The following is a 104,117-nucleotide window of genomic DNA, read 5'->3' as shown; positions in this document are numbered from 1 at the left end:
TCCTCCCGGCCTTGGTGCGTCCTCTGCTCTTGCCTAGGGTGTCTTGACCACTGCTCCCCCACCGGTTAGCTAGGCTCAGCAGGAGGACAGGGGACCTGGGAACCAGGGCACTGTGTGGCCTGACACTCAGGGCCTTCTTTCCTGGAAGTGCAGGTGGCCTCAAGAGAAACAAAAACTGTGCATTTTCTGGGTCAGTCACTTCTGGAGGGAAAAAAAGAAAACAAACAAAACCCCAGATGCTGAGAAAGGTGAGCCTTCCTGGTGGCTTTCAGAGCCTCCCAGTCCCGGCTTTCGGATGGAGCGAGGACTCATCGTGCGGCGAAAGGAAGTGCCTTTCTGAACAAAGACCTGGCGCCACGTTTCTACAGGTGGCCGTGTTCCCTGTAGACGGTCCATGCTGATGTCATGGGGGTGGAGTAGGTGAGCTGATGTGGTGTGATTGTATGCACATGTGTGTGATTGTATGCACATGTGTGTGATGATATGCACACACGTGTGTCTTCCCCCTGGAGTTCTATCCCCCTTACAGAGCAAAATGGCATAAAAAAATCCCATCCCCACTGCTTTCAGGGTGGAGCCGTGTCCTCTTTCCGCCCTATTGGGTGCACGGCCATGTCTGCCCTACTGGGTGCACGGCCACGCCTCTCTGCCATTAACCACCAGAGGCACCATCAGATCCCACAAGTTAGCGACCCAGTCCTTTACAAGACTGTCCTTTCTTCAGACACCAGCCACACGTCGGGGGGTGGGGGTGGGGAGTGGGAGGGGGTCCAGGCCTCCCACATTTCCGAAGGCTGGGCTACAAATCCAGGGCCTCCCATGACATCTTGAGCTTGACAGTCACTATGAATGACTCGAAGGACTCAGGGAAGCTCTGTACTGTTCCAGTGCTATCGCAAGGCTACGCATAGGCTGAGGTCTGGGAGGACCCTGGGCAGAGCTTCCATGCCTTCTCCCTGTGGGTCAGGGCACCGTGCCCTCCCAGCACGTAGGGTGGACTCGCCAAACAGGAGTCCCCTTAGCTTCTGCGTCCATCATTTTTATGGTTTCCACTCTGTAGGCAGAATTGATGGGAGTCGGTCTCTGTCTGCCTTCCCCTCTCCTGGCCTTTGACCTTGGTTACCTGATGGCAACGTGATCATACCTGTCTGAGCATCTGCACGGAGTACAGCATTTACATAACAGATAAAGCAAGAGTAGCAACATGCATATACCTAGCGTGTGGAGGAGTGAGTGTGGGGTCCATATAGCAGGTTTTTAGTTTGAAAGTACGTCCCAGCATTTGACTCTCAATATCGGTATTATAATTTTACCAAACAACGGCAGTGATTGTTAGATCCTATTGCAACGATGGCAGACGGAACCTGAAAAATGAAGGTCGTAGGTCCTGGTGCATTCCTGGAGTTCCTTTTAGTCATCAATAATTAGTGGGTCCGTCATCATAGTGTGTGATGAACATGGCCCCCGGGGCAAGGCCACACAGGTGTGCAGGCTTCACCTGAGGTTCAGGTTCCAGAGGAAGGAATGGCTCAGCTCCAGCCTCTCCTGAGAGAGCTCAGAGCCTTTTGTGACAAAGATTGGATTTCTCTCTTCGTAACCCGTGGCTTCATTCCTTTACCCTCAGCCGTTAGCTCCCCTTCCCCCGACCCATACAGGACTAATGGGTGATTTCTACCACTAGGCCATACGGGTACATTCATCATTAACCCCATTTGCGCCAGATGGAGTGAAAGTACAGCCCATGCAGTCAGGGCCAAAAGAATTTTGACATAAAAAGGTAAAAGCATATTTACAATTTTTAAAATATATATTTTTATTGATTTTTTTTTACAGAGAGGAAGAGAGAGGGATAGAAAGTTAGAAACATCGATGAGAGAGAGACATCGATCAGCTGCCTCTTGCACATCCTCTACTGGGGATGTGCCCACAGTGAAGGTACATGCCCTTGACAGGAATTGAACCCGGGACCTTTCAGTTCACAGGCTGATGCTCTATCCACTGAGCCAAACCGGTGTTGGCCGTATTTACAATTTCTTGCCTGCTTCTTACCGTTGTAGTTGCAGCCCAGTCCTAGAAGTACTGCCTCAGGTAGGATGTGGGGAAGAAAAATATACAGTCATACCATTATCTCCCTTGGTGGGAAGAATGGCATAGTCATACCAGCTTCCTTCGCCCCCACCTCTCACCCCCGGATCCATCAGAAAAGCAGAGGGATCTCTCTGGTGGGGACCCCCCTCAGGACTCCCATGGTGAGTGTGAGCAAACACTCCTGAGGACATGTATACAAGCCCAGCTGTTTGATGCACATATATCTCCAGCTGTTTTAATTGCTTTAATTGCCCGGTCCAGTTACCCATGCAACCATTACTCTGGGTATGAGGATATGTCCCTGGGTCTAAGAAAATGTAACTTGGTGTCTAACTTGGTTCAGGATCTTCTGTGCTGATTCCTTTGCTGTGCTCTGAGCATGCGTATCTACCACCTGGTACATGGTCCAGAGTCAGTCTATTCCCGTCAGCACCCATGTCTGGCCCTCTGGGGCTGCAACATAGTCTAACGTCCCCCACTCGCCAGTCTTCCCCCACAGCCATCTGCAGTGTCTGTCTTTCTTGTTGGTACAGGACACTTCTTTTTTCATTAATCCTCACCCGAGGATATTTTTCCATTGGTTTTTAGATAGACTGGAGGGGAGGGGGTGAGACAGAGAGAGAAACACCAATGTGAGAGAGACACATCGATTAGTTTAGTTGCCTTGCACATGCACCCCGACCAGGGCCAGGATTGAGCCTATAGCTGAGGTATGTGCCCTTGACTGGAATCAAACCTGGGACCCTTCGTTCCGCAGGCTGATGCTCTATCTACTGAGCCAAACAGGCTAGGGCAGTGGTCGGCAAACTTCGGCTCGAGAGCCACATGCATCTCTTTGGTCCCTTGAATGTGGCTCTTCCACAAAATACCATGGCCTGGAAGAGTCTATTTTGAAGAAGTGGCATTAGAAGAAGTTTAAGTTTTAAAAATTTGGCTCTCCAAAGACATTTCAATAATTGTACTGTTGATATTTGGCTCTGTTGACTAGTGAGTTTGCCAACCACTGGTCTAGGGCAACAGGACACTTATTACTGGCATTTTGTGCCTTAAGGGCTGCAAGAGGAATTGAACCCATTTCTGCCTTATTGCAGCCCATGGACCAAGGAGGCCACCGCAAGCGAACACACTGGTATATACACTCAGCAACGTCCGTCACCACATGAATCTGATTGACATGCCCTACTTTAATGCATTCTTCAAACTTCCCTAGCGACATCCACAGGGCCATGCCCCATTGGAGCATCTTTTTTTTTTTTTTTTTTTAATATATTTTATTGATTTTTTACAGAGAGGAAGGGAGAGATATAGAGAGTTAGAAATGTCGATGAGAGAGAAACATCGACCAGCTGCCTCTTGCACACCCCCTACTGGGGATGTGCCCGCAACTCAGGTACATGCCCTTGACCGGAATCGGAACCTGGGACCTTTCAGTCCGCAGACCGACGCTCTACCACTGAGCCAAACCGGTTTCGGCTGGAGCATCTTAATAGGCCAATTTCCCATGGCCCTTCTGCCCGACTCTGGCCAGGCTCTCGGTCTCTACCCACAAGCCAGTACAAACGCAAACACAGAGGCAAACACCACGCACTTGGGCCCAGGGACCTGATTTATTTTTGCCTTCTTTGTTCAGCGTGGTGGTCTTCTACACAGGAAACTATTTGCTCACCGTGGAGGTCAGCCATCCCAAAGCTAAGCAGGACGGTGTTGGTCAAAGGAAAGCTGTTTATAGGTCACTGGTCACTGTCCATGTGGCAATAAAACCAGGCAGCTCCTGGTGTGGTCCCAGCGTCAGCCATTAGGGGGAGATGTACCTGCTTAGGAAGATGCTGAGGAGCCCTCTGCACCCCCTCCTGGCATCCCCCTCCTAGCGTGCTCCTGGGCAAGCCTTTTCCATGCTTACTGTGGGACGCTTCTGGGCACTGCCCGTGCCCTCCCACCCTCCTGTCCCGTAGACATCAGTTTCGTAGTTATAGTATCTGCAGATACTGTCTTTGCAAGCAGTAGCTGGGTAAGTTGACCAGACTTCCCGCTTTTGGCGGGACAGTCCCGACTTTTAACAATTTGTCCTGCGTCCCGAGGCATTTAAAAAAAGTTCAAAAGATTTAAAAGAATCTTTTCAAAAATCGGGACTTTTTTAAAACGCCGTGGGACGCGGGACAAATTGTTAAAAATAGGGACTGTCCCGCCAAAAGCAGGATGTCTGGTCACCTTAAGTTTGGGGCATAGTGCTGAGTTAGGACGGGTGCGGAAGCTACTGTGCCCTGTTTATCATTCAGGGGGCCAAGACTTGCAAGGCATTTCCTCTGGGATGGCAGCTCCATCTCCATTTATTTTCATTTCACAGTGTCTCCCCAACAGTCATATGTTGAACCCCAAGGGGACGGTACTAGGAGGTAGGACCTGTGTGGGGGGCAACAAGGCTTAGGTGACATCATGAGAGCAGGGCCCCCATGATGGGACCCGGGCCCCTGTAAGAAGGGGAGACAGAGCTTCCTGCCCACACCTTGTGAAGACACGGCGAGAAGGTGGCATCTGCAACCAGGAGGAGAGCTCTCCCCACAGACAGAGCCTGCCAGCACCTTGGTCTTGGACATGCCAGCCCCCGGGACTGTGAGAATGAATGGCTGCTGGCTATGGCAACCTGAGCTACGGCAGGGGGCTGTGGTCCGAGCTGGGACACAGGTGTGTGCCTGCTGCACAGAACGGAGAACTGAGGTGGCACAGGTGGGGACAGTCTGCCACCTGCCTGTTATCAGCCTCAGTAAAGAGGTAAATGGAGCTGAAACCGCTTTGGCTCAGTGGATAGAGCTTCGGCCTACAGACTGAAAGGTCCCAGGTTCGGTTCCAGTCAAGGGCATGTACCTTGGTTGTGGGCACATCCCCAATAGGGGGTGTGCAAGAGGCAGCTGATCAATGATTCCCTCTCATCGATGATTCTAATTCTCTGCCCATGTCTCTTCCTCTCTGTAAAAATCAATAAAATATATATATTTTAAAAGAGGTAAACGGAGACAAGCTCCAGACTGTAAAAAAGGTGAGTTTATTCTGTGATAGTGAGGAATTACAATTTGGGCCGTGTGAACTGTAAAGCTACAGGCCAGTCTGCGGAGGGATTGGGGAGGACGGTATTAGTGAACAGAGAATGTAAGGAGGGAGAGTTCAGGTGGAGCCTGTTCAAATGGAGAACAAATGGAGACCAGCCTTGAAAACTCCCTGCAGACAGAGTTCAGTTCAGTATTTTGTGAGATTAACCCCACCCGGGTGGTGTTTTGTTCACGCCCCTGGAAACCATAAGCAAAACTTCCCGAGGTTAATGCCAGGCAACCCCTAACCAACTTCCCCTGAGAAAACCCCGGGGTTATCAGTTCCCAACCAGGCCTTTGTGGGAAATCAGTCTCTCTTGGTCCTTAAGTTCTGTTTTCCTGACTCTGCCTGAGGTTTCCTGTTTCATGCTTCTGGTCCCATTGGAGATGGAGATTCTGTCGCACTGCCTGGGCCCCCAGAGCGGTGGGGACAGTGGCCCTTCCCCGGAGGACCTGATGTAGTGGCAGGGATGGGGGGGAAATAGAAGGGTTCAGAAACGGGAAAGGAGGGCGTGGCTTCCTCCCGGAAAAGCGAGAAGCCCGGTGCTGGAGGGGTGGGGGTGACAGGGAGGATGGGGGTCTGAGCTCTGGAGAGGCACCCAGCTGCGGGCCCACACCCGTCTCCTGTGCGTGAGGGGCTGCGGGGGCTGGACCCGCTCTGGTGCCTCCGCTCGGAGCAGACAGGGGTGGGGCGGTGCCTCTGGAGGGCTCATGGAGCCAGGTCAGGGACCACAGGGAGGGTCTGAGGAGGCTGACTGACCACAGCACTCTGAGCCCCAGAGGAAGCTCCGAGCTGCCAGAAAGAACAAACTGCTAAATCGGATGTCATTAAAACAAAGACCATCTGCTTGGCAAAAGGCACTGCTACAAAAACGAAAGGCAAGCCGCAGACTGGAAGACGTATTAGCAAAACATTTACTGTGTCTGCAAAAGGCCTGGTACCCAAAACACACCAAGAAAACATGATTTGACATTAAGAAAACAAACAAACTTAAAAATGGGCAAAGCATCTGCACAGACACCTCATGGAAGAAGGCATGCACATGGCAAATACACACACGGGAAGATGCTCAATGCCACAGTCACTGGGGAATCGCAGATTAAGACCACAAAGGCATCGCTGCACACCCACTGGAAAGGGGGAACCCAAATTGCTGGCAGCACCAGGCACTGATGACGCTGTGGAGCCATGGGAACTCTCCGCCCCCGGGGAGAGTGCCCAGGGCCATGGCACTCAGGAAGGCAGCCTGGCATTGGTTTTACAGCCAAACATGCTTACACCACGTGGTTGGGTAATTGTGCTTTTTGGCATTTGCCCAAATAAGTTGGAAATACACGTCCACATGGAACGCAGTACAATGTTTATAGCGGCTATATTGGTAACTACCAAAGATTGGGAATTTCACCCGTTTTTTCATTAGTATTCTCTTTCCGTTTTCTGAGCCAATCCTTGGTGCCACGTTGCATTTAGTTTTCAGGTCTCCTGCGTCTCCTTTGGCCCTTCCTTTTTTTTTTTTTTTTTTTTTTTTTTTTTTTTTTATGACACCGACTGTCCGAGGAACTGGCCAGATTATCCTGTAGAATGTCACACCTGGGTTATCTGACATCTTCTCCGTTAGACTAGGGTTGTGGGGTTTTGGAAAGAATTGAAGTGCTCTTCTCAGGTAGTTTTGTTTTTATTCTGTGTGAGATCTGCTGAGTTAGGCGTTGTTGTGCCTCTTCCCTTTTGGCCAGCTGAATGTCAGGAGGCGATGCTGCGCCAATCCCAAGCCCAGGCCCGAGGAGGCAGCACCTGTCTCTGCTTTCCTGTCTAGTGCGAACATGCCGGCCCCAGGTGCCTGAGAGACCCGCAGAGCAGCCCGAAGCCAGCCACGCTGAGCCCATCCTCAGTCCAGGGACCCCTCGATGTACTATAGATGTACGAGTGAGATTACTGTGTTTCCCCCCAAAATAAGACATCCTCCGAAGATAAGACCTACTTACAGATTTCCTTCTGAGTGAAATATAAGGCATCCCCCCGAAAATAAGGCCCCCCCTAGGCTAAACATGAGAGATTTGGTCCACTGATTCTGAAAGAAATGGAGTCAAAAGAAATTCACCAGGAAATTCAGGAATTGGATTGTTATGATGATGTTCCAGAAGATGATGACATGATTGTCATTGAATAAATGAGTAAATTCTTGATACTGTAGGATTCACAGTTTGTCTGGTTTGTGTTGACAACTACTGTACCGTATACAGGTAATAAATTTCCTTTATTTTCATTTAACAATAAATGCGTACTGTATTCTCCTTCATGGAAAAACAAGACATCCCCTGAAAATAAGACCTAGCGCATCTTTGGGAGCAAAAAATAATATAAGACACTGTCTTATTTTCGGGGAAACAGGGTAAATAAGCACAGTTAGTGCACAGAGTATCAGGTGTGAGTTACTGTTGGCGATAGCGGGCCGGCGCAGACCCAGAGCAGCTCACGGCTCCTTCTTTCTCCGTGTCCAGCAGCTGTGTTTGGTCCACGTACCTCTCCCAGGTCACGGATGTCCCCCACCACCCCTTTGCCTCCTCTTCTCTCCCTGCCTGGGCCCCAAGACTGAAAACACCCCCAGATCCGGAGGTCCCGCACCGAGCTGACTTTCCTAGCTCTCAGCAGCATGATGAGGCTTAAATGGAACAGTGTCAGGGAAAATGTAAGCACAAATACATTTTCTACAGAGAAGAAAATTCCCCAAGTAAACAAAACAACTCCAAGAATCTTATTTCTGCTGTAGGTGAAATAACTTATGTGAATTGCTCAACTAGCAGTTAGTTGACATACAACAAAAATAATTCCAGGTCTTTAAATACAAGATTAATGTTTTATTTAACAATAACATTAAATTCATTTATTCTTGGATGTCCCTCGCTCATACAGTAGGTCATTCTATTCACACAATAAAAAAGACTGAAGGTATTCAGCCGACCGCTCTCTGGTGCCTGGCTGGGACGGTAGGCATGGCGATTCCAGATAGGAGCCAGCTCTGTCCACTTCTCTCCAGTTGTGAACACTCTGGGCGCCTATAGGCTCAGAACCTTTGGATCAGGATGAAGCAGGAGGAGAGGAAGGAGGGAGTCTGTGCACCATACAATTGTCTGCTAGCAAGGTTCCCTTCCCCACCTCCTCCAGTTCGAATCCTGGCCCCGACCCTGCCCTCCACCCTATCGCCCTAGCCTGCCTTCCTTCCTTCCTTCCTTCCTTCCTTCCTTTCTTCTCTTTCTTTCCTTCTTTCTCTCTCTCTCTCTCTCTCTCTCTCTCTTCTTCTCTCTCTCCTCTCTCTCTCTCTCTCCCTCCCTCCCTCCCTCCCTCCCTCCCTCTTTCTTTTCCTCTCTCCTTCCCTCCCTTCTTTTCTCCCTCCCTCCCTCTTTCTTTCTCTTTCTTCTCCCTCTCTTCCTTCCTTCCTTCTTTTCCTTCCTTCCTTCCTTCCTTCCTTCCTTCCTTCCTTCCTTCCTTCTTTCTTTCTTTCTTTCTTTCTTTCTTTCTTTCTTTCATACTCCTCACCTGCGGATCTTTTTTCACTGATTTTTAGAGAGAGTGGAAGAGAGAGAGGTAGGGGGAGAGAAAGGGGGGACAGAGATGGGGGCTAGTCTGAAGGTCAGGAATGAAAAGTCTCATCTCCACGTCTGGAGTCGAGGGGACTGAACCCCAGACACAGAGTTTCCCAGGCCTTTGACAAAGGAAGGAACGGGCGCCCCTGGACCGCAGGTTGGGAGAGGAGGCCGAGCCCAGACCCCAGAGCACCAGGGCCTCCGGACCTTTTTCTAGAAAGGATGCTGACCATGTTGGTGGGCGGGGCTCTCAGAGGTCAGATCTCCATCCTGCCTCAGGATCCACAGGGGCTGTGTGGCCAGGCCCCTCTCCCTAAAGCCTGTTTCTGTCCCAAGCAGAACCCCGAGGCCCCAGAAGCCACCGGCGCCCTGCCCTGCAGGGCCTCAGCAGGCCTTGAACCAGCGCAGGCCCGTGTGGTTCTCCAGGAGCGAGACCTGCACAGCCGGCCGTCTGGAGAGGCTCGGAAGAAGTCGCTTCTGGTCGTCCCGTCGGGGTGAGCCGGTTGAGGGTGCAGGGCTGTGGGCGCAGGGCCTCGCTAGGGCAGAGCTCCGCTGAAAGTCATGATGGGCAGGCAGAGGAGGGAGCAGAGATCGGGCGTGGCCTGGGCTGGCGAGTGGGCCGCCCTCTGGGGCTGGGGGCAGGGGCTGCTGCTCTTCTCTGGCTTGTAGCAAGGCGAGACCTCACACCTGCGGGCGAGGCAGGCGTCTGGTCAGGCTCCCGTCCCTCCGGCCACCCCCGGGCCCCGGGGAAACACACAGACACTGACCCCTGCCCTCCCCCTCTCGGCTGGGGCGAGCAGCGCCGCCTACCTGACCACACTCTGCAGGATCTTCCTCTCGTCCTGGTCCAGGCACACGGCGAACGGGCAGCTTTTGGAGCCGATGATCTGCACCTTGTCCACTTTGATCTGCGAGGTGCTGATCTGGAAGGAAGGCCCGGGTCAGTCCCGGGGAAGTGCCCGCCCGCTAGCCCTGGGGTGGGGTGGGCGTTTGTCTGTCCACAGCTCAGACCCTGGCTCCGCCCCAGCCCCTGCCCTTTCCTGAGCCTGGAAGAAGCAAGTGCCCTGGAGGAGAAGCTACACCGTGCTCTGCCCCCCCTCCCCCCCCCGCGGTGAGAGCCCTGGGCGTCCCACAGCCCACAGCCCCCTGCCTCCGGCTTAGGGCGGAACCCTTCCACACCATATAGTCTCTCTCAGAGGCCCCCCTTCCTCCTAACGCCCCCCAGCACTCCACGTGGGTGCACACCCCAAACCTCACCCCTCACCCTGCCCCTCCTCCCACCCACAGCCCCGCAGCCTCGGACACCCTCCTCTCACGCAGCGTGCCCACGTGCACAAACTCCAATGCATTAACCCCGCAGTGAGCCTCCTGAGGGTGCGGCTTCGAGGCGAGGGGAGCCCTTACCTGGTTAAAGCCCTTCTTGGATTTGGGGTTTTGCCTCTTCACCACTTCCGTCAGGTTTAGCGTCAGGGACTCGACACCGGCGTCTGAAGGGCAGGGGTGCTCAGGCCCGGCTCAGAGCCCCTCCCTGCCACCCTCTCCCCGCCCCCACCCCCACCCCCCGCACGGCCCACCTGACCAACCTAGCTCCTCCTGCTTCCGGCATGCCTTGTTGAGGTTGATGGAGGTGCAGACCTTCTCCATGTTACACCAGCGACTCCGTCCGCTGATGGCCCCCTGGAAAGGCAGCAAACCGGGTCCTCCCTCAGCTCGGGGCCCCGTGGCTGCCCCCTTCCCTTCAGAGAGGAGGCCCAGACTGCCAGGGCCCGGAGCTGCCTGTGCTGGTCACACCCGGGGGGCTCTCTCTCATTCACCGGGTCTGCCGGCTCCTTCCCCGAGAGCCCCAGCCCCGTGCAGACCGTGCTGACTCTGGCGAGGGCGTCACGTTGCTGGCTTGGTCCCTGGGTCAGCCTGTGGCCAGGTCATAGGACATGGGAGCTGAGAGCACCTTAAGGGGTGGCCTTGGTGACCTCCTGCTGAGCCCAGAGTAGGAAGAGAGGGGCCCGCAGGCCTGGGGCTCCTGGCAGAGCCAGCCTGGCACCCCCTTTTGTTGGGGACCTCCATGTTGGCAAACTCAAGTGGGTTTCTGGGTCCTTGGTCAATCTCAAGGTCAGCTCACTTGCCCTTGCAGGAGAATTTGCTTCTGTTCACCCCTCTCCTCTCCTGGGCTTTTGCGAGGGGCTCCTGGCTCCCCACCACCGTTCGGCCGGGGCCTCTGCTCAGCTCTACACCCTCCTGTGCCTGCAGTCACACGGCACAGGCTCAGGCCCTTCTCCGGGCTCCTCTGCTCTTTGCACTTGTCCGTTCTCCGTGAGGGAACCTCAATGACCTATGCACCCCTCCTCCTATGTCATGTCTGAGTCCAGGGCCATCCATCCGACTGCCTGCTCTGACTTCTTCCTTCTCCCTCTCAAGGGCACTGCAAACTCACGTTTCTGATCTGCTGCTACCAGACCTGGGCTGCTTCTGAGACAACGCACAGTAGTTCCAGAAGACTGAAATCCGGGAGTCCGGGCCCCTCTTTTCCAACCCATCCCCTAAGCCCTGCTGCTCACAGAGTCCACGTACAGCCCCCATTCCTGTCCATCTCCACCACCACCAGCCCAGCTGGCTGCCACATTTCCCTCCTGGAAAACCACCAGAGCCTCCTCTGGGCCTTGCTATGCCCCGTGGGCCCTCCAATCTGTTCTCCACAGAGCTGCCGGAGGAAACTTCTGATCGTGTCACACGCATTCCCAGCTCCTCCCCGGAACTTAATACCACTGCTCCTGTGACTGGACAAAACTCCTCTGGCTATAATTAAGGCCCTTGGCATTCTGGCCCCGCCTCTCTCTTTAGCCTCGCCTCATCACCTGTGCTGTTCATGCTCTCTTCTACCACAGGGCCTTTGCACATGCTGCCTCCTCTGGGGAATACATCCCTCTCTCTTTTTAGCTTAGCTAACTAACTCCTGTTGCCCCCTCCCCCCAATATTGACTCAATGTCTCTTCCCTAGGAAGCGTCTAACTTTCCTGACCGGGTTGAAGAATCCCCTGGAGGTTCTCCCAGTACCATGTACCTCTCCTTCATCTTTGTGTCACAGTTTTAATCATACATCTGTGGCTCCATCTCACCAATGCCTGCCATCCGCCCAGTTGTAAGCATTTTGTTCACTCTCCCTCCTCCCCCGTTTTTATTTATTTATATATTTTATTGATTTTTTTTTTTTACAGAGAGGAAGAGAGAGGGATAGAGAGTTAGAAACATCGATGAGAGAGAATCATCGATCAGCTGCCTCTTGCACACCCCCTACTAGGGATGTGCACACAGCCAAGGCGCATGCCCTTGACCAGAATCGAACCTGGGACCTTTCAGTCCTCAGGCTGACATTCTATCCACTGAGCCAAACCGGTTTCGGCTTGTTCACTCTTGACAACACTTACCTGTGCCCAGAACAATGCCTGGGACTCGGTAGGCGCTAACAAACACCTGGCACAGAGCTCTCAGGGTCAGTCCCGCCTGCCACCTCCATGGCCACCCAATGTACATTAGTAGCCCACGATCACCATCTCGTCAGCCCTGTGACTGCCTGTCAGACATTACCGTGGCCATTTCCTTGTTTCCTGTCTGTCTCTCTCTTCTGAAAAAGCCAAGGGCAGGGCTTGGCCCCCCTGCTTACAGCATTCCCCCCTGCCCAGCACAGGGCTGGCAGGAGCTGGTGCTGAATAAATATCTTGTGAATGGTTGAAAGAAGGAAGGAGGAAAAGAAGGCAGGAGAGGCCCCCATTGGTGAGGCCTGTCCCCCGAAGTGTGACATGCTCAGAGACTCATGCTCTTGGGCATCCCTTCCTCTCTTACTTCAGATATCTCTTCACTCCCTCCCCCTCTCCTCCCACCCCCCATGCACCCAGCCTGGCACACGGGCCCCCAGACCGTGGCTGCTCCCTCATGGGGCCTCTGGATGGCCCAGCCCTGCCCCCCTCTCCACCTCGCCCTGCAGCCAGGCCCTGGCACAGCCCGGGAGCCGCTGGCACCTTCAGGAGGGGCGGGGCCCGGGGGAAGGCCTTCTGCGGTCTCCAGCGTGAAAACTGGGGCCCGGAACCGAGTCTGGCTCCGCGTGAGCAGGACGGGGAGCCGACCTCGGGGGCCGAGGCTGGCGCTGCCTTACCTTGCTGTAGATTATCTGTAGTGTTAGCGGGACGGCCTCCCGGTCCCCATCGATGCCCAGCCTCTTGCTGCCAGGACCTGTGCCACACGCAGACAGACGCTTCACTGGGTGCCACGTGCAGGCCCTGGGGCTCCATCTCCCGGCCCCCCACCTCTGGCCTTGCTTTCCCGTGACCCTGCCTCCCAGGGCCCTCCCTCCCCAGGGCTCCGCCTCCTGGGGCCCCCCCACCTGCCTCCGGGGACTCAGGCCGCTCTCACCTGAAGCCTTGATGGCTCGCGTGGCAGCGGAGTGACCCAGCTCCAGGGAGTGGATGAAGATCTCCGTGGCCTGCTCCCCGGTGATGAAGGTCAGCTGCGGAGGGCGAGCCAGGCCTCAGTGAGGCCCCTGCAGGGACCCACCAGGCCCCTTGGCTCCGGGCTGGGGGCTGCCGTGGGGTGGGGACGGGGCCCAGGCTGGGGCCTGTGAGTCCAAGGGGGCAGGTGGCTGGGGCGGCGGTGCTCACCTCCGTCTGGTAGACCTGCAGCAGCACCGGCCGAGCGGCGAAGCGGCAGTAATAGAGCAGCATGTCGGCCAGGATGGGCAGCTGGGCGGGCGAGCCCTCCAGGGGCCGGGAGTCCTCCTTCAGGGACTGCTGCATCCGGGGAGCCAGAGCCGGAGGGGCAGGTGGGCAGCGAGCGGGAGGGAAAGGGGAGACGAGAGGAAGAGGAAGAGGAACACGCACACACGTGCAGAGAGAGACGCAGAGGAGAGAGCCGGGATGGGGAGGAGTGGTGAGGCGAAAGCAGGAGACAGAGGCCGGGGGAGCACCCACAGCCGGTCTCCACACGTCTCCCCGGCCTGACCCGGGGCTCAGGAAGGCCCCTGGCGGAGCTGGGCAGAGCGGTGCTGAGGATGGAGGACCCTGGAGCCTTCTGAGGAGCCTCCTTCGCCCCCAGAGCCCTGTCCCGCTTCTCGCCTACTCCCTCTGCTCATCCCCAGTGCACCCTGGTCCTCCGTGGAGTCCTCGAGCTGGATCCCCCCAAACCGGGGCCTTCTGAGCCAGGCGGGTGGCCCCAGCCCGTGGGCCTTCTCTTCCCTCCCAGGGGCCCCCTACCTGGCACAGGACTTCGGGGGGCAGGTGCATGAGGCCCAGCACGTTGCGCTCATACCAGGGGTCGAGCATGCCGAGGTAGTGAGAGATGTCGTTGGTGCTCTCCTCCCACTGGGCAGGGCCCAGCTCCTGAGACAAGGGGCAAGCGAGAGTCATGCCCAGCGACCCAGGAGGCCTGCCAGGGCCCTGGGCAGCCCTGCAGCCCTAATCTGAGCTCCCCCTGCCTCCGGACCCCTGCCCTTGGACATGTCTGTGTCACACAGCAAAGCGCCACCCCCCCAGTGCGGGGCGGGGACCACTCCTGGGAGCAAGGGCGAGGCGGGAGAGGGCGCCCCACAGTCAGTGATGGCTTCCGCGGCCTCAACCTGCCCTCTCGGACGACTGCCACCTGCTCACGTCCACCTGCTCGCCCACCGCCCCCCCCCCTTGGTGCAGGGCCGGGACGTACTGTGGGGAGGGGGTGCCTCGGGGACTCGGGGGGCAGGGGCGGTGTCTGGCTCCGGGGGGCCTTGCAGGCGGAGCTTCGCTTCATGGGCACGTAGAAGAACTGCAGCTTGAAGAAGCGGGTGAGGAGGGGGCGGTTGCTCTCCAGCAGCCTGGCGACGAGAAGGTGGTGAGAAGGTGCCCCGGGTGGGTCCCCGTGGGACCTAAGCTCAAGCCACCGGCACCACCACCACCATTGCCACCTGCAGGGACGCGCCCAGCCCCGGCTCTCACCGCAGGTTGCTGTAGGCCCGGGCGACCTTCCCGGAGATCCGGTCGGAGCCGAAGACCACCACGCGGAGGGTGGAGGCCTTGGGGTCCTCGTCCCCGCTGAGGAAGGGGCGGCGGCGCTGGTGGCGCGAGGCGGGCGCCAGGAGCCAGCTGGGCAGCTGGGCGCCGAGCTTGGGCTGCGGCAGCGAGCGGGAGCGCTGGGCGCGGGCGGGGGGCGGGGCCGGGCCGTCCAGGGGGCTGCAGAGGCTGCCCGCCCGCCGCAGGGGCAGGGCCGAGTCCGGGCTGCCCTCCAGGCCCCGGGAGTCCCTCCGCAGCACCAGCTGGCTGGTGCTCTTGAACAGTTTGTAGATGCGGTTGAACTTGGGCCCCGGCCTGCGGTGGCCCCGCCGCCCCCGGCCGCCCGGCCTCCGCGGCCACTCGGGGGAGCTCTCCTCGCTGTCATCCATGTAGCCGCTGTCCACGCCGTCCGACAGGCCCGACACGAAGGAGGTCAGCAGCTGGCTGGACAGGGTGGCCCCCGAGGCCTGGCAGGAGGCGAGGCTCAGGGCGGAGTCCCGGGAGGCCTCCGAGCCGGTGGAAAACAGCGAGTCCCTCTGGGCGCACTGCCCGTCCGTTTCCAAGTCCTCCTCCTCCTCCTCCTCTTCCTCCTCCTCCTCCTCCTCTTCCTCCTCCTCCTCCTCCTCCTCGTCGTCCCCCAGGAGCCCGGGCTGCAGCAGCTCCTGTTCCTTGAGCAGCATCTCCGTCAGGACGTCTGTGGGGGGGGGGGGGGGGGGCGGGGGGTGATAAGGGAGGTGTCGCTGGGTGTGCGGCCCAGGAGCCCTCTCCCGCTCGCCTTTGGTGAGGGAACAGGTTCAGACAGAACGGACTTGGGGAGGAGATGCCAGAGGTGGGGACTCAGAGCGCGGCCTCTGCCCTGCCCAGCGCCCGCTCAGGCCGGTGGGCCGATGGGGGGCGGAGGCTGCGGCCCAGACGGGCTGGGGAGAGAGCCCGGGCCCCCGGGGTGGGCACCGCGGGCCCCGGCCAGCTGCTTACCGAAGCTGTCCTGCTTCCAGCTGTAGGTGTAGCACCTGGCGACGGGGATGGGGATGGTGCGGAGCTTGCCGGGGTTCGCCGTATCTGCAAGAACCGGCGGGGCAGCCCAGGTGAGGCCCGGGAGGGAGCCCTGAGCATGGCCGGCCCTGGGCCCTGGCTTAGGGAAGAGGGCAGAGGTGGGAGAGGGTGGGCCCAGCTGGGAAGCTGGGTGGCCCACGGCTGAGCTGGAGCTGAGAGCTGGGGTCCTGGCGCTCAGCCAGCGGGCACTGTGGGGGTGCCGTGCCCTTTGCATGCTGTGCCGGTGTGGCGGGCACACGCTCTGATTCCCCTTTGACGGGGTCCACACGGGAGAACAAGGGCACTGCCCCTCCAGATGCGAGGACACTGCGCCCCTTCTGGGGGAACGCGGCTGTGGAGAGGAAGCTTCCCAGGCTCCTCGGGGTGAGGGGCGGCCATGTGACTGAAGTGGGCCCAGGGGAGCTGTGTGGATGTGCTGCGTGCCACTTCCGCATTGTCTTCATGCCAGACGACAGGCCCTTGCTCCTGGTGGGCACACGCTTTTCCTCTCCCCACAGCCCCACCCGATGCCCCCGGCCCTGACCTCACAGTCAGGAGCCGGGCACCAAGCACCAGGCACCAGGGTGAGGACGTGGTGAGGAGCGTGGTCCCCAGAGCCTCCAGGCCACCTGGCCCGCTCACGGTGGGAGCCGGAGCAGCCGGCCGGCCGGGAGCGTGGGCCCCGTCCCAGAGCCTCACCTAAGACGCCTGGGAAGCCGGCTTTCTCTCCCACCGCCTTCAGCTTGGTCCTGAGCCACTTCCGGGCCTCGGCGGCGTCCCCGATGCCGGCTGCCAGCTCCTGGGCCTCCGCCGTCTCCGTGTAGACGTCCTCGAGCTCGGCCAGGGTCTTGGCCTGGAACCCCAGGAGGCGGCCGGCTTGGTCCTGCGCCATGGCTGGCTGGTCTCCCCGAGGTCTCCCCGATGGCACAGGGCCCGGGCCCTCCCAGTCTCATCACCCATCTCCACCCACAGACCCAGAGCCAGGCCCGCCCCTGACCGCCCTCTCAGGACACGGTCACGAGAGAAGGGCCCGGGGCCAGAGGGTCTGTCCAGGGCCACCCAGCTGGCCTGTCCCAGCGCGGGGACCAGACACCAGTCTGCCAGCTTCCATCTGAATCTCCTTCCCCTGAGGGGGGTGCCACCCATCTGGTCGGGCCCCAGCACCACAGGGAGCCTGTTGGCAAGGCCAGCTCTCCCACCCCCGCCCGCCGTGCCCCGGGGTGAGGAGGCCGTGAGCCCTGGAGACTGCAGCCCTAAGGCGGGGCAGATCCAGGTCTGCGAGAAGGGGCAGGGGGACCCCGGGCCCGGACGCGTACCTGCAGCCGGCCGTGCAGCCCCGCGAGGTCGCAGCGGGCCCCAAAGGAGGCCTGGAAGGCGTGCAGGAGCAGCGTGATGTAGGCGCTGTGGGGCGAGTGCCCGGGCGCACTCAGCTTGTTCGCCACAGCCAGGAACTCCGCCTGCACCTCCACGGGGTTCAGCAGCAGCACGGTGCTGGGGGCACAGAGGACTGGCTGTGGGCACCGGGGCGCAGCCAGGGCCTCATGCTGGGCTTGTGTCCCCCCCACCCCCACCCCCAGGCCTGGCCTCCTCACAGCCCAGGCAGGGCCTGAGCCACGAGCGTGGGGACTCAGGGTCCCGGTTCTCAGAGGAAAGTGTATGGTCTGCTTTTGAGTATTCCCCCCCACCCCCCCAGTGTTTTCAAAGACCTTTTAAACTAGGGGTGTCGAACTCAATCAGAGAAGGGGCCAAAATCTAAAATCCAGCCTAAATCGCGGGCCGAATGGTTTACTGAACAGTCATAAACTGTCATTGTGATGGAAACGCAGCGGAGTGCAGTGATGACAGCGCGGTGCGAGCCACATTGCAAGGCCTGGCGGGACGGATTTGGCCCGCGGGCCTTGTGTTTGACACATGTGTTTTAAACACTGAACTCATTTTTAAAAATAAGTTTTACCCTAATTTTTATGTAAACATTTTTTTTTCTACAAGACATCTGGATGGATATGAGATTACTCAAGAGCAGACTGTGTTTTGGGTGAGGTGGCCGGGAGCCAGGCGGCCGTTTTGGGAAGGGGGAGCGGGCAGGCACACGCCGCGGTGCAGGGGGAGTGAGATTTCGCCCTTCGCCCTGCTCCTCGAGCCACGGTTGCGGGGTGGGGTGGTGGCATCTGCCAGGAGGAAGGCGGGGGGCCCTTTTCTAGCTGGCCGAGCACCTCACAGCCCGCACTGGCCGGGAAGAAGGAGTGTGTGTCCAGCCACCTCCGCCCCTCTCCCCGCCCCACCCCGGCTCCTTCGCGGGGCCAGTGTGACGTTTGCTCGTTATGAAAATTTCAAACATACACAAACGTTGAGAACCGTCGACCCCGAGGTGTCGATTACTCAGTTAACGGTTAACAGCCCAGGGCGGTTCTCACTTTGCCCACGCCATCGCTGCATCTCCTCGAAGGCGTCTGAGCCATCCCCGGGCCAGTGCGCCCGCCTGAGCCAGCTATAGTGCGGCTCCTTCTCCCCCAGACCCCAGCTGCGAGCTGCGTTCCCACCAGCGCAAAGCAGCACCGGCAGGAGGCGCTCCCCCAGTCCCTGTGGCCTCTGCTCAGAGCGGGGCCTGGGCTCAGGACCTGTGCTGTCAGAGGCATCATCCCGGGGAGAAACTATGGTTTCTCTCTTTTAAGAAAAAGGGGGCAGGCTCCCGTAAGCAGCCCTCTGAGCCCTTCTCCTTCCCCCTGGGTGCTGGGCACACATGGCCTCACTCCTCCGCTGACGCACTGAGTGCAGGACCAGCCGGCCAGCCTGGAAAACCCACCCTCCTTCCCAACTCACTGGAAACAGAAGCGAGTTCACCCTTAACCCTGAGATCTTCTACTCACCCCCGGAGCTCAGTTCCCTGACCTTAAACCTGCCTCCCCATAAGGGGAGCTGCAGGGAGCAGCGATGCCCAGAGCTCAGTAAGTGCCCAATGAGGTGGGTGAGCATTCGCCAGTCCCCTGCCCCCTGCCCCCTGCCCCGCCCGGGAGGTAGCTATGTATTTGCTAAGCTAGCATTTATAAGTAGTTTCGTACCCTCGGTCTCGCTCAAAACCTGCTCTGCCTGGGGATGGGGGAGGGCGGTGACTACAATTTCTGCTGCTGGAGCTGCATCTGAGCGCCCAGGTGTCCAGGGGAGGGCGCCCACCTGCCGGGAGACCCGCTGGAGGGGCCTCGGGCTGGAGGCTTCGCCTATCGTGTTTGTCGAACTGCCGCCCCAGCCCCGTGAGAGGGCAATGCAGTCCACTGGGGAGTCACACCCAGACTGGCCTTTTAAATGAGGCGGAACAGAAGGGGACAGAGCTCACCCTAGGCAGGCGTCTTCAAACTACGGCCCGCGGGCCACATGCGGCCCGCAGAGGAGTCTGATCCGGCCCGCCAGGTTTTTTGGGCAGTGAGCGCAGCCGAGGTGTTACAGTAGGAATTAGTAGTTCATATAGTCCGGCCCTCCAGCTCTCTGAGGGACCGTGATCTGGCCCCCACTTTAAAAAGTTTGAGGACCCCTGCTAGGGGGTAAGGGTACATTTCAATTCATGAAACCTGTTTTGGCTGCGTGTGTGTGTGTGTGTGTGTGTGTGTGTGTCAGGCTGTCAGAGAAAATGAATTCTTTATTGTAGGTTGGTTAAAAAAAAAAAGTTTGGCAAATGCTGCTTTAAAAAGCGGCAGAAAGACACTGTGGGGAGAGCACGGGGTTTGGAGGAAGACCGAGCTTCGGGCCCTGGCTCAGCCCTCGTAGCTGGGTGACCTTGGGGAGGCTACCTGGCCTCTCTGACCTTCCGTTTCCTCATCTGAAAAGCGGGGTGACGTGAGGTAATGTGTGCCCAGCACCTGGCACGATCAACGCAGCTGGTTCTTAACCTGTTGTCCTTTTTAAGTCTCAGACGTGTTTAGGAACCTGATGAAAGACCCCCAGCCAAGAAAGCGGCTCTGTGCACAAATCAGCACCGGCCATTCCGGGGTCCCAGGTCTAAGCCTGCCTGCTGGGGGCTTGGGTGGGGTGCAGTGAGGGAGGGATGCAGGGGTGCTGGTGCGGGAACGGTGGAACAGTGGGCGCAGTCCCATCCCGACCCCACCCTACCCTCACCTCCACCCCCACCCCTAACCCCTCCCCCACCCCCACGCGGTTTCTCCCTCCCGAGAGCACTCACACAGTGGAGCTGCGGTGATTCCGAATGGACAGGCCCTGCTCAGCCCTCACCAGCCGCTGGTAGGAGATTCCTGTGGCCGAAGGAAAAGAACAGATTCACGCTTTACCTGGTCCATTGGCGCTCATGTCTGCTCCCCACAGGGGCCGCACCGGACAGTTAGGGTGAGGGTTCCCGGATGGGGTTCAGCACCAGGGGCAGACCGCACCTGACAGGCTCCAGCCACCTGCCAAGCTTTGCTCCTCAGAGGCGGCGGGCAGAGCCCCTGAGAGGAGAACCGAGGCCGGCCTCCTGCTGTCCAGCAGTCCTGGCTCCTGTCACGCTGCCCTCTCTCAGTCCGGGTGTCCTGCAGTGGGCGTGCCGGGCACCCTGGGGCCATCCCCTCAGCCTCAGCCCCTCCCACACTCTCTCCTTCCTCCAGCGTCTGGGCTTGGCCTCCCACAACTTTTCAGGGACCACAGACACCCTGCTGGGGTCCCTCCCAGACTGGGCCTCTGCACCACGCCCCCTCCCAGCCTTCCTCCCTGCCCTGTCCAGCTGTCGGCCTCCTTGACTCCAAAAGTGTGGAGAAAGGAACTGAAGTGTTTCCTGCAACTTGGCTCACTCAGTTCTGCAGCTGGAAACAGACCCTCCGCAGTGTGTCTTGGGGTCTGTGCCACCCTCGGGAGGAGACCAAAGCCCATGTCGCTCTCCTCACTGACAAGGGTGACAGAGCAGAGGTTGGGCCTCGGGGGACAGCGCCCTTGTTGGAGCTTGGAAGTCCTTACGGGGTCCCTGTCTCCCGTCAGGGGCAGGGCCAGCCTGGGCCTGAGGGAGTGGGGAGCGGAAAGGCGATCCACCCGGGAAGCGTTGCAGAAAGCAGGAAGAAAGACCCTGACGTTTGTCTAGCGCAGTGGCTCTCAACCTTCCTCATGCCGCGACCCTTTTATACGGTTCCTCATGCTGTGGTGACCCCCAACCATAACATGATTTTCGTTGCCACTTCATAACTGTAATTTTGCTACTGTTATGAATTGTAACGTAAATATCTGTGCTTTCCGATGGTCTTAGGCGACCCTGCTAGCGGTTCTCACCCTGGGGGTCGAAGAGCCTAAGCAACCTTCAGCGGGGGAAGGAGCTGGAGGCCGAGGTAATCGTCAATAGCCAAGATTTAGTCCATCATGCCTACTCAGCAGGATCTCCATGAAACCCCTAACCAAAGGCGTTCAGAAATCTCCCAGGGTGGGTGCCAGGAGGGCTGTGCACCCCAACGCCACAGGGACAGAAGCTCCTACACTCAGGGAAGAATGGTAGCAGCTACACTTAGGTAAAAACTGCTGTTGGAATGCTAACCCTGCTATTCTGGCTTCTGCACACACGTACTTGCTTCTCCTGTGCCCGTGGACCAGAACCACGGGAGACTGGTTTCCATTGACTCAGGAGCTTCAGGAGTTGAAACTGTAGATAACCTTTAGAGATTATTAACTCTGCTTGATTCTGCTTCTGTAAAAACTGCAATGGCAAGATAGGCCCACATTCCAATGTTCAGCAGGATGTGGCTATTCCCAGCATTTAGACTTTAGAATTTATTTATTTTTATCTTTATTATTTTTTTAAATATATTTTATTATTTATTTTTTTACAGAGAGGAAGGGAGAGGGATAGAAACCTAGAAACATCGACGAGAGAGAAACATTGACCAGCTGCCTCCTGCACACCCTCTACTGGGAATGTGCCCGCAACCAAGGTACATGCCCTTGACCGGAATTGAACCTGGGACCTTTCCGTCCACAGACCGACGCTCTAGCCCACATGTGTCAAACACAAGGCCCGCGGGCCAAATCCGTCCCGCCAGGCCTTGCAATGTGGCCCGCACCGCGCTGTCATCACTGCACTCCGCTGCGTTTCCATCACAATGACAGTTTATGACTGTTCAGTAAACCATTCGGCCTGCGATTTAGGCTGGATTTTAGATTTTGGCCCCTTCTCTGATTGAGTTCGACACCCCTACTCTAGCCACTGAGCCAAACTGGTTTTGGCTAGACTTTAGAATTTACGACAAAGGAATTTTTTTAAATTATTTTTTTATTTTTTTGTGGTTTAGACCTTTAAAAGAGCTGCTTACACCTGGAATGGTGTGGTTGTGAGGGTGGACTCCACCTGCGTGTGGCGCTCCCGTGGCCGTCGATGGCCAGCTCAATAAATCCTTCCTGCTTTTTTAATCAATTAGCAGCCTCCGGTGGTCTTATTTTTGACTCCAGGGTTCGACCCCACAACATCAGGACCCCTCTAGACCTCATCTCTGAACCCCTTCACCCAGCTGTTCCTCTGTATCCTTCATAGCATCCTTGCTAATCAACCAGCGAACGTAAGTAAGGTGCTCTCCTGACTTCCAGGAGCTGTTTTAGCACATTACTGCCCCTGAGGAGGGAGCTCTGGGAAACCCTGATGTGCAGCGAGCTGGTTGCTCAGGCGTAAGGGAGACCTGGGCTCACGGTTAGCATCTGAAGTGCGGGCCGTCTTGCCGGACTGAGCCCTCCCCTGCGGGGTCTGTGCTGGCTCCAGGCGGTTAGTGTCGGAACTGGATTGAGTCTGTGGACACGCGGCTGGTGTCTGGGGAGCTGGCACGGGAGTGTGGGGGAAAGACTCCCATGTACCTGGGGTCGGAGTGTAAACAGCACAGACCCTCTCCTGCTGGTCCGTGTTGGCTGACTGTCCTTTACGAGCCCTAAACCTTTCCTTCCATAATCAGAGGCAAAAAGTAGAAGATGCGCATGTTTATGATCAGTGGCGTCCCAAGAGAGACGTGCTGCCACTGAGGAATATTCACCGTCCACCTGCCGCCAGTCCGTAGGCAACACTGACCCCTCCGGGTTTTTTCCTGATTGGCAGGCGGTCCAGGGTGGGAGGGCACTAAGCGAAAGGAAAGGGACGGGAGAAACTGCCCGAGGGCAGAAGCTTTCTTTCCCAAAGACCCGAGCCAGGAGCGCCCAGGGCCTGTCAGGCAGGGAGTCCCCGGCCCAGGTCTTTGGAAAGAAACACGGCATTTTGCAATGTGAGAAAGTAGATTTTTTTGACTCAAGCAGACATGGGTTCAAGTGGTAGAGCTCTTGGGAGCTATGTGACCACGGGAAAAGCTCCTTAACTGTCTGGCCTTCTGGCCTACCAGCATCTGAAAGATGGAAATACTAGTAAGTATCCAGGGGGCTGCTCTGAGGATAGATGGGGCGGACGCTTAGCAGTGTTTAGCACTGTAAGCACACAGGTAAGGCAGCCATTGCCACCACCACCACCACCACCACCACCACCATCACCATCAACCACAATTTCAGCCCTGCTTTTGTCAAGGAAAATGTACATAACCTGTCCCCAGGTCACCAACTAATACGTAACAAAGCAGACGTCTTTGTCATACCAAGGCTTGCATTTCCTCTCTCACACCTGGCTCTGTAGCTTGGGCAAGAAGCAAACTTCTCCGAGTCCTGGTTGTGTCATATACAAAGTGGGAATAATAGTGCTTCTCCCTCTGACTTCGTGGGCCGTGGTCTGGGTGAGAGGCAGGCGTGGAGGCTGGGGCACTCTGAGTGACTCACGCTCCGGATGCCCACCGTCACCCCTCAGGGTGACAGATAAATTCTTTGCGGGTGAGTATTATGCTGAGTGCAGCCATGTGGCCACGGCGTAAACATCCAACAAACATGTGGGCTCAGCCCCGGAGGGAGGCTGTGGTAGGCAGGACCTGGCAGCACCGAGGTGAGGTTTCCTGCCCGCCCCAGGGCGCAGCCGGTAGGCACCCCGGTGGGGGGTGGAGTCAGGAAGAAGGGGGAGGCCCGGAGCTTCATAACCTGCCCACTTCCTCTGCTACCCAGCCACATCAAAGCGGAGTCAACTGTTTCATTCATCACCATGGCAACGCGCCCCCTAAGGCTCCCTGGGTGGAGGGTCCCCCTCTTTGGGTCCCTGGTCATCTTCTTCCTGTGACCTTGCCGGGACCTCTCTCTTAAGCCAGCACCCCCCACACCCTCCTGCCCAAGCCATGTGAAGTCAATGCAGGTCGGCGTTTAGCCTCGCAAACGGCTCTGAGAAAGAGACAGCCTCGTCCCGTTTTATAGATGGGGAAACTGAGGCCCCAGAAGTAAAATGTCTTTCCAGCAGCCCCAGAGCCCCAAGATGTGAAACCACGGAGGTCTAATACCGAGTACTGGTCATTGCCAAGAGATTCAGCCTCAGCCTCTCTCCCAGGGCTCATTCCTGGCCTCCATTCCAGGCCCTTCCCCGCCCCCCTCTATGCTTCCTCCCTCTCACTGCCTCTCTCTGCTGGGCTCACAGGGGTGGGGCCCTCAGCCACAGGCCTCCACAAAGCCACACGGAAGCAGTTTCTAACAAGCCCACTTAAGGCTCCTGCAGATGAGGGTCGTTTTGTTAACTTACTATTTGCTGTTGCTGAGGGCTCAGCTTCTGTGAAATTAGAGGTTAACGTGTGGATGCGAGATGAATGTTTGGTTCCGGACAAGAGATACCCTCAAAGGCAACAACAGTTCTATTCTCCTAGATGATATTGACTCATCTGGCACCTAATTCTGCAGCCTTACTCCAGCTCGCATGAGAAACGTGTATCCGTGTCTCACACCCTCCTTTGCACCAGCTCTGTCACGTCGCTGGTTCCCTCAGTGATGGGCCGGACACATCTACAGGACACGGGCTCGCTCTGCACTTGTCGGAGGGCTTGGTTTTTGTTTGAAGACGCCTCTCCGACATGAGAAAGAGATGGTTTCCTGTTTCAGTTCTGCTTTCCCTGGAAGAGAAGTTCCTAGCATGGCAGCCTGGCCCAAGTCCCTCTGCACACATCTGCCTGCTCCAGGGTCAGTGGGTATCTGAGGCCTCTCGTGGTCCCTGGGCACTGCCCCTCAGCAGGGGAGGGGGCAACAAGAGTGCCGAAGGTCCTCCCTGCTCTGAGTCCAGCTCCAGTGGCTGCTCTGCCTGGCTTTTGTCCCCCCAGGCTTAGAACCCCGTGTCCCGGCATCTGGGCCTCGCTGAAGCCCGCCCCTCTGCTCCCCATCTGCTCGCTGGGCACCCAGAGCAGAGTTCCTGCTCAGATGCCCACAAACACACTTCCAGGCAGAGCGTGCCTCCAGCGGGGGAGGCCAGTTGGCTCCGCTTGAAATTGGGAAGCGGTCGCCCCACATTGCAGGTGACAGTCCTCCCCAGCCCGACATCTCCCTCCGCCGTTTCAAAGAAAGAAAGAGTTGTTTACATCTTTGGTAGAGACTAGCAGTCGGCAAACTCACACTAGTCAACAGAGTACAACGATTGAACTTTCTTTTGAGAGCCCAATTTTTTAAACTCAAACTTCTTCTAACGCCACTTCTTTAAAATAGACTCGCCCAGGCCGTGGTGTTTTGTGGAAGAGCCACACTCAAGGGGCCAAAGAGCCGCATGTGGCTCGAGAGCCGCAGTTTGCCGACCACGGCTATAGGCAGAAGGTCCTGCCAAGGCATTTGCATTCAAGTATTTTCTGTTTAAATCATAAGCAGGAATAAAACTTTGCATTATTTTTAAAATATATATTCTATTGATTTTTTTATAGAGAGGAAGGGAGAGAGAGGGGTAGAGAGTTAGAAACATCGATCAGCTGCCTCCTGCACACCCGCCACTGGCGATGTGCCCGCAACAAAGGCACACGCCCTTGACTGGAATCGAACCTGGGTCCCTTCACTCTGCAGGCCAACACTCTATCCACCGAGCCAAACAGGTTTCGGCAAAACTTCGCATTCTTGTTAAAGGAATTCTGGTCACCAGTGAGAAGCCCAGAAGTGATCTATCAATAGATCCACTTCCTTTGGGGACAGTGGGAAGGACGGGGATGAAAGAGGTTAACCTTAAACTGGTCTGTTCACTTAGGGCGCCTTGGAAAGTTGGGTTGGCAATTTCTCAATTCATCATGTGACCAAACACCTTTCCTAGTTCAGCACCTTCTCCTCAGGGTCTTCCTGATTTCTTAATTCTTCCACCAAGTCTCTCCCATGAAGGGAGGTCCATGCAATAGACAGACTTGGGTGGTGGCCAACCTCAGCCTGTGCCTGCTCTGCTCTGTAACCACACGCAGCTGATTGGCTGGGGGCAGACAGATCTAATAGATGATTGGTTGGGGAAGGACGTCACGAATCCCTCCAAGAAATCTACAGACAGAGCTTCAGTCCTGAGCTTCCTAAGTGAATTGTTAGGGAATAAGATTTGGTACTTCTGTTCTCTGTGTATAACGTGTACAATGAGAATGAAACACTGTCGGTACTAAATAGGGCTTGGTGTGTAGAGATTTAAAAGAAAAAAAATGGGATTACAACATATGTAGTATTTTGGGGCCTGTTTTTTTAAAAATTCAAGTTATTCAACATCTTCTGATCTCAGTAATTATATTTCTATATCATTTTAAACAATGGGCTAGCACTCCACCAAACAACTTTGACACAATAGACTCAGTCATGTACAATATTTAGGTATTTTGGAATTGGTTGATGACTAGCAAGAACTCCTTGTAGGAAACATCCATCGATGACATCCTTGTAGGAAAATCTTTGCATAGCCATAATTGTTCAAATTTCTAGGGATGGAATTGCTGGGTGAAAGGATCTTTTTAATGTTTTAGAGAACATAGGACCCCCCCCCCCCCTTTTCCTAACAAATACTGGCTTTTTCTTCTTTTTTTTCTTTTTTTTATCTTTGCCAATTTGCTAGGGAAAAATGGTGTCTCATTATTAAGTTTTGCATTTTCTTTATTACTAATGAGGGTGCATGTCTTAGAAGCTGTTCCTCAGCTGTTGTTAGTTCTTTTTTTTTTTTTTTTTATGTGCTTAAAGCATGCTTTATTCAAATTTTCACTGGTGTGTTGGCCTATTTTTAATCGACTCAAAAGAACTCTTCATGGGTTTCAATACTATTAATTTTTATTGAAAATATTTTTCTTAGTTTGTCATTTACCTTTCACTTATAGTGGGTTTTGCCAAATAAAGAGCCTTAAATTTTATGCTCTCAAATCTGTTGGCCTTTTAATTTTTGTCTTGCAGGGACAATCCTCCAGCAGAAGCTGGCTCAGGGACAATCCTTTTCCATTCTGAGCTCAGGTAACCTATTTTTCTTCTATTACTTTTCTACACTTCAGGTTTTGTTTTCTACACTTCAGATTTTAATCCATCTATAAGTTATTTTTATAAAACTCAATTTTGTTTTTTGGAGATAAAGTTCTAACTCATTTTTTATGGTTTCTTCATTATCCTGATAGCATCTATTAAATGGCCAAATTTTTTTTTCCAGGACCCATTTGAGAATGCCACTTTGTTATATAACATTTTTTAAAAAATATTTCATTTGTTTCTAGTTATTCTATTTGTTCCATTATTCATGTATTCTCTTCCCAATAGTGTATGATTTTCATAACTACATATAGCCTTAGGGTACCTTCAAAGACATAGTAAGGAAATATCCATCCTTACTCTTCTTTAAGAATGCATAAATATATATAAAATGCATGGGTAAATGCTATTGTAGAGCACTGATAGGCCTCTATTTTGTTAAATTGTAAAAGCTGTTGTTGGTATTTTGATCATGGTAACACCTGATATTATTACAATATTGACTAAATCTAGCAACATGTGTTTTAAATTACTTATCCTTTGGTTAAATTTATTTCTTCTGTAGGTTAAAGCCATTAGCTCCCTGTTTACAAGTCTGACAGTCCTTCAGGTGATCCTCTTAGTCTTAATAAATAAGCAATTGTTTGATTTCTACCTATTAAAATTTTACCTTCTCTGGAAAAGGAAATATTCTTTATTTTTTTGCATAGGCAAAATAGTTGTAAGCATGAAGAGAAAGATTATTGACTAAATGGAAATGCCTCTGGTATTGCACTGGGAACTGTTGCCTTATTAAGAACATGTCTGTCCGAAACCGGTTTGGCTCAGTGGTAGAGCATCGGTCTGCGGACTGAAAGGTCCCAGGTTCGATTCCGGTCAAGGGCATGTACCTTGGTTGCGGGCACATCTCTGGAAGGGGGTGTGCAAGAGGCAGCTGGTCGATGTTTCTCTCTCATTGACGTTTCTAGCTCTCTATCTCTCTCCCTTCCTCTCTGTAAAAAATCAATAAAATATATTTTTAAAAAAGGAACACATCTGTATACTAAACACTTTCCTATATTAGAGGGGTTTTGAATATTAGGAATGGATATTGAATTTTATCAAATGTTTTAGAGGGGCCTGTTCAGTTGTTTGCTGACTTTATTCCTTTGAACGATTGATGGGATGAATTACTCTAATATCAGACTACCTCTCAGGACATCATACTTGATTATATTTTCTCTTGCTCTACAATAGTTTTCCTCTTCCTCATGTGCATGTGTGTGACAGCACCTGCAATTTCTCCAGAATTCCTACTTTGCAGACTCTACCCATGAAAACTTAGACAGTCCCAGGCCTTTGTCCACACCTGTCATGGCGCCCACTAACCTGTCCATTCCCACCAGCCACCTTCCATGGCCAGACCGAACCTGTCCACACACACATTCCCCCACGTGCTCCTGAGGCAGAGAGCAAGCGAGGGCCTCATGTCCACATGGACTTCGCTTGGGACCTGGGCGGCCTCAGAGGCCACTTGCATAACCAGAGCAGAGGCACAGGCCACCTGGTGTGGTCTCCTTGCCCTGACCTCCTGCTCAGCCTCCCCTAAAAATCCCTCTGTTTTTTTGTGTTTTTTTTTCCCCCTTTCTATCCTTTCCCAGGGACAGGTTCTGATTTTCAAAGAGAGGGGAGGAGATGCAGACAAAGAGAAAAATCGATCAGTTGCCTCCCACAGACTGGGTTGGGATCAGGGATCAAACCCATAACCTAGGTATGTGCCCTGACTGGGACTCGAACCCACAACCTTTTGGTGTACTGGATGAAACTCCAACCAATTGAGCAGTATGGGGCAGGACAAGGATTCTTCCTTGAGTCACTGCCTATGCTCACTGCTTTCCGCCATCGGATGCTGGTTCATATATGGTACACACAGCGCCATGAAGAGGAGATGCCGAGGTTCTGGGCCATGGGCAGAGAGGAGCTGGAGGCTGAGAGGCGAGGAGGTTTGCAGCCAAAGGGCAGCTCCAGAAGAACCCCCCGCCTGCATGGTCCCTGCTCCCCGCGCAGGCCGGCTCGGCACTGACCTGGGGCCTTGAGCTCAGCGTCGATGAAGGCGAGCAGCTCCCGGCTGATGCTGCAGTAGGGAACGGGCCAGGTCAGGAACCGGTGGTAGGTGCCGGCCGCTTTCAGAAGAAGGTCCGAGTCTGGCGGGAAGTGCGGGGTCTGCAATGCAGAGGGGGTGGCAAGCAGAGACGTCTGAGTGCGGGGAAAGTGCACTGATATCTCAGAGCAGAACCTGCTGCTTTTCTGGAATGTTCCACAAAGGGCGCACATTTCCTGGCAGCCGCCATGTCCAAGGCCAGGAAGAACTGCAAATAACCCACAGGCAGTGAGCTATCCGTAGGCAAGAGGGGACCAGGAAATGCGTTGGTTTTGCTAAACGTAACACGGTTCACCCAGGTCAGGAGAGTGGCACTCTGAAAAGCTGGAGTCAACCTAACGGGGCGCTGCGGCCTCCTCTCATTTTGTGGGGTGGCCTTCAAGGTCTGACCCAGGTTTATCCTCACAAGAGGGGCCCATTTCTTCTGTGACGTGAACTGACTCCGTGTACATGGACTCACCTGATGTCCCCGGTCTGGCCAACAGGGGCTGACTACACTGGGAAACACTGACCGCGGGGGTACAAATGAGGTGGGCATGGGATCTCCCTAACGGGTCTCCCTCACGGCTTGTGAGAGGCTGGGACTGGCCCCTCCGTGGGCGCCCGATGTGCCAGGCACAACGGCATCCACGTGAGTTACTGGAGGCTCCCAAGACGGCTAGGCTGAAGCCATCAGAAGGCTGACATGCATCTTGAGTGTCACTGATGGACAGTTTCTCTCTCCTGTTTATCCTCGGAGTTTGTGGGGCTGTTCTCTCACCTCCCACCCCCTCCAGCTCCCGCCTGGCCCCCCTGGAACTTACAGAGAGGACAGTGGAGTAGAAGAGCAGAGCCAGGGGTGTGAAGAGGTCATAGGAGCCCTTCTCTTGGACCTGTGGAGAGGAGAGGAGGGTGAGGCTCATTCACGGGTGTTATATTGTTGTTGTTTTTAAATACATTTTTATTGATTTAAATGTATCAATGATGGGAGAGAATCATTGATTGGTTGCCTCCTGCACACCATCCCTGGGGATTGAGCCCACAACCTGGACATATGCCCCGACTGTGACCGCCTGGTTCACAGATCAATGTGCAACCACTGAGCCATGCTGGCTGGGCTAGTCTTTCCTTTCTTTCTTTCTTTCTTTCTTTCTTTCTTTCTTTCTTTCTTTCTTTCTTTCTTTCTTTCTCTCTCTCTCTCTCTCTCTCTCTCTCTCTCTCTCTCTCTCTCTCTCTCTTTCTTTCTTTCTTTTTCTTTCCTTCCTTCCTTCTTCCTTTCCTTTCCTTTCCCTTCTTTCCTTCCTTCCTTCCTTCCTTCCTTCCTTCCTTCCTTCCTTCTCCTTCCTTCCTTTCTTTCTTTTTTTCAGTGAAAACCAATGCAACCACCAGACAAAATTTGGAAAATAGAAATGAGAAAAAAAACTCCTCTCACAATGGCCCCTTCCAAGCTCACCCACTGCTAATGTTTCAACGTACTTCTCCTACACTGTCTCTCTGTGTATTTCCTCTGCAAAGCCATCATGGTGTGCATATTTTTACTCTTGATGTCTTTACATATAATACTATAGATGAATTTCTGTTTTGTTACAGATCTCTAAGCCCACCTTTTGTTCCCCTTCTGGTTAGACATTTACCTGCTACCTATATTGGAACATGTTTTTGTGTTTTGTTTTGTTTTTCCAGTTTATTGTTTGCTTTTAAATGTATGGATTTTTTGTGTACATGAATTATGTGTTAATTTTTTCCTTTATGGAATTTTGCTTTGTTGTGCACCAATCATGTGATTACTCATATATTTTCTTTGAAACTTTGTTTTCTTAAATTTAAGTCTTTAATACATCTAAAATTCCATTTGCTGTATGGTACGAATTAGGTTTCTCACTCTGTGTTTTTCCAAATGTGTAATCAATTTCCCCTAAACCATTTAATCAATATTACTGTTGTAATAATATTACATATTAAATTGTGTTAATACCTTATATAATATCCATTATTTTTATTTGCAGTATAATATTCCTTCTTGTAGAAACCTATAATGTACTAGTTTCATTTTAGAATTTGAGATCATTTCTTGCTATTTAATTACTTTTGCAATGAAAACCTTTGAGCAAATTTCTTTTTCGATAATTTGTATGATTATCTAGAAAACAGTTTAAGAAGTGGAATCAATCAAGATTACAAACATACATATCATCTTTTAAACATATTGCCCCGTTGTTTTCCAAAAGGATTTTGCTATTTATAAGATCTTATATGTATGAACATGCCAGTTTCACTACAACCTTCCCTGCATTACTTATTATAATTTTTTGCTATTAATAATTTGCTAGGCAAAGGCTGTCTCATTATGATTTTTTTTAATATTATGAGTATAATATTTAATTTTATATAATTTGTGTTTTTCTCTCAGAAACATGACTCTGAGACCTTTTAATGTGCTTACATGTGCATGTACGTCATCCTTTTATAGATTGCATGGCATTTTACATTTGGATATGCCATAATTTGTTTCATAATTCATTATGATTTTAATTTGCATTTGTTTTATGATCACGGGGGCAACATTTTTCCTGTATATGTTTAAAGTTCTAGTTATTCTTCTGTGCACGGTCTTTTTCCGAGCGCTCACCCACCGCAGCACATACACACCTGAGCGCGGGATGTAGAATTCTTCCGCCTTTCAGCCCCACCCGGAACTCATGGGCTGAAGCCTCAGAGGCAGCCCCACATCTCCCCTGGCCTGTGACCCCCAAAAGCTCAACGGTAAGGGTCTCCTTTCCTTCTTCCTGAATAGACCGTGTGCCTGCTCCCCGTCACTACACAGTAGTTGATCCTTTACACCTGGGTGGGGCGATGAGCATTCCAGGGGAGGGCTAGCTCTCCAACCTGGTTTGCGTATAAATGCACCTGGTAAATGGTGGTGCCAGAGCTGGGACCTTGGGAGTCTTGATAAACCAATACTTTCTTCATATAAGTAAAGGGTCAGCTAATAGAGAAAGGCAAATGTTTTCCAACTCAGCCATGTATTAAAAAAGAAAATTGGCTCAGCTGGTGTGGCTCAGTGGTTGAGTGTTGACCTATGAACCAGGAGGTCACAGTTCAATTCCCAGTCAGGGCACATGCCCAGGTTGAAGGCTCAGTCCCCAGGAAGGGGTGTGCAGGAGGCAGCCGATCAATGAATGATTCTCATCATTGATGTTTCTATCTCTCTCCCTTTCCCTTCCTCTCTGAAATCAATAAAATAAAAAAAAATTAAAACACACACAAATAACAGCAATACTGATAATTAATAAATAAAACTTTGAAGAGAATTCCATAGAAAAGAGCCAGAATCCCTTTAGGAACTTAGCTGTCCGGGAACCCCAGCCCCGCTCAGCTCTAACTGCACTCCTCCTCTTAGACACAAAAGCCTCTTTATTGACCTGTTAGAGGAGGTCTCCGTTTACCTCTCCAGTCACCTTTGTTTTTTTTTCTTTTTTTCTTTTTTAAAAAATATATTTTATTGATTTTTTACGCAGAGGAAGGGAGAGAGAAAGAGCTAGAAACGTCAATGAGAGAGAAACATCGACCAGCTGCCTCTTGCACACCCCCCACTGGGGATGTGCCCGCAACCAATGTAGATGCCCTTGACCGGAATCGAACCTGGGACCTTTTAGTCCACAGACCGATGCTCTACCGAGCCAAACCGGTTTCGGCTCACCTTTGTTTTCATGGGTCTTTATCAGGAAAGGAATTCAGCAGGGCTGAGACTGGACATACATGCAAGCAGCTTAAAGGACCCTGGTCTCGTACCACGTGTTCTCATTGCGAGGCCCACACCTCCTCCCGGAAACCTCCCATCCACGGCTGACACAGAGCCCGGGCTTCCCAGAGCCTTTGCCACGGCCCTCGGCGGCCCAGGCGCCCAGAGCTGACATTCTGTGGGGCCGCTTTTGCGACCACGTGGCCGGTCCCAGCTCTCCGCCACCCCTGGCCGGCCTCACCTCTCGTGTCTTCTGCAGGATCTGCTCCAGGAGGATGAGGAAGTGGCCTGGGTCCCTGCTGACCAGCTCCTGCAGGCTCCAGCAGTTCAGACACAGCCCGGCTGGGAAGGGAATGGCCAGGGGTCAGATTGGGGGTGGAGAGAAGTGGGTGCCCTGGGACTGCGCGGGAGCATTCCTTGATGAAGTGAGAGGCCCCGAAAACGGTACCAACACTCTGCCCTATCGTGCCCGTGAAGACACAACAACAAGTTTCTCATTCTTGGAAACTGAAGAGACACAGAGAGGGGCTGGGGTCCCCCTCAAGGGCCAGTGAGCAGCCACGATTCTGAGCCCCTGTACTTCCAGAGGGCACCAGGTCTCTCACCACCACCTGCCCTGCTTCCTCCAGGGGGAGCTGGAGCCCCCGCGATGCCGGGAAGGAGGGCAGAGGCAGCGACTGCTGGAAGAATAGGGAGAGGAGCCACGGTGACCACACACACACACACCCCAACACAAGGCTGAGCCCCTGCCAGCAGGGGACTTCCCGGGACTGCTGGACGGGAGCCCGGACGGGGAAGCCACATTCGTTTCTATTTTGAAAGTCAGAACGAACACTTTGTCATCCTGACTTCCCCACACTGTCTTATTGTGTCAATAAGAATTCTAATTTCTATTTTCCCTGCAGTCAGCGAGGGTAAACCCCTAAAAATTAAAGGGGTAGTCGTGGAGGCGCTTGTGCGTGTGTGTGTGTGTGTGTGTGTGTGTGCGTGTGTGTGTGGTGTGTGTGTGTGTGTGGTGTGTGTGTGTGTGGTGTGTGTGTGTGTGTGTGTGTGTGGTGTGTGTGTGTGTGTGTGTGGTGTGTGTGTGTGTGCGTGTGTGTGTGTGTGGTGTGTGTGTGTGTGGTGTGTGTGTGTGTGTGTGGTGTGTGTGTGTGTGCGTGTGTGTGTGTGTGGTGTGTGTGTGCGTGTGTGTGTGTGGTGTGTGTGCTTGTGGTGTGTGTGCGTGTGGTGTGTGTATGTGTGTGTGGTGTATGTGTGTGGTGTATGTGTGTGTGTGTGTGGTATGTGTGTGTGGTGTGTGTGTGTGGTGTGTGTGTGTGGTGTATGTGTGAGTGGTGTGTGTGTGTGTGTGTGTATATGGTGTGTGTGCGTGGTGTGTGTGTGTGTGGTGTGTGAGTGGTGTGTGTGTGTGTGTGGTGTGTGTGGTGTGTGTGTGTGTGTGTGTAGTGTGTGCGTGTGTGTAGTGTGTGTGTGGGGGGGGTGTGCGTGGTGTGTGTGTGTGTGTGGTGTGTGAGTGGTGTGTGTGTGTGTGTGGTGTGTGTGGTGTGTGTGTGTGTGTGTGTGTGTGTGTAGTGTGTGCGTGTGTGTAGTGTGTGTGTGTGTGGTGTGTGAGTGGTGTGTGTGTGTGTGGTATGTGTGTGTGGTGTGTGTGAGTGGTGTGTGTGTGTGTGGGGGGTGTGTGTGTGTGTGGTGTGTGTGTGTGGGGTGTGTGTGTGTGTGGTGTGTGTGTGTGTGTGTGGTATGTGTGTGTGGTGTGTGTGTATGGTGTATGTGTGTGTGGTGTGTGTGTGTGTGGTGTGTGTGTGTATGTGTGTGTGCGCAGTGTGTGTGCAGGGAGAGCAGGCAGGGCAGCAGTGGCTACAACAGGGGTTTCATGGGGCTCCAGGCCCCCTCATGGCGGGGGCCCCTCCCAAAGTCCTGGGGGCCCGAATAGTGTGCTTTGTGTGGTCACGGGATTTTGTAAATGTGTAAAAGTCAGGTGCTTTTGTGTGATTTTTTCTTAACGCTGGCTCTCTCAGTCCTGTGAGCTTACCTGGGACAGGCGAGAAGAAAAACACCACCTACTGACCAGCTGCCACGTGCCAGGCCCTGCACACACGTCTCCACAGAGCCGCCCCCCTCCCTTCAGGCTGGTGGTTCCTCTTGTCGTTATTCTCACTTTACAGACAAGGCAGCGGAGGTCCCGTGAGGTTAAGCGACACACAAGTTCACAGAGCAGTGAGAGCGCGTTCAGTCCAGATCGGTGTAATGCCAAGGGCCAAGGAGAGCCTCCCCAGGAGGTGGCGCCTGAGCTGAGACCCGGATGAGAAACAGCCGGTGGGCACAGTTCTGAGGGAGGCACCTCAGGCAGCGAGTGCAAAGGTCCTGAGGTAGGAACGAGGGAACGGATGAACCAAGCTGTGTGTAAGGACCAGTGGGGATCTCTCTCTTGGGGCAGCGAGGGAGGCAAGCGAGATATGGAATAGAAAAAAAAAATCTTTACAAGCATCAGAATGATTACAATTGGCCACCAGCCTTCGGAGAAAGAGCCGCCCCAGCCTGCAGATCCCTCCGTCTCTCGGTCCTGGGCACCATGGAGCATGGAAGCCTCCTGCTCCCTGTGGACGGGACTCTGTGGAGAGCTAGCTGCCTGTGAGGTCCCAGCTGCTCTTTCGGAACCAGCCGAGCCGGTATTTCCAAGCAGGTTAAATAGCAACTGTGCTTCCAGCGTCTGCTGAGGAAGCAGGAAGAGGGAGACGGCCTGGGCGACAGGAGAAACGGCTGCATACGGAGGGCCTACCCCCACTGGGGGCCGCGCCAGCCCCTGTCCGGCTGAGGCCCGGGGGTTTGCAAAGTCACTTTGCAGCCAGATTCTGGCCGGCCCGGGGCTCCCTGGGGCCTTCCGAGCACCCGGGCTCTCTCGGACCTACCTGACCAGGAGGTGGAGCGGCGGCGGTTGAGGCTCAGTCCATGCAGGCAGCGCTCCAGGGCGTGCTGGATGCGGTCCTCTGTGCACGTCGTCGCCCCTGGCTGCATCCTGAGTCATCGCCTGCGTGGACACGGACACTGTCAGCCCGGGAGCCCCGGCTGTGAGGAGCGCACAGCCATCAGAGCACATGGCACAGACAAGCCCCTCTGCCCCCCAGCCCAGTGCTGCCAGCCTTGCGATGGCCTGGGTGCTGCGGGCACAGCAGGAGGGGTCAGCTGCCCCAGGGCTGGAATGGCTCCCGGGGGCGCTGCTCCGAGTGCTCCTGCGGCCAGTGGTGCGATGCGACAGGAAGCGTGGGGTCAGGGACAGGAGCGGAGACGTGTCTGCCCCAAGGCGGTCCTGTTTGCAAGCGCCTGGGGAAGGCCAGAGGACGGACCTCCAGGGACATGCAGAATGGCTTGGTTTTTTTTTTCCTGAATGTCCAGGCCTGCCTCCCTCAGCCCCAGGGATGAGCATGGAGATCCCTCTCAGGGCACTGGGGGCTCCAACGCCGAGGCCTGGTGGGGGCTGGCCCCTGTGCCCCCCACCACTCTCTCTGCTAGGGTGCCCGGTCCCCAGGCACCGCCCCTCGCCTGCCCTCACCCCTGCTTTGGCCACGTTTCCCTGCTCTCTCTGAAGCATCGCAGTGCTGCCAGTTACCCAAAGACTCCGCTTGGTACGCCCTCCCTTGTCCTGCTGAGAAACGAGGGTGCTCAGCTCAGGCCGGAGGGCACGAGGAAGGGATCGAAGAGGGGGGTCTCAGCCGAAACCGGTGTGGCTCAGTGGGTAGAGCACCGGTCTGCAGACTGAAAGGTCCCAGGTTCGATTCCGGTCCAGGGCATGTACCTTGGTTGCACGCACATCCCCAGTTGGGGGGTGTGCAAGAGGCAGCTGGTCCATGTTTCTCTCTCATTGATGTTTCTAGCTCTCTAACCTTCTCTCCTCTCTGTAAAAAATCAATTAAAAAAAAATAAATAAATAAATATAAAAAAGAGGGTGTCTCGGCACCCGACGGGGAACTGGGGGAAGGGCCGAGTTCTAAGCGCCTCCACAGGGGCCAGCCCTCCTCTTGGCGATGTATGTGTGAGGCCCCCAGGTCCCTCGGAGCCACAATAGGTAGGTGAGCCAGGGAAGACGCCTGGCCTCTGGGTCATCAGACTAGGACTCGGATCTGGACTCTGCTATCTGCTAGCCGTGCGATTCCAGACACACTTTTTCCACTTTCCCAAACCTCAGTTTACTTCTCTGTAAGATGGGATCGTGAGAGCACTGCCCCCACAGGGCTGCTGGGAAGATTACACGTCACCATGGTGGATGTCCAGGACACGAAAGCTATGGTCTTACCACCACTCTCTCCCTCAGGAATCCCACTGCGCCCACCGGCCAGGCAGACCATGCCGGCCAGGCCAGGGAGGGGAGCCGAGGAGGCCGCGGGCCAGCTCTGTGGAGCCGGGGACAGACCAGGAAACCACAAGCAGAAGCACCCAGAGCTGAGCCATGCAAACAACATGCAAAGAGCTGTGGAATGCGAGGCTGGCTCGGCGGCATGACCGGCAGTCAGCTCCCGGGCCTCCTCCTGCTTTCCCGGCCGGGGAGGAGCCGAGCGTCCAGGGAAAGTAGCCCTCGTGAGCTGTCCAGCACCCAGTCACTCGGTGCTGTCCTGGGACGGCGCAGCGGTCTGCATGCCTGCATTCTTTCACGGAACTAATGACCACCTATGTGTGGCAGGCGGTACGGACACAGGCCATCTCCTGGGTAGGACACAGACATTAACAAACAATTTAACAGCCCTGGACAGCTTGGCTCAGTGGGATAAAGCCCACGGACTGAAGGTCCCAAGTTCCATTCTGGTCAAGGGCACATACTCCGGTTGTGGGCTCGATGCTCAGTGGTGGGCCTGCAGGAGGCAGCCGATCAATGATTCTCTCTCATCATTGATGTTTCTGTCTCTCCCTCTCCTTTCCTCTCTGAAATCAATAAAAACGTATTTTAAAAAATATATATATTTTTCTTGATTTTTTTACAGAGAGGAAGAGAGAGGGATAGAGAGCTAGAAACATCGATGAGAGAGAATCATCGACCAGCTGCTTCCTGCACACCCCCTCCTGGGGATGTGCCCGCAACCAAGGCACATGCCCTTGACCGGAATCGAACCTGGGACTTTACAGTCCGCAGGCCGACGCTCTATCTCCCCTGAGCCAAACCGGTTTCGGCAAAAACCGTATTTTTAAAAAAGAAAGCTGAATGAGGAAATCAGGAGAAACGTTTGGGGGAGCGGGGAGGCAGATGTTCTAGAAAGAGGAGCCAGCGTGTGCACAGGTCTGGGCTGGCCACGGACTGAGCCCGGGGCACAGACCGGCCCCCCGGGCCCCGCGCCTTCCCGCTGCCCTGGTGGCGGGCAGAGCTCCACACCCCGCTCACCAGCCACCCAGGACACGGGCCTCGGGGGCTTCCGTGAGTGGCACCCCCAGGCCTGAAGATGCCCGCGGGCCCTCCCGGGGCCACCTTCACAGTCACCTTCGGGCCTTCGTCTGCTCAGCCCTCAGGCTAGTCCAGGCGGGGGAGTCCTCGGCCCTGAACCAGGAGGCAGTTTGCAGGCGGCCTGGCCGGTGTGTGCATTGGGGGGTGGGGGGTGGGGACACCAGGAGCAGAGCTGGGCCTGAGCGGTTTGGTTGACACTTCACTCTGGAGGTCCCCCGGCAGCGGAGGGGTGCTTAGCAGCAGAGGCCTGAAGGCTAGACCACCTTTGGGGGAAGCGGGAGGGGGAGACCTGTGGCGCCGAGAATCTAAACAACCGGCCCAAGGCCACCCGGCGAGGAGGTGGCGACGCCAGGACGCGAGCTCAGGGAGTGGCTGTGGCCCTAGCACATGCCGCGCCTCAGCACCATCTTCACATGCAGCCACGGGAAGAAAAACAAAACCAGTTCACACTCCCGCCCTGCAGCGGAGCCTCAGCCGGCGTTAACACGGTCCGCTTTTGGTGGCCCTGGCGCCCGCTTGCTGGGAACCCTGAGGCCGCCGTGTCTGTCCACACCGCGGCCGCCTCCAAAGAGAGGACGGGGCTCACCGAAGCAGCATTCTCGGCCGAACGGGGCGATGACCCTGGCCGCCCTCCAGTCTGGAGCACGGGCTTTACCGTGGGAACTGGGGCGAGACCCCTCCACCTGCCCCCTCTGCAAAGGGCCCAGCCCCGCTAACCCCCCCCCCCCAGCAATGGGCCAGCCCCGCTACCCCCCCTGCAATGGGCCCACCCCCGCTAACCCCCCACCCCCGCAATGGGCCCAGCCCCCCTGCAATGGGCCCAGTCCCCCTGCAATGGGCCCAGCCCCCCTGCAATGGGCCCAGTCCCCCTGCAATGGGCCCAGCCCCCCTGCAATGGGCCCAGCCCCGCTAAACCCCCCCCCCCCCTGCAATGGGCCCAGCCCCCCTGCCATGGGCCCAGCCCCCCTGCAATGGGCCCAGCCCCCTGCAATGGGTAAGGCCCTTGTGTCTGAGGCAGGAATGAGTCACCAGCTCTGCTGTGCCCCATTGTAACTATGCAAACGCAAGACGCAAATGAGCAGCCTCAGCCAACGCCCCTCTGCCACAGCCTGTCCCTGGGGGTCAGAACACACTGCTCTTCACGAGGCTGCAGGCTGCTCCCCGCACCCCCCCGCCCCCCTTGCAGGCCCGTGTCCTTCCTTCTCCAGGCCCTGGGACTGCCCTTTGCTCACGGGAGGCGATCAGGGCTTCTGCACAGGTGGGCACTGGGCAGAGTTCCCGGTGTGCCAGCCTTCTGGCACCTAGGCCATCTAGAGCTGGCCAAGTCTTGGGGGGCCCAGCAGAGATCCTCGGCCGAGCTGCCCTGGGGGTTCACCCGGCGCACTGCCTGGTCCCCTGGCACGCTCGTTTCCGTTTGGTGAGTCAGTCACCAGCCATTTCTTCTGACTCGTCAGCAGAACCCAGTGGTTTTGGGGTGGGGATGAGGGGAAGAAGGTGGCAGCCACTCTCCCCAGGGATGATGCCGTTTTTTCAAAGGCCTGGCGAGCAAGGCTTGGCTTCCTGGCACCCCGCTCCCCGCCCCCCTCTCCACCAGGCTGAAGCTGTTGTGAAATTCAGTGGCTGCCGGGAATGGGAATGCCCCCGATCTGCGGCGGGGGAGTGTGGAAACCGTCAACAATGGGGTTTGCCCTCATCCCCAGTTCCTCTTCTGAGCCAGTGAGGATGAGTCTTTAATGGGGACCCTGAACAGGACATGAGCCCTTGTTGACATGAGCCCTTGAGGCAAAACAGGGGTTGTCTTCCCTATGGCAGGACGGTCAGAGGGTAGGGGTCTGCCTGGGCCCGTCTTCCCAGGCAGCCCCCCAGGGGGCAGGGGAGAGGGCATCTTTTCTTGGGGGAGATAGCGTCAGCCTGCAGAAGGCCCCCAGGTTTGATTCCAGTCAACGGCCCATGCCACAATCCTCGGAAATGATGTCGCTGTCTCTCTCTCCCTTCCTCTCCATGATCAATAAAAAATATACATTTTTAAAGTAATAATAAATGAAGCATAAGAAACAGGTCTCATTTACAAAAGAATTCCAATTAATAAATGAGAGGGGATGAGAGAAATACAAAGTCACCATTATATAGGCCAACACCACGGTGGTAATTTTACAGGGAAGAGCCACCAATGGATGCTAAAATCAATGGGCTATCCTGGCCGGTGTGGCTCAGTTGGCTGAGTGCCCTCCCATGCACTGGAAGTCACCAGTTCGATTCCTGCTCAGGTTGATGGTTTGGTCCCCAGTCAGGGTGCATATGGAAGGCAACCAATTGATGTTTCTCTCTCACATATATGTTTCTCTCCTCCCTCCCTCCCTCTCTCTCTCTCAAATCAATAGAAACCTATTTTTAAAAATAAAAAGTAATAAAATCAATGGGTGAAAATTTGAGAGGAAACAGAATATTTGCTTAATCTCAGGGTATTTCCCCTATGAAATTGAGCAATTATAGAGGGGTAAGTACTAACTTTAGAGTGGTGAAACCCAGCACCACCTAAACCTCACAAACAAAGTTAATGTCACCAATAAGAAGGCAAACGAACATCATGTATTCCCTGATAGGATGCACTGAGAGGCTCATAACATCACTTCCCTGGGATATATCCCAAAAATGCATAGCTGCAATCTAATGAGAAAGATCATCCCAACCTAGATGGGAAGAAATGCTTATGACTGACCAGTACTCACCCAAGTTCAAGGTCATAGAAGCGAAGGAAAGACTGAGGAACTGTCACTGATTGGAGGAGACTAAGGAGACACAGAATAAATGTGATGTGGGATCCTGGGCTGGGTTCTGCAACTGAGAGAGGACTTTAGGGGGGAAACGGCTAAAACCCAAATAAAGTCTGTGGTATTGTGCAGTATCGTACCAGTTGTTCATGGTTGTGATACTGCACCACATTACGTGAGCTGTAAACGTTAGCGGAAGCTGGCTGGGGGGCATGCATGTTTCTAGGACTCTTTACGTAGGTACCTAACCTCACACAGCCTTTCTGTATCTTTCTGGGTGGTGATCCAATACCTTTCTGCCCTTCGTGAACTTGTTTGAAGCTGTTATTTCATAAATACTCATTAATTTCTAGTTACAGGTAGGTAGACCACTTGCAGGGCTGGCTGCCTTAATATCCTCTACATAGCCTAAACTGGTTTGGCTTAGTGGATAGAGCGTCGGTCTGCGGACTGAGGGGTCCCAGGTTCATTCCAGTCAAGGGCATGTACATTGGTTGCAGGCACATCCCCGATAGGGGATGTGCAGGAGGCAACTGGTTGATGTTTCTAGCTCTCTGTTCCTCTCCCTTCTTCTCTGTAAAAAATCAATAATATATATATATATATATATATATATATATATATATATATATATAGATATAGATATATAGATAGATATAGATATATAGATAGATACAGATATAGATATAGATATAGATATAGATATAGATATAGATATAGATATAGATATAGATATTTTTTAAATCCTCTACATAGATGTTCCTAAATTGGGGTTGAAACACTTTGGGGTTTTTGAGGGGGTCTGAGGGCTCTTCGTGAGAATGGTTAAGTTGTGCTTTCATGTGGAAGGCGGTCTATGAAAAGTTGGTAGTTAGCATATTCTGGATCATCCCGATGGCACCTATGACCGAATGTCACCATAAGGTGTGGATGCCCAGTTTGCATTTGTGTCTATCGCTGACTTGGTGCCACCTCAGAGGACAGAACATGCCAGGTGAGTTTTGGGGGTCTGCGAGAGCTCAAGGCTGATCAGAATGAATGACCAGGTGGAAAATGTTTGGAACAGTGCCTGGCACAAAACAAGCATTCAACACTGCTGTCTACTGACCATCAGGGCACGCTCCTAACGCATACAATCCTGCTGCCCAACTCCAGAGGCCTCTGAGACTGGGCCAAGAAATACAACACTCCTGGGTGGTTCTGGTGCACAGTCAGGCTGGAGAGTAATGTTTTCTAGTTCTCAAATCCTACACATATACATCCCCGTAGACTGTGAGATCATCCCGTGCACCTCTCCCATTCCAGAGAAGAAGTGGAGACTCTGCAGTGAAGGACCTGCTCCGATTAGAAAGTGGTAAATCCACGCCGGAAACTGAGCCTAGAGCCCAGGAGAGCCGTGGCACCTCCTGCTCACCTGGGATCGGCCTTGACTGTCCCACAGCGAGTGGCCTCTGTGCCTCTCCTCTAAGTTATGTCAGGGACCCTTTTGCAAATGTCTTCTGGAGTTAGGAGTTCCCCTTCCTCATATGTCAATTTCCTGAATTTAGGTTTTTGACAATATCATTCTCTTTAATCTTGACTTTCAAGTTTATTAGCAAAGATCTGAATCTAGAATTCCTAAATAATTTTAAAATTACATCTGAATCAGTGATTTTAGCCACTCTTCTAAAATGTTGTAATACTGTATTATATATAATTCTCACCCGAAGATACATTTTTATTGATTTTTGAGAGAGAAGAAGGGGGTGGGGGAACCCTGACGTGACAAACATCCTTTAGTTGCCTCCTGCACACATCTTGCCCGGGAATCGAACCTGCAATCTTTTGGTTACAGGATGATACTCCAACCCACTGAGCTTAATGTTATAATATTATGTTTTCTTTTAATCCAGGTCTGATTTCTAGTAAATATGTTAATACTACAGCACAATTCTTTAAGTAATTATTTTTGACACTGATGGTCAATGTAATACCTATGGTAACAGCAATGTTTGTTTTGGACAGTGGCTTTATTTTATTTATTTCATTGCTCACTGTTTTGTTTGCCTGCTTTGTGCCATGCCACCCCTATTTACAAGTTCTTTGTTGTGACTCATTTCGTGCTCAGCTGGGGCATTTCGAGTAACCTCAGGAAGGGTGCGTGGGCAAGGTACTTTCTAAGACTATATGCCATGTCACCACTGAGCTATCATTTCACCAACCGTGTGCGAGGGCTCCCTCCTTTTGATAGCTCTGCTAAACATAAAATTGGCATAATTCACTTTTTCACCCTCAACATGTTCATAGAAACCCAAAATAGTTTCTCAAAAAACCTGGCTATAACAAAAAATATATAACTAGGTAAGGTGATTTGGCACAGATTAAAATAAAAATGTATATTATTCAAGTTTACAAATAACAAAACGGAAAGTATGTTAGAAGACCCCATATATAATAGCAACAAAAAGAACAAAAGAAGAGAAAATGAACTTCACAGATATGCAACACCTGAATGAAATAAAAACTTCTGAGGGACATAAAAGCAGGCAAATCACTGGAAATGCATACCCTGTTGCTAGACAGGAAGATTCAATATCATAAAGAATTAACTCAGAGTGGATCAGAGACCAAGTGTACAGAGCATAAACTATAAAATTCTTTAAAACAAAACGAGGTGAAAAGCTTCATCACATTAGACCTGGCCATTGTTTCTTGGACATGACACTAAAAGCACAGGCAACAGAAGACAAACTAGATAAATGCGGCGACATCAACATTTAAAACCCTGCACATCAACACACACACACACACACACACACATAAAAACAAGAGACTGAAAAGGAACCTACAGCATAGGGGACATATCTGCAAATCATATATCTGATAACAAGCGAGTCCCAGCGTATACAAAGATCCTCTATAAACTCAACAGCAATGAAACAAGCACTCCAATTTAAAAAAGAACAAAGGACGTGAATGGATGTTCCTGCATGGAAGACACACAAATGACCAATCAGCACAGGAAAATATGCTCCATATCACTAACCATTAGGGAACTGCAAATCAAAACCACAACGAGCTCACGCCGCCAGAACAGCTACAGTCAATAAACCAACAAACAACGAGTGTGAGCAAGGAGGTGGAGAAAAGGAGGGAGCCCTCGCACACGGTTGGTGAAAATGCAGCCACTGTGGGAAACAATATGGAGTCTCCTCAAAGGACCTGCCTTTGTCCAGTGGTCCCACCTCTGGGAATATATCCTAAGACGTCCGAAATACCAATCGGAAAGAATGTATGCACCTCTGTGTTCACAGTAGCGTTATTTACAATAGCTGAGATCTGGAAACAGCCCAAGTGCCTATCAGTAGATGAATGGCTAAACAGCTGTGGTACATTTACACCACGGCTGTAAGAAAGAAGCATCTCTTCTCCTTTGTGACAGCATGAACAGACCCGGAGAACACTATGCTAAGTGGCATAAGCCAGTCAGACAGGATCTCATTTAGATGTGGAATCTAATGAACAAAATAAATTGATGAACAGAACAGAATAAGAGGCATGGATACATGGAACAGACCACAGAGGTCAGAGGGAAAGGAGGTGGGGAAACTGAATAAAAGGTGAAGAGAGTGGCCAACGAACATACAGACACATGCCACGGACGCAGACAACAGAGTGGGGAAGGCCAGGGGAAGGGGGCAGGAGCTGGGTGGAGGTGGGCAAAGGAGAGGGAAATGGGGGACATTTGTAATAGTGTCAACAATTAAAAAAAAAAAAGAAATAGTTTTAAAAAAGAAAGAAAGAGTAAAAAAGAAAACTCACCATGAGATAGAAGCTCACACCCCATGTGAGGGGAGTGAGGTGTTATTGTTGAAAGGGTACCAGTTTCAGTTTTACAAGATGAAAATAGACCAGGATGGCTGTTGTCAAAACCAAGATGAAACAAAAATAAGTGTTAGCAAGGATAGAAGGATGTTGGAACCTTTAGGTGCTGTGGATTGGAATGTGACATGGTGCAGCCACTATGGAAAGCTATGCTGGTTCCTCAAAAAATTAAAAAAATAGAATGACTGCCTTCCAATAATTCCACTTCTGGGCATATATATCCCAAAGAACTGAAGTGGGTACTTGAACAGGCATTGCACACGCGTGCTCATAGTGGCATCATTCACACTAGCCAAAAGGTGAAAGCAGCCCAAGTGTCCATCCGCAGATGAATGGCTAAACCAATCGGGGTGTATACAGACAGTATAATGTTATTTGGCCTTAAAAAGAAAGGAAACGATGACACATGCTACAACATGGATGAACTTAAGGACACGATGCTAAGTGAAATAAGCCAGTCACAGGAAGGTAAATATGATTCCACTACTATGGGGTACAGATAGCCTCTTAGAGTCCTGGAGAGTTCTAACTGGGCTAACTGGGACAGAAAGTAGGTGGTGGCTGCCAGGCAGGGGGAGAGGGGGGTGAGTGTTATCGGTGAATGGGTACCAGTTTCCGTTTTACAAGATGAAAAGAGCGCTGGAGATCAGTTGCACAATGTGAAAGTACTTAACACCACCGCACTGTACACTTAAAAAGGGTTGAGATGATCAATTTCATGTCAAGTGTATTTTACTACAATATTTAAAAAGAGCTAGAAGAAGAATTAACATATTTACAATATTACATAGGAATGTCAATTGTCTATAAGTTTCATCCTAGAAAACAAAAAGAAAGGAAGGGAAGGAGGAAGAGAAGGAGGGAGGGAGGGAGGGAAGGAAGGAAGAAGAGGGAGGGAGGGAGGAAGAGAGGAAGGGAAGGAAGGGGAGGGAAGGAGAGAGGGAAGGAAGGAAGAGGAAGGAGGGAGGGAGGGAGGGAGGGAGGGAGGAAAGGGCTGCTCTGGGTGGAAAGGTGCTACACTGGGTACTTTCACTTGATTATCTAGTTTAATGATCATAATTACTCTACAACATAATCACAGTTTTTCACAATCTGCGGCACAGGGAGAGTCGGGTATCTATTTGCCCAAGTCCCTGTGGTGGCATTCCTGCGGCTGAGCTGGCGGCACATGCAGAGCTGGCCAGACTGCCACCGCCCACGCTCTTCCCTGCTCCAGGTTCACAGGAAACCCTCCCTACGGTTTCCTAGACGGAGGCTGGGGGCGCGGCTTCACCTCTGTTATAATCTGAGGCTTCCAGGGAAGAAGCCTTGCACAAGAAGGTGCCTGCATTCTCATGGTCAGTGATTCACTCCCTGTGGGTTTGGGCTACTCACTTCCTCCGTCCTACCTTATGTTTTAAGATGTAAGATCCCTGGAGAGACAGTTAGCCAACGAATGAGTCTATTACAACAATGACAGTGGACAGTGGGCGGAGGAAGGATACTAGGGCCAGGAGAGGAGGGAAATACGAAAAGGTAGGTGGAGATGGCAGGGGAGCAGGATGAGGTAGAAGTGTGGACAAAGTGGGAACTGCGAAGGGAGCTTAAATAAGCCTTTCCCTACTTCCCAACTTTGCTCACGCTCTCCTTTACCAAGGAAAGGGCCCAGGAAAGCTCAGGAAGACAATGCTATGGTTAAGACCTAGAGCAATGAGACGAGGGGTGGTGGAGGGAAGGAGAAAGATGTTAACATGTACACAGCACTGACTCTACACCGGATTCTGTGCTTAGGGCTTGCAGCACATGATCTCATTGATTCTGAACAACACCCCCCCCCAAAAAAAAAAAAAAAAAAAATGAACATCCAAGGATGAGGACATGCAGTTCCTGGTGGCTAACTGACTTTCCCAAGGTCACACAATGAGCAAGCAGCCAAAGCAGAATTTGAACCCAGGTCTCTCTGACTCCCTTCTACCCAGGCACTCATCTGGAAGGATACTAAAAAGAAAACAGGATGCATGAAGTTGCCTTCGTATGTAATAATTATAATCTTAGCAGCTAATGCTACCTGAGACCTCACTATGTGCTGAGCACCATTCTAGGTATTTTCTATGAATTAGCTCATTGACTCTATAGAAGCAGATACTCCCTTATTCCCATCTTAAAAATGGGGAGATGGGCATAGAGTGTTCTTGGCTGGTAAGGGATGTACGTCCTTTCTTGGCATGTCTTAGGCAAGTTAGCTTCTAGGCGCATTAAAGGAACCCATAAGGGAGCTAGCGATGGGCAAACTGAAATGGCTGAAAGGAGATTAAGATGAAGGTATAAACTCCAGGCAGCAATGAGAGTCTATGGGCCTCTAGGGTCTAGGCTAAACCATGGGCACCTGGCCCTGGAGACTGTTTAACCTGCCACCTTTTAAAAGCAGGTTGTCTTGTTTGCCGGCAAATGCTCACAGAATAACAAGGCCAAAAAAAATGAATGGAGATGTAAAAGCTCCAGAAAGGCCAATTGCATATGTGTTGGCAGCTTTCTGGTTTTCCGGATGTGGAAAAAGATTGTGGTTGTGACAAATTGCATTCATTATAGGCTGCTCTCTTTCTGCAGAATCATCTTCAGTTTGGAAGACAGGCATGAATACTTCATGGTTTTGGGCAAAGAAGATTTTATGGAGCACTGTGACTTCCAGATGCTTTACCAGTGGGGAAAAAAATGGGGTACAGACTGGTCCAACCCATCATCTCTTCCCTCCACCATCATCTCTTCCCTCCACTATCATCCCTTCCCTCCACTATCATCCCTTCCCTCCACCATCATCCCTTCCCTCCACCATCTTCCCTTCCCTCCCAGAGAGAAAATCATTTAGCATCCCACTGTCTCTCTGTTAATCGACAACAGGTAATTGCTCCCAGACACTGGCATGTCCACCTTCTTTAGTTTTCTCTCTTTAAGCTCTTGCCCAATTATATACATCTCTCCCCTCTCTATATCATTCATGAATACGGTTTATTAGTGCAAGAAAAACTTCTCTAACAAGAAAAGAAACTATCAATGTTTGTGGACAGAACTAAAATCAGACACTCCTCCTGAAACTTGGCCAGATGTGATTTTTACAACTTTTCATGAGACAGACACTCATTTCAAGAGTCCCATTGAGCACACTTAGTTCCATTTAGAACTCTCTAGGAGCCTACAGGGCTATTTGCTGTGGCAGGACAGCAGGCACCGAAGCAGCCTCTCCCAACATCTTACCAAATATACCCATGAAGAAAAGAACAAAAGAAGGCATACTGAACACCAGTGCTGACAGGCCAGGGTCAAGGACTGACATTATGTCTGAACCAGATGGAAATGGATTAAGAAAATCTAGCCTTCAGCTCAGGCCAAATCTCTCTAGAAGGTAGCACAATGGCTGATCAAAGTTTGATACTCAAGTGGATGGACAGCCTTGTCAGATATTTGGTCCCCGTCCGTCTTTTCCCTCAATGAAGATTGGTGGGTCACATTCATGGGGAGGGGGGAAATTCGAGGAGAGGACAACTTGAGAGGGGAAAATAAGAATCCTGATTTGGCCAAGTTACATCTCATTTTGACCCCAATGGAGAGTTCTTGGCGGCAGTTCTCAATTTACTCTGAGTATAGTGATCACTGAGACTATGCACTGTGTGACGAGAGAGTGAGGCACTAGGCTCAGCCCTGAGGCATCCAGTGTTAAGAGGTGCTTGTTCATTGAAGCATTTTCAATGATGGCTGCTTTACACTGTTTGTTAGGTGAAGAATCAGCAAAAGGACACTTAGAAGGCGCAGCTCATAAAGTAAGAGGAGAGCATGATGTCACAGAAACTCAAAGCAAGAGTGTTTCGAGGAGGGAGTGGAGACCGCTGCTGCAAGGTCCACAACAGGAGGGCAGAGGAGTGGCCACTGGACTTGGTGACATGGAGGCTTTGGTGACCTTGAGAGAGTAAGTGACCTTGGAAGGGGGCGATCAGACCCAAAAGAATAGGCAGAGGAGACAAAGGGAGGTGGGAGAGAGGCAACTCCTCTGAGTTTGGCTTAGAAATGGATTGTATGAGATGCTCCAGTATCCTTCTGCTAATTCCTCTGGTTCTTTACGTAGCATAAGTTCATTTCTGGTACTTTGACCAAAAGAACCTTAATACGCTTGCAATTAATCTATATCTACATCTTAAAAAAAACTCACTACTCTATATGATCACTAGTGATTGTTTCCAAGAGGCAAGATTAGATGTCATTTTTTTTTTTTACTGTAAACATTGTAATAACACGTTTTATGCGTTGTTTTTCTTCACACGGACTACAAGTGTTAAGTATAAAGAAAAGGATAACAGTTCTGGGAAAGTGGACATGACGTACGTTCCCCTATTCCTCCTGCTAAGTACAAATACAAACCTAGACATTATATTAAAAACTAACATAAAAGGCTCTGAATGAAGGTGGAGGGAGAGAACGCAGACCAGGTAGGGACCTTGGCCCCAAGAAGTAACATGATGGAAAATCCCTGGGTTTTCTTTCTGCCTTCTAATTCCGAACTTGGAGCTAATGAGCCAACAAGCTGGAAACACCAATGGGGGGCAGACGGTGTGGGGTGAGGGAAGCCCCCAAAGAAAAGCTGCTCTCTCTAGCCAAAGGGCCAGGAAATGGTAGCTTAGCAAGACAGACAATTAATTTAAGACAATAATCTCTCTGTTCCAGGCAAAAACTGCAGAAAAAAACAATGGTACCATCTCCACTACAAAGGCCTAGAGGGGGAGCCTCGACTTCATCTGGCCAGGCTATAGTTAATGAGGTTAGGGGAGCCCTCCCCATGGGGGTATCTGAGAAAGCCAAGCTTTTCATACCCACTGGCAGTAATGAGTCCCCTTCTATCCTCTGTGATCAGTGGAGACCTCTGCAGAGCCTGGACATTCAGTCCCACCAGACAATAAAGAGCACCCCACACACACTTGCGTGGGAGGGGGTGTCAGAGGAAGCCTAGCCAGGGAGTCAGACTTTCACTCCTGCCCAATGGTAATGAGGTCATCTTCTCAACCCCAAGGTGTCAGTGGATAGCAATGAGCACTCCTGTCTGGCCCAGTAGAGGCCTCATGGGAAGCCAGAATTCCCAATGCACCCAGCAGTGATTAGGAGAACCTCCTGGATTTCAGTGGAGGCTGAGAATGGCATGTGCACATGCACCTTTACCTGACAGGAATGAGGAGATGTTCCCCACCCTCATAACCCCTTTCAGGGGCATATTAGGGAAAGCCAGCTAAAATAAAAGGTTTAAATAGACCCCGAGTCTCACAACTCTCATAATACTCAAAATGCCAGGTTTCAATAGAAAATTACTTGCCATATCAAGACCAAGGGCGATCTCAAACTGAATGAAAAAAAAAGCAATCTATAGACGCCAACACCAAAATGACAACTGTTAAAATTACCTGACAAAGAGTGTAAAGCAGCCATCATTGAAAATGCTTCAATGAACAATCATAAACAAATAAAAACTAGAAAAATCTCAGCAAAAAAGCTAGAAGAGATAAATAAGTACCAAATGGAAATTTCAGGATCAAAAAAGCTCAGCGGATGGGCTCAACAGCAGAATGGAGGGGATAGAAGGAATAATCAATGAACTTGAATATAAAACAATAACTTTATCCAGTCTGAAGGAGAGAAAATGAGCTGAAGAAGAATTAAAAGAGCCCCAGGGATCTGAGGGACATAACAAAAAGTCTAAAACTCATGTTGTCTGAGTCTTAATAGGAAAGGGCAGAGCTGAAAAAGTACTTAAAGAAATTATGGCTGAAAACTTGGCACACCTGGAAAGATACATAAAACTACAAATTTAAGAAGCTGTGTGAATCCTAAATAGGATAAATCCAAGAAATACATACCAAGACACATCATAGTCAAACTTCTGAAAACTACAGACCAGAAATAACAACAAAAAACAGAGGGGGAAAAACAGAAAACAAATAATAAAATAGCAGATTAAAGTTCCAACATATCAATAATTACATTTAATTGGGCTAAGTTTATCAATTAAAAACAGAAATTGGTAGTGGACTACAAAACATGACCCAACTATTTGCTGTCTACAATAGACTTACTTCCAATTATAATGATCTAGGCAAGTTGAAAGTATTAAATGTACAAAGATATATCATGTAATGTTAATCAAAAGAAAGCAGAAGTAGATATATTAATATCAGAAAAAGCCAACCTCAAAACAAAGAAAATTACCAGGAATAAAATTACACTATACTAGTATAGTGACAAAAAGGTGGATCCATCAAGAAGATACAGTAATCCTTAATGAGACTTCACCAAACAAGAGGGCTGCGAAATACATGAAGTAAAAGCTTATAAAACTGAAAGGATTAATAGACAGATCCATAATTATAGTTGGATCAATAGCCCTGTCTTATAGAAAATGAGCAAGGACAAAAAAGAACTCTAATACCATTGGCTAACAGGACCTAATCAATATTTCTAGAACACTTCATCCAACAACAGCAGAATATATGTTCTCTTCTAGTACCCAAGGAACATATACTAAAATAGAGCATATCCTGGGTCATAAAACCAACCTCAACACATTAAAAAGAACTGAAATCATAAAGTGTGATCTACCATCACAATGGAATCAAACTAGAAAGCAATACAGAAAGATAGTGGTGAAATCTCCCAATACGTAGGAACTGAATACACAGCTAAATAACAGGGCAGAGAGGAAGTCTCAAGGAAAGTCCAAAAATACATTGAACAGAATAAAAATGAATATACAACATATCAAAATCTGTTGGGCACAACTAAAGCTCTGGGGGAAATTTCTAGCACTCAGTACATACATTAGAACTACCATGTGGCCCAGCAATTTCACTCCTGGGCATTCATCTCTGAGAAATGAAAACTTATGCTCATACCAAAACCTGTACATGAATGTTTATAGAAGTTTTATTCAGAATAGCAAGACAGATGACCATCAGGGGGCGAATAGTGAGACTATGGAACCATGGAATATATTCAGCAATAAAAATAAAATAATGATTAATGCATACAACATCCAGAAATTTATATGAATCTAAAAGCCAACCCTGAAAGATTACCTACTATATGTTTCCATTTATATAACACTTTTGAAATTACAAATTTATAGCATGATCACCAACTGGGAGAAAACAATCATAAGACATGTAAGTGACAAATGACTTGTACCCCAGAATTGAACAGAAATAAGAACAGCCACTTCGCAAAAATATCCGATGTGAATAAACACATGGAAATATGTCAGTTACCACTAGTCATCAGGAAAATGCAGTTGTAGAGCTGTAATGAGGCTACACCGCACTGGAGTTGCTAAAATTGAAAAGATGGACAATACCAAGCTGGTGAGGATACAGAGCAACCGTACCTGCTTGGTAGAACCATAAAACGGTGCAACCACTTTGAAAATCAGCTTGGCATTTTCACAAGGGTAGCAAATACCTATCATTTTGACCCAATAATCCCGCTTCTTTAACCAAAATTAATGAAAACACATGTCAACCAAAAGACTTGTGCAAAAATGTTCATAGCAGCTTTATTGATAGCTAGAGGCCTGATGCACGAAATTTGTGCAAGTGTAGGCCTTCTTTCCGCCGGCTGCCAGCACCGGCCTCACTCTGGCCCCCAGGACCTGGGCTTCCCTCACAGCCCCAGCTTCGTCTGGAAGGTCGCCTGGAGGACGCCCAGTCTAATTAGCATATTATGATTTTATTGTTATAGATAGCCTCAATCTGAAAGCAGCCCAATCTATCACCAGGAGAATGGATAAACATATTTGGTATATTCATATAACACATTACTACTTAGCAATGCAAAGGATAAAAAAGAACAAACCACTAATGTGTGTAAGAAGTATGAGTATAAAAAACATAGTGTGTGAATAAAGCTGGACACAAAAATATATTCGATGGCTCCATTTACAAGAAACACTAGAACAGGCAAAACCAGTCCATGATGAAATAAATCAAAATGGTAGTTGTCCCTGGGAGGCACAGGGAGAATTGATCAGGAATAAAATTTGTACATTTTACTGTATGTAAACCATACCCCAATAAAAAAAAAATTTAAAGAGTCATGCATACTAAGTATACAGAATAAATCTTTAAACTTTTCTTAGCCTGATCACTTAGCTGTTCATGCACACACACACACACACACACACACACACATTCTCCACCTCAGTTTGGTCTCTTGTCCTTCCAGTCCTTTTTAATGCATTTATATGCCACATACCCACACACATGCATTTTCTTCTTACATACATGGGATCACAACACAGACACTGTTCTATGCAGAGCTGTCTCCCCAAAAGCACATCTGCCATTCCCTCCCTGCCCCTTAAAACTTTCTAGTGGTTCTCCGATGCCTTATGACCATGATGGGCAAACCACGGCTCTCAAGCCACATGTGGCTCTTTGGTCCCTGAATGTGGCTCTTCCACAAAAAACCAGGCTTAGGAGAGTCTGTTTTGAAGAAGTGGCGTTAGAAGAAGTTTAAGTTTTAAAAATGTGGCTCTCAAAAGAAATGCAATCATCGTCCTGTTGATATTTGGCTCTGCTGACTAATGAGTTTGCCGGCTGCTGCCTTAGGACAAGGTGTGACCCCTGAGCCGGATTACCTGACTCCCAGAGCTCTGGCCTCTTCCTCCCTGGCCAGCCTCAGGCCCCCACTTCGCCTCTCCTTGCTGAACCTCTCCCCGCCTGGGCTCCCGGCCTGAAACATTCCCCCGGTCTGCCCCTGCCTTTGATGTGGCTCCTGGCACACATTACTCCTCTTCCCTTTACAAGGTCCCTTTTCAGGGAAGGCCTCCTGACCACCATCCTCCCCAGGCTGGGGGCACACCCTGCCTTCTCTGCTTCCTCTGTGCCCATGTTATAACTTTTATTTTTTAATTTATTGATTGATTAATTTATTTAATTAATTAATTACTTTATTTATTTATTTTTTATTGATGAGAGAGAGATCAATTGGCTGTTCCACTTATGCATTCACTAGTTGACTATTATTTTCAACTACATTTTTATCCATTTCTGAGAGGAAGGGAGAGGGAGAGAGAGAGAGAAATATCGATATCAATATGAGAATCATCAACCAGCTGCCTCCGGCACACCCCACACTGGGACCCCCACAACCCAGGGACGTGCCCTGACCGCGAATCCAACTGGGACTTCTTGGTTCCTAAGTTGAGCCATGCGGGCTGGGTCCACTCTGATTCTTGTATGTGCCCTAAGCGGGAGTCAAACCCACAACCTTGGCGTATGGAGATGATCCTCTCACCAACTGGGCTCCCCGGCCATGCTGTCCCTGTTCCCTCTCCTGGGCTCTCAGCTCTGATGACAGTGGCTCCTCTGCCGCGCGAATGGGTCTAACGCCGGCCGCTGGCACGGGGCGCGGTGGGGATCTCCCTGGACAGTGACATGCGTGTACAAATGTGCCCTGCACACCCGGGGCCCCGCCCACACCTGGGGCATGATGCAATGACCTCAGGAGCAGCAGGGAGATTCCTCAGGCCTCGAGGGGAAATCACGTCTACGGTAACTTCCCGGTGAGTCAGGCCTCCGAGGTGCCGCCCGCGTCACCGGCGTGTGGCAGGTCGGCTCCAGGCCCTGCTTCCTCCCCGCTTCCTCTGCCCGAGGCCAGAGAAAGGGATTCCGGTCAGAACCGGGCTTTCTAGGAGCTGCTCCTCAGGCCACAGGGGACAAACACAGACGGCTTCTTTCTCTCTGTTCAGTGTTCCCTCCCCTCCCCGTCCCTGTCCCTGCCAGCTAGCGAGGCACCGCCCCAGGGATGGGGTGTGGCAGGAGAGTGAGGACCAGAGCTGCTCTGGGGCAGCTCCTGGCAGATGGAGGGGGCGCGGAGGGAAATCCAGAAATAAAGAAATGGTTCTTTTTTTTCCTTTCTTTTTATTGACTTTTAACTCTTAGAGCAGTTTTAGGTTTGCTGCCCTTCCCCGCCCTTCCTGCCCACAGTTTCCTCTCTTATTAATATCTTCCACTTAGTGAGGCATATTTATTACAATTGACGGACCAATATTGACACCGTAGTAGTTATTAAAGCCCGCAGATCACTGGTTGTAAGTTCTACAGGTTTTGCCAGGCACAAAAAGGCATGCATCCACCATGGCAATCCCACACAAAAGAGTTTCCCTGCCCTAAAAATCCCCTGTGCTCTATCTATTCATCTCAACCCCGCAACCACCGATCATCTTACTGTCTCTGGTTTTTCCTTTTCCAGAATGTCACACAGCCGGTATTATACATTACGGAAATTTTTTTAGATTGGCTTTTTTTTTTTTTCCCTTCCCACTTAATATTCTCCGTGTCTTTTCATGACTTCATAGCGCATTTTTCTTTTTTCTAAAAAAAACATTCTAGGCTACGGATGTACCATGGTTTGCTTATTCATTCACCTACTGCAGGGCATCTTGGTTGCTTCTAATTTTTGGCACTTATGAATAAAGCCGCTCTAAACACACAGGGGCAGGTTTTTGTGAGGAAGCTAATTTCCTATTCATTTGGGTAAACACCTAGAAGCACGATTGCTGGATCATATGACAAGACTTCCTAGCTTTCTAAGAAGCTGTCAAGCTCTCTGCCGAAGTGGCTTGTGCCACTTGCATTGCTATTAGCAGTGAACCAGAGTTCCTGTTGCTCCACATCCTCGTCGGCCCTTGGTGTTGTCGGTGATTGGGATTTTAGCCATTGACAGATATTTAGGAGGATCTCATTGTTTTAACTTTCATTTCCCTAGGGACATACGGTGTCAGACATCTTTTTATACGCTTATTTGTCATCTGTATATCTTCTTTGGTGAGTGATTCAGATTATTTGCCTACTTTTAAAAATTGGATTATTTTCTTACTGTTGAATTTTAAGAATTCTGTGTATATTTTGGAGGCAAGACCTTTATCTGATAAATGTTTTGCAAATACTTTCTCCTAGTCTATGGCTTGTCTTTTCATTCTCTTAATAGTGTCTTTCAGAGAGCAGATGTTTTTAATTTTTCTTTCACGGACTATGCTTTTGGGGTTATATCTAAAAACTCATCGCCCAACCCAAGCTCATTTAAGTTTTCTTTTTTCTTTTTCTTTTTTTAAATATATTTTATTGATTTTTTACAGAGAGGAAGGGAGAGTGACAGAGAGCTAGAAATGTCAATGAGAGAGAAACATCGATCAGCTGCCTCTTGCACATCCCCTCCTGGGGATGTGCCTGCAACCAATGTACATGCCCTTGACCGGAATCAAACCTGGGACCTTTCAGTCCGCAGACGGATGCTCTACCACTGAGCCAAACCAGCTTTGGCTTATCTAAGTTTTCTTGTGTTATCTTCTGCTAGAGGTCTGGTGCATGAAATTTTGCACTGGTGGGATCCCTAGGCCTGGCTGGTGATTAAGGCTGATCAGGTTCCCCTCCCTCCCACCTCCCCATCTCCTCATTCCCTCACTTCCTCAGCATCCCTCTGCTGCTGGTTGCCTGCCATGCTCCGTGCTAGCCCCTGGTGGTCAGCGCACATCATAGCAAGCAATCAAACTCCTGAGGGGACACTTGCATATTGGCTATATATATATATATATATATATATATATATATATATATATATATATATATATAGGTTTTGTAGTTTTGCATTTTACCTTTAGGTGTATGTTCTATTTTTAGTTCATTTTTGTGAAAGATTTAAGGTTAATGTTTCCATTCACTTTTTTTCTATGAATATCCAGTTGTTCCAGCACCATTTGTTAAAAAGGCTATCCTTTCTCCATTGAATTGGGTTTGTTACTTTGTCAAAGACCAATTGCTTGTATTTGGTGGGTCTGATTCTGGGCTCGCTATTCTGTTCCATTGATCTTTTTACCTATTCTTTCACCTATATCACATTCTTTTGATTACTGTAACTTTATAGTAAGTCTTAAAATCAGGTAATAAAGCTTCACTAACTCTGTTCTTTTCCTTCAGGATTGCTTTGGCTATTCTTTATAATAAACTTTATTGGAATCAGTTTATTGACATATAAAAAATAATTTGTTGGATTTTGACTGGAATGACATTGAATCTATAGCAAGTTGGGAAGAACTGACATATTAGCAATATTGAGTCTGCCTATTCATAAACATGGAATAGCTTTCCATTTATTTGCAACTTCTTTGACTTGCTCATCAAAGTTTTAAAGTTTTCCTCATATATATCTTGCACATATTTTGTTAGATTTGTGAATAAGTACTTCATTTTTTTTGGTGCAAATGTCAATGATGTTATATTTTTTATTTAAATTTCAATAGCTCATTGCTGGTATATGGGAAAACAATAGATTTTTTTTTTATAAGTCTTGTATCCTGCAACCTTCCCATAATTGCTTATTAGTTCCAGAAGTTTATTGTCAATTATTTGGCATATTCTACATAGACAGTCATGTTGCCTGCAAAAAAGATAGCTTTATTTCTTTCTTCCCAACCATGTATTTTTTATTTCCTTGTCTTATTGCATTAGCTATGACTTCTAGTATAATTCTGAATAGGAGGAATGAGAAGGGATATCCTTATTTTGTTCCCATTCTTAGGGAGAAAGTATCTAGTTTCTCAACATTATATATGATGCTGGCTGTAGATATTTTTATATCTATTAAGGAAGTTCTCCCTCAATTGCTAGTTTGCTGAAAGATTTTATCTTGAATATATATTGGATTTTGTCAAATACTTTTTCTATATCAATTGATGATCATAGGATTTTACTTCTTTATCCTGTTGATGTCACAAATTACACTAATTGATTTTCAAATGTTGAATCAGCCTGCATACTAGAAACAAATCCCACTTAGTGGTACATAATCCTTTTCACTGATTGTTGGATTCAGTTTTTTAACATTTTGTTGAGGATTTTTTACATTGATATTCATGAGAGATATTGGGTTAGTTTTTCTTTTTTGTAATTTCTTTAATGATTTGGGTATTAGAGTAATGCAGGCCTCATAGAATGATTTAGGAAGTGTTCCCTCTGCTTCCATTTTCTGGAATTATATTGTAGAGCAGCGATTTTCAGCCAGTGTGCTGCATATCATTTTAAAACATGAAATTCCTGACTTTAATTTCTTTAAAATATACAGATCTATTCAGATGACCTATCCTGGTGTGAGCTTTGACAAGACTGTTTTTCAAGGAATTGGTCCATTTCACCGAAGTTATCAAATTTGTGAGCACAGAGTTATTCAAAATATTCCTCTGTTATGTCCATGAGTTGGTAGTGAGTCCTTAACTTTTTACATTTTTTTTATATAATTCACATAACCTAAAATTCACCATTTGAAAGTACACACTTCAGTGGTTTTTAATATATTCACCATGTTGTCCAAACATAACCATGATCTAAATCCAGAATGGTTCCACCAGCCCCAACAAGAAACCTCATACCTATCAGCAGTCACTTCCTTCTTCTCCCTCCATCATCTGGCAACCACCCATCTGCTCTCTGCTTCTACGAATTTCCTTTTGCTGTACATTTCATATAAATGGAATCATCTACTATGTGGTATTTGGCATCTGGCCCTTTTTACCTAGCACATTTTCTAAGCTCATCGGTGTTATAGCGTGTAACTGTACTGTTAGTGATTGAATAATATTCCATTGCATGGACACCCAATGGCTATTTCTTAAATTCTCCAATTTATGGACCAAGATTCATACTGGATACCTGGGGCCTACCTGTCCCCAGCCTAAAGCCAAAAAGAAAGATGAGAGGTTTTATCCCAGCGTGCAGTCTTTCCTTCTGCAGGAGGGGTCCAACTGGAGCTTCCTCGATAATGAGCAAGAGTTCTACTGGAACCTCCTGGCTTAAATAAACTGCTGCTGCGGTGAACGTCACCAACTACTGCCCGAGGTGAAGTTCCCTCTTCCCGCCAGGCTGCAGCCTGGGCAGACACAGCCCATGGAAAATCCCCAAAGGGGATCTCTTACCCCCGTTGACGCGTAAAGAAACGATGGCTCTGAGAGACAAAGCCACCAGCTCCGGGTCTGTAGGGGCAATGCCAGCGCAGGTCTGCCTCCTGCCACAGCCCCTCCCCTGTGCCAGGGGCAGGAATCCGGCCTTTTCGTGCCCTGGACCCACTCGGCCATCTGGAGAAGTTTGCAGACCCCTCTTCGGAAGAGTTTTTTAAATGCCCGGGATAAAATCCGCGGGACTCTAACAGCAGTGAGTGACTCTGGCATACGGTTATCAATGTTTTAAATAATCAGAGTTGTGACATGGCAATGCATGTTCTTCTCATGAATACACCAAGTAACAAAAGCCAGCCATGGGTCCAGACACTCTTTGAAGAAGTAAAAAAAAGCAGAAATGGCGTGTGAGGTACCTGCACAACGGCAAAGTAATATGAAAACACCTGGACCAGGTGCCAGTAACATGACCACAGGTGGTCGCCTACATTCATAATGGAAGGAAACACTCAAGGTCAGTGAGAGGTGAAATAAAAATGTCACAGGTGTCCCAGCCAAGCCCGAGGGTCCCTGGGCAAGTCTCTGCTTCCCGGAGGAAAGGGGATGCAGATGGGGAGAGAATGGAGACCCAGCCCTCCCAGAGCCCCTGGATGCCCGTCACACTTAGCAGTCCTGGTGTGTGTGTGGGGCGGGGGGGGGGGGGGCGCTCAAGAAGGGAGTAAGGGTCACCTTCCTGCCCACTGTCTATGCCTTGTCCAGAATTCCTCAAATCCGCTTTTCCGGGAAGCTCCCTAAACAGTGTTTCAGTTTCTCATGCTGTCCCATCTGTCTTAGTCTTATAGTACATTCATTCTCTCTCTCTCTCTCTCTCTCTCTCTCTCTCTCTCTCTCTCTCTCTCTCTCTCTCTCTCTCTCTCTCTCTCTCTCTCTCTCTCTCTCTCTCCAGTTTAAAGCCTTTAAAATAGGGGTGTCAAACTCAATCAGAGAAGGGGTCAAAATCTAAAATCCAGCCTAAATCTCGGGCCGAATGGTTTACTGAACAGTCATAAACTGTCATTGTGATGGAAACGCAGCGGAGTGCAGTGATGACAGCGCGGTGCGGGCCACATTGCAAGGCCTGGCCGGACGGATTTGGCCCGCGGGCCTTGTGTTTGACACATGTGCTTTAAAACAACCCCTCTGAGGCTTGGGGAGTTTCTCGCCTCTCATATCAGGCTTCTTATATGACTTCAGAAGGGCAGCCCCTGAGGCAGTTCCCCTGGGAGCCGGGGAGGCCCCACCTGAAGGCGTGGCACAGAGGCGCCAATAAAGGCCCAGGGCGCCGGCCAGCAGGGGGCGCCCAAGAGCACAGCCGCTCCCTGTGCGGAGAGCCACTGGCCTTCTAGCCTGGGGGGGGGTGCGGGGGGGGGGTGCGGGCTTTGGGCCTGGAGAACAAAAGCCATGGAACCTCTCTGAGCCTCAGTTTCTTCATCCGTTAAATGGGCCTCTCCATAGTGGCACATTATGGGGTGGGGACTGGACAGCAAGAAAGCTTGACCACAGCCCCAAACCTGCTCAGAGGTCACCCCTGCAAGATGAGGTGGGGAAACACCCCCCAGGGTCAGCAGCAGCGCTCCCTCACATGTGACTAAAGGCCCAGCACACACGACAGTCCCCACCCCACCTCCTCCCGCCTCCTGCATGCCTGTGTCCCTACCTGGGAAGGGGGGAGGGGTCTGGGGCAGAGCCAGAACTTGGACCCAGACCTCCTCACCCGCTTCCCATTCCTCCTCGTTATCAGGCATCTATCTCATCGGGGCCCTTGGAAAGTCCCCAGTTCTCTCAGCCTCAGGGTCTCCTTGGATAAAGTGATGGCCGAGGGCCCCTCCAGCTCCAGGCTGACCCAGGAGGGACTTCCCTTCCCAGCCACATCCCCCCCCCCCCCCCGTGTCCAGCTGCAGGACAGCGGCCCCAGCTGCTGCAGGTCCCAGTTCTCAGAGCCGCTCTGCTTCCTGTCCAGCCACCGCGATAAAGGTGTGTGTTGGGGGGTGATGACAGGTGCAGAGGAACCCCACTCCGCAGAAGCATAGGCTCCAGGTTGCATCCGTTACCAAGACACGACACCTGTTTCCCTGGTCTGGGCCGCCCCCCTACCCCCCACCCCCCGCCCCAAGCAGTGATGGTGTGGGTAGGGGGAGAAGGTGGTCGGGGCAAGGGGGACAGAAGGGAGAAGGCCCAGGAAGGGGCGGGATGGGGAGGAGGCTTGAAAGGTAGGGCGGGGCAGAAGCACCCTTAAAACACCTGAGGCCTAGACAAACGAAAGGGGTTCAAAAACAAAAACAAAAAAGTCAGCGTGTACACCAGCAGCCCCAAGGTTTCCTGTTTTTCTAACAAATCACCAATGATTTCCAAGAAAAGCAAACTGCGCTGCCTCGGCCCGGGCACAGCCGCAGAATTTGCACATCTGGCCTGTGTGCTTCGAGAGCAGAGGGACCGGGCACAGGATGTGGGGGGGCTGCCAGAGGTCTGCAGCCTGAGGGGGTGCGGGGCGTGGCCGGGAGCGCTCCGGGAATCCCGCGCTTAGAGGGCCCTCAGGAGGACTCGGGAATGGGCCCCCCCCCCCCGGGGGAGTCACAAGGCTTGGGGGCGCAGGGAGGCCCAAGGGGTCTCGCAGGGCCCTGGGCTTTTCCAAAAACCCCTGGAGTGATGGGCAGACCCCAGAGCGGGTCCTCTGCCCAGGACCCCCACCCTTCTTCCCACGGCCACCTGCTCCTCCCTCATTCGCCCCAGGAACCACATCCTGCCCCAGCCTGCCAGACTGATCACTCTGACGGCTCACCCTCACCCTCCGGGAATACACAGCCGCCCCCTGCAGAGCCCCTCGCGGCCCTGACCCAGCGCCTCTTCTCTCCATCGGTAACCGGAGCCTCCTCAGTACTGTCTCCCCCTCTCCCGCCCCCGGCCGGCTCACCATCACTTTCCCAGCCGGCTCTTTTAGGCCAGGGCAGGGAACGTCTGGTCCACGGGCCACACAGGGCCCACAGGGGAACAGGAGGTGCTGTAAGAGGTTGTCTTTTCCAAAGTTGGTCATAACATCTGCCATCCCACGGCCTCTTCTGCATTCAGCTTGGCCACTTCCTGAGGTGGAACCTGATCCCCCTCCCATGAATCTGGGTGGGCTTGAGGCTGCTTCAACCACCAGATGACAGTGGAGGTGACCCTTGAGGGGACACTGTGTGGCTTTCCCAACTAGGTCATTAAGACCATGTACCTTCTGCCGAAACCGGTTTGGCTCAGTGGATAGAGCGTCAGTCTGCAGACTGAAGGGTCCCAGGTTCGATTCCGGTCAAGGGCATGTACATTGGTTGCGGGCACATCCCCAGCTGGAGGATGGAGGCAGCTGGGCGATGTTTCTCTCTCATCAATGTTTCTAGCTCGCTATCCCTATCCCTTCCTCTCTGTAAAAAAACATTAAAAAATATATTAAAAAAAAAAAAAAAAAGACCATGCACCTTCTGCCTCATCCACCAGCACTTGGAGCCAGCACTTGGCCGTCCTAAAGTAATATTAATAAAAAAAAAAAAAAAAAAAAGACCATGCACCTTCTGCCTCATCCACCAGCACTTGGAGCCAGCACTTGGCCGTCCTAAAGTAATCCGACTGTCCATTGAGAGGTCGGAAGCCCCACCTACACGAGAGGCCATTGTAGGCACGCCGACCACAGTGCCAGTCCCCAGCTGGCCGGGTCTTCCCAGCAGAGGCCCCGACAGGGTTGAAGGCAGACATTGTGTTCTGCCCAAACCCCTGGCTCCCACAGTCCGTGAGCACACTAAAATAACCAGTCTTCTTCCATACGTTTTGGATGGTTCGTTGCACAGCCTCGGTATCTGGCACATACTAGTATGTATCTAGTGGAGGCCCCACCCCTCGATGGAGACCAGGCCACATGGCCAGGAGCCGTGTGTGCAGAGGAGCACAGGTGGGTCCGCTGGGGACAAAGCCACCTGGAGGCTAAGATCATGGTAGCAGCTCAGAGGAGAAAGGGCTCTCAGAGGCTGCCCAACCTAGATTCATCGATTCAAACAAAAGGTTTTCTTAGTAAGTGAATAGGGCGACAGATACTTTGCTGAGTGCTGTGGTAGACCCAAAGATGACGAATACACTGTCCTTCATTTCAGACGTTAAGATTCGCTAATGCCAGCTTGGAAGTGGCCAGTTCCGAGGACTAGAATGGCCACAGGAAACACCAGGAACACTCCTGCCCGGAGTGCGCTTTTCCCAGATGTCCATGCGGCTCCCTCCCTCACCTTGTACAGTTTTTGTATTATATGCTCATCAAGGACTTCCCACCCCTCTTATCACCAACTGACACAAAAACACATTACTTATTATTTATTGGGCTCCCTGTCAGTCTCTCTCTTCCAGTCCCATTAGATTACAAACTCCATGAGGACTTGGAAGAGTACCTGACACATACTCACTGGGTGAATAAGTGAATTTTGAATGAATAAGTGATACAGAGGTTTGAAAAAAGATAAAAGAAGAAAAAAAACCCCACTAAACCCACACATAGTTTAACTGAGATATGAATGCTGCTTTTCTCATATGAATCATAAAACGGACTCACAGCAAAGTCTAGGGATGTAGCATTTCACCTTGACAATACGTGGAAGACAGAACCTGGCTCCCCTGAGCACCTCATCTCTTGGAAGGCTTAGGAAGCAGAAAAAAACTATTCTATCTTGTGTCATTGATTATGCCAAGAATAAGGAAAGGTTTGTAAAACAGGATGGCTTAAAAAGAAAAGAAAGCTCTGAAAATAAATTCTGAAGGCACAGGCCCAGAGCCTCATGAGAATGGGTGGGGTTGGTGAGGTTTTCTGGGCCATATACAAAAGATGGAAGTGAGGTTCCCAAATAAGAATGGACACAAAAAAGCGGCAGTGAGCAGGCATGAAAGGAAATCTTGAGAGAGAAAAAAAATACTGAGGACATTAATAAGGGCCCATAGAGATATTTTCAGAGCCTAAACTTGGAGAGATGGAACCAACCATGCAGGACAGGTGGGCAGTAGTCACAGATACCCAAGAGAGAGCAGAATTGCTCCACTGCTATTTCTTTCATCTTTTTCTTCCAGGAAGATGGTTATCTTTCTGGAAAGCATGGATCAAAGATGGCTTATTTAGTCAACAGCAGATATATATGAAGGGTCTATTATTAGAGGGGTTTTACTAAGGGCCGGTCCAGAAATCTCAAGGAGCTGGTGGCCAGAAGGGCAGGTGGGCCTGTAAGAGGCCCATCATCTCCATTCAGTGTGAGGAGCTGCAACAAATACAAAAAAAAAAAAAAAAAAAAAAAAAAAAAAAAAAAAAAATTACAGACAACCCAATAGAAAAATGGGCAAAAGATTGAATAGACCCTTCACAAAAGATGATATCCAAATGACCAATAAACATGAAAAGGTTCTCAATTTCATTAGTCCTAAGAGACATGCAAATTTAAATCATGATGCAATACCATTAAACACCCAGAATGGCTCAAATGGAAAAGATGGAAAACACTATTTGTAAGCACCTTGAACCTCGGGGCCGCAGGTGAGAGTGTAACTGGTACAGCCACTTTCCAAGCAATCCCACTAACGCACAGTCTGGGCATGCCCTACGACACTGCAATCCCGCTCCTAAGAATGCACTCAAAGGACATCTGCCAGAGAGGTCACAGCAGCACCATTCAAAATAACCTTCAAATCAGACCCTGCCCAGTGGATGAGCTGTCCCAGTGGAGGTTAATACAAGGCTGGTGCACTAGGGACTTGGAGGAGGAAGAAGGTCAATTAGCAAAGCTTCTCCAAGAGGGCAGGAGCCGCTGCCTGGGTTTCGGGCATGGTGTTGGGAAAACAGCCAGAGGCAAGAGGTGTGAATCAGAATGGTTCCTTCAGGGAACGGCCAGGCACTAACCACAGCAGGATAAAGTATGGCACAGGGCATGCTGGGAGATGAAGCTGCATGAGCTGGGGTGGCAGATGGCACATGGCTTTATAGGCCAAGCTAAGAGCTTAAGGATTTACTCCGGGGTCATGTGGAGCCACTGCCGAATTAGCCGCTGGTACATCCATTGTCCAAGTGGAAAGGACACATCAACCTTGCATTTAGAAGACCAAGGCGGCAGGGGAGAGGGGGAAGCTGTGGGAGAAGGGACCCACAGGGAGGGCTCTGAAGTCAAATAGAGGGTTGGATGAAAATGAGTTGAGGATTGCATGAGGATAAATACATCTCAGAGTCATACGGAAACTTGAGGCTGTGAAAGGGGACTGCTATTAGTAATCTTTGAAGGATCGGAGAAAATGAAAGATGTATAATACAAAAGAGACAGAGCGAGACAGAAAAAAAGCAGAGAGAGAGAGAAAGAGACACTAGAAAAGGCTGTCCTAATTTTTGAGAACATGAACAAGGTAGAATCTTGGAAACTACAGTCTCTGAGCCCACTAAGCCCCTGGCAATGTTCTCTACATGTAACTGAGAGGCGGTTCATGAGCACTCAGCAAAGGATCTAGGAACCACCAGGTGTAAGAATGGACTCACTAACAAAGCAGGTATGGCAGCAAAATGCCACCAAAACAGCATATCTGCATTTTGTGTAGAAAAATGTGAGCTGGATGGCAACACAGATGGATGCACTCACCACTGACTTCATAACCTCACCACTGACTTCATAACCTCATCCAAAGGGTGTTGAGCATCTTGATCAATAGGGACATTTCTCCTAAAATGCCAGAGAACTCTGCCTTCAGATCATTAGAACATGCCGCTTAAAAAATTGTGGCAAAATGTAAATAACATAAAATTTATCACTTTAACCATTTTAATGTACAGTTAGTTGGGTGGCATTTAATGCATTCACATTGTTGTGCAACCATCACCATCATCATCTTCAAAACTTTTTCATCTTCCCAAACGGAAACCGTATCCATTAAACACTAATTCCCCATTCTGCCTCCTCCCAGTATACTAATACTCAGTCAACACTGAGTTAATCTAAGAAATAACATTATGTTTTACTAAAACCATCATTCTACTTTCTGTCTCTCTGAGTTTGACTCATCCAAGTGGAATCATACAGTGTTTGTCCTTCTGTGTCTGGTTTATTTCACTCAGTCTAATGTCTTCAAGTTTCTTCCAAGTTGTAGCATGTGTCAGAATTTCCTTTCTTTTTAAGGATAAATAATATTATTCCATTGTATGTATATGCCACATTTTGTTTATCTATTCATCTATAGACAGGCATTCAGGTTGATTCCATCTTTTGGAATAGCATGCCATTTTTTTTTTTAATGAACAATTTTCAATAGGACTTAGAAGGCATACTTACTATAGGACAGAAGGGATGAAGAATATTTATATGCTTGAAGATTCAGTAAGATTTCAAACTAATCATGTCCAGATATGGATGAGACCCATAATTGTCCTATGGCCAATCTCCCTTCTTCTATAGTAATATAATTTTTGGAAATTTTAGATTACATTTCCCAGATTCTCTTGTAATTGAATGTGGCCTATGATAACATTCTGGCCAATGAAATGTGAATAAACATTGACAATTGCAATTTCCAAATGCTTTTAAATGTCTTCTTCTCCTTTCTCCTCCTCCTGCTAGCTGGAAGGAAGATGTAATTGTGATTGCTAGAGTAGCCATTATGGGCTATGAGATGAAAGCTACATGTTGAGAGAGGAGAAGCAATGAGATAGGGGCATGAGCAACAAGATAGAAGGGGCATAGGCTCCCAGGTAAAGTCTGGATCGCTTATTCTCAGACTATTACATGAGAAAGGAATTAACCTCTATCTTATCTAAGCCACTGCTGTTTGCATTTCTCCACTACAACATCAAACCAATATACCAACTATGTTTATTATGAGTATTAAGGTAAGTTATGGACGTTGTGTGGTTATGATGTGAAAATGCAGGTTCATCCTTGGTAAAAAAAAAAAAAAAAAAAAAAAAAAAAGTACAATTCTGGTGACTAATACTTCAGTCAACACTAGTTAATCTAAGAAGCAAAATTATGTTTTTGTTTGTCTGTTACTGTGTCATTTAGATACAGCTGGTGGGATTTCCCCTCAAGTTGTAGAGTATGTTTTATGGTTTGACCTTAAATAGAGACCACACGATGTACCCAAAATTCCCTTGTAGGGGGACACCTCATAACAGCCAAAGTCATCCTTCAGAAAGCAGTGTATTCCTTCTATAAGGCATGGCCACCTCTGGGTATCCTACTCTGGGGCAGCAACAGCAGAGATGAAGTTATTTAAAGGTTAGATATTCTTTGGAACAAACTGTTTGGCCAGCTAATGTAGAAGCAATTCAAGTTGAGAGGGTACCATTTTGGTAAATGAATTAGAGATCACCTCTTACTGGTCAGTAAAAAGTTACTTGAAAATAAAATATGGGCATTACAAAACTTTTCCTCTTTAAATAAAATAGTTCAGTAAAATATAATGTTCCTAAGCAAAACTATGGAGACAATAAAACAGGGGTGGGGAGTGACCAGCCTGCAGGCCATATAAGGCCCATGAAATCATTTGATCTGGCCCTGCGAGGCATTAGGGGTGAGTTAATTAAATGTCTGACTGAATATAGCAGGCTAATTTTTTATTTTTATTTTTATTTTATTTTATTTTTTCTTTTACATTTTTTTAATTAAATTATTATCTGTGTACATATTTTAACATTGCCCTCTTCCTCCCATATATACCCTCCCTCCCCAGAGTTTTGTGTCCATTGGTTGTACTTATATGCATGTAATACAAATCCTTCGGTTGATCTATTATCTCCAGCAGGCTAATTTTTAAGTTGATAATTTTGTATGGCCCTCTAATTCTCCTATAATATAAAGAGGTAATATGCAAATGGTTGTTACATCCTGATGCATGTGTAAGGACCAGACAGCAGGAGGGCAGGGCAGCAAGCTACGAGTAGCAGAGAGCTACGAGGTGCAATGGGCCGGGAGGCCCCTGTGAGGCAAGCAGCAGCGAGCTACTCATGCACAGATTTGTGCACAGGGCTACTAGTTATGTTATAAATATCCACATGGCCCTTGGCCGATCAAAGATTCCCCCCCTGCAACAAACAGGTCAAAGACTGTGAAGGGTAGGGGGGAGAGAGATAGATGAGTAGATAGGCCACAGAGGAATTTTAAGGCAGTAAGAATACTCTGTGCTATTATAATTATGGGTATATGTCATTACATTACTCATTTAGCTAAAGCCATAGAATATTAAGGTAAGTTATGGATGTTGGGTGGTTATGATGTGAAAATGTAGGTTCATCCTTGGTAAAAAAAAAAAAAAAAAAAAAAAAAATTTAAATGTACAATTCTGATGAGTAATATTATAGAGGGGAAAGCTATACATGAGTGGGGATAAGAGATCTATGAGAAATCTCTGTACTTTCCTCTCAATTTTGTGGTAAACCCAAATTTTCTCTAAAAAAATAAAATTTCCTTTAAAGAATAATGATGATGTTCTCACCTCCATCTACTGAGCAGGTCTTAGGAATAATGCAGCCAAATGAGAAGTAATCCCTCATCTTTGAAGAGAGGATTCTCTGAGGGCACTGAGCTCTGGATCCAAGGTGGAATTCAACTGTGGTCCCAACCCAATCAATCCCTTCGAAATTCCCTAGATGGAAACCCAGTAGAGTTTAGCTATGACCCAAGAAGGGGCATTCTCAGTCTGCCACGTGCATCTCAGGGAAGAATGTTGGCCATAACAGTGCCTTACCTTGGGCCGGGGGGGGGAGGGAGGGAGAGAATAAGAGAAATGGTGCCTCCTTCTTTTTACATTGCACCTCATATATGGCCTTCTGCTTCTATCAACTCCCACAAATCCCCATCACCTTGCTTTTCTAGCGGGTCAGGTAACTTCTAGAATAACCTCCTGTCCAAACCCCTAAAAAGCTCATATGCCTCGGGCCTGAGCTCCTCAGCCCCACTAGTTCAGAAATGCATTTTCTCGATGCTACACAAGGCTCGGTCCCACCCGTCATCACTCTTCTCAGCCCCACCCCTCAGGCCAACCTCTCTCCCTTTCAAGTAGGGTTTTATGATCAGTTTCTTTAAAGGGCCCTGCCCTTATTTTAGTTCTTCCTTTGCAATTTATAGCAAATCTCCCTCCACAAACCAACACTGTCGCACCATGACCCACAGGCTCGTGTGTGGCGGTCAGGGGAGTCCTTTGCACCTCTGCCCTGCAGCTGGGCAGCTCTCGTTCCACATCCTTTCTCTAATGGGTTCAGAAAAAGAATTCGCCACAGAAAACAACCTCAGGTCTTTGAAGTCAGGGGGTAAGGCTGAGCCCCGAATTTGAGTCACCCATGCATGGATCACCGGCTCTCCAGAAAGAGAATATGGCATATGTCTGTCCCCGGGGCCAGGAGAGCCTGAAGCACACCACCAGACCTTCCCAGGGACCAGAGAGACAAGCTCCAGTTCTTGTGGGAGCCATGGGGGTGGTTCCAGGCTGGTGGGTGGGTGGGGGCCTCAGGGCTGCCATGGCCCTTTGGGGAGGCAGGTGAGCATGGGCAGGGCACCACGCTCCATCTTTGGGGGAACTCTACATCGGAATGGGAGGTTCTCTCTCACAGGGAGGAGTCCTCTCTCCCTCCCTCAGAAAGCCCTCTCTCCTCTCCCAGCATAATTCCCCTCCAGAAAAACAGCAGCATCCTGGCTGACCTCGCACCTGCTTGGAAGCAACAAGAGATTGTCTTTCTGCTCCAAACGGCTCCACCTCAGACTAGCGGGGCCACACTGCAGAGCACGTGTGCAAGCTGCGAAGGGCAGTACGCAAATTAAAGCAATGATGAGTAATACTTTCTTTTCTCCTCATTTAAAAACCTGAGTCCTACGCCTCCCTGGACCTCCTCCAGGGTCCACTAGGCCAGGTATCCCCTGGGGATGTCTGAAGAATCCCCCCAAATCCCTGAAGAACCCCCCCAATCCTCCAAGCATTTCCTTCCCCTTCCCCACCCCGCCACCCCACTCCCCTGAAAGCACAGCTCCCAATTGCCCCACCGCTGCCTGGCAGGGCAGGCGGGACAGGAAGCCCCTCTGCCCTGTAAACACCGTGTTGCAAACACACTTCCCCAGGCTCCTGTGAAGCAGAGGTCACCAGGCTGGGCGTGGCTCCTCTGGGGCCAGTTCCCCAGGTCTTCCCCTGTCAGCCTCAGAGAGATGCTCGTCCTTAAATCTGACTGACGCAGAGGGCGCTAAGATAAGGTGACCGGACATCCCGCTTTTGGCGGGACAGTCCCAATTTTTAGCAATCTGTCCCGCGTCTCGAGGCATTTTTTAAAAAGTCCTGATTTTTGGAAAGATTCAATTGTCCCGGGACGCGGGACAAATTGTTAAAAATCGGGACTGTCCCGCCAAAAGCGGGACACCTGGTCACCTTACTAAGAGGACTCCAAAAGTGGAGTCAGTCAGTCTGCCGTCTGCCAGGGGTCATGGGGTCTCAGCAGCTCAGAGGAGGACACCTGGCTTGCCCATACTGGAGGGCAAAGACACATGGTTTTTGCCCCTTCAGGTGCCCACAGAAGGCCAGTGAGGTGGCTGCAGGGTGCAGACCTTGGGGAGGAGGATGACTAAACCCCCACAATGATCTCGAATGGGGGACAGCCCAGCTGCCAGGTCAGCAGCCACCTTCGGCGGAGGCCCAGGTCTCCCAGACAGTCTTCCATTCAGCAAACACTGACTGAGCACCACCCAACCAGCCCCTCCAGGCACTGGGGAGCCAGTGCTGAACACAATGGTGGGGAGAGGGATGGGGGAGGCAGGAACACACAATAGGCCTTGGGGAAATTGAGTCAGGCAGTCCGGCTGGAGGAGAGGGTGAGAATTCCTGGAGAAGACTCAAAGAGCGGGACTCACCTTGGAAACTTGAACAGAAGATGAAAGGCTCGACTCTCCCTGTGAGGTGGGGTAGGATCGGCGATTTCCAAACACGATGAAGGAGCTTTTGTAAGAAAAATCTCCTGGTGAAGCGAAGAAGAGACCGTGGCCCAGAAGCACCACGAACAGATAGGCACAGGGTGACGAAAGCCGAACGAGATGGCGGAGGGAACGATGGGGAAGTGAGAGAAGCAAGAGCTCCAGGGAAAGGAAGCGCCATCAACACCGACGGGAGGAGACCAGACCCGGGGTGGTGAGCTCACAGGGCGGTAGACCGATCACGTGTTCTGGAGCTGTTCTCCTGAAACGACGTGTTACTCGTCGACGTGACCCCGATAAATGTAATGTCTGAAAACCTGGCTGGAGGATGGGAGCGGGAAGATGGAAGGAGCTCAGGGATGACGCCAAGCTCGCAAGAGCGGGAGTCTGACTTCACGAGACACAATACAGGGAAGTCCGCAGAGGAAGCTGCGCGGAGGACGAAGATGTGGGCTTTGGACACGTGGTGAGGGCGAAATAGTGGAAATGAGCAGCGTGGGCATGGAGAAGAGCGTCTGGGGAGGAAGAGGGGCATGTTGGGAGGCAAGAGGAAGCCTTGCCTCAGGAGTCCGCAGAGGAAGGAGGAGGGGAGAGTGCTAAGAGAAGAGGCTCCAGGGGGGAATGCTGGGCATCAGATGCTACGGAAAGAGAGATGTGGGTTGGGAGAAGGCCTTTGGACTTTGCCCTTCCAAAGCCACCCATGACCGTAGAGGAATACGGGCAGGGGAAGGCGTGGCGCCATTGTGGTCTGAAGAAGGGTCTGGAATCCTGGGAATCCTGCCAAAAGATGGGCACCACGAGGGAAGGAGCAGGTCCCCTCTGCCTGGCCCATCAGAGCAGCTCCCACGATGGAAGGGTAGACTTTGAAAACTCACCAGATGTCAGAACAATAGATCCGCTCAGGGGGGATGCGGAGGTAAGCAAGGGACAGCTCAGACTAGGGATCTCATCTCCTATTCCTATCCCGCAGCCTGATCAGCACAGCACAGCCCTACTTTCTCTTCAGCACAGGAGCAAGCCAAGGAAAGCTCTCCGAGCGTTTAGTTCTCTCGAAACCAAACCCCCAAGGTGTCAGCATAGACGTGAATGCAACATGCAAACGCCTAGGAAACGCTGGCTCAGAATCCCCAAGAGCAAGAGGCCATTCATTCCCAGCTCAACCTGCAGGTTGGGAGGTCAGCCACAGAGGAAGGTGATTCTGAAGCGGAGCTCCATTCGTTTATTTCACCCAGAGTCGGGACGGGACATCCCAGGAGCAGCCGGGGCTCCAGCACAGGATGTGGGCCAGGGTCCCAGGTCAGGGATGGCCCCCGGGCCCTTCCCCATGGGTGACCACCGAAGTGCTCCTGCTCTGGGGCAAGGGCTGTCAGCTGTGGGGTTTGGGAGGCAGCTTCCCAGCTTTGCGATTTGTTTATTCAAGGCCAGGGAACTTCTTAAATTCAAATTGTGTTCTCAGAACCACCAGTTTTTAGCCCTAACTGGTTTGGCCTGTGGACTGAAAGGTCCCAGGTTCGATTCCAGTCAAGGGCATGTACCTGGGTTGTGTGCATATCCCAGTAGGAAGTGTGCAAGGGGCAGCTGATCGATGTTTCTCTCTCATTGATGTTTCTAACTCTCTATCCTTCTCCCTTCCTCTCTGTAAAAAAATCAATAAAAAAAAAATATTTTTTAAAAAACGAACCACCAGTTTTTATATGACCAGTCGGACACAGGCAGCATGATTTGGAGAACGAGCCACCCTCAGAAATGGAGCCATCTTGGTCTTCATCCTCACCGCTTTCCTTTCCACCTCCGACATGTATTTTCCCTGAATACTTCCCCTGACAGGGAGCTCACTACCAACCACCAGGCCACCTGTTCCACTGTCGCTCTGATTTCTCCAAGATTCCCTCGCAGCACGCTGAAGTCTATTTCCTTACAACGTCCCTTCCCTGGACCCTTTCCTTCTGGAGAGAGACGGCCACCGAGCAGGTGTCCGGCTTTTCCAAAGGATATGGCCCTTTGAACGTGTGAAGAGAGAGATCACTCTGAGGGTGCTCTCCTTAGAGGAAAACATCTCGCTTCCTTAGTCATTTCCTGTTATGGCACCAGCATCTCGGGAACCTGTCTCTGGGTAGAAAGTGGTTTACCAACATCCCCACAAAATGCAGCGCTTGGAGTGGAGCTGCCCTCCAGTTGGCTCTCAGCAATTGTAGGACCAAGAGTCAAAGGTGGGTCCCCGGGGCGGGTGTGGGGGGACAGGCGTGCACCTGGAGAACTGAGAAGAGAGAAGAGGAGAGAGAGGCCCAGGGAGTGGGTAAAGACCAGCGCCGTTCTCCCAGTTTTCAGGGGACGGATCGGTTGGCCTGCAGGACAAGCTGGCCAGGGCGCAGGAGAAAATCAGATGCCTCCCAAACCACGTGGCAAAGCAGTACACCAAACCCTGACGACGCGGTCAGGAAAGGAAAACAGGCTGAGCTTACTTATGAGGACGGGTGTACAAGCCCTACTGAGAACCACCTCACCGTATTAAAAGAACAAAACACCTTGGCCAAATGGAGTTTATTCCAGGAGTGCAAGGAGGGTTCCATAGAAGGGTCTATACTAATAAAAGCATAATATGCTAATTAGACCGAACAGCCGAACAACCTTCGGATAACCTTCCAGAGGAAGCCAGGGCTGGGCTGGCCGAGCCTCTTGCATTAATTTCGTTTAATGCATCGGGCCTTTAGTGTTTGTATAATGTGCCATATAAATCTATCTCGAGGTGAAAGAATACAAGAATTGCCGAGAAGATGCTTAAAGGAGAATTTGACACACTTAATGTACATTCCTGCTTTTTAAAATCCTTAGAAATGAGGAGTTCACACGTGGTGCCTGACTTCAGCACCTAAAGGGCTGTGACCGCACCAGAGAAAGAAAGCCCAAGCCCGTGCCAGCCCTGGAGCCCGGCGGGGCGAGTACCTGCGCAGGGGCTGCCTCTGCCTCCTAGACCGGCTCCAGGGGAACAGCCACAAACACATATTTTCTCTGGCTCATTCCTGGCCTTAAATCTACTTCTCTGGTTGGGGGGAGGTGGGCGGTAGGGAAGCGAAGGGCTTCTTGTAAGGACACCCCCAACAAAGTGATGCTCCTTAATCAACTTGGCAATGGGTTGAATTCAAGACTTGATGAGAGACGCAGAAAGCGGATGCGAGGCGGTGGCCCCGTGAGTGGGCAGGGGCCTCGGCCCGCTGCTCGCCGCCTGAGGTCTGCCAGGGAGGCCAGCGCCTCCTCTGCAGTCTGCAGGCTTCTGTTGGCCAGCATCACCCCCCACCGGCCTGTGATGACAGCGGGGCTGTTCAGAGCGATCGCAGTAGAGAAGGTCCTGTTTCCTAGAGCAGAGGATGTTATTCTGGGCTACTCGGTGGACTGCAATGTTTAAGAAGACCTTGACATGTTTTTTTTTTATTCAAAACTTTGAGAGAGGGAGAGCAATTGTGCACACACACATGCTTTTCTGGGGACGGGAAGAAGATGATCTATCACTCTGATCAGTTTTTCAAAGAACCCCATTATCTAATAGAGTTTGAAACTCTCCTTAAGAGCTGTGGGTATAGCCTGGCCAGTGCGGCTCAGTGGACAGAGCGTGAGCCTGCAGATTGAAAGGTCCCAGGTTCGATTCTGGTCAAGGGCGCATGCCTGGGTTGCAGGCTCAATCCTCAGTGTGGGGTGTGCAGGAGGCAGCCAATCAATGATTCTCTCTCATCATTGATGTTTCTCTCTCTCTCCCTTCCTCTCTGAAATAAATAATAAATAATATATATTTTTTTAAAAGAGCTGTAGGTGTAGATGTGATCTAACAAACCCAAAAAAGCAGAGGGGAGGCAGGTCGCCTCCGCTTCAGCCGGGCTTGGTGGAAGTGGTTGTGTGAAGATTTGCCTGACAAGAGTCAGAGCCACCACGCCAATTCAGGAACAGATGCTCAGACCCCAAACCCAGAGATACATCTGCAGAGACTTTGTGGTTCCGGGGCGACAACTCTGGATGAAGAAGGCTGTGAGGGCTGAACGGGTGTCTCCGTAGGTGACAGAGAACACCAGAGTTTCTGAGCCCTGCCAGAGGAGCAGCTCTGGGGAGGGACGTCAGGCAGGCCCAGCAAAGGATGCGACGGTGGTCTGTGAAGGGGCAACCTCTACCCGGACAGCCAGCTTGAAAGCCGCCTGCAGAGGACGCCTGCATTGAGCCGTGGCAGCAGCGTGGAAACGTGCTCTCCAGAGTTGAGCAGCGAAAGGAAAGGGGAGACACCCTGTCACGGCATGTGTGGCCTCAGCGTGGTTCCTGGCCTTCGGAGCAGGGGGGAGGGGGGAGGAGGCGGTGCAGGGGAGGAGCCCTGGCCTGTGCCAGGCACTGGGCGAGGTACTTGCCAGCAGTTACCTCCTGTAATGGTCACAGGACAGGAAGTCTACAGAGCCCCGCCGAGCTGCTAAAGGACGGGCTCCGAGCGTGCACCCAGAGAACACCGCACGTGCCTGCTCAGTGCGAGGCGTTGCTATTGCTAGCGTTACCGCTTCTTAAATTTCCTATCTCAAGTCTCAACTCCAACATGATTTCTTCCTTCTTTGCTTTGGTTTGTTTCGTTGTTGTTCATCCTCATCCATTGACTTTTAGAGAGAGTGGAAGGGAAAGGAAGAGACAGAGAGAGAAACATGGATGTGAGAGAGACACATCGATCGGTTGCCTCCTGCACGCACCCCGACCAGGGCCGGGGAACCTGCAACCAAGGTGCCTGCCTTTGGCCGGAATCGAACCCGGGACCCTTCAGTCTGTGAGCCAACTCTAGCCACTGAGCTAAACCGGCTAGGGCCCAAAAATGATTTCTTTTGGGGAGCCTTTCCTTGATTCCCCAACTATGTTGGGCTCCTTTAACGTAATCTCACAGAACTCCGTAATTCTCGTGACTGTAATGAAGTGATAGATGTGCCTAGTGCCTTGTCCACTTGACTGTAATTTCCAGGAGCAGGAGCACGGTATGTCCTGCTCAGGAGTCCAGCACACGCGTGGCGCACAGGAAGTGCTCCGTGTTGAAATGCTGAGCCAGTGTGTGCAATGTTGAGGTTAAGGTGTGTCACAGAAAACAGCTGGTGCCACGCTGCCATGTCGATGGGGAAACTGACACCCAGAGAGACACATGGATTCGCCCGAGGTCACATGTTAGGAGTCAAGGACTCAGGCAGAAATGAGAGACCCTCACTCCAGGGGAAGCAGGAGCCTGGAAGCCACCTTCAGCCCTCATCCCCAAGCTCTGCCCTACTCCTTCCCCCCCCCCCCGCCCCCCTCCCTCCACACACACACACAAACAGAGAAACCACACAAGCTTATTTGCCTAGATCAACAACAACAGCAAGAAGACTCCGGAGGACACGAAAATGAAAAGCACACCACTCCCTCCCGACCCCGCCCTCCTGCCCCCACACCATCCTGTCCAGGCAGCTCCCACTGTTCATGTGCATGGACCTCTTGCCTGTGAGACCCTCGAGGGTTCATGGTGACAGCTTCACAGCCACACTGAGCATCAGTGAGCAAGCCACCGAGCCACGGATCAGACCCTGTCGGACGGGGTGGTCCGTGTCCTGGTAGGAGGACACCATAGGCATGGCGAGGACAGCGGGAGTGGGTGCTCAGTGCTGTGGAGTGGGGAGGAGGTTGGGGAACACGCCAAAGATGATGTTTGGGCTGAGAATGCAAGGATGAACGCATGGTCCCCCGGGCAGGTAGAGGAAGTGAAGGGCAATGGGGGAGAAGGAACAGCACATGCAAAGGCGCGGAGGTTTGCCTGAGCTGCAGCGGGTGAAACCGGCTGGGTGGTGGAAGGCCTTCCTAGTCATGCTAGCGGGTATCGGTGGCAGCTCTGCAGGGTTTGCAGTTGAAAAGCAACTTGCTTTCATTTGTTGTCTTACATCACCATGGCAACAGGACAGGGGCGGAACTAGGAAGGCTCAATAGGAAGGCGGCGGGAGGCTGGAGGCAGGAGGCTCCAACTGAGTCCAAACTCTAAAGCCCAAAACCTAGTAGCCCATGGGTAATTCCCTAGGCTCAAGAAGGACCCAATGTCTGCTTTGTGTCACCCCTTTCTTCCTGTCCTCGCCCTCCTATTGGGTGCTCTTTGCTATAGCTACATCTCGTTTATCCAGAAGTCACTTAACTAGTAATCCCAATTATCCAGAACCTATCCTGCTAGCCTGGAAGCAGACAGAAAAGTCATGTGAACAGCCACAGCTATGCCCAAAAGTAATGCCCTAGAGAGCATGCACTTCACACTCAATAGGGGGTGGGGAAGCTGTCAGTTTCCCCATCTGCATGCAGGCTGCCACTCAAGCTTAATCATCTCTGCTCGAGAGTAGACACCAGTGTCTGGCTGGCTGTGGCTCAGTGGTTGAGTGTCAACTCAGGAACCAGAAGGTCACGGTTCGATTCCCAGTTAGGGCACACGCTCAGGTTGCAGCCAATTGATGATTCTATGTCTCGCTCCCTTCTATTCTCTCTTCAAAAAAAAAAAAAAAAAAAAATCAGTAGAAACATTTTTTTAAAAAGAGTAGACACCAGCCAGGAACAGCCCAGCTCTACCACTTTCTAGTCACATGGCCAGGTTCCTCATGCATAAAATGGGGGCAACAGTTGCGGCTACCTCAGAGCGTGGCTGTGAAGATTAAAGAACATGATATACTGGGGAAAGAGGGCAGAAAGAAAAAGGCAGAAAATGTATCCTGAGTGGATTCACCCAAGGTACAAAAGAGAATGGTGGGTAGAACCATGTGATATTTTCAAGATATTAAATCCGACACAATGTGCTACATTTATAAACGCAAGCAACACATTTTACAAAGATTCCTTTAAAACTAGACACATTGAAAAGTTTTTGGGTGTTTAGAAGGCAGAGTTACTGGAAAAATTAATGTATACAAATTTACTTATGGGAATGTCAATTCTGTGTGTACCTGTGTACGTCTGAAGCGTTCCTCACATTTTGGAAAACAGACATCGTGTTGAACAGAATCTAAGATGCACCATTGTATGTAAGGTGCACCATTATTTTGTGTGCTACTAAAAAAAGGAACACTGCTATCTATGCTAATGGTAAGATGCTAGAGATGGCAAGATGCATCTTGATTTCAGAGCTGATAACATGTGAAAGTATGCACTGTCTTCAAGTCAATGGAAATCTGAATATGCAACACGTTTGCTGCGAAAGTGTCTCTTCTCCTTGGGCAGAGAAGTAAGATCTATTCTTTCCTTCACTCGCCCATGGATGCCAGACTCAATGCCAAATATAACACCTCTCCTTGGACCTTGTGAATGATCACTCTATCTTGTCCTTCCAGATGCTTCCTTTTTCAAGAAGCTGATCCAGGCTTTCAGCCCACCCGTAGCTCAGACATTCACGTGTTCAGGTGTCCAGGGGTCCCACAGAGCCTCTGGCTCAGGGAGCACCTCTCTGAGCCAAGGCCTTGTGCACAGCCTGAGAGCTCCCTGAACCCAAGTTGGGGCCCCCAGCACCAGCTGCCCAGGCTGAGAAGCTGTGGCTCTCCTTCTCCCACGTCTCAGCCCTTAGGCCAGTGGCCAGGGGGTCACTCCAGAGCCAGCCTCCTCAGCCTTCACCGGGGAGCCCCCACATCACCACTGCGGAACTCCCCAACACACTGGAGCTCAATGCCACCGTTATTCTCGAAAGACACAAGAGAGGTGCATGGGGGAGAGGGGGCCCGAGGGGGCGGCTTACACCACAGCTTGTTGGGAGAAGACATAACCCACCCCCCACCCAAGCTAGAGATAAGGGGGAGGATTTCTTGAAACCATAATGAGGCTAGCACACAGACCCGCCCCCTCCTGCCCCATAGTCCTGGCCAGTTATGCTTTAAAAAAAAAAAAAAAAAAAAAAATCGAAGGAGGGTTTCCTGAGGCAGGAAGAGAGAGCTTGATCATCTTACCCCAGTGACCAGCGGAGGGAGAGGTGAGCCCTGGCCCCCACTCTTGCTCTGCAGATACCCAGGGAGGAGCTCCATGTGCAGCCCCTTTTATCACACTTTCCCCATCTCATATCCCCACAGCCCCGGAAGCCGCTATTGGAGCCCATTTTATGGACAGGGAGACTGGGAGAGGGGTGGCAAGATGCTCAAGGTCGCAGCCCGGGGCTTGGTTGGAACTCGGGTGTCCTTTCTACCCAACAGGGAGTCCCCAGGCAGTGGCTCCAGCGTCATCACCGAAGGTGTTTGTTCAGGTTGTAGAATCAGCCGGATTCCAAAGCCCACCCCTGAGAGCTGTGCTGTGGGGCCAGGCCTGGACCCTGTGGTCCAGGTGGCCCAGGGGGTCCAAGGCCAGGAGGAAGGAGCCCCGGATGGAAAGATGCTGGGCCCAGAGGGAGGGGCGGGGGAGGCGGGCCATCCTGAGGTGGGGCGGGCCTGGGAGGCAGCTCTGGCCTGCTCGGAGTCCTCATTTTGCCTAACACACCCCTCCTCTCTGCACTGAGGCTGGTGAACTCAGTAGATACCACATCCTGCTACTTTCATCTCATCTTCCTTTTCCCTCCGAACCATCTCCTTCCTCCTCCGGACTGAACTTCTTGCTTATTTACCCCAGGACTGGGACGGGCCAGCCCCGACGCGCACGCGCAAACACACACACACACACACACACACACACACACACACACACACACACGTCACGCAGGGTGTGTAAACACAAGTCCTCTGACAGTGCCAAGCGTGCAATTCTCCAGAAGAGAGAGCAGCCCCTGTCTGGGGCTCACGTTGGCTAGACAAGCTCTTCCACGACCCCCAGACCCGCAGGTCCTGAGGGCAAAGGACCCCCGAGGCCAGTGCCGGTCAGGAGAGCTCCCAGGCCAGGAGGTGCGGACGCCGTGACCCCAGGACACAAGCCCACGCGGCCAGAGTGGGTGGCAGGAAGCCTTGGCCGCACTAGGACCGCACGCACCCAGGCAGGCGGTCCGGCTAGCGGCCACCTAGACAACCATAGGTGATCCCGGAATGCCCCCCAGCCTCCGGGATCATTGGGACCGCGGATGTGTGCGGAGCCCGCACCCCGAACGTGGCTCCTGTCCCCAGAGTCCTAAGGGAGCGGGATCTGTCCAGCCACCGCCGCCGCGGCCGCCGCGGAGCCCACCGCTCGCTCCCCCGCGGTGCCCGCCCGCCCGCTCGGCGCCGCCCCGAGCCCCAAGCCGGCCCTCGACGGCCCCCGCCCCGGCCGCCCGGCCGCCCGGCCGCCCGGCCGCCCGGCCGCCCGGCCGCCCGGCCGCCCGGCCGCCCGGCCGCCCGGCCGCCCGGCCGCCCGGCCACGCACCTGCAGTCCCCGCCGGGCGCCACGCCCCTCTCCGGTGACAACGCCCTGCGGCCCGGGGTACGGATGGGACCCCGCACCTGGGCTGGAGCCGCGCGGCAGGTCCCAGCATCAGCCCAGGCTCCGCTCCTGGGACAGCTGCGGGCGGGGCCTCGCTGTGGGCGGGGCTTGATCGGGGGCGGCGCCTGGGCGGGGCCGGCCCCCCAGCGGGCCTGTCGCGCCACCTAGCGGCGGAGGCAGGGATTGCGAGGCGCTAGGCAGGTTCCCGAGTTCTCGGAGTCCCCGCTGCAGCCGCCGCTGCTCCGAGCCGCTCCGCCTTCGAAAGGAACCGGGCGGGCGGGAGCGGGGTGGGAGGTGGGAGGGACGCCAGCCCGGACCGCCAGCGCCCCCCGCAGGAGCCAGGCGCAGTCCCGCCCGCGGAGCGGAAGCGGTTTGGGACCCCGCAGGGGCAGTGGGCGGGGCGGGGAGAGACTGGGGTGGGGGCTTCGGGGAAGGAGGAGAAAGGGGAAGCTCCGGGGCGCTGCTTCCTTCTCTCGCGGAGACCCAGCGCCCCACTTCCTTTTACCACTTCTATTTTCTTTCGTGGCTCTTCGCATGTACCATGTGGGCTCCGCCTGCCTCCGTGCAGGAGGACGCCCGGACCCCCAGCCTCCCGCGGGGACCTGGGAGCACCGGCCGGCCCGGGTTCCCCGCCTCCGGGCGGCCTGTCCCCCTTCCTCCCCGGCGGCTGCCACTTCCCCGGCTTCTCGATCTCTCGTCCCCAAAGCGAGAGGGGCCGCCTCCAGAGTCCTGGCCCTTCTCTGGCCCCCCCTTCTCTCCCCGCGGACGACGGAGCAGATGGGGCTCTTCCAAGAGCTGGGTCACAGAGTCCTTCTTATCCCCGTGTTGTAAGTGAGGAAACCGTGCCTCGGTTTCCTCACTTACAACACGGGGATAAGAAGGTTTGCTGCCGAAACCGGTTTGGCCCAATGGGTAGAGCGTCGGTCTGCGGACTGAAAGGTCCCAGTTTCGATTCCGGTCAAGGGCATGTGCCTTGGTTGCGGGCACATCCCTGTTTGGGGGAGTGCAGGAGGCAGCTGGTCGATGATTCTCTCTCATCGATGTTTCTAACTCTCTATCCCTCTCCTTTCCTCTCTGTAAAAAAATCAATAAAACATATTTTTAAAAAAAGGTTTGCTGCAGGGCAGGCCGCCCCAGCAATGCCAGGCTGCCCTGTGTTCAGCGTCAACAGAGGGCAAGACTGGCGTTTTCACTTCCACCTCTGGACCCGGCCCTGTCACGGCATCTGTTGTCACGGCATCTGTCAGGAGCGCTCCGCGTGGGCCGCAGGGTAGTCCGTTATTGTGGGTCAGAAGCCACAGCCCTGCCTGAGGCCTGAGAGACGTGAGCACCAGCGGCTTGTCTCTCCCTGACTCCCTAAATAACAGAAAAAGCAACTTCCCCAAAAAGGCCTAGAAACAGAAAGTCCCTGGGTGAACACGGAGGACTGTTCCCGCCGACAGGAAGAGGTGGAAAGGGAGCTCAAAACCATCTGGCCCTTTTCCTCGTTCACCAGGAGGCCCCAGTCCCACCCCCACCCCAACACACACACACACACACACACCACCACCACCACCACCACCACCACGTTACAAATAAGGAACCAAAGCCATGACAGAGTGAGAGGCTATGCCTAAGGTCATGGGACTTGCTGGGGGTGGGTAAGGACTGTAGTCCCCCCAACGCCTGCTTTTCCATCAAGAAAGGCAGAGGGGGTGGGGAAAAGAGAGCCCAGAGATGGCAGGACTCAAAAGGGGAAGACCTGCCCTAGCATAAGGAACAGAGTAGCGAGAGTGACACGGTTGTGTACCAGAGTGGCATACTGCGTCATGAGATCGCTTTGAACGCTGAAGAAACCGCTAGAGGGGTGATGGCATCCTTGACTTCTGCCAGGTCCTTGGCGTTCCTAAAACTGCAGGTCCATCCAGGAAAGCAGAAGCAGAGTTGCCCCTCACAGGTCACCACCCCAGGAAGCTGAGCATCCTAGAAAGCCCACTCAGGCCCCGCCTGCCTCCCCTCACAGGTGGGCGTTTTCTTCTCCATGAGCTGGTTGAGTTTTCATGTTATCCCACCCCCTCCGCTAGCCCCACCTGTGTCTCCCTGTCCCCAGAGGGCAGGCCGCCCACCAGGAGAGCTGAGCAGCGCCTGACACCTACTGGCGGAAACTTAGAACTGCAGCTGCTGGGTCTCCCACCTCCCGAAGCAGCTGGTAAGACTCAAGGTGTCTGTCTGTCACTCATGTGGCACCTGATGTTGTACCTCTGTGGACAGCTCTGCTGTAGCTTCATTTAAAGAGATGTCTATTTTGGCCTCTCTCCTTCCTTTCACTCTGAGAGTCCCGTCGTCTCAACTTCCTCATCTTACGTTTGTGTTTTTCGATGCTCTGAAAACATCACCAAGGAAACGCCAACTGCCAAACCCAGTGCCCTCACTTCTTACCTCGCGGTGGCATTGGATGCTACCCCTCCTGGAGGGTTATCTCCCTTAACTTCTCCCCTTCTGCCTCCGACCAATATTCCTGTTTTCTTTTTCTGGCTTCATTTTATGGCAACCCTAGGCAACATTTTTGTGTGTGTGTGTGTGTGTGTGTGTGTGTGTGTGTGTGTGAAATAAGCCAGTCAATGAGAAACAAACAAACAAACACCACATGACTTCACTCATTTATGGATAATAGAAACATTATAAACTGATGAACAAAAGATAGATACAGAGGCCGTAAAACAACAGACTGTCAAATTACAGTGGGGAGGGTAGGAAGATATGGGGGAGATAAGAGATCAACCGAAAGACTTATATGCATGCATATAAGCATAACCAATGGTCGCAAAACTCTGGGGAGGGAGGGCATGCATGGGAGTGTGTGTGGGGGGGAAATTGGTAAGATATGTACACATATAATACCTTAATAAAAAAATGAAAGAAAAAATGTTTGTTTGTTTTTTTATTTCAGAGAGGAGGGGAGAGGAAGAAAGAGAAACATCAATGATGAGAGAGAATCACTGAGCAGCTGTCTCCTGCACGCCCCCTACTGGGGATCAAGCCTGAACCCAGGCACGTGCCCTTGACTGGAATCGAACCTGGGACCCTTCTTTTACAGACTGACACTATACGTTGAGCCAAACTGGCTAGGGCTGCAACATTTTTTTTATAACTCCAAAATCACTGCAAAATATGCATTTTAAAAAAGCAAACATTAAATGTTGCAACTCTTTCGAAGTGTTGAAGAACTTCCCATTTCATTTTCCTTGTTACTAAAACTCAAAAAAGAAAACTACAGACCGCTCTTTTCTACGATACAAATATAAACATCGGAAATAGCATAATCACAGCCTGGCCAGAGGGGCTCCGCTGGTTGGGCATCGTCCTGTCGACCAAAAGGCTGCCAGTTCCTTTCGTGACCGGGGCCCAGACCTGCGTCTGATCCCCAGTTGGGCACGTACAGAAAGCAACCGATCTCTCTCTCCCTCCCTCTGTCTAAGCAAGTCCTTTGGTGAGAATCAAAAATGAAAAAGTAAATACAAATTATAATCAGCCTTTAAAACACTGATATGCCGTGGTAAGGTAGTGTATTCAAGGAATGCCAGTGTTTGGAGGAGCCTAAAGCAGTTCAGGCCTATTCAGTGGCTCAGCTGGACGGGTTGCCCACCAGCAACAATGGTGCCACGTCAGGGGCCTGCCAGGAGGGGTTTATGGCGGGTCCTGGTTTGCAAGATGAAGTGTGGTCTCCAGTGAAAGCTCTAGACCTGTGGTCGGCAAACTGTGGCTCGTGAGCCACATGCAGCTCTTTGGCCCCTCGAGTGTGGCTCTTCCACAAAATAACACGGCCTGGGCGAGTCTATGTTGAAGAAGTGGCATTAGAAGAAGTTTAAGTTTTAAAAATCTGGTTCTCAAAAGAAATGTCAATTGTTGTACTGTTGATATTTGGCTCTGTTCACTAATGACTCTGCTGACCACTGCTCTAGACGGTCAACATAGGAGACTTGGGACTTGACGGATCAAGTGCCACTTTAAAGTTCAGAAAGGACACTATGGGCCGAACTGATGAAGGTGAGGGCCAACCTTCACCACCCCCCAGTCCCTCCCAAGCAAGTCCAGTGACGTTTTACCGGGAGGGGTGTGACCACTGTCCCAGGTCAGCCTCACGGATTGACATTTGATCCTCATGGAGGAAAGAGCTTCAGGTAACAGCAAAAGAGGCAGTTTCCATTAGGGCCCTGGAGAACAATGGGGGGGGGGTAGGTTTGGGGGAACAACAACGAAGGAAGCTGAGCAGGGGTCAGAAGCGCAAATTTCTCCAAGAGCCAAACGGGTCCGAGTCCTGCGCAGAACTGGTGAGATGGAGTTCTCTTACCCGTCTTGGGCCACTTCGTGGCGGCTTCCTGTCCCACGCTGTGCCTCCGGACACAAGCCCTGCTGAAATGCCAGTCCCTTCTTCCCCAGCTCCGTAAGGTTTCCTCTCCCCACACAGCTTTTCCACGTTCTCCTTAGGATTCCTTTTCTGGAGGCATTGTGCATTGCACTCTTTCAGCAGGCACACGTCATATATTATACATATTCTTCACTCCAGCAAGAAATATGCCTCTTGGCCTCTTTTATTTTTCCACATTTGCTAGACATGATTACAAGAAATATTTCACTCTTACCTAATTCCAATATAAAAAAAAAAAAAAAAATTGCATCCATACAAAAAAAACTGGCAGCTGACCCCTGACCTTGGTGCCAGGGAACAATGAGGTTTGGAGAGGATGCAAATGAGAAGCCCGCTGAAGGAGCCCCCTGGGAAAAGCCCCGCTGCAGCCCCATGGAAATGCAGAAGTGATATAGTCAGACTTTGTAATGTTTAAAGAAAACCAAAATCTGGAACGCTCAATCCGAAATGGCCTGGTTTTCAAAATGCTAGAAATTCAAAAGGAGCTATTTTAAAACTCCTCGCAGGTCAAACCAGACGCGGCCTGCTGGCTTCCGGTGTGTGACCTCGGGTCTGTATTGCTCAGGCGGGAGCTGCAGCGGTGAGCTCTGAGTTATTTCTGTTCGTGTGCGCTAATTGGTCCCCGCTGGCCTGGGAGACTGTTTATGCGAGGGAGGGTCAATGTTAAGAGTTTATTAATGTTGTTCATCATATGAATGGGGCACCGTAGGACAACTGCATAATTGTCCTAATAGGATGCACCCTGATGAAAACCCTGAGGGACTAGGAATAAAAAGACTTTGTCAAGATGACAAATGTTATCCCAAGCCAACAGACCATATGATGCCTGGTGATGACCGGGAATGGAGAGCAAACAGTTCTTCGGGACAAAGGCAATGCTACAAAACACAAGGAGCAGAACAAGGATGGCATCCTGTGAATAGTGTCAACAATATTCTGAAGTTTACGGGAAAAAAACAATAAGAAACATAAATTTGGCAAGGAAGAGTCAGGCTTATGGTTATTTGCAAAAGATATGATAGCCTACCTGAGAAATCCTTGCTAATGGATTAAGGGATGTTTAGAAAGAGTTGTGAAGTAGCTGTATATAGAAATATATGTAATTCAATAGTTTTCTATACACCAGCAATGACCAAACAAAAAATAAAGCTCATTCGCCCTAGCAACAAAATTCCAAGGATTAGGAAATTTAAGGAACCCAGAATAGGCAAAATAATTAGAGAAAGAAAAATTGGAGGACTCGAATGCTCTGATTTCAAAAACTTACCTCAAAACTACAGGTAGACATATAATCAGTGGAGTATAATTGAGAGTCCAGAAATAAACCCTCACACTTACAATCAAGTGATTTCTTTTTAGCAATGGTGCCAACACCATTCAAAGGCAGGAAAGTTGTTGCTTAGGTAGTTGGCTATTCATATGAAAAAGAGTGATATTGCATTCCTAATTCACACCACACATAGAAATCAATTCAAAATTGATCAAAGACCCAAATGTGAGAGTTAAAATTATAAAACTCCCAGAAGAAAACAATGGTTTTCTTGAATTAGACCATGTTTTGTTAGATAAAACCTCAAAATCACAAGCAACAAAAGAAAAAATAAATAAGATATGCTTTATCAAAATTTAAAACTTTTGTGCTTCAAGGACACCATCAAGAAACAACAGACACCCCACAGAATGGGAGAAAAATTGCAGGTCATTCATATGATTGGAGATTTCAATCTAGAGTATGTAAGTATCTTTTGCCGAAACCGGTTTGGCTCAGTGGTAGAGCGTCAGTCTGCGGACTGAAAGGACCCAGGTTCGATTCTGGTCAAGGGCATGTACCTTGGTTGTGGGCACATCCCCGGTAGGGGGTGTGCAAGAGGCAGCTGGTCGATGTTTCTCTCTCATCGACGTTTCTAGCTCTCTATCTCTCTTCCTTCCTCTCTGTAAAAAATCAAAAAAAAAAAAAGAATATATAAGTATCTTCTATGCCTCAATAATAAAAAGACATAAATACATTCCAAAATGAACAAATGACATGAACAGAAATTTTTCCAAGGAAGATATACAAATGGTCAACAAGCATTTGAAAAAATGCCCAATGTCATTAGCCATCAGGGAGATGCAAATCAAAATGAAAAATACTACTTCACATCCCCTATAATAAAAAAGTCAGATAATAAGAAATGTTGACAGGAAAGTAGAGAATTTGGAACCCTAATATATACATTGCTGATGGGAATGTAAATGGTGCAGCTGCTTTGGAAAACAGCCTGTCAGTTCCTCTAAAGGTTAAACAAGAAAACCATATTACCTAGCAATTCCACTCCTGGGTATATACCCCCCCCAAAAAAAAAAAACTGAAAACATATGTGCACCCAAAAACACATACACAAATATCCATAGCAGTATTATTGACAACTAGAGGCCTGGTGCATGGATTCCTGCACTAGTGGGGTCACTTGGCCTAGCCTGCACCCTCCTGCAATCCAGGACTCCTTGAGGGATATTGGACTGCTGGTTTCGGCCCAATCCCACAGACCAGGCTGAGGGACCCCACTAGTGCACAAATCCATGCACTGGGCCTCTAGTATGCATATAGATCTTTGCTTAATCTCTTCCCACCCTCCCACCTCTCCCCATCCTTCTGAGATTCATCAGTCTGTTCCATGTTTCTATGCCTGTGCTTGAGTATCTGCCCCCTGGCAGTCAGTGTGCATCATAGCTACCAATCGAATGGTCAAACTGCTGCTTAGGCTTTTATATATATAGATAAGCCACAAATGCCCATCAACTAATGAATGGATAGATAAAATGTGGTATATTTATACAATGGAATATTATTTGGCCATAAAGAGAAATGAGGTACCAATACATGCTACAATATAGACGAACCTTGAAAACATGGTAACGGAAAGAATCCAGTTACAAAGGACCACGTACTGTATGATTCCATTTATATAAAATGTTCAGAATAGACAACTACCTAGAGACAAAAAGCAAATTGGTGGTTGCCTAGGGCTGGGATGGTTGGAGAAAAGCAGGGAGTGAATGCTAGTGAGTATGGGATTGTGTGTGTGGGGGGAGAGGGGGTTGTGGAAATGTTCAAAAACTGACAGTGAGGATAATTGCACAACTCTGAACATACTAAAAACCAATTTATTATATTTTCTAAATGGGTGAATTGTATGGTGTGTGAATTATAACTGCATAAAGCTGTTATTTAAAAACTATAAGCTTTATTATGGGAAAGAAAAGATCCCTGCATAAATGTAAGACACTAATGTTCTTGGATTGTAAAATTGTATTATAAAAGAGACCCATTCTTCTCCAGTTGTGTATATAAATGCAAAATAGTTACAATCAATAGCCAAATAAGCTTTTTTTTGGGGGGGGGGGGGCTGGGAGAAGAATATTGACAAAATGGTTTTACATTTCATCATGAAAAAGAATTGTGTGAGATTAATCAAACCACAGAGTTAAAACACGATAGTACTGATGTAAAAAGTGTAACAGCTCAATGAAGCAACTTGATCTGTCAGAAACAAACACAGTATCTGAATAGGCTTAATATATGATAAAGGAGATAGGATTGGCTGTCCAATAAATGGGCTACGACAATTAAATAACCATTAGGAGAAAAACACAATTGTGGCTTCAACCTCAAATCTTACACAACAAAAAATTCCTGGCTACTTAAAGATTGATCTGTAAAAATTCAAATAAAACAAGAGATGTTTAGCAGAAACAAAGGAAATGCGTTTGTATTTTTGGAATTCTAGGTAGCTTTTCTTTGAAAAGTAAATCTTTATTGTTGAAAGTATTATATATGTTCCCTTTTCCCCCTTGACCCTTTCTAGCCCGCCCCCACCCTCAGAGATGGTCTTTTAAAACATGAGACCAGCCGAAACTGGTTTGGCTCAGTGGATAGAGCGTCAGCCTATGGACTGGGGGATCCTGGGTTTGATTCCGGTCAAGGGCACATCCCAGTGGGGGGGGTGCAGGAGGCAGCTAATCGAAGTTTCTCTCTCATCAATGTTTCTAACTCTCTCTCTCTCCCCCTTCTTCTCTGTAAAAAAAAAAAAAAATCAATAAAAAAATATATATATATTAAAAATTATATAATTGGATGCCAAAAAGGCAATTGGAATAAGGCATCTATCAAGTACCTGTAATAAACAACCAGTTTTAGTGAGAAAACATCCTCTTTTAAATCAGGCACAAGCAACAATATAGATGAAGCTTGGAAACTCTATTCTAAGTGAAAAACAGCCAGATATGAAGTCTGGCTGGTGTGGCTCAGTGGTTGAGCACGACCGACGAACAAGGAGGTTCCTCATCCTGTGTACTGTGAATGAATTTATGTCAAATTGGCATTCTTTCTTTCTTAAACATTTGAAAGAGTTCATGTGTAGTGCCATCTGGGCTTAGGGGTTTCTTTGTAGGGTTTTATACAGCTTGTGGAGGTATAACTGACGGACAGTGGAGTGTGCATACATAAAGAGTGCAATTCCGGAAGTTTTGCCCATGTAGAGATGCATGAAAATGCGTCACCACAATCCGGATGCTGAACACAACTCTCCATCCCCAAAGTTCCTTTGTGCCCCTTTTAATTCCTTCCTCTCAACCAAACTATTTCCAGGCCACCACTGACCTACCTTTTGTCACTATCGATTAGTTTTCATTTTCTAGAATTTTAAATAAAATTAAAAAAAAATACAACATGTATTCTTTTGTTTTTCTTTCTTTCAGGAGTGTTTCCCAACACCAACAATCAATTCTCTACTTCTCTGTGTTCAATAATTCAGTTTGGTTCTGACAACTAACTACTGAAGTTAGCACAGACACCACAATGTAAACGCTCAGCCCACAAAACTGGCCCCAATTTCAGACACCAGTCACAAGTCCCAGGGTTCCCAGACTTCTGGCCAACCCACTTTAGCATAATTTTTTTTTAAAATTAGCAACCCAGTAACATTCATGCTTCCTTAGTGAGGTGTTAAATAACCCGGTCCAGTGGCAGATCTGACAGCTGGCATACTGTGACCTAGCGATCAATGAAAACGAGATTTCAGGTTATTGGCAACAAAGGAGATGGGAAATCAAAACACCTGTTCGCTGCGACGAAGTCCAGGCACTGTTTGTTGACACTATGATGATTTGCTGCGTGCGTTCATTCTTAACGGAAATGCTGCATTTCAGCGAGAAGCCAGTGAACATTAAGGCGTGTGTTTTTGCCCCCTAAGACTCCCCAAGTTAAGAATCCTGAAGTGGATGGAGACTTGCTCCCACGAGGGGGCGCTGGGATTTTAGAAAGCGGAGCTGACTTCTCTGGCTAGCCCAGGGAGAGGCAACTGCCAGGGCAGGGCCTCAGCTCGCCCAGCCTTCTCCTCCCCAGGTTGAAGCCCACCTGAGACCCCCACCTTCCCCACACACACCCTGCTGGCAGGGAGGCACAGCTCTTGGTGTCACACACAGAAGAGTCCTGGGGACGAATCATCTGCCAGCCAGCACTCAGAGGGTTCGCCAACGTGGTGGGCACCCCTCAACGCGCCCAGTCTGCCCTTGGCTGTCACAATGTCCTCACCCCAGGTCCACGCAGCCAGCAAGACCTCCCAGGAGCAGTGCAGGCTCTGTGCTCCCATAGGCCCCGCCATGGTTCCTGCTGTGACGGGTGGGAAGCCAGGGCTCCAGGGGCAGCTTCGGATGACATCTCAGCAGGGCCACTCGCCTTCTGGAAAGTTCTCTCCTCGTATTTGGGGGGCCCCCAGCAGAGAAGAATGATCTGTGTGTTGCCTGCATCTGGCATTGTGACGCTGTGATGGTCAGAGCTGCCTGTGGTTGCAGCTTCCCTGGCCAATCCCGCTCAGAAGGAGCGTGGAATTAACTTCCTGCAGGAGCAGCGTGTATGCTGCTGTCGTTCTCCGAGCACAAAGCAGAGGGAAGTGCTAGCTCTCACCGCCTGATGCTCCGGTGGGGGGGGGGGGGGGGGGGGGCGGAGGGCACGGAGCTGGCTTTGCAGTCACTGGAGAGGCCGTGGCAGGAGTGGCTCAGAAGCTGACTCCAGATGGCCTGACTGAGAACCTTAGCCCTGCCACCCACGGTACATGCCACTTTAGGTGAATTATTCAACCTGCGTGCCTCCAGCTCCTCATCTCCAAAGTAGAGATAATAATCGTCCTGAGCTTATAAGATTAAACAACATGTTACCCAGAAGGTACTTAGAAAAGTGCCCACATCACAAGTGTCAAGTAAGATTTTGCTGTTATTAATAATTGGCATATGCAGAAACTGGTTTGGCTCAGCCTTCGGACTGAAAGATCCCAGGTTCGATTCTGGTCAATCGCATGTACCTTGGTTGCAGGCACATCCCCAGTAGACGGTGTGCAAGAGGCAGCTGATGAATGATTCTCTCTCATCGATGTTTCTAACTCTCTATCCCTCTCTCTTTCTCTCTGTAAAAAACCAATAAAAAATACATTTAAAAATAATTGGCATAAATGTTATAAAATAAACACTTCAGCTATTTCTTCTCTCCTTAGCTCCGCTTACCCAAAAATCCACTCCAGTTTCTTCCTCCCTTCATGACGTGTTTTTATCTGAGAAATTAGTCCTTTTCTCCCAAAACTTGCCCAGCCCTCCCTATTGCTTTTTCTGGGGCCAGCAGGGAGATCAGCACAGGAGATGGAGCCCAAGGCCTGCTTCTCTGCCACGAGCCTCAACCAAGCATGTTGGGCCCCTTTGGATTAAAATGTGGGTTTTATTATGATGCGGGGTGGTGAGGCCAGCAGAGCAGGGGCACCTGCTGCTGAGAAGAGAGCTTGTTACAGTTCCCAGGCCTTGCAGGGCCACACGGGAGCACCCGGATCAGTCATGGGGCACAGGAATGAACGGAAAACATGGTGAGAGCCTCTTCTGTGCTTTTCATGGGAAAGGCAGGACCCGGCAGGGTGAGCCAGCTCAGGACTGGGTCAATCTGAATCAGTTCAGCGGGCTCAAGGGATGTCTGCAATGGTCCCATACATGGCCCTGAGGCCGTGGTGGGCAAACTGCGGCTCTAGAGCCACATGGGGCTCTTTGGCCCCTTGAATGTGGTCTTCCACAAAATACCACGGCCTGGGAGAGTCAGTTTTGAAGAAGTGGCATTAGAAGAAGTTTAAGTTTAAAAATTTTGGCTCTCAAAAGACATTTCAATTGTTGTACTGCTGATATTTGGCTTTGTTGACTAATGAGTTTGCCGACTACTGCCTTGAGGTAATTAGGAAGGGAGAGATAGTGACCAGGCCTGTGATAGCTTGGATGTGGGCTCTGAAATCGGTGGGTTTGCATATCAAAGGCATGTTCATAGGGAAGTGGTTTGCTATCTTTAGGAATTAGAGATAACCCTAGGAGGCCAGTCCCTCCAGATTCCACAACACCCAATGCCAAAGCACCAAGGATACAGCTGGCCCCCACAGTCAATTGTATGCACCCATGGCTCCAGCAACAACTGCCGCCTGCCTTGATTTCTAACTGCTGGACCTAGAGACACTGCTGAGGACCCCAACAGCCCTGGCAGCCACTCTGGATGCCCCGCTACACTCGCCAAGAACCATGTGGTGGCTGATGCTGTGGACCCCAGTGGCCTGAGCTGATGAGACATCATGCCCCCTCCGACCTGGAGCCCTTACACGGCCCTGCACGGGGTGACCTGCACCACCAGACCCAGGTCACAGCAGGCTCCAGCCTTCTCCAACCACAGGCAGAGGTCTTTTCTTACTAATGTACGTCTGTAAAATCTGGAAGAGGTGACTGCTTCTTCAAATGTGCAGACACCTATAAAAGGCTACAGGGGCCATGAAGAATCAGGGAAACTTGCCCTGACGAGTTTGGCTCAGTGGATAGAGTTTCAGCCTGCCGATTCCAGTTCCCAGGTTCGATTCCGGTCAAGGGCATGTACCTTGATTGCGGGCACATACTCAGTAGGGAGTGTGTAGGAAGCAGCTGATTGATGTTTCTCTCTCATCGATGTTTCTAACTTTCTCCCATCCAAGTACTAACCAGGCCTGACCCTGCTTAGCTTCCGAGATCAGACAAGATCGGGCGCGTTCAGGGTAGTATGGCCATAGACGATGTTTCTAACTTTCTATCCCTCTCCCTTTCTCTCTGTAAAAATATCAATAAAATATGTATTTTTTAAAAGAATCATGGAAACAATGCCATCAAAGGAGCACAGTACATTTCCAATAACTGACTCTTAAGAAATGTAGATACATGAATTATCCAGCAAAAGATTAAAAACAGTTGTTCTAAAGATGCTTAGAGAGCTACAAGAAAACACAGATAAACTCTTTGTGAAATCATAAAAATAATGCAAGAATGAAGAGGTAGGAAACAAAAAAGATCCAAAGAGAAATACTGGAGCTGAAGAATGCAATGACTGAACTAAAGAATTCAACAGAGAGCTACAGCAGCAGACTGGACTAGGCAGAAGAAAGAATCAGTGAGTCAGAAGACAGATCAATTTTTTTTTTCTTTTTAATATATTTTATTGATTTTTTTACAGAGAGGAAGAGAGAGGGATAGAGAGTTAGGAACATCGATGAGAGAGAATCATCGATCAGCTGCCTCCTACCGGTTTTGGCTGAAGACAGATCAATTTTAATTATTCAGTCAGAAGAGCAAAAAGAAAAAGAATGAAAGGAATCTGATAAGGGGTTCATAGTCAAAATATACAAGGGACTCATACCACTCAATAGCAAACATAAAAATAAAACACCACCACCGCCACACCACAACCCAAATAAGCAGATTAAAAAATGAGCAGAGACCCTAGCTGATTTGGTTCAGTGGACAGAGCATCATCCTGTGGACTGAAGGGTCTCAAGTTTGATTCCAATAAAGGCACATGCCTTGGTTGTGGGCTCAATCCTCAGTGTGGGCCACGCAGGAGGCAACTGATCAATGAATCTCTCTTATCATTAATGCTTCTCTCTCTCTCTCTCTCTCTCTCTCTCTCTCTCTCTCTTCCTCTCTGAAATCAATTAAAAATATATATTTTTATTTTTTTTAGAAATGAGCAGAGGGCTTGAATAGACATTTCTCCAAAGAAGACATACAACAGGAAAATAGGTACATGGAAAAATGCTCAACATCCAAATCAAAACCACAATGAGATACCACGTCACACCTGTTAGGATGGCTATTATAAAAAATAAAAATAAAAAAGTAACAAGTTGTCAAGGAAAAAAAGAGTGTAAAGAGGGGCACCTACTATAGAAAACAGTGTGGAGGTTCCTTAAAAAAATTAAAAGAGAACTAGTATATGATCCAGTAATTCTACATCTGGCTATACATCCTTAGCAATTAAATCATTACCTCAAAGAGATACATGCCCTGCAATGTTCATCGTAGCATTATTCACAATAGCCAAGACATGGAAACAACCTAAGTGTTCATTGATAGATAAATGGATAAAGAAAATGTTTGTTTATTTATTTACTTAGTGGGAGGTGTTCATTGATAGATAAATGAATAAAGAAAATGTTTGTTTATTTATTTACTTAGTGGGAAATCATTAAACCAAAAAAAAAAAAAAAGGAAGGAAATCATGCTATTTGCATCAACATGGATAGTCTTTGAGGGCATTATACTAAGTGAAATAATTCAACAGAGAAGGACAAACCCTGTATGATCTCACTTAAATGTGGAAACTAAAAAAGCTCAATTCATAGGAACCAAGAGTCTAAGGTGGTGGCCAGGGGCTGCGGAGTGGGGGAAATAGGGAGATCGTGGTCCAAGGGTAAAGGCTTTCGGGTATAAAATAAATAAGTTCGGGGGAGATGATAGTACAGTATGGTGATTATAGCAAACAATACTGTATTTGTGTCCTTGAAAGTTATTATAAGAGTAGAGCTTTATTGTTCTCACTACAACAGAAACAATGACAACAGAATGGTAACTGTGAGGTGAAAGATGTGGAAATCAATCTTATTGTGGTAATCATTTCGTAACATAGTTATATATCCAATCTTCACATCAGGCACCTTGAATTGACATTATGTTATATGTCAATTGTATCTTGGCTAGTAGCCCTGCGCATGAATCCGCTCACCAGTAGCTCCCTGCTGCCCTCCAGTAGCTCTCTGCCCGCTGCCCCGCCCGCCTGTAGCTCCCGCTGCACCTCCCTCATAGCTTGCTGCCCTGCCCCCTCCTGTAGCGCTCTGCCTTCCGCTTGTAGCTCGCGGCCCCTCCCTCCCGCTGATCCGTGATCCAGTCATCATGCTTCAGGGTGTAATGACTATTTGCATATTATTAATACATCTCTACTATATAGGATAAAGCTGAGGGGAATGTTTTTTTAAAAATCGATACCGTCTCCGGAGTCACATGACCAGGGTCCAAATGCAGTCCCTGTCATTTTGAGAAGGTAATTAACCTGTCTCTGCCTCGGTTTCCTCATTCGTGCAACAGGGCTGATCGCCTTTTATTTCACAACATTGAGCGTTATAAGCACTGACACCGAACGGCTGGGCACATAGGGAGAGACCTATAAATGTCCACTAGTATGATTTCTGGGTCCCATCAAGCTGCCTTCTGACTCAGGGCCTTCACCCGGGCTGCTGCTGCCATGAGAAAGGCTCTTCCCCACGCGCCTCACCTACATGACACCTCCTCCCTCCGATGCCACCTCCTCAGTGGCAGAGCCTGGGGTGTCCCTGATCTCCCCAGCCTGTGTTCTGATCCTCACAGGGCTCCTGCATTCCTTGTCATGCCTATCATAGCTGCAATCACATGGTTGTGTATTGTTTACCGATGCCTGCCTTTCCCATCAGGCTGTGAGCCCTAGGAGAACAGGGACTGTGCCTGCCCAGTTTCCACGGTACCCATAGTGCCTGGCATATAGGAGGTGTTCCCTACATGTCTGTGTGCCAGGTAAGTCACACAGGCTTACGCTGCAGGTGCATGGACGGATGCCGGGGTGAGAAGCCATCTGGACAGATAACTGAAGAGCAGAAATGCAGAGTCCTAGGCGTCTGACCCTTTGGTTTGATGACGGGAAGGCTTCTGGGCCCGCCTGCTGCCCTTTTTAGGCCAAAGCGTCTGGGAAGGAATTCTCGAGGCGGCCGAACCTGTGTGGTAGATGACCAGCTGGCCCCCAGGCATCAATTGGCAGAGGGGATGGAATGTGTGCAGAAACTCGCAGCCGCCCTGCCCAGGAAGACCCAGTCTTGGTTTGCTAAAGCAGCTGAATTCCAGGAATACCAGCGGGAGATTGGGTCATGTCATACCTGCCTCTCAAGACAAACAAGCTGACAGTCCGGGCGGGGCTCGGGGGGAGGGGCCAGCAGTGCTGAGAGAAAGGAAAGGCCAGATGCATCGACCGGAAGAAGCCCGATATAGCAGGTGGAGGTGGACATAATTGATGGAGCCCGGGGAGCGAGCCTGTACATGCCAACTTGTCAAAACCTCGTCCCAAGGAGCCCTGGGCTTGCTAGCCCTTCCCCGAGGAAGCAGAGCAAGAATAGCTCTCGACTGACATGCCCAGCAAGTGGAGGGCAGGAAATTCTCACAAACCAGGGGCTTGCTCAGGGGCCCTAGCCCCTCTAGCTAAAGTCAGTATTATGTCTGTGCTGATTTACTTCCCAGCTGGGTCTTAGGAAAAGCTCAAAAAAGACCCCTCCATTATCCCTGAGATGGGCAGGCGAGGCCAGCCTCCCCTTAGGCCTCCGCTTTCTGGACAAAGAGCTAACAGAGTGGGGACAGAGGGAAGACCCTACCCACAGCCTCTTTCTCTCTGGAACCACTTCGAGTCCCGGCTCTCGTCCCACTGGACGTTCATAAAGATGAAAAATCGCCCTAACCGGTTTGGCTCAGTGGATAGAGTGTCGGCCTGTGGCCTGAAGGGTCACAGGTTCGTTTCCGGTCAAGGGCATGTACCTTGGTTGCAGGCACATCCCCAGTGGGGGCTGTGCAGGAAGCAGCTAATCGATGTTTTTCTCTCATCGATGTGTCTAACTCTCTGTCCCTCTCCCTTCCTGTCTGTAAAAAAAAAAATCAATAAAATATATAATATATATTTTTTTTAAAAGATGAAAAAATCATCTGTGCCAAGAGTCGAACTTTATTTTGTCTGTGAATACAAAGGCATGGCTTGGTTTGGTTTTGTCTTGATGAACAACGTTAGCATGCACTACCATTTCCAAGAAGGCGATTTACCCAAGAACTGCCGGCCACTTTGGAAAACCACGGTGCTTTCCGCAAGGCCACTCAGGATGTTCAAGTCGCCATGATGACACACTCCTATCAGACATCGTGTGTTCTTGGTGACTCTTACTTACCCATGGAGGCATGCAATGATTGCCTTACGTTGGCTAATGTTTTTGTGCCTAAGCCTTTACATAGTGAAATGCATGTTATTTTACTAGATGTGACTTTATTTTATTTTTTTTTCTTCCTCATATTACCTCCAGGTCATTATGATGATATGGGGGAGAAAATTACACGTCGGAAAACTGTATTGTCCACAAATGTCACTTCGGGATGATGAAGGAAGGTGTGACAGAATATTCGTGATAAAGGGGAGGAGGGTGCTGGGAGGAAAGTCACATATGTGTTTCACTGCAGGACATCAGTTGGTTGGTACCCAGCTCATGTTTGATCGTCACCATGCCCTTTATTTGTAGACATGCACTGGCTGGCTTCTCTGTGTTGGAGAAATTTTTTTAAAAATATATTTTATTGATTTTTTACAGAGAGGAAGGGAGAGAGATAAAGAGCTAGAAACGTCGATGAGAGAGAAACATCGACCAGCTGCCTCCCGCACACCCCCCACTGGGGATGTGCCCGCAACCAATGTACATGCTCTTGACCGGAATCGAACCTGGGACCTTCCAGTCCGCAGACCGATGCTCTACCCCTGAGCCAAACCGGTTTCAGCTCTGTTGGAGAAATTTTTGTCCAGTGAGTGGCACTGAATAGAGAAATTTGCTGGGCTATAGGTGGTATTGCTATAGGTCGCTCACCGATGGAACCACAACAGCACTAGCACGTGATTTGCATGGTTTATCACAGTCCAGGGTTCACTGTGCAAGGCACTAGGGCCATTTTCATTGCCGAAGTGTTGCGCCTACGCCACCTAGTGGGACAAGGGAAAGTAGCAGGCCTGTAAGAAGTTCAGCACAAATTTTCGTTTGCAGATGGTTAACAATAATAACTGAATAATGTTGTCAACTAATGCTTATGGAATGCCTACACCACAGACTATCATTTATACATATCAATTTATTTAATCTTTATGCAGTCTTTATGACATAGGCACTTTTATTCTCATTTTGCATGTCAGGAAACTAAGCACAGAGAAGGTAAGCGGCTTGACTATGTTCAAGGCGGGGCTGGGATTTGAACCTGGCGTCTGCCTCCGCGGTTGCCGTTCTGAACCATTGTGTTGTGGGCCTTGCAGAGCTCCTCTGCTGGGAGACTCTGATCTGAGAGTGAAAAACTAGACTGAGTCTGTAGGGTTACTGCAGCCATTTCTCTCGGGGCAGGAGGATTGCCAAGAGAGAGGAAGAAGAGAAAAGTTAATGCCTAAGCATTAGGACATGGTAAGACCCAGGAGATGTTTATGAGCCATGAAAATCTTTGTGCATAATTGGGAGGGGGTGTTTCATTCCTTTGGCAGGCTGTAGCGCCCTGAAATGGCTACACCCCCAATTACATTGTGAACCTCATGAGGGCAGAGCCCACATCTCTTGGTTACCTCGGTATTTATTCCGGTACCTGACATGCATTGAATGCTCAATAAATATTTTTTCACATAATATCTGCATTGAGGCAGAATTCACATACCATACAATTCACCCATTTAAAATGTATAATGCAATGGTGTTTCATATGTTCATGGGGTTGCACAACCATCGCCACCATCAATTTTTATCACACTGAGTAGGAAACCAGTCTTAGGAACCTTCACTTCTCACCATCCCAACCCCCCTTCCAAGTCCTAGGCAACCACTAACCTCCTCTCTGTCTCTTTGGATTTGCTTGTTCTGGGCACTTCATAATGAATGGAACCATACCACCTGTGGCCTTTGGTGGATGCCTTCTTTCCCTTAGCATGGCATTTTAAGCCTCGTCCATGTTGTAGCATGTGTCAGTACTTCCTTTTTTTGGCTGCTATGACCATTTGTGTACAAGTGCATGGACTTATGTTGACATACCATTTGGGCACTGGCCGCACCAAGTTTTTCATTTCCACCCGGAAGGCATGAGGGCTCTAACATCTCCACCTCCTCCGCAACACTTGATATTACCTGTCTCATTATTACAGCCATCCTATTGGTGTGGATTATCCTTGTGGTGGGGCTGTTGCTTTTCATCACAGACCAATGGACTCCAGGACTGTGGGAGCTGGTGGGACCGTGGCAATCATATAGCCCACTTTGTTCATTTTACAGGAGAGGCAGTGAAGGTGAGGAGAGAAGGGACCAACTCAAGCTCACAATTAGTAAAGGAGGCAGTGACAGAACCTGTATCTTTTTTTCCCCCCTTTAAAAGACAAAGAAAACTAAAGACAGATGTCTAAAAAGGATGAGAGACTGGATTATATTACCCTCTAAATCTAGAAGGTTCTGCAACTATAAAATCCAGAAGATGATGAATTTACCCAAAAATAAGACAGTGTCTTATATTAATTTTTTCTCCCAAAGTTGCACTAGGTCTTATTTTCGGGGAAACACGGGTAGTAACATTTATGGATCTTCGATGTGTCTTAGCCACAGAGCAGAGTAAGCACTTTTCATGTGCTTCCCTGCCTAATGCTGACAAGACCCCTGCCTTACAGAGTTGTAAGTGTAAGTAAAGGGTTTTGGAGCCTCTGTCCTATAGAATCCTAAGTCTACCTAGGGCCTGTGGATACGTTAACAGAGACATTCTTGGACATGCAGTGTCTCAAAAAGGCCACCATCCACGCACCCTTCCCCCAAAGGTGACTCAGAGTAGCATGTCAGCTGTGTGAGAAATTAACCAAAATAAGCAACTGAAGAATGAGGAAGGCATTTATATAAAAGAAATGGTAAACCACGAAGAAATGGGAAAGCTGCATTAACTATGAATGCCATTTGAAATCTCAGTGCGAATAACAAAAATAATTTCTGAAAGAAAAGGCAGATGATGTAAAATGTTAAGAATGGCCTGAAGTCGTGGTTTACCCCTGTAGCAGGTGAGCTCTGTGGTGGGTCCCAGGGGCCAGGGATGGACATCCCCCCTTCCCCCCAGCTGGCAGGAGGCAGGGGGAACAGGGTCACTCCAAGCCCTTCCAGGCCCACTCCTGCTTCCCGCCTGATGAATGCCGAGTCCCTTCTTCCTTCCCTTGGCTCCTCTTAAACTCTCCTGTTTCAGGAGCTTAAAGGACACCTTTCCCTGGATTTCGGTGACAATAGTTCTCTACAGCTCAGTCATTTCAGTGGTGAGGGGACGAGGCCTGCACTCGCCATTTTAGATCAAAGGGTGAGAGCACCAGTTTGACACGGACCTGAGGCGCCTTCTGAGATGATGACAGTGGGCACATCACCTGCAGGTCCTTGGGCAAGACTCCTCAGTCTCCTCCGGCCCCTTCCCTCACCGCCCCAGCACGACCCCCGGAGCCCCAATTCAGTCCTCCCTCCTCAGGCCCACCAGGATGGCGGGCTTGCTCTCCTGGGTATCCGTGTCCCGAAGGTGCCCACGCCGTCCTCCTGGGCTCCAGCTCAGCTCCGCGGGCGCGGGCGCGGCGGGGCGCGGAGTGGACGCGCGGGGCCGGGATCCTGGGAAGCGGGGTGGCCGCGGGGCGAGGAGCCGCCCCCGCCGGGCCCCGGGCCGGCCTGACACCACCTGGCGGAGCCTCGGGGAAGAGGCTTAAAGCGCGCGCTCCCCGGCGCCCCGCGCACTCCAGCGGAGCCGCCGCGCTCGCCGCCCTCTCCCTCCCGCAGCGCCTCCGGAGGTAAGTGCGGATCGGGGGTCCGAGCGCCTGCCGCGGGCGGGGTCCGGCGGAGGCGGCCCGGGGCGGCCCCGCGCTCCCCCAGCCCCGGCCCGGCTGCTGCTGGAGGGCGGCGCCCAAGTTTGTCCAAGGCCTCGGAGGGCAAGCCGCTCGGAGCGGCGCGGGGCCGGGGCGCGGATGGCGCGGGGGGCCGAGCGCTGGGCCCTCAGGGGCGATCTTCCCGGCGGGGATCCGGGGGCACCCCCGCGCGCGGCGCAGGCCGGCGCCCCGGCCCCGCGCCCCGAGCACTTGGCTCGCCCTGGCCGCTGTCCCGGCGAGCCCCAGCCTGCCGCCACCGCCACCGGCTCCGCGCCCTCCGCCCGCCCGGGTTCCCCTGCAGCCCCCTCGCCCCGCGGTCGCGCCCGGTCACCCGGCGGATCGTGCTCGGCGGCCCCGCCGCGCCCGCGCCCCGCGCCCCGGGCCACCCCGCCCGGCCTCCGCGCTGCGCCCCTCGCCTCCCCGTCCCCAGTCGCTCGCTCTTTTCACACCTCCCGGCGCCCCGGCCCCGGCGCCCGATTCAGCGCTCGGTAATTAATTTGGCGTTTCAGAATGGTCACCGGGCTGGATAATGGGCGCATTCATCCCCGGGGCTAATCCGAGCAGAGGTGGGGGGAAAGCCTTTCACAGGCACAGAATGTCGTTCGCCCGGCGCTCAAAGGGGCTGTCACTCCCGGGATCCATCGCCGCCGCGCCCGCCGGCTCCGCGGGCCGTTTCCCTGCAGCGCGGGCCGCGCCGCGCACCCGCCTCCCGGGAACCGGCCGCCCGCGCCTCCGACGGGAGGAAAGCCGGCGAGAGCGCGACCCGGGCCGAGGCCGAGGGGAAGCGGGAAAGGAGGGATTCGGCGGAGGCCGCGGGGGACAAAGAGCTTGATTAGAAAATCAGATGCCAGGCTGGGAGGAAGCGATGCTGATCCGAGGCGCGCACGGTCGGAGCTGGGGTTTTGGGGGAGTCCTCGTCTCAAACCCTATACGGTTCGCCGAGGAGAAGGACCCGCGTGGTCCAGGGCCGTCCGGGGGGTGCCCGAGGCCGCACGCAAGTTTCGGGGTCCCCCAAAGTGTAACTGGGGCCCCATGCACCGGCACAGGGCGCAGGAGCGGGGCCCGCGGTGCAGCCCGGACCCTGGCCGGCGGTTTCCAGCCGGACTCCCTGCGGCACCGGCCCTCCGGCCTGCGGGGCTGGGGAGGGGGCGCGGTGCCATCCGCAGCCTCCTGCCGGGACCCCAGGTGTGCCCCAGGGCATCAGCTGAGGGGGGGGGGCAGCTTTATCCTCTGACCTCTTCTTGACCCCGGGGTCGCCCCAAGAGTGCCAGGCATACCCGGTCTGCGGCTCTGAAAGCCGGGGCCCTTTCCCGGCGGCGCCCTGCCCTTTAGCGGAGCTGGATGGAGAGCCCTGAGCCTGGGGGAGTATCCCAGGTGGCGCTCCAGCCACTCCGTCTTCTGTCCTCGGGGCCCAGCGGGACCCCATGGGGGAAGAGAAGAAGCTGTGTGCCTCTGAGTCCGAAGCTCAGCTTGGCGGAGAGGCTGGAATGACAGGGGAAGCAGCTGGTCAGAAGGGACCTTCCTGGCACAGCCAGATGGGTGACCCGGCGGTTGGCACAGGGGGTGGAACCCTATGCCACTTGCCAGCTTCTGAGTGGAAGTCACACCTCCCTTGAGCCTCACTCTCCTTGTCTGGGAAGCAGGAATGAAATGGGATCACATTGGGCTCCAAGTGCAGGGCCCTCAGGAGAAGGATCCCGCACCCCCACACACAACCCCCCCCCCCCAACCAGCGGTCCAGCTGCTGTGCCCTGGCATCCCTCCAAGTCTCCACCCACACCTTTTCTCGGAGCTCCAGGGACTCCCCGTCTTTCTCTGGCTGCTTCCACCCATCCTTCGGGCTCCTGGGTGTGGTGTCCGGCTCTTCTTGGAAGGAAACATGCGAAGAGCTGGACGGGGCCTTTCAAAGTTTCTAGGGGCCATTGCACAGACGGTGGCCCTGAGGGCCCAAGGGGCTGCCAGTGTGACCCAGCTCGCCAGAGAACTTGAAGGAGCATGGGTTTCACCGCAGAGTGGATCCCAGCCCCTGGCCTCGCCCCCAGAGAGCGCTCCCCTGGGCCTGGGGAGGAGCTCGGAAATCTGCCTTTTAAACACGCTTCCTACATACGTGCACTAGGGACTGTATTTAGGGAGATGCAGCCCCAACTGGGCTTTCCCCAGCATCCCCTTTCCCCCCCGGGGACCACAGGCCCAGCTTTCCTCCCGAGCTCCCAGCCCATCAGCAGCTCAGGCCGGACTGTCTCCGGGCCCCATTGGAGGCCGCGGTGGGCGGAGTCTCCCGGGAGACACCTCTGGAGGCCTGAATGCGCTGCCTCGGAGGGAGCCTCTGCCGGTGAGCTGAGCATGCGCCAAGCGAGGCACAGGCTGAGGGGGCTGGACACGGAGCCCCAAACCTGGGGGCCTTCTCTTACCTTCACACGTTGACAGCTGGACCCAACACTGTGCACCATGGGCCCCACACAGACCGTACAAATATGCCTGAGGGGCCCCTCCGCGAGGCAAACCCTGCCCACACCAGGGGCTGAGCCGCCCGCCATAGGGGATCCGTGCCAGGAATAACCCAGGTGCACACTGTGGCCCAGAGTACCCGACACCTGCCCGTCCACCATGCTGGGGCTCAGAGGAGAGAAGGTGGGGGGCAGGGGAAGGTCTGGAAGAGTGTGTGTGGATGGGGGTGGGGGGGTGGGGAGAGAAGCTGTAATTACAGAGAGGGGGCAGGGAAGGGGACGAGTCCCTATTTATATAAGCCGTTTGTAGCTGTGGATTGTAAAACGAGGCAGGATTCTCCGGAGTAATTCATAGTGTTTGGACAAGACAAACATTGTTCTGCTTTAAACAAACCTCCAGAAAGGTCAGCCCGGTTCATCCTTTTGCTGCAAGTTGCTGAGACTATCCAGATGATGAGAAAATCAGATCTGAGCTGAGGGGCCCGGGCAGGAGGCAGTTGTCTCTTGAGTCCTTTGGATCCAGGGTGTGAGGGCACTCAGACCAGGAAGGTCCTCAGCTCCAGGTGAAAGGCTGGCTCCTACTCCGGAGCGAGGAGACATAGGCGTGTGTGTGTGTGTGTGTGTGTGTGTGTGTGTGTGTGTGTGTGTGTGTGTGAGAGAGAGAGAGAGAGAGAGAGAGAGAGAGAGAGAGAGAGAGAGAGACAGATGATGAGATCTTGATGATGCCAAGGAACATCCAAGTTCTGGAGCAAGGCCAGCGTTTCCTGCATGGTGAGTCTTCTTTGTTGGGGTGAAGAATTGATAGGAAGCGAAAGCTTGTGGATACAGAACCAAATTGGACCCACTAAACCCAAGTCAGACATACTCCCTGGTACCAAGAAATCGCTATTCCTTACACATGGATGCATTGGCTGGCCTTCTCTCTGTTCATTTAGCAAACATTTTTTAAAACATATTTTAT

The 104,117-nt window shown here is 50.9% G+C and overlaps 1 protein-coding gene across 2 annotated transcripts; it reads right to left on the bottom strand.

Annotated features, from left to right (window-relative positions):
- Nucleotides 1–8,744: 8,744 nt before the first annotated feature.
- On the bottom strand, nucleotides 8,745–80,373 carry PIK3R5 (phosphoinositide-3-kinase regulatory subunit 5). Of its 2 annotated transcripts, none has more exons than XM_036452195.2 (19): nucleotides 80,224–80,373; nucleotides 35,841–35,959; nucleotides 33,173–33,273; nucleotides 30,014–30,082; nucleotides 29,134–29,272; nucleotides 19,965–20,034; nucleotides 17,110–17,284; nucleotides 16,493–16,646; nucleotides 15,737–15,820; nucleotides 14,708–15,455; nucleotides 14,439–14,586; nucleotides 13,994–14,119; nucleotides 13,403–13,531; nucleotides 13,158–13,251; nucleotides 12,901–12,977; nucleotides 10,337–10,430; nucleotides 10,158–10,240; nucleotides 9,564–9,676; nucleotides 8,745–9,440 (listed from the first exon to the last, which is right to left on the bottom strand). In XM_036452195.2, the coding sequence occupies exons 2-19, from the start codon at nucleotides 35,944–35,946 to the stop codon at nucleotides 9,290–9,292; spliced, it is 2,661 nt and encodes an 886-aa protein (XP_036308088.1). In that variant the 5' UTR covers nucleotides 35,947–35,959; nucleotides 80,224–80,373; the 3' UTR covers nucleotides 8,745–9,289. The 2 variants fall into 2 exon arrangements, with proteins under 2 accessions (XP_036308088.1, XP_036308089.1); XM_036452196.2 differs by having other exon boundaries at nucleotides 13,403–13,528.
- Nucleotides 80,374–104,117: the final 23,744 nt, after the last annotated feature.

The sequence above is a fragment of the Pipistrellus kuhlii genome, unplaced genomic scaffold, assembly GCF_014108245.1.
Source record: "Pipistrellus kuhlii isolate mPipKuh1 unplaced genomic scaffold, mPipKuh1.p scaffold_m20_p_23, whole genome shotgun sequence".
In the NCBI taxonomy this organism is placed as follows: domain Eukaryota; kingdom Metazoa; phylum Chordata; class Mammalia; order Chiroptera; family Vespertilionidae; genus Pipistrellus; species Pipistrellus kuhlii.
The sequence above is the reverse complement of the archived record's forward strand: the minus strand, read 5'-3'. Positions and strand labels throughout refer to the sequence as shown.

What these genes read in the sequence shown, in the direction of transcription:
- PIK3R5 (XM_036452195.2), bottom strand. Translation starts at nt 35,946, where the DNA reads ATGCAGCCAGGGGCGACGACGTGCACAGAGGACCGCATCCAGCACGCC. An exon ending in CCGCTCCACCTCCTGGTCAG is followed by an intron (nt 33,274 to 35,840) that starts GTAGGTCCGAGA and finishes TTCCCTTCCCAG; the next exon opens with CCGGGCTGTGTCTGAACTGC. An exon ending in GGCTGCACGGCCGGCTGCAG is followed by an intron (nt 16,647 to 17,109) that starts GTACGCGTCCGG and finishes CTGGGGTTCCAG; the next exon opens with GCCAAGACCCTGGCCGAGCT.